Raw genomic sequence first — 144,179 nt, 5'->3', positions numbered from 1 at the left:
CATCAGGTCGTAGTAGAACTCTGCATGTCTGGCATTTTGAGGACAGTTTATGTGATGTGATGATGCTGCCATGTGTATTCTCTTCAGGGAGATCAAGTGAAATGCTGCAGACTGCATTGTTCTGATTTGTCTTATTGGCATGGGAGATAGATGGAGATGATTTCTTTACTCTCTTCTTTGTCAGTGTTTGCCGTGTTAAGATAAATTTGTCTGAATCGTGGAACTGTTTGCACTCACGGCTTGTTTTATTAGTTCAGCTACCATAACCATTCGAAAAGCACATTGAAACTCCTTCGCTGATGGATTGTCTCGGAATCCGCCCTTTCGCCGAATAGTAGAGAGCAAATTGTCAACAATATCCTGATGAAGCCGAGATATGAACAGCAAACTAGTGTCTGTGCTTTCCTTCATGTGCTGCCACAGCTGTGAAATGCAAGACATTGCAAGCCGCCATCCATTGACAAACAACACACTTTTTGATCCAATCACAGTCAAGCTTTGGAGTACACGCAAGCATGAATCAAAATATGACATGCACAGAATTTTCTGAAATAGGCCTCCTCAACCTTTTGGGGGTATTTGAATAACCTGTTGTTAAATGATTGAAACAGTCCATCAATCATTTCAATAAACTCCGCCGTATAAGCAACTTCCCCAGGAAACTTTCCAAGGGTTGAATAAGTGTAGCCGCCTGCTGCTTCCGAATGGCTGAGCACCTGCGCTGCCTTATTAACTCTCATTTTAGAGAAGCAGTTTAGAACAAAGTGGCCTCTGGTCAGTTTATGTGCTTTTCGGGTTCATAAAAATTGGAAATATGGTAATCATGTTCATAAAGTTGTAAATATGTGCCCATCGGATATGTTTCTTTCTGCTATCCTCTCCCTTGACTTCAAATACATACTTTTCCAAATTTGATCTAGTGTTTTTTAACAAGTGTGGTGGATCATGCATTCAATAGATATTGGCTCCCACGTCGACAAAGAATGGATGATCTTCTGTGACACCTAAGTTGGGGTAGAGTTGAACATTGCTTGGGTCTTGGTCACAAAACACAGCCTTAGGCTGTAGTCCAATTGCCCTAACCTTTTGTGTACATTCATTGAGTAATGATTGCAGTTTGTCAGCCGTTGTGGTGTCTCGTGACAGAAAGTAACCTAGAGGTTCTTTCCATTTTCCCCTCAAGCCTCTAACCATGAAAACGAGAGCATGGTTGGCAGCCGTGACATCTTCCCTGGGATCAAATGTCCTCAAAACCCTCTACTGAATCTTCACTAATATTGTAAGAGAGGCTTGAAACGTAGACTCATTTCATCAAAGGATACTACACAGAACGTATCCCTCTCTGTCATTCCTGCTACCCTGTCTTTCAAAAGTTCAAAGACCCAGGCCTCACTTTGATATTACTCAACTGCCTACACAGTGATTGGAATGGGGAATCTTGCTGTTTCTGAATGCATCCAACTCTTGGGTATAGACTTCTTCCTGTACTACTTGAATGATTACATTTTTAGCTTGGATGGATTCTTCAACAGTGCATTCAGGTTCACAGTAGTGCCAGTTTTTAAAAGCTGTTCTTCCCAGAGGTAGAGCTGAAGAAACGGATGATGTGCAGAAGACGTGTGATGGGGCGAGTTAGTGCCTTCCAGTTCCAGAAATTGGTAAAACGATGCAAACCAAGTTATTTGGTGAAAGCTACAATGTTCAAGGTGGACACTTAAGGGCAAACTTCTGTATCTGCATTAGGATCAACAGGGTCATAGTTAGACTCAGGGAGACAGTGTTGTGAACTGAACAGGAACTTGGGACCAGTGAACCAGTTGGTGTCCATCAAATGAGGTGCAGGAACAGATCGTGTAGCATGATCTGCTGGATTCTGTTCCATAGACACATCGCGCCACCAGTCTGGTCGAGAAGATTTTTGGATCCATTGTATTCTGTTGCTGACATAGACGTAAAAACGCCTGGTCTCTTTGTAGATGTAGCCCAGGACCACTTTGCTGTCTGTGTAGAAGGTTATAGCGTCGAGCTGAAGATCTGGCTCTGCTGAAATTAGGTCAGCTAACTCCTCTGCTAGCAGAGCTGCACACAGTTCCAGCCTTGGTATGGGTTGCTCAGCACCATCACTACTTGATCCACTACTACTACTAGCGGTGTATGCCGGTGGTGCTGGAGCTGGCGAGTCTCCTTATTTGGGCCAGCTCAGTCCTTAGGCCGTCTTCTTGTCCTAGGTCAGTTATTGCTTGTGCAAACATGTCTCTAGCTTCATCTCCGTGCTGCCTTCCATGCACTAGGTCAAGTAAGTGTTCACTCGGCTTGTCGTAGCCCATGACACGCTTTATTGCCGATGACACAGCAGTGGTAGGCCTAATCTCAAACAATGATGAGGCAGCCTACCACTCTGAAATCATCCACCTGGTGTAGGGAGAATAACCTGGAGCTGAACACCTCCAAGACCAAGGAGCTCATAGTGGACTTCTCCAGGAAGCAGCAGAGGAGCTTCCTCCCCCTCAGCATAAACGGGGCCCGGGTGGAGAGCTTCAGGTACCTCAGCATCCACAACTCCCAAGACCTGACATGGTCACACCACCTCAGCAGCCTGGTAAAGAAGGCCAACCAGCGTCTTTACCAACTCAGACGGCTGAGGGACTTCAAGCTCCCCCTCAGGGTGCTCTAGAACTTCTACACCCATACTGTGGAGAGCATCCTGAGTGGGAGCAACATCTCCTGGAGGGGGAGCACCACCAAGAGGGACCAACTGGCTCTGAGGAGGGTGGTTCGCTCAGCTGAGCGGACCATCAAAACCACCCTTCCCAACCTGCAGGACATCTACACCAAGCGCTGCAGGTCAAGAGCCAGGAGGATTATCCTGGACCACACTCACCCCAACAACAAACTGTTTTCCCTGCTGCCCTCAGGGAAACGGTACCGGCTGCTCAGGGCCAACCCAGAGAGAATGAGGAGGAGTTTCTTTCCCCAGGCCATGAGACTGCTGAACGAGGACTGAGTGTCGCCCCCTCCCCCCAGCCCCCCAACGCCCAAACCCTCCCCACCCTCCTCACCAGCACCTGCACCCCTGCCCAAACCCCCCGACCCGCCCCGCCTCGCCCCACCAAACACACACACACACACACACACACACACACACACACACACACACACACACACACACACACACACACACACACACACATGGGACTGAACTGGATGGAACATGCTGTCATCACAGGTGTTCCACGGCACTTGTCACTTTGCTTGTAACAGCATTACTTGTTATGTGGTATATTTATGGGGTATGTGTTATATGTGGGTATTTAATGTGGGTTATGTGGTATCTATGGGGTACATATTTATTATGTGTTATATGTGGGTATTGTTTATGTGGGTTATGTGTAAGTGGGGAACCATGCACAACTGGATGGGCACTTAAGCATTTCACTACTGGTTATACCTGTATAATTGATTATGTTGTAGTGCGTGGGTCTCAAAATGAGGCAAGTAGACTGAAGTTTGAGAAGCACTATACTTTAATTCCTCCCGGTTCAGGGGAAGACGTAACCAGCAAAAGATGGCACCCAAACCCTGCCTTTTATACCCTCCGGCTAAGGACCGCTTCCGGACTGCGCCACTCCTGTGCCGAGGGGTTCGGCAGTATAATGGCACGACCCTTAGGAGCCGCCACAGGACCCCCCCCAGAACCAGAGGCACAAAACGCATCGGCGGGCGCACGACCCGGCCGGCCCGCGTGCGGAAGTCAGCAGATCCCGGGGCTTGCGGGGGCGTAGGTGGAGGGACAGGTCGAGGGACCGGCGGGAGGACAGGTGGATGGACAGGTGGAGGGAGTCGTGAGAGGGGGCGCCCTCGGGGCCGAGGTTGAGCAACCAGCACTGGCTGGTCAATGTCCAGGTGCGCCGGCTTTAAACGGTCAATCGACACGGCCTCCGGCCGGCTCCCCATGTCCAGGACAAAAGTCGACTGCCCGTGTTCCAGCACCCGGAACGGGCCCGCGTACGGCCTCTGGAGTGGCGTCCGGTGGGCATCACGGCGCAGGAAGACGTATGGGCAGTCCATGAGGGCCATTGGCACGTGTGGGCGAAATGTCCCATGGCGGGACGTTGGGACGGGTGCGAGCCTGCCAACTCGCTCGCGAAGGCGTTGAAGGGTGGAGGAGGGCGTTCTCCAATGTAGTGCGTGGGTCTCAAAATGAGGCAAGTAGACTGAAGTTTGAGAAGCACTATACTTTAATTCCTCCCGGTTCAGGGGAAGACGTAACCAGCAAAAGATGGCACCCAAACCCTGCCTTTTATACCCTCCGGCTAAGGACCGCCTCCGGACTGCGCCACTCCTGTGCCGAGGGGTTCGGCAGTATAATGGCACGACCCTTAGGAGCCGCCACAATGTGACCAATAAACTTAAACTTGAACTTGGGTCGTACATCCAAAATGCGTCCAGATTTTAACTTTTGGGACCTATCTCTAGTATCTACATAAAATTTGGCACAGATTTAGAGAAACAATAATTGAGAAGGAATTCATAACTCGTCAGTGCAAAAAGTTGCACACTAATTAATTAAGCTAATTAACAGATCTTCTATCTATACTAATGTAAAAGCTCAGTGGTATCAATGAAAATAATATTCATGACAAAGTTAATATGTCAAAGAACCATCTACTCTTCATCTGAATCTTCTTCATCAGATTCCAACTCTTTTGTAGTAAGAAAGTTTCTGCAGTCAACACACTTACATAATTCAGTACATGGCACACCATGCTGTTGACATAAACAACTTCCTTTTCCTGTATTTGACCTCATAGCTATTTTTCTTGCAAGAACAGTAGGTTAGTTCTAGCGTGGGGCTGGAGGCAGATCAACCCAGTCAATGTTTTAGAAGGAGTATCCTTCCTTTTGCATTCAGGTACATGATGGCAGACGGTGATGCAGCTCGTCAGGCACATCAACTTTCCCAGATCCTTTGGGCTGACTGCTCACGGTCCATGCCAAAAAGTTGTACAGGTCAGCTGGGACAATCTCTTCAACCTTATCTAATGTTGCGCCTTCAGAAGTTGGGGGGGAATTGGATGTGGTTTGGTGAGTTGACGGTGCTGTTCCGCACAATCTGGGCTGCACGAAACATGTCCATGAGGTGATGGGACGATGCTCATCCTTGTTGATTTTCACTGACAATTTGGCCACTCTCACTGTTCTCACTTGAATTATCTTGTACAACACCTTCAACTTTCTTACACTTCCTTTTAACGGTCATGTCCTGCAGTTTTCTATTAAATTTGAGTCGATAATGTATGTGAACACTCACATAGCCATGACTCTATTGCTGCACAAGTTCATGTCCTTGTATTCTTGTGTATTGTGGATTGCTTGGTTTAGCAGATGGGTAATGTTGTTCCTGGTCCTTTTGACATTGTCAAATTCTGTGCGAAACACTTCCTCACACACTTCAAAGAATGCTAGAAAGTATTCAGAAGGCTCCATCAAGGAACCAAAGTCAGACGTAGATGTATCGTGTGCTTTATGATGGATGAATATGAGGGCAGGATCAACTAAAGGTGCATCAGGTCGTAGTAGAACTTCTCTGCATGTCTGGCATTTTGAGGACAGTTTATGTGATATGATGATGTTGCCATGTGTATTCTCTTCAAGGAGATCAAGTGAAATGCTGCAGACTGCATTGTTCTGATTTGTCTTATTGGCATGGGAGATAATAATAATAATACATTTTCTTTGCTGGCACCTTTCTGGACACCCAAGGACACCTTACAAAAGTTAACAGAAGAGAAAAAAAACATATAGTCGGAGAAAAATAAATAATAAGGACATCATCAATACACAAATTAAAGATAGGAATCGCTCCAAAGACACAAAATCAAAAAATCAAAAAACCCATGTGAAGAGAGAGCAGCGGCAGCTAAAGCGCGCCAGCGTCCACTCTCCCTTCCGACAGCCATCCTGGACACAGACTAACATGTTAACTTACACACAGAAAAGTCATCCCCCACAGTGGATAGCACATTGGGGGAAGGCACAAAGTCCAGTCCCCATCCGCAGTTCACCCAAAGTCAGGCCTATTGAGGCCACCGCTAATTGCCACTACGGAGGCCCGATGTTCCTGGCCGGGTGGTGTTGCCCCGATGTCGGAAGAGTCCTCACAGCGGCTGGGCCACCTGGAACGGCTGCTTCCTAGCAGGGGGTTGTCGGCTTCCGAGGCCGACAGGGACGCACCGGTTTGGAGCTCCCAGGCTCCCGATGTTAAGGCCGGCGCCGCCTACTCCGCTCCGCTCAGCAGACCCGCAGCCCGAAGGTGTTGATCTCGGCGGTCACATCTTACCGGAGCTCTAGCACGTCGATCCAGCGCGGCGACCCAGGCAAGGCATCGCCCGCTCCGCTCCACGATGGCGCTCCTGCGCTGTGCCGCCAACTAAGCCGAGGTGCTGGGTGCTACCCGCCAGGAAACGGTGCTCCAAGCCCGCTGGTAGGCCGCAAGGACGGGTCGACGGGCAGCCCGGAGAAAAAGCTGCCTCACCGATCAGGTAGGGACCTACAAGTGTTGTTACCTCCTTCCTCCCACATTAAGAAGTCCATTTCTCCTACAAACGAAGAACAAGACTAACTAAAAACTTTTAAAAAAAATGAATTAAACGGACGGCTGCTGGTTAGCAACCGTTCCCCAAGATGGCTCCTCCTTCACGATAGAGATGATTTCTTTACTCTCTTCTTTGTTAGTGTTTGCCATGTCAAGATAAATTTGTCAGAATCGGGGAACTGTTTGCACTCACGGCTTGTTTTATTAGTTCAGCTACCATAGCCATTCGAAAAGCACATTGAAACTCCTTCGCTGATGGATTGTCTCGGAATCCGCCCTTTCGCCGAATAGTAGAGAGCAAATTGTCAACAATATCCGGATTAAGCCGAGATATGAACAGCAAACTAGCGTCTGTGCTTTCCTTCATGTGCTGCCACAGCTGTGAAATGCAAGACATTGCAAGCCGCCATCCCTTGACAAACAACACACTTTTTGATCCAATCACAGTCAAGCTTTGGAGTACACGCAAGCATGAATCAAAATATGACATGCACAGAATTTTCTGAAATAGGCCTCCTCAACCTTTTGGGGGTATTTGAATAACCTGTTGTTAAATGATTGAAACAGTCCATCAATCATTTCAATGAACTCCGCCGTATAAGCAACTTCCCCATGCAACTTTCCAAGGGTTGAATAGGTGTAGCCACCGGCTGCTTCCGAATGGCTGAGCACCTGCACTGCCTTGTTAACTCTCATTTTAGAGAAGCAGTTTAGAACAAAGTGGCCTCTGGTCAGTTTATGTGCTTTTCGGGTTCATAAAAGTTGTAAATATGGTAATCATGTTCATAAAAGTTGTAAATATGTGCCCATCGGATATGTTTCTTTCTGCTATCCTCTCCCTTGACTTCAAATACATACTTTTCCAAATTTGATCTAGTGTTTTTTAACAAGTGTGGTGGATCATGCATTCAATAGATATTGGTTCCCACGTGGTAAAGAATGGATGATCTTCTGTGACACCTAAGTTGGGGTAGAGTTGAACATTGCTTGGGTCTTGGTCACAAAACACAGCCTTAGGCTGTAGTCCAATTGCCCTAACCTTTTGTATACATTCATTTAGTAATGATTGCAGTTTGTCAGCCGTTGTGGTGTCTCGCGACAGAAAGTAACCTAGAGGTTCTTTCCATTTTCCCCTCAAGCCTCTAACCATGAAAACGAGAGCATGGTTGGCAGCCGTGACATCTTCCCTGGGATCAAATGTCCTCAAAACCCTCTACTGAATCTTCACTAATATTGTAAGAGAGGCTTGAAACGTAGACTCATTTCATCAAAGGATACTACACAGAACCTATCCCTCTCTCATTCCTGCTACCCTGTCTTTCAAAAGTTCAAAGACCTAGGCCTCACTTTGATATTACTCAACTGCCTACACAGTGATTGGAATGGGGAATCTTGCTGTTTCTGAATGCATCCAACTCTTGGGTATAGACTTCTTGCTGTACTACTTGAATGATTACATTTTTAGCTTGGATGGATTCTTCAACAGTGCATTCAGGTTCACAGTAGTGCCAGTTTTTAAAAACTGTTCTTCCCAGATGTAGAGCTGAAGAAACGGATGATGTGCAGAAGACGTGTGATGGCGCGAGTTAGTGCCTTCCAGTTCCAGAAATTGGTAAAACGATGCGAACCAAGTTATTTGGTGAAAGCTACAATGTTCAAGGTGGACACTTAAGGGCAAACTTCTGTATCTGCATTAGGATCAACAGGGTCATAGTTAGACTCAGGGAGACAGTGTTGTGAACTGAACAGGAACTTGGGACCAGTGAACCAGTTGGTGTCCATCAAATGAGGTGCAGGAACAGATTGTGTAGCATGATCTGCTGGATTCTGTTCCATAGACACATCGCACCACTAGTCTGGTCGAGAAGATTTTTGGATCCATTGTATTCTGTTGCTGACATAGACCTAAAAACGCCTGGTCTCTTTGTAGATGTAGCCCAGGACCACTTTGCTGTCTGTGTAGAAGGTTATAGCGTCGAGCTGAAGATCTGGCTCCGCTGAAATTAGGTCAGCTAACTACTCTGCTAGCAGAGCTGCACACAATTCCAACCTTGGTATGGTGTGCTCAGCCCCATCACTACTTGATCCACTACTACTACTACCGGTGTATGCCGGTGGTGCTGGAGCTGGCGAGTCTCCTTATTTGGGCCAGCTCAGTCCTAGGTCAGTCCTTAGGCCGTCTTCTTGTCCTAGGTCAGTTATTGCTTGTGCAAACATGTCTCTAGCTTCATCTTCGTGCTGCCTTCCATGCACTAGGTCAAGTAAGTGTTCACTCGGCTTGTCGTAGCCCATGACACGCTTTATTGCCGATGACACAGCAGTGGTAGGCCTAATCTCAAACAATGATGAGGCAGCCTACCACTCTGAAATCATCCACCTGGTGTAGGGAGAATAACCTGGAGCTGAACACCTCCAAGACCAAGGAGCTCATAGTGGACTTCTCCAGGAAGCAGCAGAGGAGCTTCCTCCCCCTCAGCATAAACGGGGCCCGGGTGGAGAGCTTCAGGTACCTCGGCATCCACAACTCCCAAGACCTGACATGGTCACGCCACCTCAGCAGCCTGGTAAAGAAGGCCAACCAGCGTCTTTACCATCTCAGACGGCTGAGGGACTTCAAGCTCCCCCTCAGGGTGCTCTAGAACTTCTACACCCATACTGTGGAGAGCATCCTGAGTGGGAGCATCATCTCCTGGAGGGGGAACACCACCAAGAGGGACCAACTGGCTCTGAGGAGGGTGGTTCGCTCAGCTGAGCGGACCATCAAAACCACCCTTCCCAACCTGCAGGACATCTACACCAAGCGCTGCAGGTCAAGAGCCAGGAGGATTATCCAGGACCACACTCACCCCAACAACAGACTGTTTTCCCTGCTGCCCTCAGGGAAACGGTACCGGCTGCTCAGGGCCAACACGGAGAGGATGAGGAGGAGTTTCTTTCCCCAGGCCATGAGACTGCTGAACGAGGACTGAGTGTCGCCGCCCCCCCCAACCTCCCAACGCGCAAACCCTCCCCACCCTCCTCACCAGCACCTGTACCCCTGCCCAAACCCCCCCGCCCCGCCTCGCCACCATCAAACACACACACACACACACACACACACACACACACACACACACACACACACACACACACACACACACACACACACACACACACACACACACACACACACGGGACTGAACTGGATGGAACATGCTGTCATCACAGGTGTTCCACGGCACTTGTCACTTTGCTTGTAACAGCACTACTTGTTATGTGGTATATTTATGGGGTATGTGGGTATTTAATGTGGGTTATATGGTATCTATGGGGTACATATTTATTATGTGTTATATGTGGGTATTGTTTATGTGGGTTATGTGTAAGTGGGGAACCATGCACAACTGGACGGGCACTTAAGCATTTCACTACTGGTTATACCTGTATAATTGATTATGTGACCAATAAACTTAAACTTGAACTTGGGTCGTAGATCCAAAATGCGTCCAGATTTTAACTTTTGTGACCTATCTCTGGTATCTACATAAAATTTGGCACAGATTTAGAGAAACAATAATTGAGAAGGAATTCATAACTCGTCAGTGCAAAAAGTTGCACACTAATTAATTAAGCTAATTAATAGATCTTCTATCTATACTAATGTAAAAGCTCAGTGGTATCAATGAAAATAATATTCATGACAAAGTTAATATGTCAAGGAACCATCTACTCTTCATCTGAATCTTCTTCATCAGATTCCAACTCTTTTGTAGTAAGAAAGTTTCTGCAGTCAACACACTTACATAGTTCAGTACATGGCACACCATGCTGTTGACATAAACAACTTCCTTTTCCTGTATTTGACCTCATAGCTATTTTTCTTGCAAGAACAGTAGGTTAGTTCTAGCATGGGGCTGGAGGCAGATCAACCCAGTCAATGTTTTGGAAGGAGTATCCTTCCTTTGGCATTCAGGTACATGACATCCTGGACAACTGATGGCAGACGGTGATGCAGCTCGTCAGGCACATCAACTTTCCCAGATCCTTTGGGCTGACTGCTCGCTCCGGTGGTCCATGCCAAAAAGATGTACAGGTCAGCTGGGACAATCTCTTCAACCTTATCTAATGTTGCGTCTTCAGAAGTTGGGGGGGAATTGGATGTGGTTTGGTGAGTTGACGGTGCTGTTCCGCACAATCTGGGCTGCACGAAACATGTCTATGAGGTGATGGGACGATGCTCATCCTTGTTGATTTTCACCGACAATTTGGCCACTCTCACTGTTCTCACTTGAATTATCTTGTACAACACCTTCAACTTTCTTACACTTCCTTTTAACGGTCATGTCCTGCAGTTTTCTATTAATTTGAGTCGATAATGTATGTGAACACTCACATAGCCATGACTCTATTGCTGCACAAGTTCATGTCCTTGTATTCTTGTGTATTGTGGATTGCTTGGTTTAGCAGATGGGAAATGTTGTTCCTGGTCCTTTTGACATTGTCAAATTCTGTGCGAAACACTTCCTCACACACTTCAAAGAATGCTAGTAAGCATTCAGAAGGCTCCATCAAGGAACCAAAGTCAGACGTAGATGTATCATGTGCTTTATGATGGATGAATATGAGGGCAGGATCAACTAAAGGTGCATCAGGTCGTAGTAGAACTTCTCTGCATGTCTGGCATTTTGAGGACAGTTTATGTGATGTGATGATGCTGCCATGTGTATTCTCTTCAAGGAGATCAAGTGAAATGCTGCAGACTGCATTGTTCTGATTTGTCTTATTGGCATGGGAGATAGATGGAGATGATTTCTTTACTCTCTTCTTTGTCAGTGTTTGCCGTGTTAAGATAAATTTGTCTGAATCGTGGAACTGTTTGCACTCACGGCTTGTTTTATTAGTTCAGCTACCATAACCATTCGAAAAGCACATTGAAACTCCTTCGCTGATGGATTGTCTCGGAATCCGCCCTTTCGCCGAATAGTAGAGAGCAAATTGTCAACAATATCCTGATTAAGCCGAGATATGAACAGCAAACTAGTGTCTGTGCTTTCCTTCATGTGCTGCCACAGCTGTGAAATGCAAGACATTGCAAGCCGCCATCCCTTGACAAACAACACACTTTTTGATCCAATCACAGTCAAGCTTTGGAGTACACGCAAGCATGAATCAAAATATGACATGCACAGAATTTTCTGAAATAGGCCTCCTCAACATTTTGGGGGTATTTGAATAACCTGTTGTTAAATGATTGAAACAGTCCATCAATCATTTCAATGAACTCCACCGTATAAGCAACTTCCCCAGGCAACTTTCCAAGGGTTGAATAGGTGTAGACGCCTGCTGCTTCCGAATGGCTGAGCACCTGCGCTGCCTTGTTAACTCTCATTTTAGAGAAGCAGTTTAGAACAAAGTGGCCTCTGGTCAGTTTATGTGCTTTTCGGGTTCATAAAAGTTATAAATATGGTAATCATGTTCATAAAAGTTGTAAATATGTGCCCATCAGATATGTTTCTTTCTGCTATCCTCTCCCTTGACTTCAAATACATACTTTTCCAAATTTGACCTAGTGTTTGTTAACAAGTGTAGTGGATCATGCATTCAATAGATCTTGGCTCCCATGTGGACAAAGAATGGATGATCTTCTGTGACACCTAAGTTGGGGTAGAGTTGAACATTGCTTGGATCTTGGTCACAAAACACAGCCTTAGGCTGTAGTCCAATTGCCTTAACCTTTTGTGTACATTCATTGAGTAATGATTGCAGTTTGTCAGCCGTTGTGGTGTCTCGCGACAGAAAGTAACCTAGAGGTTCTTTCCATTTTCCCATCAAGCCTCTAACCATGAAAACGAGAGCATGGTTGGCAGCCGTGCCATCTTCCCTGGGATCAAATGTCCTCAAAACCCTCTACTGAATCTTCACTAATATTGTATCAGAGGCCTTAAACGTAGACTCATTTCATCAAAGGAGTTAGTGCCTTCCAGTTCCAGAAATTAGTAAAATGATGCGAACCAAGTTATTTGGTGAAAGCTACAATGTTCAAGGTGGACACTTAAGGGCAAACATCTGTATCTGCATTAGGATCAACAGGGTCATAGTTAGACTCAGGAAGACAGTGTTGTGAACTGAACAGGAACTTGGGACCAGTGAACCAGTTGGTGTCCATCAAATGACGTGCAGGAACAGATCGTGTAGCATGATCTGCTCGATTCTGTTCCATAGACACATCGCGCCACCAGTCTGGTCGAGAAGATTTTTGGATCCATTGTATTCTGTTGCTGACATAGACGTAAAAACGCCTGGTATAGTGCGTGGGTCTCAAAATGAGGCAAGTAGTCTGAAGTTTGAGAAGCACTTTACTTTAATTCCTCCCGGTTCAGGGGAAGACGAAACCAGGAAAAGATGGCACCCAAAACCTGTCTTTTATACCCTCCGGCTAAGGACCGCCTCCGGACTGCGCCACTCCTGTGCCGAGGGGTTCGGCAGTATAATGGCACGACCCTTAGGAGCCGCCACACTGGTCTCTTTGTAGATGTAGTCCAGGACCACTTTGCTGTCTGCGTAGAAGGTTATAGCGTCGAGCTGAAGATCTGGCTCCGCTGAAATTAGGTCAGCTAACTCCTCTGCTAGCAGAACAGCACACAGTTCCAGCCTTGGTATGGTGCGCTCAGCACCATCACTACTTGATCCACTACTTTTTCCAGTTTTGCCTCTTCGAGGTACGAAAATACTGCTTTCAAAACTATTAACTAGGTTTAATTATGGTTACACCATAAGTCGCACTACTTACTCGACACCTATTTCCATTTGTACTTGTGTGTAGTATGCGTGTGTCTTCTTGAGCTTCATCTACCCATTATCGCTTTGATACAAGTATTTCAAAGTATTTGCTGTTGGCTCTTGGCCATGTGCACTTATAGGACATTTGTTTTCCAAGGGGCCACAGCCACAACAGGTGCATGTTACAATACTATCCGGTTTTGAGCCCATGAAGGGTTTGTCTCTGCAGCCAAACAGCCCACATTCTTTGACTTACGTATTCATGTTCTTGTTCAGTTGCTACTTGCACAAACATGTCTCTAGCTTCATCTTCGTGCAGCCTTCCATGCACTAGTGCAGGTAAGTGTCCACTCGGCAGTCGGAGCCCATGGCACGCTTTATAGACCACTGGCCGTACATCCAAAATGGGTCTAGATTTTAACTTTAGTGACCCATCTCTGGTATCTACATGAAATTTGGCACAGATTTAGATAAAAAATAATTGCGAAGGAATTCATAACTCGTTAGTGCAAAAGGTTGCACATTAATTAATTAAACTAATTAATAGATCTTCTATCTATACTGATGTAAAAGCTCAGTGGTATCAATGAAAATAATATTCATGACAAAGTTAATATGTCAAGGAACCATCTACTCTTCATTTGAATCTTCTTCATCAGATTCCAACTCTTTTGTAGTGAGAGAGTTTCTGCAGTCAACACACTTACATAATTCAGTACATGGCACACCATGCTGGTGACATGAGCATCTTCCTTTCCCTGTATTTGACTTCTCACCGCTAGTTCTCTTGCATGAACAGTAGGTTAGTTCCACTGTTTTGGAAGGATTATCCTTCCTTTGGCATTCAGGTACATGACATCCTGGGCAACTGACAGCAGACTGTGATGCAGCTCGTCAGGCACATCATCTTTCCCAGATCCTTTGGGCTGACTGCTCGCTCCGTGCCAAAGGTCCATGCCAAAACGTTGTACAGGTCAGCTGGGTCAATCTCTTCAGCCTTATCTAATGTTGCGTCTTCAGAAGTTGGGGGGGAATTGGATGGGGTTTGGTGAGTTGACAAAAAACATGTCTCTGAGGTCATGGGACGATGATCCACCTTGTTGATTTTCACCGACAGTTTCGCTGCTCTCACTGTCCTCACTTGAATTATCTTGTAGAACACCTTCAACTTTCGAACACTCACGTCGACTTGACTCTATTCCGTCTCATCCTTCTAAATTCCAGAGTATGCTAGACTCAGTGGGACCCGTTGGGTCCCAGCATCACACGGGAGGACTGGTCACCCAACACAATATTCCACCTCTCCACCAATTACAATACCACCAGTCGGGGTGGCTTTCTGTTGCGCTAGTATGGGTGTTGTGGGCCGAAGGGACTGGTTTCCAAGGGCTAGCATGGACATTGTAGGCCGATTGGATTCTTGGGCAGGCTGACAGCTGAGAAACTGACAGAAATTCTGCCCAAAACAAGTGCCAGACTCTGTGATAGGGAAGGGGGAGAGGGTGAACTAAATGGATTATTGGGCTGGCAGTGCATCACTCACGGCTGGTGGGCTGGCAGTTCACTTACTCATGGCTGGTGGGCTGGCAGTGCATCACTCACGGCTGGTGGGCTGGCAGTGCAGTCATGCACGGCTAGTGGGCTGGCAGTTCAGTAACTTACCGCTGGTGGGCTGGCAGTTCCTTACAGCTGGTGGGCTGGCAGTTTACTTACTCACGGCTCATGGGCTGGCAGTGCAGTCACTGACAGCTGGTGGGCTAGCAGTTCATTTACTCACGGCTTGTGGGCTGGTAGTGCAGTCACTCGCGCCTGCTACGCTGGCAGTTCACTCAGTTACCCGTCCTCCCTCTCCCCCCCCCCCCCCCACACTGCTCCTTGCCATTCCCTTCCCCCCCCATGCATTCAGTTCATCTCCCCACAACCCCCCCCCCCCCCCCCCCCATGCATTCTTAGTGGCTCTCCCACAGGGCAATCATTCCTGCCCATCAGGCTCCCATTGTGATGAAGAACACGCAGGCATGAAAAGTGGAAAAAGGGTTTATTAAAATTTAAAATGTGAATGACTCTTAAAATATAAGAACAATTTAAATGTTAAAGATGAGAATTATTAAGTTCTTTCTTGTTGTGTCTCTTGAGGCTGCTCACTGCGTCTTTATGTCTCTGCTGTTGATAAAAAAAAGAGACAATTTCAATATAGAGAGATTCAGCGGTCATATTTTAACAAAGAAAATCTGAGAATTTATCTCAGAAGTCATCATTCAACGAAGCACGCTTTTAATGACAACATTCTTGGTTGATATTCCATCCTTCAGGAAAACTTTGACATTTCCCTTCATCTTTCCTCGGCTAAGAGACACATATAGTTTTCTATGCTGAAATACCGGTTTGTCGAGGTAGATCAACACCTTCTGCATTGTTTGTCCTTGTGCTTCATGGGATCGTCATAGCAAAACTTGATTGAATGGGGAATTGGGTCTGCTGAAGGGGAATGTTTTCACCTTCTGTTAAATTGAGTGCATACACTGCTCTCTCCTCAGTATTCAGCAGAGACCCGTTCTCCTCAACAAATTGCTGTTCACTTCTATCGTATTGCAATTCCATCAGCAATTCTGGATTGACATCATCAAGATGCATCCTTTCATTTCTTGGTTGTGGCAAATCCAAGAATTCCATTGTTGTGTTGTAATTCTTAACCCTCTGCACTCACTGAAGAATTTGTACAAAACATTTTTTTGAGGCGGGGGTGGGGTGGGGAGGTGGCAAACGTCCTGCAGCCGCGGGAGGGGGACGGCTTCAGGTGGGGGCTCTCGTGGGCTGATGAGGGATGGGGATGTCCTGCAGCGGGGGATGGGGGCGGATTCAGGAGGGGGGCGCATCCTATAGCCAGGGCAGCGTCTTGATGTGGAGGATGTCGGTGGGGGGGGGGGGGGGGGGGGGGTGGGGGCGGTGAGCGACCCACTCATTACTGCCTTGGGACTAACTCATGGTCTGTGGACTGACTGACTTACTCATGGCCTCTGGACTGACAGACTGAATCACGACTTGTGGACTGACTGACCTATGCCCGACTTCTGGAGTCACGTCCGACTTTTGTAAACTGAAAACTGTAACATCCACATTGAGGAACAGCTTCTTCCTGACAGCCATCAGGCTATTAAACATAACGAATAAGCTCTGAACTACGAAATACTATATTATTTGTACTATTTGTTATTTGTTGATCACACACACACCCTCCACCTCACACAGACTCACACACACACACACAGACTCTCGCACACACACACAAACTCTCACACACACGCACCAGGGGCGGAAAACCTGGGGGGGGCCAGAGGGGACACGTCTCCCCCCCATGTTTTGAGAGCTGGGGGACGTGTCCCCCCCCCCCCCATGTTTTCAGAGGTGAGGGGCATCCCCCCCCAAGTTTTTGTCATCCGGATTTTAAAATCTCCGCTTTCCGCGAGACACTGGAGATGGGACTGCTGATCGAGGGCGCCGATTGGACGAGAGAGACGTTGGTCAGCAAGCAATGGGGTCGGGACATGATGAATCAGCGCGATGATTGGAGAAGGGAGGAGTGGGGGGGGGGGGGGGGTGTTGGGACTGAGCGCGGTGATTGGAGGAGGGAGACGTGGCACAGACCTGCGCCTCATCCGCAGCCAGGATCAATCCCAGCCGGCTCTCCGGCGATGTCCCGTCCCCTTCCGAGTACCCCCCACACGGGTGGCCAGAGAGGTCAGCAGTCAGATGGGCGCGGTACCCCCAGGCCCACAACCAGCGCAGAGAAGCAGCGCTAAACCCAGCTCAACTCTGCCTGTTCCGTCAGGTTAACCTGTCTGGGCTTGCGGGAAATATGGCCAGTGCGGAGAAGCAGCGCCGGTGTCCCATCAGTCCAGGCAGGGCTTGTAGGTTAACCAGGCGGACATGCAGTTGAGCTGCATTTAGCGCTGGATTGAGCCTCCGAAGTCTCTCGCATGTGTGTGTGCGTGTGCGCATGCGCGCGTGGCCATGAAATAATTGTGTCCACCCGGTCCCCTCCATATTTTGACAGCTAGTTCCATGCCTGACACACACACACACACACGGACACGCACACACACACACACACACACACACACACACACACACACACACACACACACACACACACACTCAGACACTCAGACACACACACACACACTCAGACACACACACACACACACAGGCTCTTTGACCCGGTGACCTTACGCGCAACCCCCCTATACACACACACAGACTCTCAGACACACACTCTCACACACACACACAGAGACTCACTTACACACTGACTCACACACACTCACACAGACACACACACAGACTCACACATACACAGACACACACACAGACTCACACATACACAGACACACACACAGACTCGGACACACACACACACAGACTCAGACACACACACACAGACTCAGACACACACACACAGACTCAGACATACACACACAGACTCACACACAGACTCACACACACAGACGCTGACTCATACTCACTCACACACAGACTCACATAGACACACACACAGACACTCACACACTCATTCACACACACAACCAACACTACAGTTTTTGTCAATCGCTTTGACACTAGTTTCAGAACCTTGATGTCATTTTTCACAACTCTAGATACAAAACTCAAAACGGTCACCACTTGTATCACAGGCTGTCCAACGTTCAAAACATTGCATTGTGTATTCATATCTTTAAAGAAAGCTTGCACTCACAGAATCATTGGTTCAAACAACTAATTTATCATGAAATACCAAAATACCATAGGGACATTTCTTTAGATCACCCACACACAACATACACATAGTTTCACTGTTTAGTTGTTCGTACAACCATTAAATATTGTAGTACAAAATATGTGATACATGTTTCATCCTGTGCTACACATAATGTCACTGAAAAAGGATTAGTAGAGAGAATACCACAGACACAGTGGAATCAATGAACAAAGCTGAAATTTATTGATGAATACAAACTAAATGACACCATAGGTTGAATGAAAGCAACAATTACTGTAACAAAACAAAAAAAAAGTCCTGCAAAACAAACTGCCGTGTTCCTCACCTGGCTACTGCACAGTAAGAAAAAAAAAAGCTAAACAAAGGATCAACAATCACTCGTCATCCACATCAACCCTGTCTTGTGGATTGGGCCACAGGTTCTCATCCACATCCGCATAGATGTTTTCGTTTGCCAAACATCTTGGAAAGTACCTTCGCGCATGGCGAATCCAGGCCTGACACTGGTCTGCTGTAATGTCATCGCAGGCATTGTCCATTGTCCATGGCCTGAAGAAGGGTCACTTGTTGATGCAGATGCCGATCATACACTTTCCACCTCCATGTGGAGAAACATTCCTCAGTGGGGTTAAGGAAAGGAGAGTATGGGGGCAAGTACTCAGTGAGGAACTGTGGATGGGCCTGAAACCATGCCTGCACCAGATGAGCGCGGTGGAACCTGACGTTGTCCCACACAATGACATAAATTACACCAACAGCTCTACAGACTAGAGTTAGCTCATCAAGAAATGCAACAAGGAGCTCTGCATTGTATGCGCCAATCGGAGATCTACGCCCTACCACACCATCTTCTGATATCGCCGCACACATACTGATGTTGGCCCCACGTCGTGCAGGTACTTGTATGGTTGCCCGCTGGCCAATTAAATTTCGCCCTCTCCTCCTTGTCTTGGCCAGGTTGAAGCCTGCCTCGTCCACAAAAACAAATTTGTGATGATTTTCATCCGCATCCAGGGCCATCACCCTCTATGTACAAAAAGACATGTTGGAAAGAGAATTACTGTACAGTATTGATTACAGTACAATGATGGGGAATTTTTCACAAACAGGCATCATGAAACTGAACATACCTGAACATACTCAATCCTCAGTTGCTTCACTCTGTCTGCATTTCTTTCAAAAGGCACACGGTACAACTGTTTGAGGGACACCTGGTGCCTTTTCAGAACACGTGCAATGGTCGGCAAACTTATGGCTTCCACATTCCTGAAGAGATCTTCATCGTCCAGGATGTTCTGTCTGATTTCTCTAAGCCGAATGTCATTTCTGGCCCGGACCATGTTGACCACAGCCCGTTCCTGTTCCTCAGTGAGGAGTCTGCCTCTGCCTCCACTATTGGGTCTAGTCTCAATTCTGTAGGGAATATGACAGGAAGAACATGTCATCATACTGTAGAACACATTTTCATAGTCACATTACCTACTCTGTGCTGCACATTGGCATGCAGTGTACAATCATTTGACAATTACAGTAAGAGTAGCCTACAGTACTGTAATGTTTACTGTAGTGCATGCTGAAGACTTATGCGGAAAGTTCTAATGATTGAGGCCACGGTTGATCTTTTAAGGTTTGGTTGTATCATTCTCGCTGCCTCAATCATTGTCATGCCATGATTGATGACATGATCTACAACCATTGCTCTAATCTCATTGGAGACTCTTTGCCGTTGCTGTCTTGGTCCTTGTCCTCGACCCCGTTCCCCCACACCTCTCAAACGGGGCCCATGGCCACCTCTCAAACGGGGCCCATGGCCACCTCTCAAAAGGGGTGCTTGTCCCCTGCCATTCCTTTGACCACGTCTTCCTCCTCTTCCTTCTCCGACTTGACCTCTATGGTGCCCACCTGCCTGCTCCATGTTGTATCACTACAGATGTTGTTGTGGATGCCACTTACACCCATACCACAAGGTCAGATCAATCATCAGTAACAAATTGGTGTCACAGGTGGTGTCAATCATTGTCGTCATCCTGAAACTTTCATGATCTGAACATGCTCATCCTCAGTTTCCATAAGACTATGCTGTAAGAGTAATGCAACAGTTACTTGTCATTTTGAGCAGGTGTATCAATTGATAGTTAGATTATTGTAATGAAATGAATAGACAGTCATCTCAAATGTAATGTGTGAATTGCATTTTGAAATGGTTGTACTTTGATGTTAAGTTGTGTCATTTTGAACAGGTGATTATAGTTCAATGGACAAATGATCTTTGGTTTATGTGAATTGTATCCAAGAAATTGGAAAAAGTGTTAGTTTTGATTTTGATCATTGGTTGTGAGTTTTGTATCTAGAGTTGTGAAAAATGACATCAAGGTTCTGAAACTAGTGTCAAGGCGATTGACAAAAACTGTAAAATGCCAAGTAACTTCAGAATGTGGTAAACATAGTGTGTAAATCGAATGATTCAAACGTTTAAAGCCTCCTGTAGAGGCTGCTGCTGCTGCTGAAGCAAAAACTTGCTTTAAATAACGTCCAACAAACACACTCACCATAGACAGAGCCGTGAGCTCTGTTGAATTTTTCAACAACGTCTTCTCTATGCCTTTTGCAGTCAGCGCCATCTTGCCATGAATCAGAAATGACGCACTCAGCGCCATCTTGCCGCTAACCGGAAATTACGTCATCAGCGCCACTAAGCGCAAGTCACGAAATGAGCGCCAATTTTGCAATTAAACTCAGTCCTGATCTAATAAAATGTTTATTCATGCTTTATCCATCTGAAAAAACTGTTGCAACGGTTTTAAAAAACGAGACAGACAATTTGGAAACCACTTTACAACCAATCCATTTTCTGAACATTTTTTAAAAGCCAAGGCAATTTGGCAACACTTTACAACCAATCAATTTTGTGAAAACGTTTTAAAAGCCAAGACAAACAATTTGGCAAACACTTTACAACCACATTGCTTCCTCCATCTCGCAGAGACTGTGTGAGGCACAACACTTCTGGGTTTTATAGTCCCTCCCCCCTGCCGCCAGTGGGGGCAGCAGAGAGAATGGCGACATTTTTTAAAACATTAATAACTCTGATTTTTCATCAATGGGAAAAATCCTCCAGTCCAGTCCTGTCCGGCGGAGAGGGACTCTGAGGGAGGTAGCCAAAAATGACCGCCGTAAGTGGCGGCGTTCTTTTGGAAATCACGAAACAGAAAGTCAGAAAGTGGTCAAGATCTTAGTTTTAGTAATATAGACAAGCCCAGCCGCTCCATTCTATCAACATATGATAGTCCTGCCATCCTGGCAATTAACCTCGTGAACCTAAGCTGCTCTCCCTCAATAGCAAGAATGTCCTTCCTCAAATTTGGAGACCAAAACTACACACAATACTCCAGATATGGTCTCACTAGGACCCTGTACTAGTGAGACCATATGCAGAAGGACCTCTTTGCTCCTATACTCAACTCCTCTTGTTATGAAGGCCAACATGTAATTCGCTTTCTTCACTGACTGCTGTACCTGCATGCTTACTTTCAGTGATTCATGAACAAGGACCCCCAGATCTCACTGTACTTTCTCTTATCCCAACGTGACACCATTCAGATAATAATCTGCCCATGTTTTTGTCACCAAAGTGGATAACCTCACATTTATCCACATTGAACTGCATCTGCCCACTCACCCAACCTGTCCAAGTCATCCTGCATCCTCATAGCATCCTCCTTACAGTTCGCCCTGCCACCCAGCTTTGTGTCATCTGCAAATTTGCTAATGTTTGTCTCATCAATCACTCCTGAGATCATCGATGATCTTCATGATGTTGTACGACCTCTAGAATTTTCTAATCATCCACTTACTTTAACCATTGTTATTCAACTAACTGTTTGATGGTACACTTATTTGTTTTGGTTCATTGATTAGATGAGGGACACTTTGTTTCGATGAAGGAATTGGAAGGCTGTCAAGGATCTTTGGGTGGTTTGGGTAATTATCACGTGCCAGCTGTGCTTCAAGCTCAAGGTTATTTTCTTCATAGTAATGCTTCACTGCTGGGAAACCTGCTGAATACGCCACTGCTAGATGATGCCAATTATTACTCAAGCTCTTCTTGTTTGCCTTCCAGTTTACAAGCAGATGCTCTTTAGAAAACCTCTTCATTGCTCTTGGAATTTCAGATGCACACAAACATTGGGTTCAACTCATTATCCTCTGAAACATTACCACACCTCCCCTTCTCAAGGTAGAGAAGCAGAACTTTAGAATTAAGAGCAGGAAAAGGCTCGCCAAGTTTTTTTCACCATTCACACCAATCATCTCCTACCTCAGCTCCATTTTCCTGCACTATCCTTATATCCCTTGATTTGCTGAATATCCAGCAGACGGCTTGCGATCGCCAAACCTGTCCACGTGTAAGAGGCGGGTGGCGCGGTCTCTGCAGCTGAGTCCGAAAGAGCCCTCCGTATTTAGCGAGCGCCGGCGGATCTTGTTGGAACGGCAGTAGCCACGAAGCCGCCTTCTGTGCGACTGCTCCGACGACATGGAAGGATCTGGTGCCGTCTACCACAATGTGGCAGAGATGGAATTGCCAAATGTGTGGCCCAGAACACGGGTAGTTGAGTGGAATGCCATCTATTGTCATTTAAACATACAAGGTTAAAACTAAATTTCGTTCCTGCAGTCATAACAGCAAAATAAACAAAACATACAATTAACACAATTCCACACAAACATCCATCACAGTGAATCTCCAAACACCTCCTCACTGTGATGATAGGTAAAAGTCTTATCTCTTCCCTGTTCTCTGTTCTTTATTCTTCTCCCACAGTCAAGCAGTCAAACTGCTGCATCGAGCTGATCGAGGATCTTGATGTTGGACCCCCGGTGGGAGATGGTAAGTCCCGCGACCGTTTAAGCCGGGCCGGGCGATGTAAGGCCCCACTCCGGGCCAATTTAAACCCCTCGATTTGGGCGGGCGAAGTTGCAGTTGTGAAAAGTGGTCTCCGATCGGGGACCTGCCAGCTCCCGATGTTACCGTCCACAGGACCTGCAGCCGAAGTCTCCGAAGCTCCGAAGTCGGGTCGCAGACGCGCGCCACCACGGCGCTCCGCACTTCAAAGTCAGCCAGCTCCGTGATGGTGAGTCCGCAGGCTCTGCGACTGGAGCCCCAAGTCGATTCCGTTTGGAGGGCGCCGATGATGTTAGGCCCCAAGGACAACGGGGGCCCCAAGGAGACTCGATAGGGTAAAGGTCACGTCCCCTCAGGGAAGAGATTAAAAAGTTCCCCCCCCCTATATACACAGTTAAAAATAAAGTAAAACTAAAAACAAAAACATACACCTAACAGGACTAAAAGAAAGAAAAGGCACGTACTGCAGTCGAGCCGCTGCCACAAGGTGTCGCCACTTTTTAGGACCGAGATGAGAAAATCAGAGAGTGGTGAATCTATTTGTTTTTTTTAAATATTCATTTTTTGAGTAATTGGCATTGTTCACCCATCTCAAATCGGCCTTGTGAAGGTGTTCGTTCATGTTTGGTGAATGTGCCTCAGGTGGCATCAGACTTGGAGGATATCCAAGTAGATGGTGGTGTTGCAATGTACCTTCTGGTTTTATCCTTTTTGATGATAGGTCACAGGTTTATGATGTTTTGTCAGTGTGGTCGACAAAAGGCAATGCAGTTCAGTTATAATACATATTCATAATACGCACTGTCCCCTGAGTGCTTTGGTGGGAACAGAAAAGAGTATTCCAGGAGTTGGTGTGAGAACCAGTCCAGTAAACTGCGTTCCTTGAACAAAACTCAAAGTTCTGGAGTAACCCAGCGGGTTACGGGTAACATTTCGGGCACAGTATGCTGAAGGGTCCTAGCCATGCCTTCCAGAGTACCTGCCTGAACCGCTGAGTTACTCCAGCACTTTGTGTTTTACTCACGAGTCCAGCTCTTGTGCAGCTCCTTGTGTGCACGGTTGCTTTGTCCTTAATGGTTTTACGTTTCTTTAATGAGTTCAGTGGTTGGTTCAGAGGGTTATTTTTGGTCACGTACAGTGATACAGTGAAATACCTATTCCGCATGCTATCCCTCAAATCATTCCATATGTGATAGATGTACAATAGATCCTCATCTGGAACAGCACACAGAGAGTCGCTATGTTCCAGCGCAATTTTGCACCTTCCAAGTCTCTCAAAATTCTGATGCAGGCTAAAGGAGACCTGCAATTCTGATATTTCTTCCTTGAACGCCAGTGTCCTGGCAGCACTGGATTGATGAAGTAGGAGTCGGCCTGGCACAACACCATGCCATCGACTCCTTCCACGCGCATGAAATAATTAGCACACCCAGCTGAGGCAGTTTGCCAGCGCTCCGGAATAATAAACGGCGTCCAGACACTGATGCTCATAGTAAAGACACAACTTTATTACATTAGTGGGAGTGGGAGAGCCACTATAAGTATGGTCACAAACTTGCCAGCTCCTCTCGGTCCCACTCAATTATATTGTGCACAGGCAGTATAACTTCTTCCAATCTCAAATTCAGCTGAGGGCGTAGTCACCCGGCCACCGTTCATTCTTCAGGGGGTGTCAGTCGTCGCCCTTTGTGTTTCACGACCCTGGGAATGCAAGACTGATAGTGAGTTTGTTAATTGCTGCACATAAATTATTAGTTCATCACGGTGAAGTAATTGCCCTAGGAGACCTGATCGGAGACACCAGTAGTAGTAGGCCCCTCTCGGTCATGACTGACCATGGGTGATGCATCCTGGTCGGATGCACGCCTGGGCGATGTCATATGGAGGACAGGCTGTTGCCCATGCAGCACGTCCCCTCTCTCCACGTCACTGATCGATCCAAAGGAACAGCAGGGCCGTTACAGTTTGGCACCAGAGCCAACGCAGGAGCTGCCAGAGTGAGGTTGTAGACAACGATGAACTGCCTTAGGGGCTGCGATTCCAGATTTTCTCGAGGTTCACTCCTGGAGTCTTTGCCATGACAGGATATGGCCACAAGGCAGTGGAGATTTTAAATCAGTTTTCCCTCTCCTAGATGTACTGCCTTCCCAGGCAGACGAGCCCCATCGGCCCGAGACTCACGTAGGGGCGCAGCATTTAATTATTGCCTGGTGGGGAGTGCGAGGACCTGCAGCAAATTGTAGGTGAAACAACATTCTTAATGGGGGGTACCGGAGGAGGTGAGGAAACTGCGATGCTACCACAGAGTCCCGTAATTGTAGTCAACGCCAAAAGTGTATCGTGAATCGGGGTAGATATTCAAATGGAGGATGCATGCTCGGGTTAGGGCGAAGAGCTCTGCCTGTTGTGCAGAGAGGGGTGACTGGAAAGCTGCACCCACAATGAACGAGAACGTATCTTGAATGGTGGCATATCCGGATTGTCGTCCGGTGTCCGAGAAAAGAGATGAGCCCTCCACGAACCATGTGGCATGTGCAAGATACAAGATACATTTAATTGTCATTTGGACCCCTTGAGGTCCAAACGAAATGCCGTTTCTGCAGCCATACATTATACATTACAAACACATAGACCCAAGATACAACATAATTTACATAAACATCCATCACATCGCTGTGATGGAAGGCCAAATAAACTTATCTCTCCACTGCACTCTCCCCCCCCGATGTCAGAGTCAAAGTCAAAGTCAAAGCCCCCGGCTGGCGATGGCGATTGTCCCGCGGCCATTAAAGCCACGCCGGGTGATGCAAGGTCGCACACCGGGTCTTGGTGTTAGAGCCCCCGGCGTGCGCTCGCAGAGTCCCGCGGCCATTCCAAGCCGCGCGGGGCAGTGATGTTAGGCCCCGCTCCAGGAGCTCTTCAACCCCGCAACTCGGGCGGGGGAAGTCGCCGTTGCGAGAGCCCTGAAAAGCGGTCTCTCTCCAGGGACCCGCGGGCTCCCGGTGCCGCCGTCCACAGACCTGCCTTTGGAGCCTCCGACTCTCCGGTAGCAGCAGCAGCAGCAGCAGCAGCAGCGCTCCTCCACCGCTCCACCCGCTCCGGACTCGGCCAGCCCCGCGACGGTGACGGTGAGTCGTAGCACCAGAGTCCCCGGCTTCTTCCTGTTGGAGGCCGCTCCTCGTTGCGGCCCCAACGACAACGGAAACCCGACGAGAAAAGGTCGGGTCTCCCGTGCAGGGAGAGATTTTAAAAGTTTCCCCCACCCCACCCCCGCCCCCCCACACACACACCCCAACAAAAAATAACAAAAACTACATTAAAACACAGACAGAAAATAATAAAACGCGGACATGTGGGGGGGCTTCCAGCAAGTGTGGGGGGGCTTCCAGCAAGTCCTCGCGTGTGGTGGTCAATAGTTGATTACGTCGAAGGTAATCATGACGTGGCCCCACCTGATGATCCGGTGGAGAAGTGAACGGGTTGATTGGAGTGCAATTGTGGAGGGCAAGCTAGGGATTAGCCAAGAGGTGTCCTCATAGCGTCCCAGTCGGGCCTGCGCGAGGCATCTTGTTTGTCCGGTGGTGAGGAGTGCCACAATGAAATGTTGGGTGTAAACCTGGACATGCTGATGGAGAACGATGTTGACTGCTGCACTGATGGCAGCGTGAAGTCCGGGGAGAATCTGGGAAAGGAAAAAAATCCTCGAGCCACAGGGTCCAATTTCACCGAGTAGTAAGCGACAGGACGCCGAACGTCGCCGTGGTCGTGCGTGAGGACTGCGGACGCACAGTCATCCAAGATAGTAACATAGAGCTGGAAAGGTCGGTCGTACAGAGGTCGTCCCACTGCCGGTGTGGTGGCAAGGGCCTGTTTAAGTGCATAGACTGCGGCAACCTGTTCTGCAGAAAGGGTAAAAGGGGCAGAGTTGTTTGGTGTAAAATGCGACGTTGGGATAAAAGTTCACAAGGCTCAGAAATGCTCGCATTTGTTTAGGAGTGCAGGGGGTCGCATGGGTAATGATGGGGTCAATCCACGTGGATGTCAAGGCTCTTTCGTTTGGACCGAGCAGTATGCCCAGGAACTTAACTTGCGACTGCCCCTGGACTTAAACCCCCACCCTCCTTTACAGTAGGGTCTCTCCTGTTGCTGTATCTACCGCGAGACCACCACGAATGCGCCATCCATCGCCTCTAACATCTTCTAATCCGCAACTCTGCGCTCGGATTATTATGTCCTGCTTTCCAAGCTGATCGAGGTTTTTGCAAAACACGTGGGGGGGCAAAATTATTTTGCAGGCCATTTCACAGACTTGGACTTCCCCCTTCTTGTTTCACCAGGGCTAAGTTGCAGTGTAGGCGCTGATCTCGTGCAGGCATGTGGAGAATGTTCCACCACACTCCTAACTTGTACCTTTCACGTGGGGAATCTTTTCCAGGCTTCAGACCCGCAATGTTGTCAATTCACCCGCTCCACAGGTGCTGTCTGACCCACTGAGTTACTCCAGCACTTTGTGTTTTGCTGAAGATTCCAGCATCTGCATTTCCTCATGTCTCCAGTTATGCTGCTTGTCCAGTTGAATTTCTGGATACTGGTGCATGGAGTTTGGCAATGATAATACCGTTCAATGTCAAGGGGAAGTGATTAGACACCCTTTCGCTGGAGATGGTCATTGCCTGGTACTTGGTGATGCAAATAATACTTGCCATTTATTGTGCTTGAATGGTAACTGGGACTTGCTGTCTGCAGGCATGGGTTGCTTCAATTTCTCAGGATTTGCAAGTGGCATTGAACATAGAACAGTACAGCACTGGAAGTGGCCCTTCAGCCAGCAATGTTTGTGCCAAACATGATGCCAAGTTAAACTGATCTTAACTGCCTGTGAATGATCCATATCCCTCTAATCCCTGTACCTCCATGTGCCTCTCTAAAAGTGTCTAAAAACAGCACTTAGTTGTCAATTGTTCCAAAAGCAGAACAGTAAAATTCTTACTGGCAAGAACCAAACCGGACTGTAAACACGGTACTCATAGATAACATAATAAACAAAATAAAAATCAAGAAATTAAAAAAAAAAAACATTAATGCATAAAACGACCAAAGTCCGTAATTGCAACCAAGAGAGCTGATAGTTCATTGTTTGTAGATTCATGAAGTCATAGTCATACAGTGTGGAAACAGGTCCTTCAGCCCAATTTACCCACGAATACCAACATGTCGCATCTGCACTAGTCCCAGCTGCCTGCATTTGGCCCATGTCGCTCTCAACACAACCTATTTATGGACCTGTCTAAATGTTTCTTAAACGTTGCAATAGTACCCGCCTCAACTACCTCCTCAGGCAGCTTGTTCCATAGACACAGCACCCTTTGTATTAGAAAGTTACTCCTCATGTTCCTATTAAATCTTTCCCCCTTCACCTAAACCTATGCCCTCTGGTTCTCGATTCCACAACTCTGGGCAAAAGACTGTGCATTCACCTGATCTATTCCTTTCAAGCTTTTCTACACCTCTATAAGATCACTCCATATCTTCTTGTGATCCAAGGAATAGAGTCCGAACCTGCTCAACCTCTCCCTGTAGTCCAGGCCCTCGAATCCTGGCAACATCCTCGTAAATTTTCTCTGCACCCTTTCCAGCTTGACAACATCCTTCCTATAGGGGGGTTGCACGTAAGGTCATCGGGTCAAAGGGCATGACACACGGAGCAGCACAATCCATGTGGAGTATAAGGCAGCTTCCAGCATATACTGTTAATACACAAAACGCGTACTTTCTTACCCGTGAAAAACTGCCAAAATGGTAATTTTGTGCGCTGTAAATAATTGTGGAAATCGGGGTAAGCGTGAGAGACATTTTTCCTACTTCAGACAAGGACTTTAAGCCTTCCATCACTGAGGATGTGTCTGGTAGACTCACTGTGGTGAATGTTAAACTGTGTTCATAGAAACAACATAGAAAATAGGTGCAGGAGTAGGCCATTCGGCCCTTCGAGCCTGCACCGCCATTCAATATGATTATGGCTGATCATCCAACTCAGTATCCTGTACCTGCCTTCTCTCCATACCCCCGATCCCTTTAGCCACAAGGGCCACATCTAACTCCCTCTTAAATATAGCCAATGAACTGGCCTCAACTACATTCTGTGGCAGAGAATTCCAGAGATTCACCACTCTCTGTGAAAAATGTTTTCCTCATCTCAGTCCTAAAAGATTTCCCCTTTATCCTTAAACTGTGATCCCTTGTTCTGGACTTCCCAACATCGGGATTCATTGTGTGTTCTGTTATTATATTCTCTGTCATGACTGCAAGGTACGTAATTTCGTTAAAACTAAAAGTTTGAATGACAATAAAGGATACTTTATACTACGACACTCCCCAGAGGTCAAGGTCAAAGGTCAAAAACTTTATTTGCCATTTGTGCTTACACACATAGGAACTCTTGTGCGGTTGTTCAGAGAGCCAAGTCAAGTTAAAAAAACACACAGAAGACACATAATCTATAAAAACATATACTTCTCTAGAACTAAAAAAGAAAGAAAATGCCTAAAACCCTATATAAAGGGGAAAGTGAGAGCATTGTAAATTACCCAAACCCTATAAAAAGTGTCGATTGCATTGTAAATTGCACAGGCCCAGGAGACAATATAATATGATGTACTATGAGGTAGGTCAGGACATCAGTTCATTTTGTTTTGGCCAAGAGTCTCACTGTGGCAGGGAAGAAGCTCTTAAAAAAGCGTGTGTTGTTTGTGACGTGCTGTCACTGTCTGGCAGGTTGTAAGAAGCTGCATGTAGTGTGTCTCTGATGATTCTCTCTGCTCTTTTTTGACAGCGCTGTGTATAGATTGTATCCATGGAGGGAAGTTCCGTTCTGATAATCCTCTCTGCAGTCTTTATGACTCTTTGCAGAGCCTTCATCTCTGTCTGTGTGGTGTTTCCATACCACACCGTGATGCCTGTGGTGAGGATGCTCTCTATCAGTCCTTTGTAGACCTGGGTGAGAGGGCGACAGTGCAGACCAGCTTTTCTGAGCAGCCTGATGAAGTACAGTCTCTGCTGTGGCTTTTTTCACTGTGGCAGCAGTGTTCAAAGTCCAGTTCAGATCTGATGTTACTTGTAATCCCAGGTATCTGTAACTGTCAGCCCTCTCCACCACAGTCCCCTTGATGATGAGGGGCTGCAGGGGAGGTGAATTTTTCCTGAAGTCCATTATTATTTCTCTTGTCTTGTCTGTGTTGAGGCTTAGGTCGTTCACCTCACCATAGGCAAGAATGTCGTTCACCAGACTCCTGTAGCCCGACTCGTCCCCTCCCTTGATGAGGCCCAGGATGGTGGTATCATCCGCATATTTAATAATGATGGTATTTTCCTGGGTGGAGACACAGTCGTGTGTGTACAGGGGGAAAAGTTTGGGACTGAGACAGCAGCCTTGTGGTGATCCTGTGCTGACGGTGAGCTCTGCAGACACCCTCCTTCCCATCCTCACCACCTGTGGTCTTTCAGTCAGGAAATCCAAGATCCAGTTACAGGCAGGAGTCGGGACGCCGAGGTCTGTCAGCTACTCAGTCAGCCTGCCCGGGCGAATGGTGTTAAACGCCGAACTGTAATCCAGGAACAGCATTCTGATGTATGTTCCTCTGCTGTCCAGGTGTTGTATTGTATTGTATTGTATTCAAATTTATTGTCATTGTCTCAATTTGAGACAACGAAATGAATTTCCCTTACAGGCAGTATCATAAAAAAATCACAAAAAAATAATAATAAATAAATAATAAATAAATAATACAACATATTAAAAATAAAATTGAAATTGAATTAAAAATTTAAAAATTTAAAAAAAGCACAAACACAGAAAGTCCACGACACAACATAACATAAATGGCACCCAGGTGAGGAAGGCACCATAGTCCAGCCTCCCCTCCATGTTCATCCGTGGTCGGGGCCTTCCGAGCACCTGCAGTCGCCGCCCCGGGTGGCCCGATGTTCAGGCCCTCACGCCGGGCTGGTGGGACGCCGACGCCGAACCCCGACGGTGAGCAGACTCCTCCTCAGCGACCCGACCTCCTGATCAGCCGCCTCCCGCTGCCGGAGTCCGCAGGTCGAGCCGGGCAGAGTCGCAGGACCCCGCGCTGTCCATCAGCGCCGCCCGCGTTGGGAGCTCCGCAAACCGCAGCTCCATGATGTTGGTGCAGCAGGTCCAGCACTCCGGGCTCCAGACGGCGACCCCCGGTAAGGCATCGCCAGCCCTGCGATGTTCCAGCGCTGTCCCGCCGCTGCTGGAGCTCCGGTCGATCCCGGCAGGAAAGGCCGCGCCAATCCAGGTAGGTAGGCCGCTGTGGGGGGAGGGGGGGGAGCGAGGACGCGACTCGAATAATAGTCGCGTCCTCACCAGGAAGCGGCTGAAGGACGGTATCCCCCGCACCGTGCCCTCTTCCCCCACATAAAAACACCAAAAAACACAAAAAAAACACACTTTAACATAACTAAATAAACAAAAAAACAAAAAGATACCGGGCTGTAGGTGGAGGCTGCTGGTACCAGCGCCACCGGAAGTACAATACGCAGGATGTGGTGTAGAGCAATGGCCACTGCGTCGTCCACTGAGCGGTTGGGGCGGTAGGCGAACTGGAGGGGGTCGATCCATGTGATTGATATGTGTGAGAACCAGTTTTTCTAGACACTTCATGGCAACTGGCGTGAGTGCCACTGGCCTGAAGTCATTCAGGGTGGATGGGTTTGGTTTTTATGGAACTGGTACAATGGTGGAAATTTTAAAAATACGGGGGACCACTGCTTGGTTTAAAGACAGATTGAAGATGTCTACATACACTCCAGTGAGTTGTTCTGCACAGGCCTTCAGAACTTTTATTTAATTTTTTTTTTTTTATTTTTATTTAAAGAAAATATTTATTCAATTATTAAAACATAATATTTACACTACAATAAAACAAGCCAGAACCCACCACCATAAATACAATACAAACATATATCCATAATAAACTATTATACAATTATGATACAATCCTTATTGAGGATACATTCAACACCCTGCGGAGCCCAGCGGTCCCGGAACTCCCTCAGGGTGCCCACAGTATTCACTTTCTAATCCCACCCAGGCACGAACGTAACCCCGGAAAAGGGGCAGGCAGCTGGCTCGGGTAGAGCCCTCCGCCGTCTGGCGCCGTGACTCGCGGATGGCCAGCTTGGCCAGGCCCAGGAGCAACCCAACCAGGACATCTTCAGCCCTGCCCTCTCCCCTACGCACAGGGTGTCCAAAGATGAGGATGGTGGGTGAAAAATGCAGCCAGAAGGCAAGGAGCAGCCCCTTTAGATATTCAAACAGTGGCTGCAGCCTCACGCACTCCATGTACACGTGGTACACAGACTCTTCCAGCCCGCAACAGTGGCAGGCGGCTGGCGAGTCTGTGAACCGCGAGAGAAACAGGTTGCAGGGAACTCCTCGGTGCAATACCCTCCACCCCAGGTCCCCAATGTAGAGGGGGAGAATCCCTGTGTAGAGGGACCCCCACCGGGGGCCCCCCTCGCGACCGGAAGGCAACACTGACCGCCACTTGGTGTCCGGACGGTGGACCTTCAGAACTTTAGGAGGGACGCCATCTGGTCCCACATTCTTGTGGGGGTTCACCTGCCTCAGAGCTTTCAGGGCCTGTGTGGGTGTCACCTGAAAGACAGTGTCCGTGGGGTTGCAGGGGGCTTTTGAGGGGGCGTCTGTGTTCAGTCTGTCAAACCTGGTGCAGAAGGTATTAAGGCTGTCTGGGAGGGTGGCATCCTGGGGGTCTGTGGTTGGTACTGTTTTCTTGTAGTTTGTGACTGCTTGGATTCCCTGCCACATACTGCGTGTGTTGTTACTTAGTTAAAAGCTTTCAAGTTTTTGGGAATAAGCCCTCTTTGCAGCTCTGATGGACTTCTGTAGCTTTCTTGTACTTTGATCTCCTGACTTAAAAGCTTCCTGCCTTTTCCTGATCTTCTGTTTTATGTTTCCATTGAACCAAGGTTTCTGGTTTGGAAACACACGCACAGTTCTGGGAGGGGCACATATAGATGTGTGCACCAGCTGATGTAGTCACTCACAGCCTCTGTGTATTCATGAATGTCATCTGTGGTCACCTTAAAGATGTTCCAATCTGTAGCCTCTAAACATCCCTGCAGGCTAGCCTGTGCACTGTCCGTCCAGGTATTAACAGTTCTGACTGTGACTGGCTGTGCCTTAAGCCTCTTGATGTAGGTGGGCTTGAGCCAAATTGCCAGGTGGTCAGACTTGCCGAAGTGGGGTATTGGTTCAGCTATAAAAGCATTTCTGATATTACTGTAGCAGTGGTCCAGTATCTTATTTCCTCTAGTTGGGAAAGTCACAAACTGATACAGTTTTGGTATGTTTTCTTGAGGTTGCAATGATTAAAGTCTCCCAGAATAATAAAAGCAGCATCAGGATATTTGTTTTCATGCTCATTAATAATAATAATAATAATAATAACTGTATTTGTTAAGCACCTTAAAAAACAACCAAAGCTGACCAAAGTGCTGTACAGAAAAAAAAGAAAACAAGCAAGACATCATAAAACAGGCAGAACAACAGAACATACAACTAACACGAGGCGCATAAATTACATACGAAAATCCAAACAATAAATTAAAATACATAAAACACGAGTACGAACCACGCAGCAAAACCAAGCAAATAAAGTAAATCAACAATTCAACACCTCACTGGTCTACAAAGGCCACGGAGAATAGATATGTCTTCAGGAGTGACTTAAAAACAGCTAGAGAAGGGGCCTGTTTAACGTGCAGAGGCAATTCATTCCACAATCTCGGAGCCAACACAGCAAAGGCACGGTCCCCTCTGAGCTTCCGCTTAGTCTTTGGCTCAATCAGGAGCAGCTGATCATCTGACCTGAGAGAGCGGGAGGGCGAATAAGGGTGAAGAAGCTCAGATAGGTAGGACGGGGCAAGACCACTTAGGGATTTAAAAGTAAATAAAAGAATTTTAAAACGAATCCTATACTAATCATTGATCATGTCATGTAGCTCCCTGAGTGCAGCCTCTTCTTTGGCGGAAGGGGAATATACACGACACTCACAATAATACATTGCAGTTCTCTGGGTAGATTAAACGGCCGTAGCTTCACAGTTAGATACTCCACATTCTCAGAGCAAGATTTAGAAATAAGCTTACAGTCGGTACACCAGGTTTGTTTGACGAGGACGGCCGTTCCTCCGCCGCGGGTCTTGCCGCAGTCCGCTGCGCTCCGGAACTCCCTGAAGGCCGTGTACCCGTCTGGTGTTATCGCCTCGTCCGGTGTCCTTTTCCCCAGCCATGTTTCACAGGCCTCCTGTAAGTCCCTCTACGTGGAGATCCGAGCATGGAGATCATCCATCTTATTTAACAGAGACTGGACGTTAGCAAACAGTATGACCGGGAGGGCCAACCTTCCACAGCCAACCAAGCGCCGGAGTCGCCGCTCAGCCCCTCCCCGTCTGCCGCGTCTCCGCCTGGGCCTGTCGTTGTCCGGGTGTCGGCCTAGCGTCTAGTCGCCGCAGCGTATTAGCTCAGGGTAAGGGTTTGACATGCTCGGGCCTAAATGTCCAAAAGGACTCCACTCTCTCAGCCGTAGTAGGGTCACCCGGTCATAGACGCCGTTTGCTGACCATGCTGTTACTGTAGTATGGCACAAAATATAACCATATAACCATATAACAATTACAGCACGGAAACAGGCCATCTCGGCCCTACAAGTCCATGCCGAACAATTTTGTTTCTGAGAGCTCCGCGACGTTGCCCTCTCAGGAGCGCCCTACCGTTCACCGTGTAGGTCCTGCCCATGTTAGACGTCCCAAAATGCAACACCTTCCATATCTCTATTAAATTCCATCAACTATTCCTCAGCCCACCTGGCCAACCGATCAAGATCCTGCTGCAATTTTTCACAACCATCTACAATACTACCCTCTTTTATGTCATCTGCTAACTTGCTAATCATGCCGTGTCCATTCTCATCCAAATCATTGATATAGATGACAAACTGTAATGGGTTCAGTGCCAAATCCTGAGGCACACTAGTAGTCACAGGCCTTCAGTCTGAAACGCAACCTTCCACCACTTCCTGCTTCCACTTCCTGCTTCCTTCCATGAAGCCAATTTTCTATCCATTCAGCTATCTTTCCTTGGATCCTATGTACTTTAACCTTCCAGAGCAGCCTACCATCCAGAACCTTGTTGAATGCCTTGCTGAGATCCATATACAGCTCTGCCCTCGTCAGCGTTTTTGGTAACATTTTCAAAAAAATCAGATTTGTGAGACATGGCCTCCCATGCTGACTTTCCTTAATCGGCCTTTGTTCATCTAAATGCATATATATTTTATCTCGCAGAATAATCTCTGGTAACTTTCACTGGTCTGTAGTTCCCACATTTTTCCCTGTAGCCCCTCTTGAATAGAGGCACAACATTTGCCACCCTCCAGTCTTCCGGCACCTTACCTTATTTAATGACAACTTGTAAATCTCAGCCAGGGCACCTGCAATTTCCTCTCTAGCTTTCCACCGTGTCCTTGGATATATTTGATCAGGCCCAGGACATTTGTCTATCTAGAAACACATCAGGACCTTCAGCAGCTCTGCAACCATACGGCTCCCAAGACACTTTCAGTGACAACTCAAAGTTTCTCTGTCCTTCTGTCTTTCTCTACCATAAAAACAGAGGAGAAATACTCCTTGAAGACCTTTCCCATCTCCTGAGGCTCCACACAGAGTTGACTGCTTTGATTCCTGAGGGGTTCCATTCTCTCTGTTTACCCTTTTTCTCATTATGTACTTATAAAATCTCTTGGGATTATCCTTAATGCTATCTACTAGAACTACTTTGTGTCTCTCCTGATTTCCTTGTTTAGCTCGCTTCTTAGTTCCCAAAACTTCTCCAATGATAGCCTTGATCCCAGCCGCTTATTAGTGGCTCATGCCTCCTTACTTTTGACCAGAGCCTCAATTTACCTAGTCATCCAAAATTCCTTCCGCTCACATGCCTTGCCGTTAATTCCAACAGGAACGTGCAACCGAAGGTGGGCACAATGTTCCTGCTGTGAATGACTCGTCACAAAGATGTCGTCCAGATAATGAAGACAAAATCAAGACTTGATCAAGATCAAAACCCCGCCCCACAGTGTCCATCAGGCATTGAAATGCCTGTGCGTCGTTCTTAAGGCCGAAGGGTACACGCACAAATTCGAAAAGTCCGAAGGGAGTGATGGTTGCTGTTTTGGGCACATTCTCCCTTAAATACTCCCCAAGGGCACCCGTGACCCCTACCACTCGTGATCCCCCCCCCCCAAGAGCCGAAGTGCATGGCCCACCACCAGGTGCCGCCACATTACTAAGCTAAAAATGTGCAAAATAAATAGGAGTTAAATATAAAAGAAAAAGACGAGGAGCGACTGTTGGCTGGCTGCTGTGCGCACAGCGCCGGAACCAGGAAGGTTCCTTGAGCCAAAGATTTGCACTGGACCTTCACACAACCTTTCCCCATCACGGCCGCTCTGCTACACCTTGGCCATTTTTATTTGCCACTCAACTAACCAATTGGGGTGCTGCAACCCATCAGCCGACTTGATGCTCCTAACTGCCATTCCTGCTCCAACCTTCTTAGGCGAGGTGTGTCTCCAACCACTGGTGTCTTTCCTTTATGTCAGTTTCCTTCAGTTTTACCAGGGTGCCTTGATGCCACACTCGGCCAAATGCAATTTTGATAGCAGAGGTAGTCACTCTTACCTCAAGTCAGGGTTCAGCTCTTTGGTCCAATGTTTGGACCAAGACTGTATGATGGGGTGTGTGGAGATGAATTGAGATGGAAAAATCCCAAATTGGCATGTGAGTAGTTGCTGATGTTTGGTTTGGTTTATTGTCATGTGTACCGAGATACAGTGAAAAGCTTTTGTTTGCATGTATATCCAACAATACAATCGAGCCATACACAACAACAAAAGGTAAAGCAAAGAAAAAATAATAGCAGAGTGCAGAATAATGTTTCCAGCATTTTAGCATAACAGTTCCACAGAAAATGTCCTGTGACCGCAATGAGGTAGGTTTGAATATTGGGACTACACTCCAGCTTATGGGAGAATTGTCAGAAGTCTGATAACTGAGGGAAAGAAGCTGTTCCTGAGTCTGGTGTTGCGTGCTTTCAAGCTTTTGTATCATCTGGGTTATAACCATATAACCATATAACAATTACAGCACGGAAACAGGCCATCTCGACCCTTCTAGTCCGTGCCGAACACATAATCTCCACAAGTCCCATATACCTGCGCTCAGACCATAACCCTCCATTCCCTTCCCATCCATATAACTATCCAATTTATTTTTAAATGATAAAAACGAACCTGCCTCCACCTCCTTCACTGGAAGCTCATTCCACACAGCTACCACTCTCTGAGTAAAGAAGTTCCCCCTCATGTTACCCCTAAACTTCAGTCCCTTAATTCTCATGTCATGTCCCCTTGTTTGAATCTTCCCTACTCAGTGGGAAAAGCTTTTCCACGTCAACTCTGTCTATCCCTCTCATCATTTAAAAAACCTCTATCAAGTCCCCCCTTAACCTTCTGCGCTCCAAAGAATAAAGCCCTAACTTGTTATGTATTGCCCAGAACAATAACCACAATGCAGTAAGTAATGTAACAGTAGTTTACCAATTAACTTCAAACTTGAAACATCATCGTAACTTAGAAAAGATGTCTATAGCCTTTCAGACCGTGTGTTGCACAAATCCCGCATTACCTCCACCATTAGATGGTGTTTCCAATCTATCGTGCAAATGCACACCCGTGACTTTCCTGGCCGGCAGTGATGCTGGTGTGTATGCGGGTAAGATGCCAGCACGCATGTGCGGAATAAACCGTTCAAAACGGTACACCTTGCCTGACGGAAGTAGGGAGAAGATGTAATGACCAGGGTGAGAAAGATCATTGATTATGGTGGCTTCTTTGTTATGTAAAGTGTAGATGTAGTCAATGTCTGGTCTGCGTGATCAACAGGACTACGTTCACAACCCTCTGCAGTTTCTTGTAGTTTTGGGCAGCGGTTCTCGCAAATCAAGCTGCGATCAGATCAGATCAGAATTAATGTATTAGCAAGTACGTACACATACAAGGAATAGTAAGATTAAACAAGAACTTACCAGTTTGAAGTTTAATCTTTATTTTATGAGGAGTTACGATGAGGGATTACGTGAAGAGCCCGTCAGCCCGCATGGGCATCAACCTTCAAAGCAGCGGTGTGGAGTCACAGACAGGAACCGATTGACCTGAGAATAGTAAGATTCAAGAAACTAGAAGTACCTGCTAGTTTTATGAAGAGGGGTTGTTCATATTTTACTTCGGAGTCACGTGAGTGACTACGTGAACATTTTAAAGCTCTGTGATTTCATGCCGTGGAAACGAGTCCATGCTTCACGTCTGCCTTGGCTGTGGGAGAAATTGTGTTAACATCATTTGGACATGAATTCGACATTGAAATCATGAAGTTTATTAACACAAATTATAACCCTTTTTTTGGGGGGGGGTTTGAATTAATTTACAGAATTTAAATTTTTTTCTGCAAACGTTCCAGGTTTCATTACTGGCTTATTATAAAATAATTGGAATGTTCTTTCCCCGGACCATCCTGCTGCTTCGAGGACTTGGTCTATAGGTACATCCAATTGTATTGCTGCCGATGTAGCTGCAGCCCTGGTGACCACAGAGTAAACGCTTACCTGCTATTAGCGGCTTTTAAACTGCCGCTGCGGGGGAACGTCTTTCCACCGCGTCTGACGTTTCGCAATGTGTGTAGCGTAATGTCACGCATGCGTCCTGGCGGGTTTCTTCACGTAGTCACTCACGTGACTCCGAAGTAAAATACCCTCTCTGCGTCATCGTTGCTATGTGGCATACAGAGGACAAGTTGTGCAACCTTAGACACTCAAAGAAACTTGTGTTGACCAGTCACAGGGTTCTTGAGTGTTGACAGATGGGCCCACAGCTTGTCAGTCCTACTGAACTCGTGGTCCTCTCTGTCTCTGGACACCCACTCTTTCCACTTGCTGGCTGAGATCTCTGTGTCATCCATTAACTGATAGACAGAGAACTCCTCTCCAACCTGGCCCTGTTCTCTGGGGTCCAAGAAAGGTAGGAGATGCTTGTATCTAAAAACAAGAACACAATTGTGGCCCTTAATTAGTAACTCTGCTATCATAAGATCAATGTACATATTTTTGTAGTTGAAGATGTTTTTAGCAAAAGTCATCTGCAGGGTTTGATGTATATGTTATACCAGCAATCACTTCATATGCTGCAACACATTGGCTACCATAATGAAGTACATGACTAAATTTTAAATGGTTTTAAAATGTGGAAGTCTTATCAAACATTTATAAGTTTTTTCATCGTTTAGTTACCTGCTTTTATAGTTTAGTTAAACATATACCTGTCTATGAGGTAGAGTATGTCACATACTAACACTACCATCTTCTGGTGCCAGTCAACAAAGGAAGCATGCCTCAGCACAGGCTCATCCAGGGTAGTCACTCCAGAGCATAGCCAACTGCCTCGCAGAAAAAGCCCCTCACTGCCATGAAGAACTTCTTGACCTGTTGAGGACTGATGTCACCGCCCTCCAACAAACGATTCAGTGTTGTCCTAGTTGTAAAGCCAATACTAAGCTTGTCATCTTCAATGAGAAATAAAGTACAAGACATTTGTATTGATCACTAACTATTTGTTTAATTCTACACAGAGTTTGAGAAATATACATTTCATATTAGATTAAATATACTGATAACCTTGTCCTTCTCTGCATGACCTTTGCTGGCAATGTGTCGCTTGATGTCGCTCTGTCCTTGATGAGCACACGAGACTTGAAGCCTGCATACTTCATTTCCAGAAATGGAAAGATGTGCTATCCTTCCTGATGAATGGCCATAATTCAGACTTGAATGTGCATTTATAAAATGCTGCACCAGCTCTGGCTTTTGGATTGAGTTGCCTGACCTTCTTTAGCTTATATAACCATATAACAATTACAGCACGGAAACAGGCCATCTCGACCCTTCTGGCCCGTGCCGAACACATAATCTCCCCTAGTCCCATATACCTGCGCTCAGACCATAACCCTCCATTCCCTTCCCATCCATATAACTATCCAATTTATTTTTAAATGATAAAAACGAACCTGCCTCCACCACCTTCACTGGAAGCTCATTCCACACAGCTACCACTCTCTGAGTAAAGAAGTTCCCCCCCATGTTACCCCTAAACTTCAGTCCCTTAATTCTCATGTCATGTCCCCTTGTTTGAATCTTCCCTACTCTCAGTGGGAAAAGCTTTTCCACGTCAACTCTGTCTATCCCTCTCATCATTTTAAAAACCTCTATCAAGTCCCCCCTTAACCTTCTGCGCTCCAAAGAATAAAGCCCTAACTTGTTCAACCTTTCTCTGTAACTTAGTTGCTGAAACCCAGGCAACATTCTAGTAAATCTCCTCTGTACTCTCTCTATTTTGTTGACATCCTTCCTATAATTAGGCGACCAAAATTGTACACCATACTCCAGAATTGGCCTCACCAATGCCTTGTACAATTTTAACATTACATCCCAACTTCTATACTCAAAGTCGCTTCTGGACACAAAGCTTCTCTCTCTCTCAAAGCTTCTTGACACAAGCTTCACTACTATCACTGCTGTCTGTGTTCGAAGACTCTGTTCCTCATCTGTTGTTCACCTTCATTACCTGGCATCTACAAAATGACAGGAATTAAGAGCATCATCACTTTGGGTTGTTTTTCAGTTATCCTGGCTCATGAAATATTAAATTTAATGGCCTGTTCCACTTGCATGCGTTTGGCGCGACCAAACGGAAGAGGAGTTTGCACTAAGTACGCGCGTGACGTCATTTGCGTCATACTTACCAATCAGCTGGGCAGGAGGCGGGCCGACTGATTTGGGCATCGCACAGCGTCGGGCGGTAATGTCATCATGCAACGCCACGCCAGGCGGTGATGTCATCACGGAAAAACAACACGTGCTAGGCGTACAACATCAAGATGCTGTGTCCGCCCGCAATGCGCCTGCGTGCATACGCGGGCTGACAGGCCGTCGGTGCGCAAAACTTTCAGACATTGCAGGAATTTCGGAGCCACGTGCGATGTCGGGACCAGCCCCGCACAACTCCTTACGCCTCCGCGCTCCTAAGTGGGACCGGCCCCGCGAGGTCCGTAATAAAAATAATAATAATAAATTTTATTTATGGGCGCCTTTCAAGAGTCTCAAGGACACCGTACAAAAATTTAGCAGGTAGAGGAAAAACATGTAAGGGGAATGAAATAAATAGTAGAGACATGACTAGTACACAAAGTAAAGACAGAATTCAATACAAAACACAACATGAGGCAATTAATGCACAGATGAAAAGGGAGGGGGACGTGAGGCTAAGGATAGGCAGAGGTGAAGAGATGGGTCTTGAGGCGGGACTGGAAGATGCCGTACGCCTCAAGCGACCACGAGGGCGCTTAATTTGCGAGCCAAGGTTACGTAAGTGGGACAGTCCCTTTAGTCTTGACATGCTACAAAAAAAATGTAGGCTCTACAATAAATAAACTATCTTGGAAGGCCGTAGTCTGATTAAAGTATACTAGACCAAGTGCAGACCCGTTGAGTCTGTTTCCCCAACGGCGTTTGCGGGGGGGGGTGAGAAGAGGGGAGGGAGGAGGAGGAAACGGGATAGATTTGGGAGGGAAAGGAGAGCGGGGTAGGGGGTGAGGGATGGGGAGAGAGCTTTGGGGAGAGGGGGGATGGGGAGGGAGGGATGGGAGGAGGGAGGGATGGGGAGAGGGGTGGGGGGAAGAAAAGAGTGGGGAGGGAGGAGGAGAGGGGTAGCGGGAGTGATGAAAGAGGGACAGAGGGATAGGGGAAAGGGTGTGGGGGGGGAGAGAGGAAGGGGGTGGGGTAGAGAGGGAAGGGGGGTGGGGGGAGAGAGGGATGGGAGAGAAGTGGAAGAGTGGGGAGGGAGGGGTAGAGGGGTAGCGGGAGTGGTAGAAGAGGGACAGAGGGGTAGAATAGTAGAATGGTTTCTTTATTGTCATTGTATCATGAACCATGTACAACGAAATTTAAAAATGTCAGCCAGTCAGTGCACCATTCAAACATTTCTAAAAGCTAACGATACATACAAGGTAAAATATTAAAAGATAAACTAAAATAAATATCACGAAAATAGCACGCATAAACACCCAACCCTCCATCCTTCTGTCGATTTCACAGTGTACCACAGTCCCTTAGTATGTCTCGCCCCTGCGTTCCTTGGCAGCTACATTTAGTGCTTTTATAGCAGTGGGGTAAAAACTGTTTTTTAGTCTGCTCGTCCTTGTCCTTGTAGATCTGTACCGTCTGCCTGACGGCAACAGTTCAAACAGGGAGTGTCCGGGGTGGGAAATGTCCTTTATGATACTCTGGGATTTTTTGGTGCAGCGGGAACTGTGTAAGTCCTCCAAGGTAAGGAGAGGGCAGCCGACAATCCTCTGGGCGTTGTCAATGGCCCTCTGGAGCACTTTCCTCTGAGCCGCTGTGCAGCTGGTGTACCACACGCATACACAGTATGTTAGTATGCTCTCAATGGAGCACCGATAAAAGGACAGCAGCAGTCTCTGAGTGATGTTGTTCTTCCTGAGCACCCTCAGGAAGTGCAGTCTCTGCTGGGCCTTTTTCAGCAGCGCAGTGGTGTTCACGCCCCACGTCAGGTCCTCCTCAATATGGATTCCCAGGAAGCGGAAATCCGCCACCCTCTCCACACAGTCCCCTCTGATAGTCAATGGTACCATGTCCGTTTTATTCTTCCTAAAGTCTATTATTAATTCCTTTGTCTTTAAGGTGTTGAGGAGCAGGTTATTTTCTTCACACCACACTGTCAGCTGCTCCACCTCATCCCGGTAGGCGTACTCGTCCCCCCCGGAGATGAGTCCCACCACCGTAGTGTCATCCGCAAATTTGACAATGGTGTTGCTGTGGTGGGCGGGGGTGCAGTCATGTGTGTAGATGGTGTAGAGCAGCCCTCAGTACGCAGAGCCGGTACTGAGGCTGAGGGCCGTGGATGTATGATGGCCCACTCTGACTCTCTGGCTGCGACCCGACAGGAAGCTATTTATCCACGTACAGGTGGAGTGTGGAAGTCCCAAGTCCCCCAGTTTGTCCACCAGTTTGTGGGGAAGGATGGTATTAAAAGCAGAGTTGTAGTCCACAAAGAGCATCCGCACGTAGCTCCCCCGCTGCTCCAGGTGAGACAGTGCAGCATGGAGAGCTGTGGCTACAGCGTCCTCTGTAGATCTATTTGCTCTGTACGCAAACTGGTGGGGGTCAAAGCTTCAGGGCAGGAGTGATGTGATATGACCCCGGACCAGTTTTTCAAAACACTTCATCACCACTGTGGGTAGGGGAAGGGGTGGGGGAGAGAGGGGAAGGGAGGGGAAGAGAGATGGGTGGGGGTGGGTGGGGGGTGGGAGAGGCGTGGGGTAAGGGGGTAGAAGTGGAAGAGTGGGGAGGGATGGGTAGGGGTAGTGGTGAAAGAGGGACAGAGGTAGGGGGAAGGGGGTGGTGGTAGTGGTAGAGAGGGAAGGGGGTGGTGGTAGAGAAGGAAGGGGGGTGGGCGAGAGAGAGAGATGGGTGGCAGAGGGAGAGGGGTGAGGAGAGGGACACATAGAAACATAGAAATTAAGTGCAGGAGTAGGCCATTCGGCCCTTCGAGCCTGCACCACCATTCAATATGATCATGGCTGATCATCCAACTCAGTATCCTGTACCTGCCTTCTCTCCATACCCCCTGATCCCTTTAGCCACAAGGGCCACATCTAACTCCCTCTTAAATATAGCCAATGCACTGGCCTCAACTACCTTCTGTGGCAGAGAGTTCCAGAGACTCACCACTGTCTGTGTGAAAAATGTTTTCCTCATCTCAGTACTAAAGGATTTCCCCTTTATCCTTAAACTGTGTCCCGCTTGTCCTGGACTTCCCCAACAACGGGAACAATCTTCCTGTTTCAGACAAATGCAATTCAGGACTTTTCTCTTCACAAGCAAAGACAGAATGACGGTTAGTGAAGAATTCGAATAATCGCTGAGCGTTCTCTGTGGCAACAATGTATTTGAGCATTGGGCATTGTGACATCACACGATGGAACGTTCACCAAGGGCTGGGGCTCCTGCAAAGGCATATTTAAATGAATCCATTCCGATTGGACATATGTGAACATTGGGCATTGTGACATCACACGATGGAACGTTCACCAAGGGGCTGGGGCTGCTTCTATGGGTGAGAAGCTATTTTTGAAATATTGGGGTGGGGGGGGGAGGTGAAGGATTTGATTAAAAACGTGTACTTAAACACAACGAAATGTAATGAGTGAAATCTCTACCGAAATATATGAGAGAGAGAGAGAGAGAGAGAGAGAGAGGGGGGGGGAGGAGAGAGAGGGGGAGAGAGAGGAAAAGCAAACGAACGGAAGGAGCTGATTAAGAGTGTGAATACCCTTTTTCCCCTTATTGAATGTAGAAATACCAAATGCAGGAGATCAGGAGAGGGTTTGTTACCTTTTACCCCCTCCCCCATCCTGCAAACCTGGCTATGGCTTATAGAAATAGAAAAGTACACTTGCTCTCTTGACGTAGAACTGCATACTGAACTGTCTTGAGTAGAGAGGCAATACATTATTTATGTGGGCCTAGGGGCCACCCTCCCCCTCCCTTAGCTATGTATTCAATTAGCATTGGAGTTATGTGTCCATGCACCTCTGAGAATTATGACAAAATTATTGCATTCATTGTAAATTAGGCCAGATTTAGGGCAAATTTAGTAACTTTTTATTTCTTAAAAGATAACTTCAGCCAAATATTCATCACAATAAGATTGTCATTAAGAGTATTTCAGGGCCAGGGACAATTTTTCAGTTATTACTATGCATGTTAAATACTAGTCTACTTGATCGTCAGAGTAGATTCATATCTAACTTAAACTAATATAACTTCTACCACTTGTTACTAAACATTGCACACCATATGGGAGCTCTATGACAGCTGTATTACTTCGGATCGATGGTTGTCGGTAGGTGCTTGGTTTCTTACTGCAGAAACGTTTCAGTTTTGCCGAAAACCAAGGAGGACGCATACGGCCCTTAATGAGATTTTGAGGAACATGATTTGTGACAATATTATGTAAGGAGTTTCTCAGCCACACCCAGTTGTCTTTTACGGATCTTTTATCTGGTTGCAGGTTGAAGAAATCTTTTCCCAGTTTTTTTGCTAAGACTTTAAATTCCTTATGCATTATTCTTATGCTTATGCATATTAATAGTGTGCAATGGGCTTAAGCCAATCAAATTGCTTGTTCTTTACGGGAAACCCGCCCACAGAAAACTATTCTCATTGGTGAGTGTGGATGAGATCAGGAAGCCTTGGGTGAATTGAATCGTTCGTGACTTTCTTTATCATCATCTCCATTTATTTATTAATTTGAGCGCGAGAAATTCTGCGATCAGCGTGACAGCATGAGAATTGCGTGGAATGCGTGAGTCTCACGCTTAACGCGTGAGAGTTGGCAGCCCTGTGTTCATACCACTGGGGTGTAAACTACCAAAATGAAATATGAGGTGCTGTTCCTCCAATTTGCGCTGGGCCTCACTCTGACAATGGAGGAGGCCCAGAACAGAAAGGTCAGATTGGGAGTGGGAAGGGGGAGTTGAAGTGCTGAGCCACCGGGAGATTAGGTAGGTTAAGACGGAATGAGCGGAGGTGTTCAGTTTATGGGAGTGACAGGAATGGCGGGTGTCCCTAACTCGCCTTTCTGTTATACCGGCAACTGATCTGCGGATTCCTGGTAGAGCAACACTGGCCAAGACATGCAAGCTATCCACATCCTTGGTTTTAGTCAGCCACTAATGCATCTGCAGCTGTCATTAAGGGCGATATCAACTTTTTTACCATGAGACGATCTCTCCCAAACAGAACAAGCATACTCTGTTGCAGAGTCGCACCACCATCATCTATTGTATCTACCTAGAAACGGTAGAGAGATGTCGGAGATGGTCCAAGTGAATTTAAGTGCAGGATGGAAATTAGTGTTGAAGTTGATGAAGTCAGTGAGTTCTACATGGGTGCAGTCGTCAATGTAACAGAGGTAAAGTTTGGGAATAGGGCCAGTGCACACCTGGAACAGGGATTGTTCGACGTACCCTACAAAGAGGCAGGCATAGCTAGGGCCCATGTGAGTGCCCATGGGAGCAGTCGAAGGAGAAGTTGTTGAGCGTAAGGACCAGGTCTGCTAGGCGTAGAAGGAAATTGAATGGTTCAGCGGTTGAGGAAGAAAGGGAGGGCTTTAAGACCCTCCTGGTGGGGGTGGAGGTGTAGAATGACTGGACATCCATAGTAAAGGTGAGGGAGTGGGGGTCTGCAAAATGGAAGTCATTGAGGAGACGAAGAGCATGTGAGGTGTCTTGGACATAGGTAGGGAGGGATTGGACTGGGTTATGCAGTCGAGTTATGTGGAAATTAATTTGGTGGGACATGAACAAGCAGAAACAATGGGTCTGCCAGGACAGTTCTGTTTGTGGATTTTGGGGAGAAGATAAAATTGGGCCGTGCGGGGCTGGAGAACGATAAGGTTGGAGGCTTTAGACGGCAGAGAGCCGGAAGTGATGAAATCAGTAATGGTGCTTCAGATTAAGGCCTGTAGCTCGGCTGTGCGGTGATGGTCCAAGGACAAGTAGCAGGAGGTGGGTGAAAGTTGTCGCCTGGTCTCAATTTGGTCGAGGTCAGCGTGCCAGACTACCACGGCATCTCCCTTGTTGGCGGGTTGGATTAACCTGTTGGGGTTGCCGCAGAGTGAGCGGAGGGCTGTATGTTCGGGGGGAGGAGATTAGAGTGAATAAGGGTAGTGGAAAACTCGAGGCGGTTGATGTCCCGCCGACATGTGGAAACGAAAAGTTCTAAAGAAGGTAGAGGGCCATCTGGGAGAATCTAACAGGAGGTGGTCCGTTGGAGACGGGAGAAGGGGTCATCATTGGCTGATGAGGACTCCTTCCCATAGAAAAAGGCCCGGAGGCGATGGAAGAAGAGCTCTACATCGTGGCTGACCCGGAACTCATTGAGGTGGGGGTGGAGTGGAACAAAGGTGAGGCCTCTGCTGAGGACAGACCGTTCCATATCAGAAAGGGGGAGGTCAGGGGGGATGGTCAATAGACAATAGGTGCAGGAGGGCCATTCGGCCCTTCGAGCCAGCACCGCCATTCAATGTGATCATGGGTGATCATCCCCAATCAGTATCCCGTTCCTGCCTTCTCCCCATATCCCCCGACTCCGCTATCTTTAAGAGCCTTATCTAGCTCTCTCTTGAAAGTATCCAGAGAACCGGCCTCCACTGCCATCTGGGGCAGAGAATTCCATAGGCTCAACTCTCTGTGAAAAAATGTTTCCTCATCACCGTTCTAAATGGCTTACCTCTTAATCTTAAATTGTGGCCCCTGGTTCTGGAATGTCCCAACATCGGGAACATGTTTCCTGCCTCTAGCGGGTCTAAACCCTTTAAAATCTTAAATGTTTCAATAAGATCCCCTCTCATCCTAAATTCCAGAGTATACAAGCCCAGCCGCTCCACTCTCTCAGCATATGACAACCCGCCATCCCGGGAATTAACCTTGTAAACCTATGCTGCACTCCCTCAATAGCAAGAATGTCCTTCCTCAAATTAGGTAACCAAAACTGCACACAATACCCCAGGTGTGGTCTCATTATGGCCCTGTACAACTGCAGAAGGACCTCTTTGCTCCTTTACTCAACTCCTCTTGTTATGAAGGCCAACATGCCATTCGCTTTCTTCACTGCCTGCTGTACCTGCATGCTTACTTTCATTGACTGATGAACAAGGACCCCCCAGATCCCGTTGTACTTCCCCCCCCCTTTTCCCAACTTGACGGCATTTAAATAATAATCTGCCTTCCTGTTTTTGCTACCAAACCTCACATTTATCCACATTAAACTTCATCTGCCATGCATCTGCCCACTCCCCCAACCTGTCCAAGTCACCCTGCATTCTCATAGCATCCTCCTCACAGTTCACACTGCTTTGAATGAATGAAAACTTTATTGTCATTCAGATATACACCTAGACACAGTGCACCTTGAACGAAATTTCGTTGCATTTTACTCTCCAAAATCAGTTAATAGTTAAAAGTTCCAGGTGCGTCCATAAAAATGCCTCATGCGCATGGTTCTGTAAAATAAATATATATTAAAAAGTTTTTAAAAGTGACGATATTTAAAAAGTTCTAGCCTCGGTTTTGTTGATTGTTCAGTAATCTTATGGCCTGGGGGATGAAGCTGTTGCAGAACCTAGTTGTCCCGCTCTTCATGCTGCGGTACCTCCTCCCAGAGCTAAGCAGTATGAACAGTCCAAATTGTAGGTGTCTGGGGGCTCTGATAATGCTCTAATCAGACAGCGCTTGTACCCCATGTCCATGATGGAAGGAAGAGAAGTCCCAATGATTTTTTCCGCTGTCCTCACCACTCTCTGAAGACACTTCCAGTCCGCAGCTGTACAGCTGCCGCACCACGTGGAGATGCAGCTGGTCATGACCGACTCAATTGTGCTTCTGTAGAAAGTGGCGAGGATGGGAGGGTGGAGGTGTAAACTTCTCAACCTGCGGAGGAAGTACAACCGCTGCTGTGCCCGTTTTGCCAGAGATGTAATGTTTGAGGACCAGGTTAAGGTGTCCATTATATGCACCCCCAGGAACTTGATGCTTTTCACCTGCTCCACTGCAGAGTTGTTGATGCAAAGTGGAGTGTGACTGGGCTGAATTTTCCTTCTGAAATCGACGACAATCTCCTTGGTTTTGTGACAACTGCAAATTTGCTAATGTTACTTTGAATCCCTTCATCCAAATCATTGATGTATATTGTAAATAGCTGCGATCCCAGCACCGATCCTTGCGGTACCCCACTAGTCACTGCCTGCTTTTCTGAAAGGGACCCATTAATCCGTACTCTTTGTTTCCTGTCTGCCAACCACTTCTCTATCCATGTCAGCACTCTACCCCCAATACCATGTGCCCTAATTTTGCCCACTAATCTCCTATGTGGGACCTTATCAAATGCTTTCTGAAAATCCAGTTACATCACATCCACTGGCTCGCTCTTGTCCATTTTCCTAGTTACATCCTCAAAAAATTCCAAAGATTAGTCAAGCATGATTTCTCCTTCGTAAATCCATGCTGACTCGGACCGACCCTGTTACTGCTATCCAAATGTGCCGCTATTTCATCTTTTATAATCGACTCCAGCATCGTCCCCACCTCCGATGTCAGGCTAACTGGTCTATAATTCCATTTTTCTCTCTCCAGCCTTTCTTATGTAGCGCCTCTTTGCCCTCTACATGAGCTGCGCCCCAGGTTCGTAAACTTTAATTCCCTTATAGGTGTTAGTTAACCCTTAATTAAGTATTTATGCACTCTTTTAATTTGGACAATAGGGCACCTTTAATTTCAATATTAAATGGTATACCTTACTGTAGAAACAGTTAAAATAAATCAACTGACAACTATGTTCCAATGTACCTTCACATTTATTCTATTAATTAAAATAAAATATATGTTGGCCAAGGAAATACAAAATAAAATATCAATAACCAAAATATGGTGTTTTACTGGTGTTTCTCACACAGATATTCAATCAACACCAGTCAATAAATCAATCTTTTATAGTACCTTTAAGTATTAATTGCTATGTGGGCCCACACACTCACTCACTTAATTGCTATGTGGGCCCACACACTCACTCACACAAGCCGGCAACATGAAAAACAAAACAAGAATAACCCCACGTTGCAGGCCTGGTCGAAGCTGCAGAGCGTCGCGGCCAAATACAGTTGAAGCCGACAAGTGCACAGTGCAGAAGCTCACAAGATGGCGGGCGAAAGGCACGTTGCTGGTGATGACGGCTGGCGGGCGAATGGCGAGCTGCTGGCGAGTTGGCTGACCAGAGAGGACCCCATGTGGCAGAAATCTTCCTTCTCCCTCGTTATCTCCAGGGCTCAGCTAACCGCTGCTCTCACTCTCCCCGTAATCACAAAGTCCAAACAGCGACAGTCTTTAATCCACACCTCCGAACTGAAGGGGTAGCAGCTAGGCTACGGCTAACTACGCTAATGAATGAAGGCAGCGGCAGAGGAAAAGCCTTCAGCTCACAGTCCAATTACCACGTTCTCTGTAAAAGTCTTTATCTTACCTCACCGCGAGGAAAGATATTTAAACTTTACTGACCGAGTAGGATAGTCAAAACTTATTTTTCTCAGTCTCTGTTCTTCGTATTTCTCTCTGCTCCGCCCGCGGACTTCTTCTGTCACTCTTCCGTTCATCGATTACCCGCAATCCCCAGCTCCCGCCCCCAAACCAATCACCACACAGGAAAAATGATCTAACTCATTAACAACAAATCAAATGCATTTAAATAATAATAATAATAATAAATTTTATTTCATGGGCGCCTTTCAGACATCTCAAGGACACCTTACATAGTAATCGGAATAAAAACATATAATCGGAATAAAATAAGTAATAAAGACATCACAGAGACACAAATTAAAAACAGAATTCAATCCGAAAACAGAAAATCAAAAACACAGTGTGAAGAGAGAGCAGCGGCAGCCAAAGCGCGCCAGCGTCCACTCTCTCTTCACGGCAGCCATCATGGACACAGACTTACAGGATTACAATTAGACAAAAAAATCATCCCCCCACGGTGGATAGCACTGGGGGAAGGCCCAATGTCCAGTCCCCAACCCCATGTTCACCCCAAAGTCAGGCCTATTGAGGCCACCGCAATTGCCTCTACGGAGGCCCGATGTCCCTGGCCGTTCTCACCCGGTGGTCTTGCCCGGCGTTGGGAGAGGCCTTTCGGCGGCTGAGCCACCTGGAACGGCGGCTTCCTGGTTGGAGCCCGCGGCTGCCGAAGCCGACGCCGATGAAAAAGTCGCCTCTCCACACTGCCGCCTCTCCGCACGCCCCCTCTCCGCTCCGCACCCCGGAGATGTTGCTCTCGGCGGTCCAGCTCACCGGAGCTCCAGCGCGGCGACCCAGGCAAGGCATCGCCCGCTCCGCTCCAGCGCCCCAGCGCTGTGCCGAGGCCGAGGTGCTGGGCGGTCCCCGCCAGGAAACGGCGCTCCACGCCCGCTGGTAGGCCACGAGGACGGGTCGACGGGCAGCCCGGAGAAAAGGCTGCCACACCGACCAGGTAGGGACCTAGAAATAAAGTTACACCTACCCCCCACATTAAAAAGACCATATCCCCTACAAACAAAAAACAGGACTCACTAAAAACTACTAAAAAAAAACGAATTTAAAACGGACGGCTGCTGGCTAGCAGCCGTTCACCAAGATGGCTCCTCCATCCACATAGGTTGTATGCTGTTTACCACACATGTTCACCAAGTACACTGCAGAAAACTATTTAAAGGGGCAGTAGTGCATATCAATGTGAACCCGCTAATGACATCAAAACACATATTCACAGCAAAACTTATATAAATCTCTTAATAAGAAAAACTAATGAAATAGTCATGGATATGAAGTTACACAGGGCTACACTTAAAAAGTGAACACACAGCAGGGGTAAGGTTTGGGGTCGGATGAGGGCAGGTGTGTAGATGAAGGCCGAGGCGATGTCTGGTGGGTGGATGGTGGGTGTTAAGAGAGATGGGGGGCTTGAGGACTATTGTATGGGTGGGGAGTAGCTGCGGTCACCCGGCTAAAAGAGGCGGGGAAGACCCAGTGGAACCCGCACTGAGGTTCCCTGTGGGAAGGGGGAGCAGTAAGACCCAGTACAGTCAGGCACCGTGGTGTGAGAGTCTACATCGTGGAGACTGTGGGCCCGGTGCTGAGCCTGGGACTCAGGTAGGGCGACGGCTGCAGCCCACTGGTGGGCAGTGGAGTTGCGATGGTCAGCAGAGTTGCTGATGGAGGCCCGCGAGGTGTGTCGTCCAGGTCAGCGGATGAAGCATCGGTAGTCCCGGTCAGGTGAAGGTTGACGGCAGCAGCATCTTCAGCGGTCTGGGCCTAGGGTGGGCCGGTCTGGAGGGCGAGCAAGTTTGTGATCCTTTGTGGAGTCCAAGTAGGAAAGGAAGCGTTTGTTGAAGGCGTGGATCTGGCGTTGGATAATGTGCAGTTGGGGGTCTCTTGCAGGTGTGGATGAATGAGCTTTGGGAGAGTCAGATTGAGGGCCTGTTTGTGTTGGCACATCGCAGGCGGTGTGGAACGCAGGGCACGGAATGAGAACTGTTGTGAAAAATGGTAGATCGACTGTCGGAACCTATAGTCCGGGTTGGGTCCAAGCTGGGATTTCTGGAACCGGAGCTGGAATCCACGAGGTAATAGAGGCGCAAGTATGTCCCGAGAAAACAAATGTGGCCGTGGTAATGGGTGTGGGTTAAGATGTGGTCATAGAGTCGGAGGGAAGGAGGAATAATAATAATAATAATAATCTTTATTTATATAGCACTTTTCAACAAAACCAGTATTTGAACCAAAGTGCTTTACAGAGATTGATTAAATTAATTGAACAGATCAAATGTCAATCACAGAGGGGGAGCAGTGGTTGTTGAACTCTCGACGGACAGAGGAGGAAATCTTCGTCAAAGTGGACATACCTTGAGGAGATTTCACAGTGGAGTGGACAAAATGTGTATGAAAGTCTGATAATGTTCTGAACGCTCAGAATGGCCCTGGGAATGATGATGTCAACAAAATTCAATTATTAAAAGTAATAATATTTACAAAACAAATGCCCACTACCAGATGCAAAAATAACCATATAACCATATAACAATTACAGCACGGAAACAGGCCATCTCGACCCTTCTAGTCCGTGCCGAACACATAATCTCTCCTAGTCCCATATACCTGCGCTCAGACCATAACCCTCCATTCCCTTCCCATCCATATAACTATCCAATTTATTTTTAAATGATAAAAACGAACCTGCCTCCACCACCTTCGCTGGAAGCTCATTCCACACAGCTACCACTCTCTGAGTAAAGAAGTTCCCCCTCATGTTACCCCTAAACTTCAGTCCCTTAATTCTCATGTCATGTCCCCTTGTTTGAATCTTCCCTACTCTCAGTGGGAAAAGCTTTTCCACGTCAACACTGTTTTCCACGTCAACTCTGTATGCCAAATATTCTTTACACTAAATATTAAATAAGTATTTTACAATCCTGGTCCAGGATGTATTCATTCCCCCGCAGTCCCCAGCGGTCCCGGAATCCCCCCACGGTGCCCGTGGACACCGCGTGTTCCTATTCGAGGGACAACCTCAGGCACAGGCGTAAAGAGGCCGGCAGTCGGCTTGGATGGAGCCCTCTTCTTCCTGGTGCCGTGACCCATGAATGGTCAGCTTGACCAGGCCCAGAGGCAAAGCAACTAGGACATCCTCTGCTCTATCCACTCCCCTATGCACTGGGTGGCCAAAGTGAGGATGGTGGGACTGAAGTATAGCCAGAGGCAAGGAGCAGCCCCTTCAAATACTCAAACTGGGCCTGCAACCTCACACACTCCGTGCACATGGAACACAGACCGCAGAAGTGGCAGGCGGCTGGCGAGTCTATGAACCGGCTCAGGAATTGGTTGCATGGGACTCCTCAGTGTAGTACAGCGTATATATCAGGTCCCCGATATATAGAGGAAGAATCCCTCTATAGAGAGGCCTCCACTGGGGGTTCTTCTCGCAACTGGATGGTAAAATGGACTGCCACTTTGGATTGAGGCAGTGGGCAAGGGTGTGGAATGAATGGTGTGGAGGAGTCGGTACAGAGGGTGCCTCCCTCGTCTCGGAAGGGTATGAAAGGTGCCGGTGAAAGACAGCTCAGGTTGTGTGGGACTGGCTCCCGAGGTGTGGGTCCAACCAGTACATCGGGCTGAGCGGGGGTTTAGCTCAGCCTGAAATACACCATCTGATGGCCGCCAGTGGAGTTAGCTGATAATGAGTTCGCGCCTGACTGATGGCCTGAGATACACAATTAACAAACACACGGGACGTTGATCACCCTTTTCATCCTGGCACGGTGCTCCATGCAGCTACTTTGGATTAAGAACTGGACTCCCTGCACCCCCAATATCATCTGTGCCCTGGGCACCCCCAGCGCCAGGCTCTTTCTCAGACACACCAATAATGTATTAATGTCTGTCCCTGGACTTCTCCACAACATCAGGCTCTGTCCCTGGTGCCCAGGATATTTCTGCAATAACACCTTTCTTTATTACTGTGACATTTATTCCTCTTTCTACTTTACTACAGCATAAACCTTGGCTGGTCAGGAGCCAAGGAACTGTGCAGATTACCTAAAAGGTATCTGTTAGTTGCTCCACAATTGGAAATGTACCGTGTGGATTTTAGGTGAAGTCTCTGGGTCAGCTGGATGTTTGCAGAGAGGCAACCCAGTGAATCCAGATAATCTCTCATGGTCTATTGCCAGTGAGTGAAATATGCAAATCAATGTATTACTTAATACATCATCCAGTAACGATCATCATTGTTCTAACGGTTAATTTGTTTAACAATAAATAAAAACAAAATCCATTGATAACAAGTTTATAGAATAAGTTTAATTTAATTGACAAGTATACTTGATTTTCTGCACTGTTCCAACGTGCTATAGTGAAAACAAGGAACTTACGAATATGCATTTGGCAGGATCTTTGACAAAATCACAATCAAAACAGCCATTGAAAATTTAAAACCCTAATTCAGAGTTTGTGCACAATGTGGGCTAAAAGTTTTGCCTGAAGCCATTCAAAGCAATTTATTTTCTTCTCAGACTGAGAATATGGGTGGGGACATCTAGATGTGCCCATTGGAAGCATTACCATCTCTAATGTATAACCATATAACCATATAACAATTACAGCACGGAAACAGGCCATCTCGGCCCTACAAGTCCATGCCGAACAAATTTCTTTTCCCTTTAGTCCCACCTGCCTGCACTCATACCATAACCCTCCATTCCCTTCTCATCCATATGCCTATCCAATTTATTTTTAAATGATACCAATGAACCTGCCTCCACCACTTCCACTGGGAGCTCATTCCACACCGCCACCACTCTCTGCGTAAAGAAGTTCCCCCCTCATATTACCCCTAAACTTCTGTCTCTTAATTCTGAAGTCATGTCCTCTTGTTTGAATCTTCCCTATTCTCAAAGGGAAAAGCTTGTCCACATCAACTCTGTCTATCCCTCTCATCATTTTAAAGACCTCTATCAGGTCCCCCCTTAACCTTCTGCACTCCAGAGAATAAAGACCTAACTTATTCAACCTATCTCTGTAACTTAGTTGTTGAAACCCAGGCAACATTCTAGTAAATCTCCCCTGTACTCTCTCCATTTTGTTGACATCCTTCCTATAATTGGGCGACCAAAATTGTACACCATACTCCAGATTTGGTCTCACCAATGCCTTGTACAATTTTACATTACATCCCAGCTTCTATACTCAATGCTCTGATTTATAAAGGCTAGCATACCAAAAGCTTTCTTTACACCCTATCTATATGAGATTCCACCTTCAAGGAACTATGCACGGTTATACCCAGATCCCTCTGTTCAACTGTATTCTTCAATTCCCTACCATTTACCATGTAAAAGAATCAAGGGCAAGACTCACTGATTTCTGAAATTGCAATGCATGAGAAACTTCAACATAAATTACTATTTAAAGCATTTGAAAAGGGAAAATTGGTCAGGTCTATAAGGGGATAATTATATTTTCCTTAAAAGGAAATAGTTGAAAGCAATATTGATGTTCTTGCTTATTATAAGGAAGGAAGTTTTGAGGAAGTGAAATTTGACAGTGACAATTCCTCTCAACCCATTAATATTGCTTGCTGGATTCTTGTTCAGTTTCAAAGAATGAAACAGGCATAATATTTTGGCAAAGTCAGCGTGCTGCAATGAAGAGACACCGTGCCAATAAATAGAATCACATGAGAGCACCTAATTTTGTATTGGACAATAAAGTTTCTCCAGGGCTCAGGATAAAGAGAAAATGCCAATTAAAAGAAAATGTACATTGAACAGTATGAAGAGACTGAGGACATAAGGTAACAACAAATACACTATCAAATGGAATTTAAATATTTCTTTTTAGCAGAGTCAGTAAAGTGTAGGTCAGAATAGTAATTTGACTGCCCTCTCTTGGAGATAGATAGGTAGGTAGAGAGAGAGTGAAAGAGGTAGAAAGGAAGGGAGAGAAAGAAAGAAAGAATGAAAGAAAATATTTTGGTGCCATTTCTGTCTCCCCAGCACAGGTCCCTATTGTTCTCCGGGGGGAGGGGGGCACTGGTTCCCCTTTCTCCTTCGTGTCCTTGGTGCCCAGGTACTCCGACCTCGAGGTTCCATGTCCCTCCTCATTCTTGGTCAATGCCGGTGGCTTGGGCCCGGGTTCGGAGTCCATGGTGCAGGGGCCTACCAGTCCTACCTGTAGGTCTTCCGTCTATGGCCTTCGGCAGGCGATTCTCCGTCCGCGGCGGCCGGCCATCTGTCGTCACACCACGGCGAGCAATCTGCGAGGGGCAATCCGCCGTGACCGTTTCACCTCGGCTGCCCTGAAGATTGCAGCACACTGTGGGAAGTGTGGTCGTGGTCTTAGAAACATAGAAACATAGAAATTAGGTGCAGGAGTAGGCCATTCGGCCCTTCGAGCCTGCACCGCCATTCAATATGATCATGGCTGATCATCCAACTCAGTATCCCGTACCTGCCTTCTCTCCATACCCCCTGATCCCCTTAGCCACAAGGGCCACATCTAACTCCCTCTTAAATATAGCCAATGAACTGCCCTCAACTACCCTCTGTGGCAGAGAGTTCCAGAGATTCACCACTCTGTGTGAAAAAAGTTCTTCTCATCTCGGTTTTAAAGGATTTCCCCCTTATCCTTAAGCTGTGACCCCTTGTCCTGGACTTCCCTAACATCAGGAACAATCTTCCTGCATCTAGCCTGTCCAACCCCTTAAGAATTTTGTAAGTTTCTATAAGATCCCCTCTCAATCTCCTAAATTCTAGAGAGTATAAACCAAGTCTATCCAGTCTTTCTTCATAAGACAGTCCTGGCATCCCAGGAATCAGTCTGGTAAACCGTCTCTGCACTCCCTCTATGGCAATAATGTCCTACAGATTTGGAGACCAAAACTGTGCGCAATACTCCAGGTGTGGTCTCACCAAGACCCTGTACAACTGCAGTAGAACCTCTCTGCTCCTATACTCAAATCCTTTTGCAATGAAAGCTAACATACCATTCGCTTTCTTTACTGCCTGCTGCACCTGCATGCCTACCTTCAATGACTGGTGTACCATGACACCCAGGTCTCGCTGCATCTCCCCCTTTCCCAATCGGCCACCATTGAGTCTTGTTATTAAGAGACTAGCATTAGGCAGACCAACCCCTTTCCAGGATGAAGATGGGGAAGATTAAATAGTAAAAGTCTTTAAGTACTCACGATTTGTTGACAAAATTAGGGTCTGCATTGGATGTTGCATGTGGTATTATATCTGGTTACCAGTGTGTACATGTGTGGAAAAGTAATGCTACCAGAATGCAGAAATCCAAGTCAAATTTGCACTGAAGAGCAGATTCTCTGACACATTCCATGAGATGGCAAGTCACCAGATGGACACAAAATGATGGAGTAACTCAGCGGGACAGGCAGCCACAAGCAACTGACATATTCTCCACAGTGGAGCAATCAAAGTAATGAATCATGCAGAAAGTGTTGCAACAAGCTATTAATTTACAGGGCTTGAAGTTGAGCTCTGGTGGTCTGGGGCTTTTGAGAGCTGGAGTAACTTTGTCCACAATTACTTAATAATATAGTACACTGTAACTTTTTTGTACAATATGATCTCCTCTGTATGATATATATGTAACCAAATGCAACCCAGATTACTTGTGTGTTTTTGGGTAAATATATTAATTGACTGTGAACTTCAAAAATGATCTAAAATAAAATCAGAAAGATGCATGTCAGTTTCACTCAAAATAAAATGTTTTAATATCTAAGAAATGCAAAGCAAACCTAGTCGTTTCTTTATCATCATGTAGGGGCAGATGAACTCGGGATAAAGGGAAATCTTAAACTTATTCCCAATTGTGGACAACAGCTCAGATTAAAAATAAAAGAGCAAAGAATTGATATATCCAGGTCAAGGTTCATATCCATACTATAAGAGATGGATTCTCAAACTTTCACATGGCACAATTGGAGTTAAATGTTAATCCTGCACATTAACTAAACAAACAAATATTTGCTGAATCTTGTGATCATAAGTGATAGGAGTACAATTAGGCCATTCGGCCCATTAAGTCTACTCCGCCATTCAATCATGGCTGATCTATCCTTCCCTCCTAAACCCATTCTCCTGCCTTCTCCCCATAACCTCTGGCACCCATACTAATCAAGAATCTATCTGTCTCTGCCTTAAAAAATATCCACTGATTTGGCCTTCTGTGGCAAAGAATTCCACAGATTCACCTCCCTCTGACAAAATAAATTTCTCCTCATCTTCCTAAAACGAACGTCCTTTAATTCTGAGGCTATGGCCTCTAGTCTTAGACTCTCCCACCGTGGAAACAAAATCTCTACATCCACTCTATCCAAGCTTTTATTCAGTATGTTTCAATGAGGCCTCTTTCCACATTCTTCCAAATTCCAGTAAGTACAGGCCCAGTGTCGATAAACGCTCATCATAGGTTAACCTACTCATTCCTGATAATCTAAAATCATGCCGTCAGCTATGCATACAAGATTGCAAACTACTTAATGCACTCGCTGCCCACATAAGTAATAAGCATAGAACCTATTCCCCTTTTAAGGATAGACACAAAAAGTTGGAGTAAATCAGCGGGTCAAGCAGCATCTTTGGTGTCGACCCGAACAGTTACCTATTCCTTTTCTCTAGAGATGCTGCTTGACCCGCTGAATTACTCCAGCTTTTTGTGCCTATCTTCGGTTTAAATCAACACCTACAGTTCCTTTCTACACTGCCCCTTTTAAGGAATTGTGTTCTTGACATGCACAGACAAGCTGGCCTCTCCACACCTTGCAAATAGAGGCTGTGCGATTCTATGAGAACACTCCCCAGGTCAGTTGAAAGCCCCTAGGCAAAGGCAGCCTGGAACATGAAAGTGCTTACTCCAGCTCTACATATCATGATGTTGTCACATCATAAACCACTGTTTGACACATTATATAAATGTAATATTGGTATTATTCAACAATATTCCCAAAGAATTAAAATTGAATCTGAATCTTGAATCTGAATCTGAATCTGAAACACCAGTGCCTGCAGAGGATAGACACAAAATGCTGGAGTAACTTCGCGGGTCAGGCAGCATCTCTGGTGAGATGGATGATGGGTGACGTTTTGGGCCGAGACCCTTCTTCATCTCTGTTTGCTTTGTTGTTACCTTGTCCAAACTAACAATGATCTATTCTACATTATCCTTGATCTCCATTCCGTTTATCCCATTTTCACACCTGACACTTCATTATCTACACACTCCTTACCTATGTACATCCCTCTCCCTGATATAAAAACTTTAAAAAAAAATAATAAAAATAAACCCTGGATTACGGGCAGAGGAATTGTTGCCAAAATGGCAACCTGTGTTTTCAATTTTATTGAGGAGTCCAGTAAACTAGTTCAATAGCTTTACAGGAGAATAAGTGTACACCACTGTATTAATTTTTAGTTTAGAGGTACAGCTCCGAAACAGGCCCTTTGGCCCACTGAGTCTATGCCATTTGCCGATCCCCCATTCATACTAAATCTATGTGTTACCCAACTTTCTCATCCACCCCCTCCCTACACACGAGGAGCAACTTACTACGGCCAATTGGCCAATTAACCTACAAACCGGCAGATCCTTGAGATGTTGGATGAAACCAGAACACGCACGTGGTCACAGGGAAAACATGCAAACTCCACACAGGCAGCAGAGAATAGGATTAACCTGTTTTTACAAAATGTTAAATGGTCAGCTCGACATAGATTACAAGACCTACACCAAACCCAAACCAATTAGGAGCAGACGAGGGCATTCGATCCAATTTGTGATCCCAGCTACAAAGTGTACAGCAATTCATTCTTCCCCCGCACAATTAAAGCATGGAATAATCTCCACCCTTCTATTGTTACTCAACCAGATGCAACTAAATTTAAAGTAGCTCTTTCTTCCCAATAACCCTTTCTGGCTTAAGCCCTCCCTTCACCACCTCCAGTTTAAATTCCATTTGGAATATTTTGGAGGACCAAGATACCAAGAACCAAGAATGGTACAGCACAGGAACAAGCCTTTTGACCTACAATGTCTGTGCCCAACATGCTGTTACGATAAACTAATCTGCTCTGCCTGCACATGATACCTATCCCTGCATAACCACGTGCCTATCTAGAAACATAGAAAATAGGTGCAGGAGTAGGCCATTCGGCCCTTCGAGCCTGCACCGCCATTTAATATGATCATGGCTGATCATCCAACTCAGTATCCCGTACCTGCCTTCTCTCCATACCCTCTGATCCCCTTGGCCACAAGGGCCACATCTAACTCCCTCTTAAATATAGCCAATGAACTGGCCTCAACTACCCTCTGTGGCAGAGAGTTCCAGAGATTCACCACTCTCTGTGTGAAAAAAGTTCTCCTCATCTCGGTTTTAAAGGATTTCCCCCTTATCCTTAAGCTGTGACCCCTTGTCCTGGACTTCCCCAACATCGGGAACAATCTTCCTGCATCTAGCCTGTCCAACCCCTTAAGAATTTTGTAAGTTTCTATAAGATCCCCTCTCAATCTCCTAAATTCTAGAGAGTATCTAAAAGCCTCTTCAACACCACTATCATATCTGCCTCCACCACCACCCTTGGCAGTGAATTGCAGGCACCCACCGCTCTGTAAAAAGCTTGTCCCACTCATCTATAAAATGTGCCCATTTCACCTTAAAGCTGTGCCCACTAGTCTTTGACATTTCCACCTGAAGAAATGGGTTCTGGCGATCAATCCTCTATCTATTCCGTTTACTAATATACTCTGCAAGCTCTCTAGTGCTACCTTACTGCTTTAGTTGAATTTAGTTTAGAGATACAGTGTGGAAACAGGCCCTTTGGCCCATCAGGTCCGCACCAACCAATGATCCCCGTGCACTAGATCAATCTTACACACTAGGGACCATTTACAAAAGCCAATAATCTGCAAACCTGTACGTCTTTTGAATGTGAAAGGAGACGGAGCACCCGGAGAAAACCAACATAACCATATAACAATTACAGCACGGAAACAGGCCATCTCGACCCTTCTAGTCCGTGCCGAACACATAATCTCCCCTAGTCCCATATACCTGCGCTCAGACCATAACCCTCCATTCCCTTCCCATCCATATAACTATCCAATTTATTTTTAAATGATAAAAACGAACCTGCCTCCACCACCTTCACTGGAAGCTCATTCCACACAGCTACCACTCTCTGAGTAAAGAAGTTCCCCCTCATGTTACCCCTAAACTTCAGTCCCTTAATTCTCATGTCATGTCCCCTTGTTTGAATCTTCCCTACTCTCAGTGGGAAAAGTTTTTCCACGTCAACTCTGTCTATCCCTCTCATCATTTTAAAAACCTCTATCAAGTCCCCCCTTAACCTTCTGCGCTCCAAAGAATAAAGCCCTAACTTGTTCAACCTTTCTCTGTAACTTAGTTGCTGAAACCCAGGCAACATTCTAGTAAATCTCCTCTGTACTCTCTCTATTTTGTTGACATCCTTCCTATAATTAGGCGACCAAAATTGTACACCATACTCCAGAATTGGCCTCACCAATGCCTTGTACAATTTTAACATTACATCCCAACATAGTCACAATGAGAACATACAAACCTCCATATAAACAAGCACTCGTCGGCAGGATTGAACCCGGGTTTCTAATGCTGTAAGGCAGCACCTCTACCGCCACGCCACTGTATTGCCCACTTTGCATGGTTCTTGACAATGACCTGCTACAAACATCAATTAATTTGCAATTCCAAACTGCAAAATCTCCTGTGTGCAGGTGTGGCATTTGTCACATTCTGTGCCAACTTTGTTCTCATTAAAGATGGAGTAAATGACTTAACACTTTCATTCCCATTCCCACACAGTCCTTTCTGCCCTAGGTCTCCTCCATTTTCAGAGTGAGGCTAAACGCAAATTGGAGGAACATCATCTCGTATTTCGCTTGGGCTGCTTACAGCCAGTGGTATGAGTTTTGATTTCTCTAACATCAATTAACCCCGGCATTCCCTCTCTCACTATCCCTCCCCCACTAGCTTCTTGGTTTCACCCAACAAACAGCCAACAATGGCCTGTTTCCTTTATCATCGTTACTTTTGTGCATATGTTTAATTCATTGTTCTTGATCTCTCTACATTATCGTTTATATCATTCGTTTCCCTTATCCATAACCAATCTGAAGAAGGTCTCGACCCGAAACGTCACCCATTCCTTCTCTCCAGAGGTATAACCATATAACAATTACAACACGGAAACAGGCCATCTCGGCCCTACAAGTCCGTGCCGAACAAATTTTTTTTTCCCCCTTAGTCCCACCTGCCTGCACTCATACCATAACCCTCCATTCCCTTCTCATCCATATGCCTATCCAATTTATTTTTAAATGATACCAATGAACCTGCCTCCACCACTTCCACTGGAAGCTCATTCCACACCGCTACCACTCTCTGAGTAAAGAAGTTCCCCCTCATATTACCCCTAAACTTCTGTCCCTTAATTCTGAAGTCATGTCCTCTTGTTTGAATCTTCCCTATTCTCAAAGGGAAAAGCTTGTCCACATCAACTATCAAGGTATCTATGGAGCAAAGGAAGTAGGCAACGTTTCGGCCCAAAACGTTGCCAATTTCCTTCGCTCCATAGATGCTGCTGCACCCGCTGAGTCTCTCCAGCATTTTTGTGTACCTTTGATTTTCCAGCATCTGCAGTTCCTTCTTAAACACCTTCTCTCCAGTGATGCTGCCTGCCCCACTGAGTTACTCCAGCTTTTTGTGTGTACATGTAAATTACTTGTTGCTTTGGAAACTGCTCAACCACGGAATGCAGCCACTAGAGGACTCGGCAATCTTCCATATTAACGCTTGGCCAAACGTTCGAAAATCTGCCAGGGAATGGGCCTGGAAATGATTTATTCCCAAAGCTGGGGAAAACATGCACACTTCTGATTCAGACTACTAATTCCAGGGCATGTTCTTCAGCGATATGTACAACAGACCATTTACACGAATGGGAGAAATGAACTGTCTGCAGAAAGGTAAGAACAACTTTCCTTTTAATTTAATTGAATATATGTTTGAAATTATTTTTGTGTGCGCATCCAGCCTTTCTAACTACAGTGAAACTCCAATAATTCGGAAACCGTAGAACTTTCTTGGTACCTAGTGGATTTTTCAGAGAATTTCCTATTATCGCAGGAATGAGAGGGTTAACATATGATGAACGTTAGATGGCACTGGACCTGGACTTGTTGGAGTTTAGAAGGATGAAGGGTGACCTTATTGAAATTTACCGAATAGAGTGGATGTGGAGAGGATGTTTACACTAGTGGGAGAGTTGAGGACAGAGGCCATAGCCTCAGAATAAAAGGACTTACCTTTCGGAAGGAGATGAGGAGGAATTTCTTTAGTCGGAGGGTGGTAAATCTGTGGAATTAATCGCCACAGAAGGCTGTGCAGGCTGTCAATTGATATTTTTAAGGAAGACATTGATAGATTCTTGATTAGTACGGGTGTCAGAGGTTATGGAGAGACACCCTTCCATTATTTATTATGTAAAAGAATATGTGTGTTATGATTGTGTTTATAGTTTGTTTGGTTGTTTGTCTTTTGCACAAAAGTCCGCGAGCATTGCCACTTTCATTTCACTGCACACCTCGTATGTGTATGTGACAAATAAACTTGACTTGACTTGACTTGACTTGACTTGGCACTTGAAGGGCAGGAGAATGGTGTAGCGAGGGGAAGATAGATGGGCCATGATTGAATGGTGGAGTAGGCTTAATGGGCCGAATGGCCTAATCCTGCTCCTCTAACATGAACTTAAGATCATCAAATGCAATTTTTAAAAATATGTTTGAGATATGTTTATGTCTGAGATCCTGGCTCCTGTCCTAAACCAAAATCAGTGATGACGCAAGAAACTGCAGCTGCTGGAATCTAGAACAAAACACAAACTGCTGGAGGAAGCCTACAGGTTAGGCAGCATCTGGGGAGCAAATTGACAGATGACGTTTCAGGTCAAGGCCCTTCTTCAGACGGATAGGAGAGAAAGGTTGAACAAGTTAAGGCTTTATTCTTTGGAGCGCAGAAGGTTAAGGGGGGACTTGATAGAGGTTTTTAAAATGATGAGAGGGATAGACAGAGTTGACGTGGAAAAGCTTTTCCCACTGAGAGTAGGGAAGATTCAAACAAGGGGACATGACATGAGAATTAAGGGACTGAAGTTTAGGGGTAACATGAGGGGGAACTTCTTTACTCAGAGAGTGGTAGCTGTGTGGAATGAGCTTCCAGTGAAGGTGGTGGAGGCAGGTTCGTTTTTATCATTTAAAAATAAATTGGATAGTTATATGGACGGGAAGGGAATGGAGGGTTATGGTCTGAGCGCAGGTATATGGGACTAGGGGAGATTATGTGTTCGGCACGGACTAGAAGGGCCTGTTTCCATGCTGTAATTGTTATATGGTTATAAAGTTAGAAAAGAGATGTGGGGAAGGGACAAAGTTTGGCAAGTGATTGGTGGGTGTAATAGGTCATGTAATTGGAGGAGAATTAGGCCATTCGGCCCATCAAGTCTATTCCACTATTCAATAATGCCTGATCTATCTCTCCCTCCTATCCCCATTCTCCTACTTTCTCCCTATAACCCCTGACACCTCTACAGGTCTTCTTATTGAGTCCACATCACATGATTAGATATTGTTCAGCCAGAGCTGAACACACTTCACGGCATCTTCATTGTAGGCAGTGAGATCGGCAGCTGTGCGTTGGTTTTCCAGTTGAGGACATTTCAGCAGGTGTTCCATTGTTTGTGATTCAATACCACATTCGCAGGTGACATCATTGGAGTTGTACCTGTACAGGTGAGCTGGGTAGAGGGGGTGGAGTAACTAACAAAGGCCGGAGGTGAAAAGGGGTCAAAAGAATAAGGAGAAAAGAAGAGGAGTGCAACGCAAAGCCGAAGGGAAGGATGTGGATGGATGGGGGCAGGGGAAAGGGAAAACAGTGAGGATAAAGGGGAAATAGGGGACATGGATAGAAACATAGAAATTAGGTGCAGGAGTAGGCCATTCGGCCCTTCGAGCCTGCACCACCATTCAATATGATCATGGCTGATCATCCAACTCAGTATCCCATACCTGCCTACTCTCCATACACTCTGATCCCCTTAGCCACATCTAACTCCCTCTTAAATATAGCCAATGAACTGCCCTTGTGGCAGAGAGTTCCAGAGATTCACCACTCTCTGTGTTATAAAAAGTTCTTCTCATCTCAGTTTTAAAGGATTTCCCCCTTATCCTTAAGCTGTGACCCCTTGTCCTGGACTTCCCCAACATCGGGAACAATCTTCCTGCATCTAGCCTGTCCAACCCCTTAAGAATTTTGTACGTTTCTATAAGATCCCCTCTCAATCTCCTAAATTCTAGAGAGTATAAACCAAATCTATCCAGTCTTTCTTCATAAGACAGTCCTGACATCCCAGGAATCAGTCTGGTGAACCTTCTCTGCACTCCCTCTATGGCAATAATGTCCTTCCTCATATTTGGAGACGAAAACTGTATGCAATACTCCAGGTGTGGTCTCACCAAGACCCTGTACAACTGCAGTAGAACCTCCCTGCTCCTATACTCAAATCCTTTTGCTATGAAAGCTAACATACCATTCGCTTTCTTCACTGCCTGCTGCACCTGCATGCCTACCTTCAATGACTGGTGTACCATGGCACCCAGGTCACGCTGCATCTCCGCTTTTCCTAATCGGCCACCATTTAGACAATAGTCTGCTTTCCTGTTTTTGCCACCAAAATGGATAACCTCACATTTATCCACATTATACTGCATCTGCCAAACATTTGCCCACTCACCCAGCCTATCCAAGTCACCTTGCAGTCTCCTAGCATCCTCCTCACAGCTAACACTGCCCCCCAGCTTAGTGTCATCCGCAAACTTGGAGATATTGCCTTCAATTCCCTCATCCAGATCATTAATATATATTGTAAATAGCTGGGGTCCCAGCACTGAGCCTTGCGGTACCCCACTAGTCACTGCCTGCCATTGTGAAAAGGACCCGTTTACTCCTACTCTTTTGCTTCCTGTTTGCCAGTCAGTTCTCTATCCACATCAATACTGAACCCCCAATGCCGTGTGCTTTAAGTTTGTATACTAATCTCTTATGTGGGACGTTGTTGAAAGCCTTCTGGAAGTCCAGATACACCACATCCACTGGTTCTCCCCTATCCACGATACTAGTTACATCCTCGAAAAATTCTATAAGATTCGTCAGACATGATTTACCTTTCGTAAATCCATGCTGACTTTGTCCAATGATTTCACCACTTTCCAAATGTGCTGCTATCCCATCTTTAATAACTGACTCTAGCAGTTTCCCCACTACCGATGTTAGACTAACTGGTCTGTAATTCCCCGTTTTCTCTCTCCCTCCCTTCTTTAAAAGTGGGGTTACGTTTGCTACCCGCCAATCCTCAGGAACTACTCCAGAATCTAAAGAGTTTTGAAAGATTATTACTAATGCATCCACTATTTCTGGAGCTACTTCCTTAAGTACTCTGGGATGCAGCCTATCTGGCCCTGAGGATTTATCGGCCTTTAATCCATTCAATTTACCCAACACCACTTCCCGACTAACCTGGATTTCACTCAATTCCTCCAACTCCTTTGACCTGCGGTCCCCTGCTATTTCCGGCAGATTATTTATGTCTTCCTTAGTGAAGACGGAACCAAAGTAGTTATTCAATTGGTCCGCCATATCCTTGTTCCCCATGATCAACTCACCTGTTTCTGACTGCAAGGGACCTACATTTGTTTTAACTAATCTCTTTCTTTTCACATATCTATAAAAACTTTTGCAGTCGGTTTTTATGTTCCCTGCCAGTTTTCTTTCATAATCTATTTTTCCTTTCCTAATTAAGCCCTTTGTCCTCCTCTGCTGGTCACTGAATTTCTCCCAGTCCTCCGGTATGCTACTTTTTCTGGCTAATTTGTACGCATCATCCTTCGCTTTGATACTATCCCTGATGTCCCTTGTTATCCACGGATGCACTACCTTCCCTGATTTATTATTTTGCCAAACTGGGATGAACAATTTTTTGTAGTTCATCCATGCAGTCTTTAAATGTCTTCCATTGCATATCCACCGTCAACCCTTTTAGAATTAATTGCCAGTCAATCTTGGCCAATTCACGTCTCATACCCTCAAAGTCACCTTTCTTTAAGTTCAGGTCTCTTGTTTCTGAATTAGCAATGCCACTCTCCATCCTAATGAAGAACTCAACCATATTATGGTCACTCTTGCCCAAGGGGGCACGTACAACAAGACTGCTAACTAACCCTTCCTCATTGCTCAATACCCAGTCTAAAATAGCCTGCTCTCTCGTTGGTTCGCCTGCTCTCGCGTTCGTTCTGCACAGCGGACGGGGAGATGGGAGATAAACGCTTAAAGGAGTGGAAAGGAACGGGATTATGTGGGTGGGAGGTGGTGGGAGAAATGGCTGTGCAAATGGTGGGATGGGGGGGAGCACAGGAAGGAGAAGGGTTTGGGGAAGCATTACTTGAAATTGGAGAGTTCAGTGTTCATATCCTTTGTTTGTTAACTACCCAAGCGGAATACGAGGTGCTGTTCCTCCGATTTGCGTGTGGCCTCACTCTGGCAATGGAGGAGTCCCAAGACACAAAGTTCGGTCTGGAAATGGGAAGGGGAGTTAAAATGGCTGGGAACCGGGTGATCCAGCAGGCCTTAGCAGACACAAGTGTTCGGCAAAACGGGTACTTAGCCTTCTTTGGTATAACTGATGTAAAGGAGGATATGTGGCCCTCACCCATGCTCCCATTGCACTCCTGCCATCGGGAAGAAGGTATTAAGAGTCTGAAAACCGTGACGTCAAGGGTCAAGAATAGCTTCATCCCAACAACCATCAACCACTTGAACTCTACAAACACCGAATAAACTATGAACTACAAACTGTATCAGATGCACTAAAGACTTCAGGATCTTCGCAATAATATTGGGGGGTTTTCAATTTTTAGAATTATTTTTGTTTATTATGTTATCCTTGATTACTGTTTACTGGCCGGTTTACGCTGCTACAAGTAAGGATTTAATTGTTTCATTTTATGTACATATCTATATTACTAAAAATCTGATCTTGACCACTTCCTGGTGTTCTGATTATTGATTTTAGAAAAAACGCTGCCACTTACGGCTGTGATTTTTGGTCATCTTACTCAGAGTCCCCCTCCGCTGTGCAGGACAAGAGGATTTTTCTCAACGATGAAAAGTAAGAGTTACTAGTGTTTAAAAAAATGTTGTGATTCTCTCTTCTGAAGGCCACGCCCCTACCGGAGAGACTATAAAACCCGGAAGTGTTGAGTGCCTCAGTCAGTCTCTGCAGGATGGGGGAGCGAGAGGGTCACGCCTCTCAGTCGGAGCTGTGAATAACACTGAACACATTTCTAATAAACTGTGAGCGTGGTTTTACTGACCTTGAGTGCCCTTAATGTGGTTGGTTCAAAATATAGCACAGCAAATGGTTGTTGGTGGCGGTTGGTTCGAAATAAAGCACCATAAAGGCTACACCCCTTCTGGTGGGAGGGGGGAGGGATTATAAAATCTGGAAGTGTGGATGTGGCTCAGTCTCTGCAAGATGGGGGAGGGAGAGGTCATGACTCTGTCTGAGCTGTGAATCAACTAAACACACCGAATAATAATAAAGCTTTATTTCAGACACAGGTCCATATAACACATCATACAGTATAAGGAGATACAAAAAATACATTAAAAATTGCATATTAGCCTATAAGATATACAAGCTATTGCACCAATGCCATCTTAGCCTAGAAGTGAATCTATAGCAGCTTTTCAGAGGGCTGACTAGGGCTTCAATTATGTGGTTCTCTGACTTGTCCAGGCGACACATAAAACTAAACATCAGCTGTCTTAAGAGTGCCTCACAGGTTGGCACTCTAGTTGACACAAACAATTGACTGGCACTATGCCACCTGGGGACATGAAGCAGCAACCTCATTGCATCATTGTATGCTACCTTGAGCCTCTGCATACTCTTTCTTATAGTTAGACCACAATTGAGCAGTATTTAACGGTGTGATATAGGTTCTGAACAAGGAACACTTCACAGAGTCAGAGCACGTAGAAAACCTCCTTATAAGTATGTTAGCTTGAAAATAAAATTTACAGCGCTGTCGGTAGAGGTCTTTGTCATCCGTCCAGTCATCGGATATGACATGACCTAGGTATTTAATTTCCTCACACACAGTTAGAGGACTGTCTGACAAATAAAAGGTCGTAAAAGTTGATTCGCTGTCCTCAGCGCTTCTAACTATCATTATGCGGCTTTTCTTAGCGTTATACTTTATGTCATAATCAAGGCCATACTGAGAGCACACCTTCAACATCTGCTGCAGCCCAGCACTATATGGACAGAGCAGGACCAGGTCGTCTGCATACATAAGATGATTAACAATAATGTTGCCCACAAGACAGCCAGTTTTTAACCTATTTAACTGATTTGATAATTCGTCCATATAAACATTAAATAAAATGGGAGACAAAATTCCTCCTTGCCGCACTCCGTCACTAACACAGAATGGAGCAGATACAACATTGTCCCATTTAACCTGAAACGTTTGATGGGCATACCAAAACACTAAAATTCTCACTAAAAATTTAGGGGCACCTCTATCCAGCAATTTTACAAACAATTGTTCATGATTAATTCTATCAAATGCCTTGGACGCATCAATAAAACATAGGAATACAGATGAATTCAGGCTTGTGTACCTGAACGCAATCTCTTTAAGAGCATAGATACACTGGTCAGTTCCATGTTTTCTTTTGAAGCCAAACTGATTGTCAGTAGTAAGGACATACATTTCTAGCTTTGTTAGCAGTATTCTCTCCAGTACTTTAAACAAGATACTGGCTAATGCAATAGGTCGATAATTGTCAATACTGTTGAGCTTACCAGCCTTGTCTTTAAGCACAGGCACTAACATTACAGACATGATAGCATTTGGCAGGACACCATGAACCAGACAACCATTAAAGCACATGGAAAGCAAAGGGCAGAGCAATGTCTACTGAACTGTGAGTGTGATGTTTTGTGTGGTTTTATGGTGGCCTTGCACCCTGCTTGAAATGGAATTTCAAGGAATCGCCACAAGTCATCTGCCGGTCCACCAGCCGTGAGTGAGCTGCCAGCACATCTGGCTTGAGTGACTTGAGCTGCCACCCCACAAATCCATTTGGCCCACAATGCCCATGCTATCCCTCTGGAATCCAGTCCCTTCAGCCCACAACACCCATATTAGCGCACCAGAAAGCCCCCCCTTCCCCCACTGGCCACCAATATTGGAATTGGTGGAGAGGTGGAATATTGAGTTGGGCGACCAGTGATATAGACTTAGTGACTATTAAACACTTGTGACTCTTGATTCTCGAGAGTCAGGACCCCATCCACCTACATTCTCTACCCCCAGCTCACATCTAGCCAAATACCAGATCTGATTCTGAATAATTGGGTGCCACATCATTGGGGTTTTATCATATTTAACTTTTTAATCAGTGTCAAATGATTTCCAATGTACACGAGTTTGAAAAAAGACATATGTAGGGAGGAACTGCAGGCGCTGGTTTACACCGAAGATAGACACAAAATGCTGGAGTAACTCATCGGGTCAGGCAGCATTCTGGAGGAACGGAATAAATAGATGACATTTCGGGTTTAGACCATTCTTTGGACTGAGAGTCAGGGTAGATGCAAACTAGTCCTCTATTCTCCCTCTCCCCTGGCTCAGTCTGAAGAAGGGTATGGACTCAAAACGTCACCTATTCCTTTTCTCCAGAGATGCCACCGTTGAGTTTAGTTTAGAGATACAGCGTGGAAACAGGCCCTTACAAAACATACAAACTCTGTACAGACAGCACCTGTAGTCAGGATCAAACCCGGGTCTCCGGTGCTGCAATAGCTGTAAAGCAGCAACTCTACCGCTGTGCCAACCAAAAGTTACGCCGACATTTTGTGTCTATTTTCCATGTAAAACTATGTAAAACAATGAAAAACTCAAGCGGTCCAGCAGGGCGGAGTCTGTCTCCCTGCTGCCAGTTGGGAGCCAGCCTCCTTAGCAATGTGGTGCTGCAGGAATCACCAGGATCCCGTGCAAATGGACAGCACTCTCAACGCACAGTAGATCTCGACGATAGCTGTTACATAGCACACTTTGGTACAAGTGAAAGCCCCTTCAGATACACCAGGGAGCAACAATCAAAAGCTTTGTCAAACTTGGCGGGTGTAATAAATGGTGGGGTATTGGTGAAGGGTTTATCGAAGATTGAGATCAGATTAAGAGGTTGGGGGGCAGCAGTTGTAGCAGTGATAAGCCTATGGGATCTAGGGGCTGAGAGTACAGCCCCATCAACACTGAAGAAATCTTGATTACATCCAAGGAATGACACCACAATTTTGTAAGTTTCTTATAGAAACTTACAAAATTCATAAGGGGTTGGACAGGCTAGATGCAGGAAGATTGTTCCCGATGTTAGGGAAGTCCAGGACAAGGGGTCACAGCTTAAGGATAAGGGGGAAATCCTTTAAAACCGAGATGAGAAGAAAATGGCGACACTCTAAACTTTTTTCACACAGAGAGTGGTGAATCTCTGGAACTCTCTGCCACAGAGGGTAGTTGAGGCCAGTTCATTGGCTATATTTAAGAGGGAGTTAGATGTGGCCCTTGTGGCTAAGGGGATCAGGGGGTATGGAGAGAAGGCAGGTACGGGATACTGAGTTGGATGATCAGCCATGATCATATTGAATGGCGGGTGCAGGCTCGAAGGGCCGAATGGCCTACTCCTGCACTTAATTTCTATGTTTCTAACATGTTGGCAGCATGGTGGTGCAGCAGTAGAGTTTCCGCCTTACAATACCCAAATGTTATTCCAGTGGGTGTTTCTAAAGCTGAGATTGATAGTTTCTTGATTAGTAAGGGCGTCAAAGGTTACGTTGTGAGGGAAAAATAGATTGGCCATGATCGAATGGAGGAGCAGATTCAATGGGCTGAATGGCTAATTCTGCACCTATTTCGTATGGTCTAAGGAAATAACCGCTCTCTCTCTGTGGACCAGTGATGTTGACAGGGCAACAGCAACTTCTCTGTCTTCTCTGTCACTGCAAATATAACTGTGCTATATGTGGAACACCCAACAACATCAAATGGTACATCTGACTCTGGGATGTGACAGCACTTCAGGTTATTGTTTTAGATTTTACAATAGTGAAGACAACTCTGATTCTATGACTGCAGTTCATCGTCACATCTCCTCCTCTCCATCTCTACGATGCAATTCAGTTCAGCCTACAGAAGGCCTCGAAACGTCACCCATTCCTTTTCTCCGGAGATGATGCATGTCCCGCTGAGTTACTCCCAACATTTTGGCAGGACAAATCAAAATAGGACGTACATGGTAAATGGTAGGGAATTGAAGAATGTAGGTGAACAGAGGGATCTGGGAATAACTGTGCACAGTTCCCTGAAAGTGGAATCTCATGTAGATAGGGTGGTAAAGAAAGCTTTTGGTGTGTGCTGGCCTTTATAAATCAGAGCATTGAGTATAGAAGTTGGGATGTAATGTTAAAATTGTACAAGGCATTGGTGAGGCCAATTCTGGAGTATGGTGTACAATTTTGGTCGCCTAATTATAGGAAGGATGTCAACAAAATAGAGAGAGTACAGAGGAGATTTACTAGAATGTTGCCTGGGTTTCAGCAACTAAGTTACAGAGAAAGGTTGAACAAGTTAGGGCTTTATTCTTTGGAGCGCAGAAGGTTAAGGGGGGACTTGATAGAGGTTTTTAAAATGATGAGAGGGATAGACAGAGTTGACGTGGAAAAGCTTTTCCCACTGAGAGTAGGGAAGATTCAAACAAGGGGACATGACTTGAGAATTAATGGACTGAAGTTTAGGGGTAACATGAGGGGTAACTTCTTTACTCAGAGAGTGGTAGCTGTGTGGGATGAGTTTCCAGTGAAGGTGGTGGAGGCAGGTTCGTTTTTATCATTTAAAAAATAAATTGGATAGTTATATGGATGGGAAGGGAATGGAGGGTTATGGTCTGAGCGCAGGTATATGGGACTAGGGGAGATTATGTGTTCGGCACGGACTAGAAGGGTCGAGATGGCCTGTTTCCGTGCTGTAATTGTTATATGGTTATTTTGTGTCTATCTTTGAGCAAATATCTACTGGGTTCTGCTCACATTTTAAACAACACTGGCAGTCTCCAATTGGGGATAGAGGTCTACTTGAGTAGAAAGTGTTGTCATTCTGTATTCCCACTTCCAACGATGCATTTCCAAATGCCCCGTAAAGCTTTCTCTGCTCTGTCACATCACATTGCCTTCTGGACACAAATCTGGCAGCAATGGTCTGACATGCACCACACCAGCAATGGAGTACTCCCAATGCTGTTGCCAAATTGGGGAGGAGCAGCTCATCTCAAGCAGTCCTTGAAAGTGAATTAAGAACCAGTGGACTTAGGTTTAAGGTGAGAGGGGCAAGACTTAATAGAAACCTGTGGGAACCTTCCTCCCTCAGAGGGTGGTGGGTATATGGACCAAGCTGCCGGAGTAGGGGCCCTGGGCAGCACAGTGGCACAATGATAGAATTGCTGCCTTGCAGCGCCAGATAAATACCCGGGTTCAATCCTGACTATGGGTGCTGTCTAAAGGGAGTTTGTACATTCTCCCTGTGACCATGTGGATTTTCTCCGAGTGCTCCGGTTTCCTCCCGCACTCCAAAGACATACAGGTATGTAAATTAATTGGCTTTTGTAAATTGACCCCAGTGCGGAGGTAGTGTTAGTGTATGGGGTGATCAATGGTCGGCTTGGACTCGGTGGGACCTGTTTTCATGCTCCGACTAAAATTAAGTAAAAGAGGTAGTAGCGTTGCTCACCACCCAGCAGAGCGAGATGTCCGTCAGGGAATGTTGCCGACTGGCCCACTGCAGACTGCATGAGTACGTGCTAAGGGACTCGCTGAAGCTTGGTGCAGCCAACGCCAAGGCTCGGTGGGGGAGGGCCACAGTCTAGGGTCCTTCCGCTGCTGGACATGGGGGGCACGGTATGGTGGAGACGCCCCTCAAATTAAATTAAGGGAAGGTATCCCACGCCAGGGGGCCACAGAGTGGCACGGGTGGGGGACTGTTTGGTGAAATTTGAAAAATGTAAAAAAATTGTACTGAAAAAACTTGTATAGTCTCCGAAAATGTCGGATGAATTTTGTTTGTTTGAATGGTTCAGGAATTGTATATATTTATCAATGAATAAAGTCTATTTTGAAATTAAAAAAAGGTAGTTGAGGCAAGTACCATTTCAGCATTTGAATTACGCTTGGGCAGGTAGATCAGTGGGAAAGGTTCTGAGGGATAAGGGCCAAACGCAAGCAAATGGGACTAGTTCAGATGGAACATCTTGGCCAGAATGGACGAGATGGGCCGCAGGGCTGTATGACTCTATAAGATGAAAACCTCAAACATCAAAATTAAATTCTGAGTGAAATGTAACAAAAAGTTGAAGCATTGCTTAAAGAGTTTGTTGCAAAGTATCAGAAGACTCAGTAACCAGTCACTACACTGGAGGCAACACTAAGCTTGATGAAGAGGAAGGAACTGCAAATGCTGGTTTAAACTGAAGATAGACACAAACAGCTGGAGTAACTCAGCAAGTCATGAGTATAGAAGTTGGGATGTAATGTTAAAATTGTACAAGGCATTGGTGAGGCCAATTCTGGAGTATGGTGTACAATTTTGGTCGCCTAATTATAGGAAGGATGTCAACAAAATAGAGAGAGTACAGAGGAGATTTACTAGAATGTTGCCTGGGTTTCAGCAACTAAGGTACAGAGAAAGGTTGAACAAGTTAGGGCTTTATTCTTTGGAGCGCAGAAGGTTAAGGGGGGACTTGATAGAGGTTTTTAAAATGATGAGAGGGATAGACAGAGTTGACGTGGAAAAGCTTTTCCCACTGAGAGTAGGGAAGATTCAAACAAGGGGACATGACATGAGAATTAAGGGACTGAAGTTTAGGGGTAACATGAGGGGGAACTTCTTTACTCAGAGAGTGGTAGCTGTGTGGAATGAGCTTCCAGTGAAGGTGGTGGAGGCAGGTTCGTTTTTATCATTTAAAAATAAATTGGATAGTTATATGGATGGGAAGGGAATGGAGGGTTATGGTCTGAGCGCAGGTATATGGGACTAGGGGAGATTATGTGTTCGGCACGGACTAGAAGGGTCGAGATGGCCTGTTTCCGTGCTGTAATTGTTATATGGTTATATGGTTATAAGTCAGACAACATCTCCGGAGAAAATGAATAGGCGACATTTCGGGTGGAGACCCCTCTTGATGAGGTATACAGCCACTCATCATTGTAACAGGTAGAAGCTTCATCCAGTATTCGGATTAGGACCGGATGTTCATCTGGGAAAGAGAAATGAGAATAGATTGGATCATAAATGAGAAGAGAGTTTGTCACATCATCGAGTCTTAGTGAAGGAGTCTATGCGCTCACTCACCTGTTATCACACCTGACCTCTCTCCTCATTGCTCCTCGTCTCTACCATGTTCCAATGATCATCACAAGCGTAGCCACGAGCACCAGCATGTAACTAGCTCCAAATGCATCACGTGGCCCACCAACACCTGCCCAGCAAGCAAATACAGTAGATATTAGGCGAAGAACATAGATCATAAGATCATAAGCGATAAGAGCAGAATTAGGCCATTCGGCCCATCAAGTCTACTCCGCCATAGTTGCTCTATCTCTCCCTCCTAACCCAATTCTCCTGCCTTCTCCCCATAACCTCTGAAACCTGTACTAATCAAGAATCTATTTATCTGCCTTAAATATATCCACTGACGGCCTACACAGCCTTGTGTGGCAAAACATTCCTCAGATTTGCCACCCTCTTTATATGTCTTGGGATCATACAGCTAACTTTCCCAACTCTTTGGTATAGTTAGTGTGGTTTATTGTCACGTGTACTGAGGTACAGTGAAAATTCATTCTTGCCAACCATGATGCCCCATCTTATAACCATATAACAATTACAGCACGGAAACAGGCCATCTCGGCCCTACAAGTCCGTGCCGAACAACTTTCTTCCCTTAGTCCCACCTGCCTGCACTCATACCATAACCCTCCATTCCCTTCTCATCCATATGCCTATCCAATTTATTTTTAAATGATACCAACGAACCTGCCTCCACCACTTCCACTGGAAGCTCATTCCTCACCGCTACCACTCTCTGAGTAAAGAAGTTCCCCCTCATGTTACCCCTAAACTTCTGTCCCTTAATTCTGAAGTCATGTCTAATCCTATTTGTCCATGTATCAGTCCAAGTATCTTAAATGCTGTTATAGTACCTGCCTCAACTACCTCCTCTGGCATTTCGTTCCATATACCCACCACCCTCAAAGTCCCTCAGCTTCCTATTACATCTTGTCCCTCTCATCTTAAACATATACCCTCTGGTTCTTGATTCCCCTACCCTGGATAAAAGACTGGGCATTCACCCTATCTATTCCCCTCATGATTTAGTCACCTTGAAAAGATCACCCCTCAGCCTCCTGTGCTCTAAGAAGTTCTGGCCTATCTAACCTCTCCCGATGCTCAAAATATACAGGTAAAAAGCTGGACTAACATCGCGGGTCAGGCAGCATCTCTGGAGAAAAGGAATAAGTGATGCTTCGGGTCAAGACCCTAATTAAGACATCCCTATGCTCAGTCTGTTGAGTCCTAGCAACACCCTTGTTTATCTTCTCTGCACTCTTTCCATCTTAATGACATGTTGCCTGGGTTTCAGCAACTAAGTTACAGAGAAAGGTTGAACAAGTTAGGGCTTTATTCTTTGGAGCGCAGAAGGTTAAGGGGGGACTTGATAGATGTTTTTAAAATGATGAGAGGGATAGACAGAGTTGACATGGAAAAGCTTTTCCCACTGAGAGTAGGGAAGATTCAAACAAGGGGACATGACATGAGAATTAAGGGACTGAAGTTTAGGGGTAACATGAGGGGGAACTTCTTTTCTCAGAGAGTGGTAGCTGCGTGGAATGAGCTTCCAGTGAAGGTGGTGGAGGCAGGTTCGTTTTTATCATTTAAAAATAAATTGGATAGTTATATGGATGGGAAGGGAATGGAGGGTTATGGTCTGAGCGCAAGTATATGGGACTAGGGGAGATTATGTGTTCGGCACGGACTAGAAGGGTCGAGATGGCCTGTTTCTGTGCTGTAATTGTTATATGGTTTATATGGTTATATCCTTGTTATGGCAGGATGACTAAAACTGAACACAATACTCCAACTGTGGCCTCACCAACGTCTTGTACAAATGTAACGTGTCAACTTCTATCCTCAATACCATGTCTGATGAAGACCAATGTACCAATAGCCTTCTATACCACCCTAAATACCTTTGATGCCACTGTCATGGAACCCTGTACAAGATTCCTCTGCTCTATAATACACTCCAGGACCCTGCCAATGATGCAGGTGAGATTTACAGAGACTGAGTAAATTAGCAATAGAGTCATCCAGCGCAGAAAAAGGCCCTTTGGCCCAATTTGGTCTTGCTGACCAAGATGACCCAGTTGCCCATGTCAGGAATATTTGAATAGGCTGTGGTTCTTTAGGTTATTTTTAGTTTAGAGATACAGCCATCTCCGCACATTAACGCTATCCTACACATGCACGAGAGCCAATTTACAATTTTACACTTACACCAGCCAATTAACGTACAAACTTTTACGTCTTAGGAGTGTGGGAGGAAACCGAAGATCTTGGAGAAAACCCATGCAGTCACGGGGAGAACGTACAAACTCCATACAGCCAACTCCCACAGTGGGAATCGAACCTGGGTCTCGGGCACTGTAAGGCAGCAACTCTACCACTGCACCACCGTTCCTCTCTCTTAGGAAAGTAGGAAGCTGAGGGTTGGTTTAGAAACATAGAAACATAGAAATTAGGTGCAGGAGTAGAGGCCATTCTGCCCTTCGAGCCTGCACCGCCATTCAATATGATCATGGCTGATCATCCAACTCAGTATCCCGTACCTGCCTTCTCTCCATACCCCCTGATCCCCTTAGCCACAAGGGCCATATCTAACTCCCTCTTAAATATAGCCAATGAACTGGCCTCAACTACCCTCTGCGGCAGAGAGTTCCAGAGATTCACCACTCTCTGTGTGAAAAAAGTTCTTCTCATCTCGGTTTTAAAGGATTTCCCCCTTATCCTTAAGCTGTGACCCCTTTGTCCTGGACTTCCCTAACATCGGGAACAATCTTCCTGCATCTAGCCTGTCCAACCCCTTAAGAATTTTGTAAGTTTCTATAAGATCCCCTCTCAATCTTCTAAATTCTAGAGAGTATAAACCAAGTCTATCCAGTCTTTCTTCATAAGACAGTCCTGACATCCCAGGAATCAGTCTGGTGAACCGTCTCTGCACTCCCTCTATGGCAATAATGTCTTTCCTCAGATTTGGAGACCAAAACTGTACGCAATACTTCAGGTGTGGTCTCACCAAGACCCTGTACAACTGCAGTAGAACCTCCCTGCTCCTATACTCAAATCCTTTTGCAATGAAAGCTAACATACCATTCGCTTTCTTTACTGCCTGCTGCACCTGCATGCCTACCTTCAATGACTGGTGTACCATGACACCCAGGTCTCGCTGCATCTCCCCCTTTCCCAATCGGCCACCATTTAGATAATAGTCTGCTTTCCCGTTTTTGCCACCAAAATGGATAACCTCACATTTATCCACATTTATTTAATAAGGGACCTGAACAGAGTAAATAGGGAAGACCTACTGTCCTTAACAGAGCAGTCAAAAACAAAATGAAAGATTGGATGTGATCGGTAGGATTTGGAGGAGAGTTTGAAACATTTTCCACACAGAGGTTGGAGGTGTCTGGAAATCATTGCTGGTAGAGTGTGATGGAGCTAGAAACACACACCACATTTATGCTGGCTAAATGTGTACTTGAAATGCTGAGCTATGTACGCAGTGCTCGACGATGGGGTGAACGATAAGATACGATAGAACTTTATTCATCCGAGGAAGGAAATTGATCTGCCCACAGCCATAAAAACACAAAATATATGAACCATGAAATGAATGTGACGAGTGGAAAGGATTGGGGATGTGTAAAGATTGGGGAGGGGAGAGGGTGGGGGGTGGGAAGTGGAGAGTCAGTCTCAGTCTACCCCACGACAGAGGAGGTCATAGCCTCAGAATTAAAGGACGTTCTTTTAGGAAGGAGATGAGAAGGAATTTCTTTAGTCAGAGGGTGGCAAATCTGTGGAATTCTTTGCCACATAAGGCTGTGGAGGCCAAGTCAGTGGATATTTGTAAGACAGAGAAAAATTCTTGATTAGTAAGGCTAAATGGTGGCCGATTGGAAAAGGGGGAGATGCAGCGAGACCTGGGTGTCATGGTACACCAGTCATTGAAGGTAGGCATGCAGGTGCAGCAGGCAGTAAAGAAAGCGAATGGTATGTTAGCTTTCATTGCAAAAGGATTTGAGTATAGGAGCAGAGAGGTTCTACTGCAGTTGTACAGGGTCTTGGTGAGACCACACCTGGAGTATTGCGTACAGTTTTGGTCTCCTAATCTGAGGAAGGACATTATTGCCATAGAGGGAGAGCAGAGACGGTTCACCAGACTGATTCCTGGGATGTCAGGACTGTCTTATGAAGAAAGACTGGATAGACTTGGTTTATACTCTCTAGAATTTAGAAGATTGAGAGGGGATCTTATAGAAACTTACAAAATTCTTAAGGGGTTGGACAGGCTAGATGCAGGAAGATTGTTCCCGATGTTAGGGAAGTCCAGGACAAGAGGTCACAGCTTAAGGATAAAGGGGAAATCCTTTAAAACCGAGATGAGACGAACTTTTTTCACGCAGAGAGTGGTGAATCTCTGGAACTCTCTGCCACAGAGGGTAGTTGAGGCCAGTTCATTGGCTATATTTAAGAGGGAGTTAGATGTGGCCCTTGTGGCTAAGGGGATCAGGGGGTATGGAGAGAAGGCAGGTACGGGATACTGAGTTGGATGATCAGCCATGATCATATTGAATGGCGGTGCAGGCTCGAAGGACCGAATGGCCTACTCCTGCACCTAATTTCTATGTTTCTATGTTTCTATCAGGGGTTATGGGGCGAAGGCAGTAGAATGGGGTTAGGAGGGAGATATAGATCAGCCATGATTGAAAGGTGGAGTAGGTGGAGATGGGCTGAATGGCCTAATTCTGCTCCTGTTACTTATGAAATGAGTAGAGGAGGAACCCAGTGGGTCAGGCAGCATCTGTGGAGGGAAATGGACAGGCAACGCTTCGAGTCGAATCTCATGCTCAGGATTACAGCATCTGAAGTTCTTTGAGTCCATTCCCTCCACAGGTGCTGCCTGGTCCATTGCGTTACTCCAGCACATTGTGTTTTGTTCAGGATTCCGCTGCACTTCCTTGTGTCCGACCCCATACGCCACCTGTTCCATTTCCTTCCACAGTGGCAACCTGACCGCCTGAGTTTGTACAGCCCTTTCTGTTTTCCTCAACACCCCAGCTTTTGGAGTTTCTTGTGTTAGACTGCAAACAAAGGAGATTGTGTTGGGCTTCAGGAAGTGAAGATGGCCCAGTCTTTTACCCACAGTAGGGGAAGCAAAATACAAGATACAAGATACAATTTATTTGTCATTTGGACCCCTTGAGGTCCAAACGACATGCCGTTTCTGCAGCCATACATTACAAACAACTAGACCCAAGACAACATAATTTACATAAACATCCATCACATCGCTGTGATGGAAGGCCAAAAAAACGTATCTCTTTATCTCTCCACTGCACTCCCCCCCCCCCCCCCCCGATGACAGAGTCAAAGTCAAAGCCCCCGGCTGGCGATGGCAATTGTCCCGCGGCCATTAAAGCCACGCCGGGTGGTGCGAGGTCGCACACCGGGTTCTTGATGTTAGAGCCCCCGGCGTGTGCTCGCAGAGTCCCGCGGCCATTCCAAGCCGCGTGGGGCGGTGCTGTGAGGCCCCGCTCCAGGAGCTCTTCGACCCCGCAACTCGGGCGGGAGAAGTCGCCGTTGCGGGAGCCCTGAAAAGCGGTCTCCCTCCAGGGACCCGCGGGCTCCCGGTGCCGCCGTCCGCCAGACCCGCAGTTGCAGCCTCCGAATCTCCGGAGGTCGGGCCGCAGCAGCAGCAGCGCTCCACCACCGCTCCACCCGCTCTGGACTCGGCCAGCTCCGCGACGGTGAGGTGAGTCGTCGGCACCAGAGCCCCCGGTCTTCTCCTGTTGGAGGCCGCTCCTCGTTGCAGCCCCAACGACAACGGAGACCCGACAAAGAAAAGGTCGGGTCTCCCGTGCAGGGAGAGATTAAAAGTTACCCCCTCCCTCCCACCCCACCCCCCCCCCCCCCCCACACACACACCCCCCACAAAAAATAACAAAAACTACGTAAAAAAATAGACAAAAAATAATAAAAACGCAGACGGGCTGCAGAGGCCGCTGCTGACGAGAGTCGTGCCGCGAGGAGATAGGTTTAAGGTGAGAGGGGAAAGATTTAATAGCAATTTGAGGGGCAACTTTTCCCGACAGCAGGTGGTGGTTATGAAATGAGCCGCCGGATGAGGTAGTTAGGCAGAAATTATCACAGCTTTTAAAAAACATTTGGATAGGTACGTGGACAGGAAATGTTTAGAGGTATATGGACCAAACATGGCAGGTGAGGATGAAGTTTCTGGTGCACCTTGGCTGGCATGGGCAAGCTGGGCCGAAGGGCCTGTTTCCACACATTATGGTTCTATGACTGTAACTGTGGACATAAACACGGTCTGCTATACATGTTGTACTGTTCTCAAAGCAAGGTTGCTGAAGAAAGGTCTCGACCCGAAACATCACCCATTCTCTCCAGAGATGCTGCCTGTCCCACTGTCTTATGAAGAAAGACTGGATAGACTTGGTTTATACTCTCTAGAATTTAGGAGATTGAGAGGGGATCTGATAGAAACTTACAAAATTCTTAAGGGGTTGGACAGGCTAGATGCAGGAAGATTGTTCCCGATGTTGGAGAAGTCCAGGACAAGGGGGTCACAGCTTAGGGATAAAGGGGAAATCCTTTAAAACCGAGATGAGAACTTTTTTCACACAGAGAGTGGTGAATCTCTGGAACTCTCTGCCACAGAGGGTAGTTGAGGCCAGTTCATTGGCTATATTTAAGAGGGAGTTAGATGTGGCCCTTGTGGCCAAGGGGATCAGAGGGTATGGAGAGAAGGCAGGTATGGGATACTGAGTTGGATGATCAGCCATGATCATATTAAATGGCGGTGCAGGCTCGAAGGGCCGAATGGCCTACTCCTGCACCTAATTTCTATGTTTCTATGTTACTCCAGCACTTTGTGTCTGTCTTCGATTTAAACCAGCATCTATCTGAAATTCCTTTCTACGCAAGGTTGCTCAAGTGTTACCACAGACCATCCGAGACTAATGATGTTGTAACTATGCCCACATTGTATCTCTAAGTCTTACTGCATACCAACCAACGCATCTTCCATTCTTACTTCATGAACACTTCCATTCTTTGAACAAAAATAGCTTTCAAGTTGCATCAGTTCCAGTAAAATAGTCAAACTGGTTTTGCAACTAGCATCAGAACATAGATAAAGGATATTTGATCTCGTTACTCTGTTTCACTTACCACAAATGAAACTTAACCTTGTGAACGTTTGCAGCATATACCATATAACCATATAACAATTACAGCACGGAAACAGGCCATCTCGACCCTTCTAGTCCGTGCCGAACACATAATCTCCCCTAGTCCCATATACCTGCGCTCAGACCATAACCCTCCATTCCCTTCCCATCCATATAAACTATCCAATTTATTTTAAATGATAAAAACGAACCTGCCTCCACCACCTTCACTGGAAGCTCATTCCACACAGCTACCACTCTCTGAGTAAAGAAGTTCCCCCTCATGTTACCCCTAAACTTCAGTCCCTTAATTCTCATGTCATGTCCCCTTGTTTGAATCTTCCCTACTCTCAGTGGGAAAAGCTTTTCCACGTCAACTCTGTCTATCTCTCTCATCATTTTAAAAACCTCTATCAAGTCCCCCCTTAACCTTCTGTGCTCCAGAGAATAAAGTCCTAACTTATTCAACCTATCTCTGTAACTTAGTTGTTGAAACCCAGGCAACATTCTAGTAAATCTCCTCTGTACTCTCTCTATTTTGTTGACATCCTTCCTATAATTGGGCGACCAAAATTGTACACCATATTCCAGATTTGGTCTCACCAAGCCTTGTACAATTTTAACATTACATCCCAACTTCTATACTCAATGCTCTGATTTATAAAGGCCAGCACACCAAAAGCTTTCTTCACCACCCTTGAAATCTGTTGAACAGGTACCACCACATGTGTAAGGAAGAACATTGTTGATCTATGTAGGCAACACCAGGAAAATACAATGGGATCTTTAAACACAATTTTGTGGCTCCAGAATGAACTAATATAATGGGAAAATTCATTTAGCATACCAGTTTTGAGAAAGTTATCGATTTCTAATTTGGCTCTGTTGCAGCTGGTAGAGTCATAGTCCTAGAGCATGGAAACAGGCCCTTCAGCCCAACTTGCCCTTGCCAACCAAGATGTCCCATCTACACCCGTCCCACCTGCCCAGGTTTGGCGCATAACCCTTTCCTACCCATGTGGTTATCCAAAGATCTGTGGGCGGCGCTACCGGTGTCGCAGCGGCCTCTGCAGTCTGTCTGTGTTTTTTTGTCCTGTTGAGGGTTTAGTTTGTAGCTGTTTATCGTTTTTTTTTTTTAAATGTGTATGTGGGGGGGGTGGGGGGTGGGTGGGGGAAACCTTTAATCTCTTCCCTGTATGGAGACCTGACCTTTTCCCTGTCGGAGCTCCGTTGCCGTTGGGGCCTAGCGCCGTGGAGCGGCCTCCACCGGAACGACCTGGAGGCTCAAGTCACGGAGCCTGTGGAGCTGTGGAGCTGCTGTGGAGCCGTGGAGCCTGCTGTAGAGCCGTGGAGCCCGCTGTGGAGCTGCTGAGGAGCTGCTGCAGACTTACCTACGTGGAGCTGGCCGGCTTCGGGGCGTGGAGAGTGGCGGTGGCGCGTTGCTGCGGCCCGGCTCCGGTGGATGGTGACACCGGGAGCTCGCGGATCCCTGGTGGGAGGCTGCTTTGCGGGGCACCGGCAGCGGCGACTTCTCCCGCCCGAATTGCGGGGTTGAGAGTGACCTAGAGGGGGGCCCTACAACGCCCGGCGCGGCCTTAATTTGCCGCGGACTAGCGCCCGCCGGGGGCTTTGACCTCGACTTCGGGAGGGAAATGGAGTGCAGGGGAGAGACAAGAACTTTGCCTTCCATCACAGTGAGGAGGAGAGCCACTGTGATGGATGTTTATGTGAATAGTGTTGGTGTGTGTTTTGGTTCTTTTATTGTATGGCTGCAGAAACTACATTTCGTTTGAACCTCATGTGAGGTTCAAATGACAAATAAAGGTATTGTATTGTATTGTATTGTATCTGTTATGGTATCTGCCCTCACTACCTCTTCCGGTAGTTCTTTCCATATACCTACCGTCCCCTGTGTGAAGTTACTCCTCAAATTCTATTAAATCTTTCTCACCTTGGTTCTTGATTCCCTTACTCTGGTTAACAGATTATGCATTTGCCTTATCTATTCCCCTCATAATCTTATAAACTGCTGTAAGATCACCCCTCTAGAGTCCTGCGCTCTAAGGAATAAAGTCCTAACCTGCCCCATCTCTCCCTATAATTGGCCCCAAAGTCCTAGCAACATCCTCATAAATCTTCTCAGTACACATTCCAGCTTAATGACACCCTTCCTATAGCAGGGTAATGGGGTGGAGCCAGTGGCGGACTGGCCAGGGTGTCAGCTTGCCCGATGGCAAGTGGGCCCGTGATGAAGTGGGCCCCCTATATCAAGTGGGCCCCTGATGAAGTGGGCCCCCTTTGTCTCCTGGCAACCAATATATTTAGACGCAGTCCGCTACTGGGTGGTGGAGCTGCTGTCTCACTGCACCCGAGACCCGGTTTCTATCCTGATACCTGGTGCCATCTGCGTGGAGTTTGCACATTCGCCCTGTGACTGAGTGTGGTTCCTCCGGGTGCTCCGGTTTCGTCGAAGATCCCAAAGACATGCGGGATTGCCCCCACCCAGTGTGTAGGGAGTGGATGAGAAAATGGGATAACATGGAACAAACGTGAGTGAGTTTAGTTGAGCTTAGCTTAGTGATGTTTAGTATATTGTCTGGGAAACAGTGAATGAAAAACTTTTTGATGCATGATAAAGTCCGATTAAAGATAGTCCGAGGATTGGAGGAATGAGTGGTCAGCATGGACTCGGTAGGCAAAGGGCCTGTTTGCATGCTGTATCTGTCAATCAATTAAAAATGTTAAGTGGAAGAATTAACTGCAGATGCTGGTTTACACTGAAGATAGACACAAAACGCTAGAGTAACTCAGCGGGTCAGGCAGCACCTCCGGGGGAAAAGGAATGGCGATGTTTCAGGTCGAGACACTTCCTCAGATTGGTGTCAAAAATATTTCTTATTTTTGGGCTGTATATTTGACTGACAGCTCAAAGGAAAGTTAATGCTGGGACTATAAGGAAAGTCAATGTCATGAAACAAAGGGCTCACTGAGCTACCATGTAACCATATAACCATATAACAATTACAGCACGGAAACAGGCCATCTCGACCCTTCTAGTCCGTGCCGAACACATAATCTCCCCTAGTCCCATATACCTGCTCTCAGACCATAACCCTCCATTCCCTTCCCATCCATATAACTATCCAATTTATTTTTAAATGATAAAAACGAACCTGCCTCCACCACCTTCACTGGAAGCTCATTCCACACAGCTACCACTCTCTGAGTAAAGAAGTTCCCCCTCATGTTACCCCTAAACTTCAGTCCCTTAATTCTCATGTCATGTCCCCTTGTTTGAATCTTCCATACTCTCAGTGGGAAAAGCTTTTCCACGTCAACTCTGTCTCCCGGTGGCTCATCCCTCTCATCATTTTCCGACCTCTATCAAGTCCCCCCTTAACCTTCTGCGCTCCAAAGAATAAAGCCCTAAATTGTTCAACCTTTCTCTGTAACTTAGTTGCTGAAACCCAGCAACATTCTAGTAAATCTCCTCTGTACTCTCTCTATTTTTAGTTGACATCCTTCCTATAATTAGGCGACCAAAATTGTACCTCCCATACTCCAGAATTGGCCTCACCAATGCCTTGTACAATTTTAACATTACCACCCCCGCTTCTATCACTCAACGCTCTGATTTATAAAGGCCAGCACACCAAAATCTTTCTTTACCACCCTATCTACATGAGATTCCACTTTCAGGGAACTGTGCACAGTTATTCCCAGATCCCTCTGTTCACCTACATTCTTCAATTCCCTACCTTGTAAATTGCATTCTGCCCCTTCCCAGTAATTGTAGTCCCAGGCTGAGGAGCAGCACGTAAATTTTATTTCACAATGCATTATCCTGTTTGAAGATGGGGGTTTCCCCTTTGTCATCTAGTTTCCTGCTGTTTGGCCCAAGCATCAGATTCCGTCTGAAGAAGGGTCTCGACCCAAAACATCACGCATTCCTTCACCTCAGAGATGCTGTCTGAGTTCCTGCAGCTTTTTGTGTCTATCTTTGTTTTAAACCAGCATCTGCAGTTCCTTCCTACAGGAGACTCCGTCTGCTGAGTACCAGCCCTTTCAACAAAGTTGCAGTGGTGCAGCGGTAGAGTTGTTGCCTTACAACGAATGCAGCACCAGAGTCTTGGGTTCGATCCCGATTAAGGTGGCTGTCTATACAGAGTTTGTACGTTCTCCCCGTGACCTGCGTATGTTTTCTCCAAGATCTTCGGTTTCCTCCCACATTCCAAACACGTACATGTAGGTTAATTGGCTTGGTAAATGTAAACATTGTCCCTAGTGGGTGTAGGATAGTGTTAATGTGCGGGGATCGCTGGTCTGCGTGGGACAAAGGGAAACAAAATAAAAAAAATAAAAAAAATAGAGAGAGTACAGAGGAGATTTACTAGAATGTTGCCTGGGTTTCAACAACTAAGTTACAGAGATAGGTTGAATAAGTTAGGTCTTTATTCTCTGGAGCGCAGAAGGTTAAGGGGGGACCTGATAGAGGTCTTTAAAATGATGAGAGGGATAGACAGAGTTGATGTGGACAAGCTTTTTTCTTTGAGAATAGGGAAGATTCAAACAAGAGGACATGACTTCAGAATTAAGGGACGGAAGTTTAGGGGTAATATGAGGGGGAACTTCTTTACTCAGAGAGTGGAAGCGGTGTGGAATGAGCACCCAGTGGAAGTGGTGGCGGCAGGTTCATTGGTATCATTTAAAAATAAATTGGATAGGCATATGGATGAGAAGGGAATGGAGGGTTATGGTACGAGTGCAGGCAGGTGGGACTAAGGGGAAAAAAATTGTTCGGCATGGACTTGTAGGGCCGAGATGGCCTGTTTCCGTGCTGTAATTGTTATATGTTATATATGTTAAGGGCCTGTTTCCGTGCTGTATCTCTAAACTAGATTACCCTCATGTTTCATATGCCATAATGCTCCTGGATTCGAGGGTATTAACTGTAATGAGAGGTTGGACAAGCTTGGATTGTTTTCTCTGGTCTGGAACGTCAGAGGCTGTGTGTAGGCATGATAGCAGTTTCTAAAATTATGACAGATCTAGATTTGATGGAGAGTGAGAATTTTTTTTTTCCCCAGCATGGAAATGACAAAGACTAGAGGGCATAGCTTTAAGGTGAGAGGGACAGGCTTTAAAGGAGATGTGCGGGGCATGGATTTTTTTAAACATAGGGAAGTGGTGGGTGCCTGGAATGCACTGCCAGGGGCTGTGGTGGTGAGGCAGATGTGATAGAGGCATTTAGGAGGCTTTTGTATCAGCACATGGATATGCAGAAAATGGAGCTATGTGGTTCACATGCAGGCAGAGGAGTTTAATTTGTCAACAAAATAGAGAGAGTACAGAGGAGATTTACTAGAATGTTGCCTGGGTTTCAGCAACTAAGTTACAGAGAAAGGTTGAACAAGTTAGGGCTTTATTCTTTGGAGCGCAGAAGGTTAAGGGGGGACTTGATAGAGGTTTTTAAAATGATGAGAGGGATAGACAGAGTTGACGTGGAAAAGCTTTTCCCACTGAGAGTAGGGAAGATTCAAACAAGGGGACATGACATGAGAATTAAGGGACTGAAGTTTAGGGGTAACATGAGGGGGAACTTCTTTACTCAGAGAGTGGTAGCTGTGTGGAATGAGCTTCCAGTGAAGGTGGTGGAGGCAGGTTTGTTTTTATCATTTAAAAATAAATTGGATAGTTATATGGATGGGAAGGGAATGGAGGGTTATGGTCTGAGCGCAGGTATATGGGACTAGGGGAGATTATGTGTTCGGCACGGACTAGAAGGGTGGAGATGGCCTGTTTCCGTGCTGTAATTGTTATATGGTATATGTTATATGGTTATATGGTTAATGCCATACAATACGATAGAAGTTTAATTTATCCCAGGAAGGAAATTGGACTGACAACAGTCATAAAGCACAACAAGACACATGAAACATGGTGACGAGTGGAAAGGATTGGAGATGTTCAAACATTTGGGGATGGATGGAGAGGGGAGGGGGATGGGGGAGGGGAGTCAGTCTACTATACGACAGAAAGGGCAGGAGTTATGGTTTGGAAGCCACAGGAAAAAAAGGATCTGTGGCGATCTGTACTGCATCTTGGTGGAACTAGTCTGTTGCTGAAGGTACTTCTCAGGTTGACCAGTGTGTCATGGAGTGGGTGAGCTGTACATGGTAAATGGTAGGGAATTGAAGAATACAGTTGAACAGAGGGATCTGGGTATAACCGTGCATAGTTCCTTGAAGGTGGAATCTCATATAGATAGGGTGGTAAAGAAAGCTTTTGGTATGCTAGCCTTTATAAATCAGAGCATTGAGTATAGAAGCTGGGATGTAATGTTAAAATTGTACAAGGCATTGGTGAGACCAAATCTGGAGTATGGTGTACAATTTTGGTCGCCCAATTATAGGAAGGATGTCAACAAAATAGAGAGAGTACAGAGGAGATTTACTAGAATGTTGCCTGGGTTTCAACAACTAAGTTACAGAGATAGGTTGAATAAGTTAGGTCTTTATTCTCTGGAGCGCAGAAGGTTAAGGGGGGACTTGATAGAGGTCTTTAAAATGATGAGAGGGATAGACAGAGTTGATGTGGACAAGCTTTTCCCTTTGAGAATAGGGAGGATTCAAACAAGAGGACATGACTTCAGAATTAAGGGACAGAAGTTTAGGGGTAATATGAGGGGGAACTTCTTTACGCAGAGAGTGGTAGCGGTGTGGAATGAGCTCCCAGTGGAAGTGGTGGAGGCAGGTTCATTGGTATCATTTAAAAATAAATTGGATAGGCATATGGATGAGAAGGGAATGGAGGGTTATGGTATGAGTGCAGGCAGGTGGGACTAAGGGGGGAAAAAGTTGTTCGGCACGGACTTGTAGGGCCGAGATGGCCTGTTTCCGTGCTGTAATTGTTATATGGTTATATGGTTACTGTACAAGATGCTTCGCAGTTTGAGGAACATCCCACCAAGACCTCCTCCCACGAATCCAACTCTGCCCCCAGGATGGAGCCAGCCTTCCCAGCACACAGCAGCGAAGAAGATTACCACAAAAGATGCTCCGAGTCCATGCCGACTATCGGTCCCGTTCACACTAAGCTCATAAGTCCGAGGAGCAAAATTAGGCCAATGGCCTACCAAGTCAACTCTGTCATTCAATCATGGCTAATCTATCTTTCCCTCTCAACCCCATTCTCCTGCCTTCTCCCCATAACCCCTGATACTCTTACTGATCAAGAATCTGTCAATCTCCGCCGTAAAAATATCCATTGACGACCTCCACAGCCGTTTGTGGCAATGAATTCCACAGATTCACCACCCTCTGACTAAAGTAATTCCTCCTCATCTCCTTCCTAATGGCACGTCCTTTTATTCTGAGGGTATGGCCTCTGGTCCTCAACTCTCCCAATAGTGGAAACATCCTCTCCACATTCACTCTATCCAGACCTTTCATAATTCAGTAAGTTTCAACGAGGTCCCCCCTCATCCATCTAAACTCCAGCGAGTATAGGCCCAGTGCCTTAAAACAATCAGCAAAAGGATTTGAGTATAGGAGCAGGGAGGTTCTACTGCAGTTGTACAGGGTCTTGGTGACACCACACCTGGAGTATTGTGTACAGTTTTGGTCTCCTAATCTGGGGAAAGACATTCTTGCCATAGAGGGAGTGCAGAGAAGATTCACCAGACTGATTCCTGGGATGTCAGGACTTTCCATATGAAGAAAGACTGGATAGACTCGGCTTGTACTCGCTAGAATTTAGAAGATTGAGGGGGAATCTTATAGAAACTTACAAAATTCTTAAGGGGTTGGACAGGCTAGATGCAGGAAGATTGTTCCCGATGTTGGGGAAGTCCAGGACAAGGGGTCACAGTTTAAGGATAAAGGGGAAATCCTCAAGGACCGAGATGAGAAAAACATTTTTCACAGAGAGTGGCGCCTATTTTCTATGTTTCTATCATATGTGAACCCAATCATTCCTAGACTCATTCTCGTAATCCTCCTCTGGCCCCTCACCAACGCCAGCACATCCTTCTTCAGAGGAAACGATAATTCCTTAAAAATCTCCATTAACGGCCTCCACAGCCTTCTGTGTCAATGAACCTCCAACGAAAGAAACTCCTCATCTCCTTTCTACAAGCAGGAGTGAAACAGATTGTAGACAACATACAGTGACTTACCTCCCCTCAGTGTCATTGTCAGCGTCTCTGGCAGGCTGCTGTGCTGGACCTGACAGCTGTACATCTTTGGATCTTGGCCGTGTAGCTCGATGAGCAGTTCCATCCTGTACGTGTCATCGTGGTTTGGTAGAAGGATCTTGTTTATGCCATTGGAGACGGCCTGTCCATTCCTCAGCCAAGTGGCGTTGATGGAGCGGGGGTAAAAGGGAGTGATGACACATCGGAGCCCCTCACCTTTGTCCCTTTTCAACACTGTCACCCCTGGAACAACTGGGGAAGAATGGAGAGTAACGTCACTAATTTAACACAGAGGACATTACCTTACCATATAACCATATAACAATTACAGCATGGAAACAGGCCATCTCGGCCTTACAAGTCCATGCCGAACAAATTTTTTTTTTTTTCCCCCTTAGTCCCACCTGCCTACACTCATACCATAACCCTCCATTCCCTTCTCATCCATATGCCTATCCAATTTATTTTTAAATGATACCAATGAACCTGCCTCCACCACTTCCACTGGGAGCTCATTCCACACCGCCACCACTCTCTGCGTAAAGAAGTTCCCCCTCATATTACCCCTAAACTTCTGTCCCTTAATTCTGAAGTCATGTCCTCTTGTTTGAATCTTCCCTATTCTCAAAGGGAAAAGCTTGTCCACATCAACTCTGTCTATCCCTCTCATCATTTTAAAGACCTCTATCAGGTCCCCCCTTAACCTTCTGCGCTCCAGAGAATAAAGATAACTTATTCAACCTATCTCTGTAACTTAGTTGTTGAAACCCAGGCAACATTCTAGTAAATCTCCTCTGTACTCTCTCTATTTTGTTGACATCCTTCCTATAATTGGGCGACCAAAATTGTACACCATACTCCAGATTTGGTCTCACCAATGCCTTGTACAATTTTAACATTACATCCCAGCTTCTATACTCAATGCTCTGATTTATAAAGGCTAGCATACCAAAAGCTTTCTTTACCACCCTATCTATATGAGATTCCACCTTCAAGGAACTATGCACGGTTATACCCAGATCCCTCTGTTCAACTGTATTCTTCAATTCCCTACCATTTACCATGTACGTCCTATTTTGATTTGACCTGCCAAGGTGTAGCACCTCACATTTATCAGCATTAAACTCCATCTGCCATCTTTCAGCCCATTTTTCCAAATGGCCTAAATCACTCTGTAGACTTTGGAAATCCTCTTCATTATCCACAACACCCCCTATCTTGGTATCATCTGCATACTTACTAATCCAATTTACCACACCTTCATCAAGATCATTGATGTACATGACAAACAACAAAGGACCCAACACAGATCCCTGAGGCACCCCACTAGTCACCTGCCTCCAACCCGATAAACAGCCATCCACCATTACCCTCTGGCTTCTCCCATTCAGCCACTGTTGAATCCATCTTGCTATTCCTGCATTTATACCCAACAGTTGAACCTTCTTAACCAACCTTCCATGAGGAACCTTGTCAAAGGCCTTACTAAAGTCCATATAGACAACAACCACTGCTTGACCCTCGTCAATTTCCCTAGTAACTTACAGATGGAGATTATGCACACCAGCCTTGCTGTCTCACTGTTTCACTCACAAACTAGTTAGCTCGTTCAGGAAACATAGTGGAGTACATGCCCCACTCAGTATCAATGGTGCTGAAGTAGAAATGGTTCAGATCTTCAAGTTCCTTGGCGTTAATATTACCACATTGATACAGCAGCCAAGGAGGCACACCAAGGCCTCTACTACCTTAGGAGACGCAGGAAATTTGGCATGACTCCAATGATTCTTACAGTCCTCTGCAGAAGCTCCATACTGTCACTGCTTGGTTTGGGAACAGCTCTACCCAAGACCACAAAAAAATTGCGAAGAGTTGTAGATGTAGCCCAGACCATCACGCATCCAGACTCCCCATCACTGACTCCACCTACATTCCACGCTGCCACAGAAAAGCAGCCAACACAATTAATGACTTGTCCCATCCCCGGTCATTCCTTCTTCTCCCTGCTCCAGTCGGGCAAAGGGTATAGAAGCTTGAAAGCTTGCACCACCACCACCTCTGCTACCAAGTTTCTGAGCTAAGGTACTGTCCAATTCACCTCTACCACATTGGATTCTGCCTATTGGACTGATGAACTGTATCTTCCCCTTAGCACTATCTATTGTACTTGAGTTTAACGTTGTTATATTTATGTACAGTATAATCTGATCTATCTCTCCTTCCTCACCCCATTCTCCTGCCTTTTTTATTTATTTATTTATTTATTTTATTTATTCCGAACAAGTAAAGACATTAAAGACATTAATAGTAACAAAATCGAAATTATCAAACAATTGGACATTACAATCAATATTTACAAGCAATGAAAAGAACAAAAAGCAAATTTCCAATGTCCAACTCTGTGTCTGTACAAGCTCGAAAAGGAGTGAGAAGAAGAATAACTTATTAAATCTCACCCCTTTTCCCCAACATTTCTACCATATTTAAAAATCAATTAATTAATAATAATAATACTACCCCAGGCACTTTCCCATAATACCTACAGACATACAGCTATTATACACATACAAACTTCATATATGAAGCAACCAAACATAAGTAAACAATTGTAAAGCAATAGATAAACATTAACCCCCACTTGTCAGCCATCCCCATGAAAATTATTTTTTTATATATCATTTTAAAATGATTCATGTTTGTACATTGCTTTAATTCCTCGTTCAATTTGTTCCACACTCCTACTCCACAAACCGAAATACAAAAGGTTTTTCTAGTCGTACGGACTCTTTGTTTCTTAAAATTAAATATTCCTCTTAAATTGTAACCCCCCACACGCTCGTTAAATAATTTTTGAATGTTTCCAGGTAAATTTTTATTTTTGGCCCTAGACATTATCTGAGCTGTTTCGAATGTAACCAAATCTTCTCATTTTAATAATTTTGACTCAGAAGCTCCCTCACCATCCGTGATTGGGAAATCGTCCCAGATCAGTGCTCCCTCACCATCATGGATAGAAACATAGAAAATAGGTGCAGGAGTAGGCCATTCGGCCCTTCGAGCCTGCACCGCCATTCAATATGATCATGGCTGATCATCCAACTCAGTATCCTGTACCTGCCTTCTCTCCATACCCTCTGATCCCTTTAGCCACAAGGGCCACGTCTAACTCCCTCTTAAATATAGCCAATGGGAATTAAATATAGCCGATGTGAGCTCCCTTGTTGTCTGGGTCAAGAGACACCTCACAGTCCCAGAATGGAAGCTCCCTCACCTCCCTGGGCTCCCTCACTGTCTCAAATGGGCGCTCTATTGCTGCCCCAGACTGTCCCGGAAAGGGAGCACCCACACCTTCCTGGATCATAGCTCCCACTCTGTCACACACAGGGGCTTAAGTACTGAGAAGTCCGTCCTACCTACCTCTCCTCTCGAGTGCCGCCTCACCAAGCTGAAGAGCTTCCCGCAAGTCTGGAATGCAGCTGTTGTTCACTGTTTGAACTGCAACATTATTAACGAAAGGCTGTAAGGTGCTTGGATCGTTCAAGATTATAAAGATACCAGTGGCGGAACAGTTCACTGTGACCAGATCACACTCAATCGCACCGAGGTCTTGGATGCTAAACTTTACAAACAGATGGTTCATATTTTCAGACTGTGTGCAGCCCCAAATCGTCTGGAAGTAGGTGATACCTGTAAAGAACCATTTGTCATGAATGAGAAGCTATTCCCTACTGTAGATTGGTTAATGCATGTGAACCAAGCATAGTAGAGTAGCAACACTAACCCCACCTTACTGTATGCTTTATATTAACACCCACTTCCTACATTAAGTAGTCTTGGAAGTGGTAGTGATGAACTAACAACTAACAACCTGCTGTACCCCTATACTGTGTGTTACAATTAGAGATGGCTTTAAACTCCAGATCTGTGCAACATAATCATTTTACACATACCAAACACGGAAGGGGTTCTTAAGGGGTTGGACAGGCTAGACGCAGGAAGATTGTTCCCGATGTTGCGGAAGTCCAGAACAAGGGGTCACACAGTTTAAGGATAAGGGGGAAATCTTTTAGGACCGAGATGAGAAAAACATTTTTCACACAGAGAGTGGTGAATCTGTGGAATTCTCTGCCACAGAAGGTAGTTGAGGCCACAGTTCATTGGCTATATTTAGGAGGGAGTTAGATGTGGCCCTTGTGGCTAAAGGGATCAGGGGGTATGGAGAGAAGGCAGGTGCGGGATACTGAGTTGGATGATCAGCCATGATCATATTGAATGGAGGTGCAGGCTCGAAGGGCCGAATGGCCTACTCCTGCACCTATTTTCTATGTTTCTAAATGGGACCTGCACTGTGTCACCACGAGATGCAGGGAGCAGCAGACTGTAGTGAGGGGATGATGTTAGAGCAGGGGCTGAGGGTGGAGTGAATGCAGCATCGTAGGTGGTGGTACAGCACAAAGTGTCTCAAACAATCTGTGATCACGGTGAGCAAATGTGTACAGCCAGGGTGAGTGGGTACACAGGGGAATGATCATGGAGAGGGGCTGTGTGTGCACTCACATCATTGTGTTCAGAGCAGGGGATCAAATAGGAGAGGGTACACCGTGCATGATTGTAGGCAGAGTAGGGGATTACTGTGAGGGTGTACTGTGTGTCAGGGTGTGTATAAGCAGGGGATTACAGTGAGATGGTGGATGGTGTACTGTGTCAGGGTGTGTATAGAGTAGGGGATTACAGTGAGATGGTGTACTGTGTGTCAGGGTGTGTATAGAGTAGGGGATTACAGTGAGATGGTGTACTGTGGCTCAGGGTGTGTAACATAGAAACATAGAAACATAGAAATTAGGTGCAGGAGTAGGCCATTCGGCCCTTCGAGCCTGCACCGCCATTCAATATGATCATGGCTGATCATCCAACTCAGTATCCCGTACCTGCCTTCTCTCCATACCCCCTGATCCCCTTAGCCACAAGGGCCACATCTAACTCCCTCTTAAATATAGCCAATGAACTGGCCTCAACTACCCTCTGTGGCAGAGAGTTCCAGAGATTCACCACTCTCTGCGTGAAAAAAAGTTCTTCTCATCTCGGTTTTAAAGGATTTCCCCTTTATCCTTAAGCTGTGACCCCTTGTCCTGGACTTCCCCAACATCGGGAACAATCTTCCTGCATCTAGCCTGTCCCCTGTGTATAAGCAGGGGATTACAGTGAGATGGTGTACTGTGTGTCAGGGTGTGTATAGAGCAGGGGATTACTGTGTACTGTGTGTCAGGGTGTGTATAGAGCAGGGGATTACAGTGAGATGGTGTACTGTGTGTCAGGGTGTGTATAATAGCAGGGTGGGATTACTGTGAGCCTGCACCGCCATGTACTGTGTGTCCTGCCTTCTCTCCAGGCCACAAGGGCCACATCTAACTCCCTCTTAAATATAGCCAATAGAGCAGAGGAGAGATTACACTGGGCAGGGGATTACAGTGAGATGGTGTACTGTGTGTCAGGGTGTGTATAGAGCAGGGGATTACTGTGAGGGTGTACTGTGTGTCAGGGTGTGTATAGAGCAGGGGATTACTGTGAGGGTGTACTGTGTGTCAGGGTGTGTATAGCACAGGGGATTACTGTGAGGGTGTACTGTGTGTCAGAGTGTGTATAAGCAGGGGATTACAGTGAGATGGTAATCAGAGCATTGAGTATAGAAGTTGGGATGTAATGTTAAAATTGTACAAGGCATTGGTGAGGCCAATTCTGGAGTATGGTGTACAATTTTGGTCGCCTAATTATAGGAAGGATGTCAACAAAATAGAGAGAGTACAGAGGAGATTTACTAGAATGTTGCCTGGGTTTCAGCAACTAAGTTACAGAGAAAGGTTGAACAAGTTAGGGCTTTATTCTTTGGAGCGCAGAAGGTTAAGGGGGGACTTGATAGAGGTTTTTTTAAATGATGAGAGGCATAGACAGAGTTGACATGGAAAAGCTTTTCCCACTGAGAGTAGGGAAGATTCAAACAAGGGGACATGACATGAGAATTAAGGGACTGAAGTTTAGGGGTAACATGAGGGGGAACTTCTTTACTCAGAGAGTGGTAGCTGTGTGGAATGAGCTTCCAGTGAAGGTGGTGGAGGCAGGTTCGTTTTTATCATTTAAAAATAAATTGGATAGTTATATGGATAGGGAATGGAGGGTTATGGTCTGAGCGCAGGTATATGGAGGGTTATGTGTTCTGAGGACTAGAAGGGTCGATATGGGTTTCCGGGTAGATTGTTATGTGTTATATGGCACGGACAGGGTGTGTAGAAGGGTTACAGTGATGGTGTACTGTGTGTCCGTGCTGTAATTGTTATATGGGGTTATATTATATGGTTATATGGTGTACTGTGTGTCAGGGTGTGTATAGAGCAGGGGATTACAGTGAGATGGTGTGCATTGCATCATTGTAATTCTAGTTGTAATTAATTTATTCGCCAAGTATGTAAAAACATGCAAAGAATTTGATTTTCCATACAGTCTTACAAAAAAAAATCATAAAACAACATAAAAATTCACATATACATCCACCCCTGTGATGGGATGGAAGGCAATAGCGTATTATCTTCTTCCCTGCTTTTTCCTCGCGGTTGCGGGGCAGTTGAACCATCCACAGTCGGGGTGATGGAAGCTCCCGCAGCCGGAGATGAAGCTCCCGCATCGGGGCGGTCGAATCTCCTGTGGTTTGAGCTCCCGAAGTCGATCCCAAACCAAGAGACCGTCAGCTGCACGATGTTAGGCTGCAGTGTGGACGGATTTACGATGCAGAAAAAGTTGCATCTCCGTCGAGGAAAGAGATTTTTTAAAGGCCCCCCCCAACATAATACAAAATTGAAAATACACTAAAACATGCATTTAATTATGGACCAAAAACAACAAAAGAAGAAAAGGACATGACAGACTGTTGGCGAGGCTGCCATCGTACACTGCCACCCGGTGTTAATCCATTGTGTGTACAATGCAGTGTAGGGGATAGTGAGAGATGGTGTACTGTGCATCAGTTTATATAGTGTAGGGGATAGTGAGAGATGGTGTACTGTGCATCAGTATGGGCAAAGCAGGGGATCACAGTGAGATGGTTTACTGTGCATCAGTGTGCATAGAGCAGGGGTTACAGTGAGCGATGATGTACTGTGCATCAGTATGTGTATAGTGCAGGCGATAGTGAGAGAGAGTGTACTGTGCATCATCATGGGCGGAGAAGGGAATCGCAGTGAGAGATGGCGTACTGTGGATCAGTTTGTATAGTGCAGGGGAATCACAGTGAGATGGTGTAGTGTGCATCAGTTTGTATATAGAGCAGGAGAATCACAGTGTGAGATGGTGTAGTGTGCATCAGTGTGTATATAGAGCAGGGCGATCACAGTGTGAGATGGTGTAGTGTGCATCAGTGTGTATATAGAGCAGGGGAATCACAGTGTGAGATGGTGTAGTGTGCATCAGTGTGTATGTAGAGCAGGGCGATCGCATTGAGACCGAAGTTGTTGGCATGATGGGGCAGCGGTAGAATTGCTGCCTTGAGACCCGGGTTCGATCCTGACAATGAGGGCAATGGGCACACTGCACGGAATTTGTACATGCTCACTATGACCACGCAGCATGAGTTTTCTCCGGGTGCCTCCGTCCAGTTTCCTCCCATATTCCAAAGCAGGGGACGGAATTTCTGCTGCTTCATCGGATCCATCTGATAGCGGATATTTTGGCAAGGTGAAATTTACTGTGAGCCTGAGAGGGGTACAAAGACACATACCGAGCAATTGGGCATGTGTTCCCAATTGTTTAGACACAATCGTGTGAATGATGTCTGCGATCATCTTCTGCCGTGCCCAGTACTCAGCCGTGAAGCCATTCGCAATCCACTGCTGCCTGGGTACCACTTCTTCGAGGGAGTTGTCGTAGTAATCTATCTGCAGATCATCCAACATCCCAACCCTGGCGAAGTCTGGCAGGTCAGGGACACTGAGGGAGGAGGTGGCGAAATATATCAAGCTGTGGGAATCTGATCAAAGGAGACAATGGGAGAGTGTTAGAAGCAGACCAAACGAAAAGGCCGAATGCCCAGAGAATACCCATCAGCTCAAGGGCTTCACGGTGGCATAGCGGTAGAGCTACTGCCTTAAAGCCCTGTCTCACGGTGCGAGTTCATTCCAAGAGCTTTGGTCTCCTAATCTGAGGAAAGTACAGTCCCAAGTACAGTTTTGCTCTCCTAATCTGAGGAAAGACATTCTTGCCATAGAGTGAGTACAGAGAAGGTTCACCAGACTGATTCCTGGGATGTCAGAACTTTCATATGAAGAAAGACTGGATAGACTCGGCTTGTACTCGCTAGAATTTAGAAGATTGAGGGGGAATCTTATAACAATTACAGCACGGAAACAGGCCATCTCGACCCTTCTAGTCCGTGCCGAACACATAATCTCCCCTAGTCCCATATACCTGCGCTCAGACCATAACCCTCCATTCCCTTCCCATCCATATTTATTTTTAAATGATAAAAACGAACCTGCCTCCACCACCTTCACTGGAAGCTCATTCCACACAGCCACCACTCTCTGAGTAAAGAAGTTCCCCCTCATGTTACCCCTAAACTTCAGTCCCTTAATTCTCATGTCATGTCCCCTTGTTTGAATCTTCCCTACTCTCAGTGGGAAAAGCTTTTCCACGTCAACTCTGTCTATCCCTCTCATCATTTTAAAAACCTCTATCAAATCCCCCCTTAACCTTCTGCACTCCAAAGAATAAAGCCCTAACTTGTTCAACCTTTCTCTGTAACTTAGTTGCTGAAACCCAGGCAACATTCTAGTAAATCTCCTCTGTACTCTCTCTATAAAAACTTACAAAATTATTAAGGGGTTGGACAGGCTAGATGCAGGAAGATTATTCCCGATCATGGGTCCAGAACAAGGAGTCACACAGTTTAAGATTAAGAGGGAAATCTTTTAGGACCGAGATGAGAAAATCATTTTTTACACAGAGAGTGGTGAATCTGTGGAATTCTCTGCCACAGAAGGTAGTTGAGGCCACAGTTCATTGGCTATATTTAAGAAAGAGTTAGATGTGGCCCTTGTGGCTAAAGGGATCAGGGGGTATGGAGAGAAGGCAGGTATGGGATATTGATTTGGATGATCAGCCATGATCATATTGAATGGCGGTGCAGGCCCGAATGGCCTACTCCTGCACCTATTTTCTATGTTTCTATGTTTCTAAGAGCTCTCCCGAGTTTGCCCTGATTCGATCTCGGAGATTTACAGTAATGGCCACTCGTCGGTACTCGGGGCTCTCGTGGACATTTTTCAACGTGTTTTAAAATCTCCACGAGTCTTCCCGTGCTTATCTGCCGTTAGCGAGTCATCCCGAGTACCTGCCGTTAGCGTTACGAGCCGCTAAGAGACGTCCCCGAGCTCCGACGTACCCGCTACGTTCATTCTCCGTGCTTACCGCGAGTTTGAATTTTTTTAAACTCGGGAGAGCTCTTGGAATGAACTCGTACTGTGGGACAGGGCTTTTACAGCCCCAGAGACCCAGGTTCGATCCTGGCTGTACGGAATTTGTACGTTCACCCCGTGACCTGCGTGGGGTTTCTCCGATATTCTCGGTTTCCTCCCACCATCCAAAGATGGACAGGTTTGTAGGTTAATTGACTTGGTATAAATATAAAATGATCCCTAATGTGTGTAGGGTAGTCTTAATATCACTGAAAGTGTATTTTGGACAGTGATCTGTGGTGCTCAAACAATGTTGGTCTGTAAAAAGACTTTGGGAGCTAGTTTGTGGCCACCATTTTCTAATGCCAAGTTGAAACCAGTGGTGTCCATCCAGAAAGTCAATATTTTGTTTGTTTGTGGTGGTTTTAACCTTGGTGGTGTGTGTGAAAGATGTGAATGAATTCCTCTGACTCTGTTTCTGAATGTGACATTGATCGCCTGGGCCACTTCTAGACCAAAGCCTCGTCTAGTCTTTCGGGGTCAGCATTTTTCTCTGAGATATGTTTAACTGTTATATGATCCTGTCTGTTCTGTTTGTGGACGGGCCTTCGATGTCCATGTAAGTGTACAAAATCAGGTGGCACAATCAGGGATATATGCAGATGATACTAAGATAGGTGGTGTTGTGGATAATGAAGTAGATTTTCAAAGTCTACAGAGAGATTTAGGCCATTTGGAAGTGGGCTGAAAGATGGCAGATGGAGTTTAATGCTGATAAGTGTGAGGTGCTACATCTTGGCAGGACAAATCAAAATAGGACGTACATGGTAAATGGTAGTGAATTGAGGAATGCAGTTGAACAGAGGGATCTAGGAATAACTGTGCACAGTTTCCTGAAGGTGGAATCTCATGTAGATAGGGTGGTAAAGAAAGCTTTTGGTGTGCTGGCCTTTATAAATCAGAGCATTGAGTTGGGATGTCATTTTACAAGGCATTGGTGAGGCCAATTCTGGAGTATGGTGTACAATTTTGGTCGCTTAATTATAGGAAGGATGTCAACAAAATAGAGAGAGTACAGAGGAGATTTACTAGAATGTTGCCTGGGTTTCAGCAACTAAGTTACAGAGAAAGGTTGAACAAGTTAGGTCTTTATTCTTTGGAGCGCAGAAGGTTAAGGGGGGACTTGATAGAGGTCTTTAAAATGATGAGAGGGATAGACAGAGTTGATGTGTATAATCTTTTCCCACTGAGAGGAGGGAAGATTCAAACAAGAGGACATGACTTGAGAATTAAGGGACAGAAGTTTAGCGGTAACATAAGGGGGAACTTCTTTACTCAGAGAGTGGTGGCTGTGTGGAATGAGCTTCCAGTGAAGGTGGTGGAGGCAGGTTCGTTTTTATCATTTAAAAATAAATTGGATAGTTATATGGACGGGAAAGGAATGGAGGGTTATGGTCTGAGCACAGGTATATGGGACTAGGGGAGAATATGTGTTCGGCACGGACTTGTAGGGCCGAGATGGCCTGTTTCCGTGCTGTAATTGTTATATGGTTATATGGTTAATGTGCGGGGAATCGCTGGTCGGTGCGGACTCGGTGCCCCGAAGGGCCTGTTTCTACGCTGTATCTCTAAACTAAACTAAACCCCCAGAGCCTGATGGAATAGGTTAGGGTATAGATTTATCAGCGTCCCGTGTACCAAGGTACAGCAACAAGTTTTGTTTTGTATGCAATGCAAACAGAACAGACATACTATACATAAATAAAATTAATTCAAGTTGAGCACAATAGATAGAGCATTGGGGAAAATGCAGAAAATATGCTTTACATTTTAGAGATATAGCCCTTTTAGGAAACAGGCCCTTCGGCCCAGTGTGTCTGCGCCGGCCAGCAATCACCCCATACACTCGCAGTATCCTACATGCTAGGGACAATTTTCAATTTTACCAGAAGTCAATTAACTGACAAAGCACCCGAAAAAAGCCCACGTGGTTTCAGGGAGAACATACAAACTCCGTACAGACAACACCCGTAGTCAGTCTCTGGCGCTGCAAGGCATTGATGTAATAAAAAGGAACTGCAAATGCTGGTTTATACCAAAGATAGACAGAAAATTGCTGGAGTAACTCAGCAGATCAGGGAGCATCTCTGGAGAAAATGGATTGTGATGTTTCAGATCGGAACCCTTCTTTAGACTGATTGTAAGGTAGTGGGGGGGGGGGGACTGGAAGCAAGAAAACACCAGGACAAATCAGGGGTGGCAATATATAACCTCAGGTTGACAAAAATGCTGGAGAAACTCAGCGGGTGCAGCAGCATCTATGGAGCGAAGGAAATAGGCAACGTTTCGGGCCGAAACCCTTTTTCAGACGTTGAACTTCAGCGGGAGTCTGAAGAAGGGTTTTAGCCCGAAACGTTGCCTATTTCCTTCGCTCCATAGATGCTGCTGCACCCGCTAAGTTCCTCCAGCACTTTTGTCTATCTTCTATTTTCCAGCATCTGCAGTTCCTTCTTAAACATATGGACCCTCAGGCAGGGTGGTTCCCTGATAGGCCAAATGTTGGCAAGAATGGTCTATCTTTAGTTCTTGGCGTTGACAAGCAAGAACTTCATTGTCCTATCTGGGACACGTGACAATAAAACTCTCTTGACTCTCTTGTAAGTGTAACAGTTCCATGAACAAAGTTGAACGTATGCAACGTGGTAATGGTGAATCGGACAGTACCCTAGCTTATGGAAGGACCGCTCAGAAACCTGATAACAGAGGGGACGAAGCTGTTCCTGAGTCTGGTGGTGCGCGCTTTCAAACTTCTGTACCTTCTGCCAGATGTGAGCTGGGAGAAGGAGGATATGAAAGGTTTGATCGGGCGGGATGTCTGTGATAATGATGGCTGCCCAGCCTGCTCATGCTGACCAAGGTTCCCCTTTTACAATAGTCCCACCTGCCCGCGTTTGGCCCATATAACCATATAACAATTACAGCACGGAAACAGGCCATCTCGGCCCTACAAGTCCATGCCGAACAAATTTTTTTCCCCTTAGTCCCACCTGCCTGCACTCGTACCATAACCCTCCATTCCCTTCTCATCCATATGCCTATCCAATTTATTTTAAAATGATACCAATGAACCTGCCTCCACCACTTCCACTGGAAGCTCATTCCACACCGCTACCACTCTCTGCGTAAAGACGTTCCCCCTCATATTACCCCTAAACTTCTGTCCCTTAATTCTGAAGTCATGTCCTCTTGTTTGAATCTTCCCTATTCTCAAAGGGAAAAGCTTGTCCACATCAACTCTGTCTATCCCTCTCATCATTTTAAAGACCTCTATCAGGTCCCCCCTTAACCTTCTGCGCTCCAGAGAATAAAGACCTAACTTATTCAACCTATCTCTGTAACTTAGTTGTTGAAACCCAGGCAACATTCTAGTAAATCTCCTCTGTACTCTCTCTATTTTGTTGACATCCTTCCTATAATTGGGCGACCATATCCTAACAAACCTTTCATTGTCATTGAGTGATACAGTGTGGAAACAGGCCCTTCGGCCCAACTCACCCACGCCGGCCAGCATGTCCCAGCTACACTAGTCCCACCTACCTGCGCTTGGCCCATATCCTTCCAAATTTGTCCTATCCATGTACCTGTCTAACTGTTTCTTAAATATTGGGATAGTCCCAGCCTCAACTACCTCTGGCAGCTTGTTCCATCCACCCACCACCCTTTGTGTGAAAAGGTTATTCCTCAGTTTCTGTAGATGAGATATGCATGTGATTTAATATAACCATATAACAATTACAGCACGGAAACAGGCCATCTCGACCCTTCTAGTCCGTGCCGAACACATAATCTCCCCTAGTCCCATATACCTGCGCTCAGACCATAACCCTCCATTCCCTTCCCATCCATATAACTATCCAATTTATTTTTAAATGATAAAAACGAACCTGCCTCCACCACCTTCACTGGAAGCTCGTTCCACACAGCTACCACTCTCTGAGTAAAGAAGTTCCCCCTCATGTTACCCCTAAACTTCAGTCCCTTAATTCTCATGTCATGTCCCCTTGTTTGAATCTTCCCTACTCTCAGTGGGAAAAGCTTTTCCACGTCAACTCTGTCTATCCCTCTCATCATTTTAAAAACCTCTATCAAGTCCCCCCTTAACCTTCTGCGCTCCAAAGAATAAAGCCCTAACTTGTTCAACCTTTCTCTGTAACTTAGTTGCTGAAACCCAGGCAACATTCTAGTAAAAATATAGTTACCTCATCACTACTAACCACTCCCCATATCACAAGTACAATTACAACCTCCCCACCCACATATCGCTCTCTAGTTTCCGTGACAGACCACGTACAGCTAGTGCACTTTGTATAAGATACAGTATGAATAAAATGAAGTAAAGTTACAGTGTGTCGCTATCACTTCTTTACAGTTTCCTATTAAATCTTTTCCCCTTCACCTCGAACCTAAGTCCTCTGGTCCTCGATTCCCCTACTCTGGGCAAGAGACTGTGCATCTACCTGATCTACTCCCCTCATGATTTTGTACACCTCTATAAGATCACCCCTCATCCTCCTGCCCTCCAAGGAATAGAGACCCAGCCTACTCAACCACTCCCTATAGCTCAGGCCCTCTAGTCCTGGCAACATCCTCGTAAATCTGCTCTGAACCCTTTCAAGCTTGACAATATCTTTTCATATAACCATATAACAATTACAGCACGGAAACAGGCCATCTCGACCCTTCTAGTCCGTGCCGAACACGTATTCTCCCCTAGTCCCATACACCTGCGCTCAGACCATAACCTTCCATTCCCTTCCCGTCCATATAACTATCCAATTTATTTTTAAATGATAAAAATGAACCTGCCTCCACCACCTTCACTGGAAGCTCATTCCACACAGCCACCACTCTCTGAGTAAAGAAGTTCCCCCTCATGTTACCCCTAAACTTCAGTCCCTTAATTCTCAAGTCATGTCCCCTTGTTTGAATCTTCCCTACTCTCAGTGGGAAAAGCTTTTCCACGTCAACTCTGTCTATCCCTCTCATTATTTTAAAAACCTCTATCAAGTCCCCCCTTAACCTTCTGCGCTCCAAAGAATAAAGATCTAACTTATTCAACCTTTCTCTGTAACTTAGTTGCTGAAACCCAAGCAACATTCTAGTAAATCTCCTCTGTACTCTCTCTATTTTGGTAGACATCCTTCCTATAATTAGGCGACCAAAATTGTACACCATACTCCAGAATTGGCCTCACCAATGCCTTGTACAATTTTAGCATTACATCCCAACTTCTATACTCAACTTCTATACTTTCCTATAACATGGTGCCCGGAACTGAACACAATACTCTAAATGTGGTCTCACCAACGTTCCTATCCAAATGCCTTTTATATGTTGTTGTTGTTCCTGCATCAACTACCTCCTCTGGCAGAATGATCGCACCTCCAACCTGCAGACACCATCCCAGAATAAACACCCACCTCCCCTCGGAAAACGACTCCCTCCCCGGGCACTTTCCCTTGCAACCGCAAGAGATGCAACACTTGTCCCTTTACATCCCCCCTCGACTACATTCAAGGACCCAAGCAGTCGTTCCAGGTGCGACAGAGGTTCACCTGCATCTCCTCCAACCTCATCTACTGCATCCGCTGCTCTAGATGTCAGCTGATCTACATCGGTGAGACCAAGCGGAGGCTGGGCGATCGTTTCGCCGAACATCTCCGCTTGGCCCTGAAGAACCTGCCTGACCTTCCGGTGGCTCAGCACTTCAACTCCCCCTCCCATTCCCCATCCGACCTCTCTGTCCTGGGTCTCCTCCATGGCCAGGGCGAGCAACACCAGCAATTGGAGGAACAGCACCTCATATTCCGCTTGGGGAGTCTGCATCCCGGGGGCATGAACATTGAATTCTCCCAATTTTGTTAGCCCTTGCTGTCTCCTCCCCTTCCTCAGCCCTCGGGCTCCTCCTCCTCCTTTTTCCTTTCTTCTACCCCCATCAGTCTGAAGAAGGGTTTCGGCCCGAAACGTTGCCTATTTCCTTCGCTCCATAGATGCTGCTGCACCCGCCGAGTTTCTCCAGCATTTTTGTGTACCTTTGATTTTCCAGCATCTGCAGTTCCTTCTTAAAAACCCACCTCCACTTGTTTGCTTTCTGTGCCCCACTATCACTAACACCCCTTGTTAAAGAAGCTGTACAAACTGGGCCGGCAGCAGGTTTAGAGCGCCAGGGAACTCAGTGTGGTCTGAAGGATCCATTTCCATACTCTATCTCTAAATAAACTAACATTTTATTGGTGACTTGGATAGGCTGGGTGAGTGGGCAAATGTTTGGCAGATGCAGTATAATGTGGATAAATGTGAGGTTATCCATTTTGGTGGCAAAAACAGGAAAGCAGACTATTATCTAAATGGTGGCCTCGATTGGGAAAGGGGGAGATGCAGCGAGACCTGGGTGTCATGGTACACCAGTCATTGAAGGTAGGCATGCAGGTGCAGCAGGCAGTAAAGAAAGCGAATGGTATGTTAGCTTTCATTGCAAAAGGATTTGAGTATAGGAGCAGGGAGGTTCTACTGCAGTTGTACAGGGTCTTGGTGAGACCACACCTGGAGTATTGCGTACAGTTTTGGTCTCCAAATCTGAGGAAGGACATTATTGCCATGGAGGGAGTGCAGAGACGGTTCACCAGACTGATTCCTGGGATGTCAGGACTGTCTTATGAAGAAAGACTGGATAGGCTTGGTTTATACTCTCTAGAATTTAGGAGATTGAGAGGGGATCTTATAGAAACTTACAAAATTCTTATGGGGTTGGACAGGCTAGATGCAGGAAGATTGTTCCCGATGATGGGGAAGTCCAGGACAAGGGGTCACAGCTTAAGGATAAAGGGGAAATCCTTTAAAACCGAGATGAGAAGAACTTTTTTCACACAGAGAGTGGTGAATCTCTGGAATTCTCTGCCACAGAGGGTAGTTGAGGCCAGTTCATTGGCTATATTTAAGAGGGAGTTAGATGTGGCCCTTGTGGCTAAGGGGATGAGGGGGTATGGAGAGAAGGCAGGTACGGGATACTGAGTTGGGTGATCAGCCATGATCATATTGAATGGCGGTGCAGGCTCGAAGGGCCGAATGGCCTACTCCTGCACCTAATTTCTATGTTTCTATGTTTCTATTTTGCACACAAAAGGATGAGCAAAACTGAACATAATACGGCACTTGTGCCTTGTACAGCTGTAACGTAACATCACAACCTCTGTGCTCAAAACCCTGACTGATGAAGGCCATCAGTGAGGAAGTATGTGACTGCACTCATTGACCCCTCTGCTCTACAACTCTCCCCAGAGCCCAACCCTTCACTTTGTAGGTCCCTGCCCAAGGTTGTGACCTTTCTTCAGTGTATCCAGCATTCACCGTGCTTTTTTTTTAAATTTCACACAGGTTGCTGGAGTAGCTAGTAGATGGGCCAAATGGCCTCCTCTGCACAATGAGGGCATATATGGAAATTGCACAATACACATTTTTCTTTTTTTGAAACCTTGATTTCATTTCCTTACAGAGGATGAGAAATCAGCTGCCTGGCAAGGGTCAGCATTTCACAATAATGTTCACACTGCCCATCTGTATCAACGGGTTTCACTTCCACCCCAATTCGAGTACACTGTCCTTATCTATGCACTGTGGATTGTTTGAATGTATCCATGTGTAGTTTAGTTTAGTTTAGTTCGGAGATGCAGGACGGAAACATGCCCTTTGGCCCAATAAGTCCGTGCCGATAAGCACTAACACCACCCTACACATACAAGGGAAATGTACAATTTTACCAAGCCAATTGGCCCACAAACCTATACGTCTTTGGAGGGCGGGAGGAAACCAGAGCACCCGGAGTAAGCCCACACAGGTCACGGAGAGAACGTACAAACTCTGGAACACCATATTATCTAAATGGTGGCCGATTGGGAAAGGGGGAGATGCAGTGAGACCTGGGTGTCATGGCACACCAGTCATTGAAGGTAGGCATGCAGGTGCAGCAGGCAGTAAAGAAAGCGAATGGTATGTTAGCTTTCATTGCAAAAGGATTTGAGTATAGGAGCAGAGAGGTTCTACTGCAGTTGTACAGGGTCTTGGTGAGACCACACCTGGAGTATTGCGTACAGTTTTGGTCTCCAAATCTGAGGAAGGACATTATTGCCATAGAGGGAGTGCAGAGACGGTTCACCAGACTGATTCCTGGGATGTCAGGACTGTATTATGAAGAAAGACTGGATAGACTTGGTTTATACTCTCTAGAATTTAGGAGACTGAGAGGGGATCTTATAGAAACTTACAAAATTCTTAAGGGGTTGGACAGGCTAGATGCAGGAAGATTGTTCCCGATGTTAGGGAAGTCCAGGACAAGGGGTCACACCTTAAGGATAAAGGGGAAAATCCTTTAAAACCGAGATGAGAAGAACTTTTTTCACGCAGAGAGTGGTGAATCTCTGGAACTCTCTGCCACAGAGGGTAGTTGAGGCCAGTTCATATTTAAGAGGGAGTTAGATGGGGATCAGGGGGTATGGAGAGAAGGCAGGTACGGGATACTGAGTTGGATGATCAGCCATGATCATATTGAATGGCGGTGCAGCCTCGAAGGGCCGAATGGCCTACTCCTGCACCTAATTTCTATGTTTCTATGGACTGGCAGCACCCGTGCTCAGGGTCCAACCCGGGTCTCTGGCGCTGTAAGACAAGCAAGTCTACTGCTGTGAAGCCATGCCGTCCAAAGTAATATTCTTTACTTTGATTGGATAGCATGCAAACATAACTTTTCACTGTACCTCGGTACTAGAATGTTGCCTGGGTTTCAGCAACTAAGTTACAGAGAAAGGTTGAACAAGTTAGGGCTTTATTCTTTGGAGCGCAGAAGGTTAAGGGGGGACTTGATAGAGGTTTTTAAAATGATGAGAGGGATAGACAGAGTTGACGTGGAAAAGCTTTTCCCACTGAGAGTAGGGAAGATTCAAACAAGGGGACATGACTTGAGAATTAAGGGACTGAAGTTTAGGGGTAACATGAGGGGGAACTTCTTTACTCAGAGAGTGGTAGCTGTGTGGAATGAGCTTCCAGTGAAGGTGGTGGAGGCAGGTTCGTTTTTATCATTTAAAAATAAATTGGATAGTTATATGGATGGGAAGGGAATGGAGGGTTATGGTCTGAGCGCAGGTATATGGGACTAGGGGAGATTATGTGTTCGGCACGGACTAGAAGGGTCGAGATGGCCTGTTTCCGTGCTGTAATTGTTATATGGTTATGTGACAATAATAAACTAAACTAAGCTAAAATTTCATAACAGGCCAGGAAATATTCCATTCACCATAAGCACCAGCACAGGTGCAGTGCACAAAGCAACCTCCCTGAACACACAGATGGACAATAGACAATAGGTGCAGGAGGAGGCCATTCGCCCCGTCGAGCCAGCACGGCCATTCACTGTGATCATGATAGGAAAGGTTTAGAGGGATATAGGCGAAATGTGGGCAGGTGGGACTAACTTAGATGGGACATCTGGGTTAGCATGGACCAGTTGGGCTGAAGGGCCTGTTTCTGTGCTGTTTGACTCTAAAATAAGCATTTTAAGAAATGGGTTAGGGTTAGGGCTAAGAATGGTCTTGACCCGAAACGTCACCCATTCCTTCTCTCCAGAGATGCTAACTGTCCCGCTGAGTTACTCCAGCTTTTCGTGTCTCTTTTCAAGTCAAGTCAAGTTTATTCGTCACATACACATACGAGATGTGCAGTGAAATGAAAAGTGGCAAATGCTCCTGCAAAAAGACAAACAAACAAACAAACAAACTACAAATAGCCTCATCCCACATATTCTGAATTGAATTAAAAGATATAGCATGGAAACAGGCTATTCGGCCCATCGAGTCGATACTGTCCATTGATCATCCGTTTACACTAGTTCTATGTTATCCCACCAATTGACCTACAAACCCACATGTCTGGTGTCTAAATAACAAAGAGAGAATGGACAGGCAACGTTTCTGATTGGGAACCTTCCTAGAATCATACTGTACAGAAATAGACCATTCGACCCAATTCGTCCACGCCATGCCGACCAAGATGAGCCATCTCAGCTATTCCCATTTGCCCGCATTTGATCCATATCCCTCTCCATATAACCATATAACAATTACAGCACGGAAACAGGCCATCTCGGCCCTACAAGTCCATGCCGAACAAATTTTTTTTCCCCTTAGTCCCACCTGCCTGCACTCATACCATAACCCTCCATTCCCTTCTCATCCATATGCCTATCCAATTTATTTTTAAATGATACCAATGAACCTGCCTCTACCACTTCCACTGGGAGCTCATTCCACACCGCCACCACTCTCTGCGTAAAGAAGTTCCCCCTCATATTACCCCTAAACTTCTGTCCCTTAATTCTGAAGTCATGTCCTCTTGTTTGAATCTTCCCTATTCTCAAAGGGAAAAGCTTGTCCCCATCAACTCTGTCTATCCCTCTCATCATTTTAAAGACCTCTATCAGGTCCCCCCTTAACCTTCTGCGCTCCAGAGAATAAAGACCTAACTTATTCAACCTATCTCTGTAACTTAGTTGTTGACTCTCCACCTATCTACCCTACCCACGCACCTGTCCATGTGTCTTTTAAATGTTGTTACTGATTCTGCCTCATCTTCCTCCGCAGTCTGAAGAAGGGTCTCGACCCAAAACGTCAGCCGTTCCCTCTCTCCAGCGATGCTGCCTGTCCCGCTGAGTTACTCCAGCATTTTGTGTCTACAGGTTAAACCGGCATCTGCAGTTTCTTCCTACATACTTCCCCTGGCAACTCATCCCGTGTTCCCACCACACACCATCTGAGTGAAAATGTTCCTATTAAATCTTCCCCCTCTCACCCTATGCCTTCTGGCTGCCGATTTCCAACCCCTGGGACAAAGATTGTCCACTTCCCTCCACGGATGCTGCCCGACCCGCTGAGTTTCTCCTGTTACTTTCCCGAAGAATATAACCATATAACAATTACAGCACGGAAACAGGCCATCTCGACCCTTCTAGTCCGTGCCGAACACATAATCTCCCCTAGTCCCATATACCTGCGCTCAGACCATAACCCTCCATTCCCTTCCCATCCATATAACTATCCAATTTATTTTTAAATGATAAAAACGAACCTGCCTCCACCACCTTCACTGGAAGCTCATTCCACACAGCTACCACTCTCTGAGTAAAGAAGTTCCCCCTCATGTTACCCCTAAACTTCAGTCCCTTAATTCTCATGTCATGTCCCCTTGCTTGAATCTTCCCTACTCTCAGTGGGAAAAGCTTTTCCACGTCAACTCTGTCTATCCCTCTCATCATTTTAAAAACCTCTATCAAGTCCCCCCTTAACCTTCTGCGCTCCAAAGAATAAAGCCCTAACTTGTTCAACCTTTCTCTGTAACTTAGTTGTTGAAACCCAGGCAACATTGAACTGGAGAATCTTCCCTACTCTCAGTGGGAAAAGCTTTATCCAATATAATTTGGTTTTCCAAATGACACTGTCTTACCTGCGTGGTCTCCCGACACAGAGCAGAGAGACAAGACGGCGAACAGGAGTGATACAGGTACGTTACAACTTTCCATCTTGGCCGCTCCTCACACCGACTGAACCGTCGCTGCTGTTCGGTGAAGTGCTGAGGGCGGAATTAAAATTGACTGGGTGGATAATGAGCAGAGCTCTCAACAGAAAGCAGGAAGCAGCCAGCAGGAGAAAGTCGGACTGAGAGCCAATTTCCCTGCAGTGCTCGCCACCCCCCGCTCGGGGAGTGTAGTAGTGGGAGGGGAGGGGAGGGGAGGAGAGGGGGGTGTGTAGAGGAAACGCATACAAGTCTGCCTTGCGGGTGGATCAGGTCAGATTGCATCAATGTGTAGCGAGCGGGAGGCAGCGCCCAGTGACTAACGCTGTCACCGTGATCCACAGCCCCGCGGACTATCACACTCCCCTCCCATTCTATCCCACTCACCTTTACACAACTGCCCACACCCCACTCCCCCTGTCCCACATTCTTACAGCATTGAACCCCTCCATCTCACTCCCTGCCTTCCCACTCCCCGCCATCCCTACCCTGCCACTCCCCTCCATCCCAAACCCCTCCATCCCAAACCCCTCCATCCCAATCCCCTCCATCCCAATCCCCTCCCCAAACCCCTCCCAATCCCCTCCATCCCATCCCCTCCATCCCAAACCCCTCCATCCCAAACCCCTCCATCCCAATCCCCTCCACCCCAATCCCCTCCATCCCAAACCCCTCCATCCCAATCCCCTCCATCCCAATCCCCTCCATCCCAAACCCCTCCATCCCAATCCCCTCCATCCCAAACCCCTCCATCCCAATCCCCTCCATCCCAATCCCCACTATCCTAATCCCCTCCATCCCAATCCCCTGCATACCAATCCTCACTATCCCACTCTCCACTATCCCACTCCCTCTGTACTCCAGTACTCTACACATCACTAGGCCCATGCACTCCCTCTCACTGCCCTGAACAACCTCTCACTCCCCGTGTTCTCTCTCTCAAACTCCATCCACACCCCCTACACTCTCTCCCACACTCCCCCTACACTCTCCCTGCACTCTCTCCCACACTCCCCCTACACTCTCTCCCACACTCCCGCTCCACTCTCTCCCCACACTCTCTCTTCCTATACATGCAAAATGTCTTTCCCCACAGTGGCGCAGCGGTAGAGCTACTGCCTTACGGCGCCAGAGACCCGGGTTTGATCCTGACCACAGGTGCTGTCTGTATGGTGTTTGCACGTTCTCCCTGTGATGACGTGGGTTTTCCCCTGGTGCTCCGGTTTCAGCTCACGTCCCACAGAAGAGCAGATTTGCCGGTCAATTGGCTTCTGTAAATTGTCCCTAGTGTGTAGGATAGACGTAGTGTGAATGGGCGATCAATTGTCAGCGCGGACTCGATGGGCCGAAGGGCCTGTTTCCAAGCTGTATCTCTAAAATAAAGACTAAACTAAATCAAAGAGAGATAACACAAGAGGATGTAGATTTATAATAATAATGATAATAAATTTTATTTGTGGGCGCCTTTCAAAAGTCTCAAGGACACCTTACAGAATTTAACAAGAGTAAAAAACATATAATCGGAGTAAAATAAATAATAAAGACATCATCAATACACAAATTAATGACAGAATTCGATCCAAAGACAAAAAAAATCAAAAACACAATGTGAAGAGAGAGCAGCGGCAGCTAAACCGTGCCAGCGTACACTCTCCCTTCCGACAGCCATCTTGGACACAAACTAAAATAATCACTTACACACAAAAATCATCCCCCCACAACGGTTACCACTGTGGGGGAAGGCACAATGTCCAGTCCCCATCCCTAGTTCTCCCAAAGTCAGGCCTAGTGAGGCCTCTATTGCCTCTACGGAGGCCCGATGTTCCTGGCCGTTCTCGCCGGGTGCTGTTGCCCCGGCGTCGCGAGAGTCCTCACAGCGGCTTGGCCACCTGGAACGGCCGCTTCCTTACCGGAGACCGCGGCTTCCGAAGCCGACAAGGCCGCGCTGGTTTGGAGCTCCCAGGCTCCCGATGTTGAAGTCGGCGCCTCCCGCTCCGCTCCGCAGCCCGGAGGTGTTGAACTCGGCGATCACAGCTCACCGGAGCTCCAGCGCGGCGACCCAGGCAAGGCATCGCTTGCTCCGTCCCGCGATAGCGCTCCAGCGCTGTGCCGCCACCGAAGGCGAGGTGCTGGGCGGGCCCCGCCAGGAAACGGCGCTCCACGCCCGCTGGTAGGCCTCAAGGGCGGGTCGATGGGGCAGCCCGGAGAAAAAGCTGCCTCACCGACCAGGTAGGGACCTAGAAAATAGTTTCCCCTTTCCCCCGACATTAAAAAGTCTATTTCTCCCACAAACAAAACACAGGAATCACTAGAACTACAAAAACAAAGTGAATTAAACAGACGGCTGTCGGTTAGCAGCCGTTCCCCAAGATGCCTCCTCCTCCAAGATTTATGGTAAAGGGAAAGAGATTTACAGATGATCGGAGGGACCTTTCTCAGCCAGAGTGTGGTGAGTACCTGGGACACACCACGGCAAGGGGGAGGTGGAAGCAGAGTCACTTACAGCATTTACAAAGTGTGTGGACATGCTCTTGAATCACATTGAGAGCTTGGGACCGATAGCTGGGGGAATGGGATTAATTCTAATTGGTGGCCACCGATCAACATGAACGTGGTGGGCCGAATGGCCTGTTTCCATGCTGTACCACTCTGTCACTCGCCCACCATGTGCTCTCCCACACCCATGGTGGGCTCCCTCTAACTCTTCCTCTTCCCCTTTCCTCTCCCCTGCCCATGTCCTTCCCACTCAGCGGACATGTCTCCCATCTCTCTTGCCCTGGGTTAAACCACGGCCCATTTCTTTGGTACCGCTTCAGAATTCCTCATGGCGGCCCGGCCCGAGGGAGGAGTGGCGCCCATGTCGGGGCGGCCTGGCGCGAGGCTGCGCGGTACTTACGTGAGGGCGATCCGGCTCGGGGCTGGAACGGTGCTCCGGTGGCTGGGACGGTGTTTTGGCGGCGGTGACCTGAGTCCGGGGTTCGGCCGCGGGCCATATAACCATATAACCATATAACCATATAACCATATAACCATATAACCATATAACAATTACAGCACGGAAACAGGTCATCTCGACCCTTCTAGTCCGTGCCGAACACATAATCTCCCCTAGTCCCATATACCTGCGCTCAGACCATAACCCTCCATTCCCTTCCCATCCATATAACTATCCAATTTATTTTTAAATGATAAAAACGAACCTGCCTCCACCACCTTCTCTGGAAGCTCATTCCACACAGCTACCACTCTCTGAATAAAGAAGTTCCCCCTCATGTTACCCCTAAACTTCAGTCCCTTAATTCTCATGTCATGTCCCCTTGTTTGAATCTTCCCTACTCTCAGTGGGAAAAGCTTTTCCACGTCAACTCTGTCTATCCCTCTCATCATTTTAAAAACCTCTATCAAGTCCCCCCTTAACCTTCTGCGCTCCAAAGAATAAAGCCCTAACTTGTTCAACCTTTCTCTGTAACTTAGTTGCTGAAACCCAGGCAACATTCTAGTAAATCTCCTCTGTACTCTCTCTATTTTGTTGACATGCTTCCTATAATTAGGCGACCAAAACTGTACACCGTACTCCAGAATTGGCCTCACCAATGCCTTGAAGCAGGACTGGTGGACGGCAGCTTCGACCACCCCGGGCCGCGGTGTTTGAGCCGCGGGACTGTTTTCACATCACCCGGTGGGGTATCGCCGTAGCGCAGAGGGAGAAGAGGAGGGAAGAGACTGTAGACCTAAGACTTTTTGCCTCCCATCACAGTGAGGAGATGCTAGGTAGACTCACTGTGGTGGATGTTAATATGTGTTTATTGTTGTTTTTTTATTGTATTGTATGTATGTATGACATACATACATAATATTCAACATTTAGGAGGGATACAGAGAAAGGAAAAGGAGGTGGGGTAGCGTTACTGATTAGAGAGGGGATTAATGCAATGGAAAGGAAGGACATTAGTTTGGAGGATGTGGAATCGGTATGGGTAGAGCTGCGAAACACTAAGGGGCAGAAAACGCTGGTGGGTGTTGTGTACAGGCCACCTAACAGTAGTAGTGAAGTTGGAGATGGTATCAAACAGGAAATTAGAAATGCGTGCGACAAAGGCAAAACAGTTATAATGGGTGACTTCAATCTACATATAGATTGGGTGAATCAAATTGGCAGGGGTGCTGAGGAAGAGGATTTCTTGGAATGTATGCGGGATAGTTATCTAAATCAACATGTAGAGGAACCAACGAGAGAGCAGGCTATTTAGACTGGGTATTGAGTAATGAGGAAGGGTTAGTTAGCAATCTTGTTGTGCGTGGCCCCTTGGGCAAGAGTGACCATAATATGGTTGAGTTCTTCATTAGCATGGAGAGTGACATTGTTAATTCAGAAACAATGGTTCTGAACTTAAAGAAAGGTAACTTTGAGGGTATGAGACGTGAATTGGCCAAGATTGACTGGCAATTAATTCTAAAAGGGTTGACGGTGGATATGCAATGGAAGACATTTAAAGACTGCATGGATGAACTACAAAAATTGTTCAAATTATTTATGTCTTCCTTAGTGAAGACGGAACCAAAGTAGTTATTCAATTGGTCCGCCATATCCTTCAACATAGAAATTAGGTGCAGGAGTAGGCCATTCGGTCCTTCGAGCCTGCACCGCCATTCAATATGATCATGGCTGATCATCCAACTCAGTATCCCGTACCTGCCTTCTCTCCATACCCCCTGATCCCCTTAGCCACAAGGGCCACAGCTAACTCCCTCTTAAATATAGCCAATGAACTGGCCTCAACTACCCTCTGCGGCAGAGAGTTCCAGAGATTCACCACTCTCTGTGTGAAAAAAGTTTTTCTCATCTCGGTTTTAAAGGATTTCCCCCTTATCCTTAAGCTGTGACCCCTTGTCCTGGACTTCCCCAACATCAGGAACAATCTTCCCGCATCCAACTCCTTAAGAATTTTGTAAGTTTCTATAAGAACCCTTCCTCACATTTGGAGACCAAAACTGTACGCAATACTCCAGGTGTGGTCTCACCAAGACCCTGTATAACTGCAGTAGAACCTCCCTGCTCCTATACTCAAATCCTTTTGCTATGAAAGCTAACATACCATTCGCTTTCTTCACTGCCTGTTGCACCTGCATGCCTACTTTCAATGACTGGTGTACCATGACACCCAGGTCTCGCTGCATCTCCCCTTTTCCCAATCGGCCACCATTTAGATAATAGTCTGCTTTCCTGTTTTTGCCACCAAATGGATAACCTCACATTTATCCACATTATACTGCATCTGCCAAACATTTGCCCACTCACCCAGCCTATCCAAGTCACCTTGCAGTCTCCTAGCATCCTCCTCATAGCTAACACTGCCCCCCAGCTTCGTGTCATCCGCAAACTTGGAGATATTGCCTTCAATTCCCTCATCCAGATCATTAATATATATTGTAAATAGCTGGGGTCCCAGCACTGAGCCTTGCGGTACCCCACTAGTCACTGCCCGCCATTGTGAAAAGCAGTTTACTCCTACTCTTTGCTTCCTGTTTGCCAGAATGGATAAGTGAGAACCAGTGGATGTGGTGTATCTGGACTTTCAAAAACCCTTTGGCAAGGTCCCACACAAGAGATTAGTGTGCAAAATTAGACCACATGTTATTGGCGGTAGGGTATTGACATGAATAGAGAACTGGTTGGCAGACAGGAAGTAAAGAGTAGGAATTAACGGATCCTATACGGGATCGCAGGCAGTGACTAGTGGGGTGCCGCAAGGCGCAATGCTGGGACCCCAGTTATTTACAATATATATTAACGATTTAGGCGAAGGAATTAAATGTAACATCTCCAAGTTTGTGGATGAAACAAAGCTGGGGGGTAGTGTGAGCTGTGAGGAGGATGCTATGAGGCTGCAGTGTGACTTGGATAGGTAGGGTGAGGGGGAAGATGCATGGCAGATGCAGTTTAATGTGGATAAATGTGAGGTGGTAAGAACAAGGCAGATTGTTATCTGAATGATGTCAGATATAAGAAAAGGGGAAGTGCACGAGACCTGCGTGTCCTTTTACACCAGTCACTGAAAGTAAGTCGCAGCAGGCAGTGAAGAAAGCTCATTCAATGTTGGCCTTCATTGCAAGAGGTTTTTGAGTTTAGGAGCAAGGAAGTCCTACTGTAGTTGTACAGGGCCCTGGTGAGACTGCACCTGGAGTATTGTGTGCAATTTTGGTCTCGTAATTTGAGGAAGAACATTATTGCTATTGAGGAAGTACAGCGTATGTTCACCAGGTTAATTCCCGCGATGATGGCACTGACATGTGATGAAAGAATGAGTCGGCTGGGCTTGTATTCAGTGGAATTTAGAAGGATGAGAGGGTATCTTATAGAAACATATAACATTCTTAAAGGATTGATTGGACAGGCTAGATGCGTGAAACATGTTCCTGATGTTGGGGGAGTCCAGAACCAGGGGTCACAGTTTAAGAATTGGGGGTAGGCCATTTAGTATTGAGGTGAGGAAGGGCCTGCTTCCACACTGTATCTCTAACCTAAATTAAAATTAAATGCTTTGACAGTGGTTTCCAAATGTGAGAAGTGTATAAATAGAAGCCGTCACTGAATCGCGTGCAGCAGCAAATGCGGTTGCAAATTTAGCAGAAATCCATCAACCCACAAGAATCAAAGTCACAGGGTGATACAGTGTGGAAACAGGCCCTTCGGCCCAACTAGCCCACACCGGCCAACATGTCCCAGCTACACTAGTCCCACCTGCATGTGCTTGGTCCATCCTTGGTTTATACTCTCTAGAATTTTTAGAAGATTGAGAGGGGATCTTATAGAAACTTACAAAATTCTTAAGGGGTTGGACAGGCTAGATGCAGGAAGATTGTTCCCGATGTTAGGGAAGTCCAGGACAAGGGGTCACAGCTTAAGGATAAGGGGGAAATCCTTTAAAAAACCGAGATGAGAAGAACTTTTTTCACACAGAGAGTGGTGAATCTCTGGAACTCTCTGCCACAGAGGGTAGTTGAGGCCACAGTTCATTGGCTATATTTAAGAGGGAGTTAGATGTGGCCCTTGGGGCTAAGGGGATCAGGGGGTATGGAGAGAAGGCAGGTACGGGATACTGAGTTGGATGATCAGCCATGATCATATTGAATGGCGGTGCAGGCTCGAAGGGCCGAATGGCCTCTACTCCTGCACCTATTGTCTATGTTTCTATGTTTCTATATCCCTCCAAACCTGTCCTATCCATGTACCTGTATAACTATTTCTTAAACGTTGGGATATTCCCAGCCTCAACTACCTCCTCTGGCAGCTTGTTCCATACACCCACCACCCGCAGTGTGAAAAAGTTACCCCTCAGATTCCTATTGAATCCTTTCCCCTTCATCTTGAACCTATGTCCTCTGGTCCTTGATTCCCCCACTCTGGGCAAGAGACTCTGTGCATTTACCCCGATCTATTCCTCTCATGATTTTATGCAACTCAATAAGATCACCCCTCATCCTCCTGTGCTCCAAAGAATAGAGACCCAGCCTACTCAACCTCTCCCTATAGCTCACACCCTCTATTCCTGGCAACATCCTCGTAAATCATCTCTGAACCCTTTCAAGCTTGACAATATCTTTCCTATAACGTGGTGCCCAGAACACAATATTCTAATATCAATATCAGTCTGAAGAAGGGTTTCGGCCCGAAACGTCACTATTTCCTTCGTTCCATAGATGCTGCTGCACCCGCTGAGTTTCTCCAGCATTTTTGTGTACCTTCGATTTTCCAGCATCTGTAGTTCCTTCTTGAACACAATATTCTAAATGCGGTCTCACCAACATCTTATACAACTGCAACATGACCTCCCAACTTCTCTATTCAATACTCTGACTGATGAAGGCCAAAGTGCCAAACGCCTTTTTGACACCCTTCTCTACCTGCGACTCTACCTTGAAGGAACCATGCACCTGTGCTCCTAGATCCCTCTGCTCCACAACACTTCCCAGAGGCCTAACGTTCACTGCCCTTGTTCGACATCCCAAAATGCAACATCTCACATTTCTCTGTATTAAATTCCATCAACCATTCTTCAGCCGACCTGGCCAATCTATCAAGATCCTGCTGCAATCTTTCACATCCATCTTCACTATCTGCAAGCGCAGTGGGTGTTTGGAACTGCCCCCCAACAGGAGCTGGTAGAAGTGGATTTTTGTAGATAAGTTCATGAGGTATAGAAGTTGGGATGTAATGTTAAAATTGTACAAGGCATTGGTGAGGCCAATTCTGGAGTATGGTGTACAATTTTGGTCGCCTAATTATAGGAAGGATGTCAACAAAATAGAGAGAGTACAGAGGAGATTTACTAGAATGTTGCCTGGGTTTCAGCAACTAAGTTACAGAGAAAGGTTGAACAAGTTAGGGCTTTATTCTTTGGAGCGCAGAAGGTTAAGGGGGGACTTGATAGAGGTCTTTAAAATGATGAGAGGATAGACAGAGTTGACGTGGAAAAGCTTTTCCCACTGAGAGTAGGGAAGATTCAAACAAGGGGACATGACATGAGAATTAAGGGACTGAAGTTTAGGGGTAACATGAGGGGGAACTTCTTTACTCAGAGAGTGGTAGCTGTGTGGAATGAGCTTCCAGTGAAGGTGGTGGAGGCAGGTTCGTTTTTTATCATTTAAAAATAAATTGGATAGTTATATGGATGGGAAGGGAATGGAGGGTTATGGTCTGAGCGCAGGTATATGGGACTAGGGGAGATTATGTGTTCGGCACGGACTAGAAGGGTCGAGATGGCCTGTTTCCGTGCTGTAATTGTTATATGGGGTTATATGGTTATATGATATAGAAGTAGAATTAGGCAATTCGGCCCATCGATTCTGCTCAGCCATTCATTCATAACTGATCTACCTTGCCCACTTAATCCCATTCTCCCCGTAACCTTTGATGGCCTTACTAATCGAGAACCTATCACTCTCTGCTTGTAAAATGCCCAATAATGGGCTCCACATCCGTCCATGGCAATTAATTCCATGGATTCACCACCCTCTGGCTAAAGAAATTCCTCCTCATCTCCATTCTGAAGGTATCCTTTGATTCTGAGGCCGTGCCGTTTGTTTCTGAACTCCCCCACCAGTGGAAACATCATCTGCACGCCCACTCTATCCAGGCCTTTCATTATTTAGAAACATAGAAATTAGGTGCAGGAGTAGAGGCCATTCGGCCCTTCGAGCCTGCACCGCCATTCAATATGATCATGGCTGATCATCCAACTCAGTATCCCGTACCTGCCTTCTCTCCATACCCCCTGATCCCCTTAACCACAAGGGCCACATCTAACTCCCTCTTAAATATGGCCAATGAACTGTGGCCTCAACTACCCTCTGTGGCAGAGAGTTCCAGAGATTCACCACTCTGTGTGAAAAAAGTTCTCCTCATCTCGGTTTTAAAGGATTTCCCCCTTATCCTTAAGCTGTGACCCCTTGTCCTGGACTTCCCTAACATCGGGAACAATCTTCCTGCATCTAGCCTGTCCAACCCCTTAAGAATTTTGTACGTTTCTATAAGATCCCCTCTCAATGCATTTCGTTGTCTCTGTACTGTACACTGACAATGACAATTAAATTGAATCTGAATCTGAATCAATTCTAGAGAGTATAAACCTAAATTCTAGAGAGTATAAACCAAGTCTATCCAGTCTTTCTTCATAAGACAGTCCTGACATCCCAGGAATCAGTCTGGTGAACCTTCTCTGCACTCCCTCTATGGCAATAATGTCCTTCCTCAGATTTGGAGATCAAAACTGTGCCCAATACTCCAGGTGTGGTCTCACCAAGACCCTGTACAACTGCAGTAGAACCTCCCTGCTCCTATACTCAAATCCTTTTGCAATGAAAGCCAACATACCATTCGCTTTCTTTACTGCCTGCTGCACCTGCATGCCTACCTTCAATGACTGGTGTACCATGACACCCAGGTCTCGCTGCATCTCCCCCTTTCCCAATCGGCCACCATTTAGATAATAGTCTGCTTTCCCGTTTTTGCCACCATTTGGTAAGTTTCAATCAGTTTCCTCCTTATCCTTCTGAACTCCAGCGAGTAGAGGCCCAGAGCTGTCAAATGCTCTTCAGAACAAACATCCCATAACCTAATCATCCCACCCAGGTCATTCTCGTAAACCTCCTTTGGACTCTCTCCAACGCCAGCTGGATAGTTTAAGGGAAGACTGACAAGACAAGACAAGACAAGACAAGACACGAGACATTTATTGTCACATACACCAATTGGTACAGTGAAATTTGTGGTTACCATACAGCCACACGAATAAAAAGAGAACACAACACACGATTGTCTTTAACATAAACATCCCCACACAGCGGAATCAAAGTTTCCCACTGTGAGGGAAGGCACCAAAGTTCAGTCATCTTCCTCCGACGTTCTTTGTTGTTCACTCGTGGTTGGGGCCTCCCGAGCCCTCCGCAGTCGCCGCTACCGGCGGCCCGATGTTCAGGCCCTCTCGCCGGGATGATGGAACTCTGACGTCAGAACGGACGAACATCCTCAGCGGTATGGACTTCCGAATCGACCACTTCCTACCGGAGACCGCGGCTCCCCAGAAGTCCACAGGCTGCGCTGGGTGGAGATTCACACTGGCGGCCCTCGGCAAAGGGATCACCAGGACTCCACAATGTTGAAGTCAGCGCCGCCCGTGGCTGGAAGCTCCACAAACCACAGCTCCACGATGTTGAAGCAGCAGGCCCAACACTCCGGAGCTTCAAACGGCGATCCCAGGTTAGGCATTGCCCGCTGCGCAATAAATCCAGCGCTGCACCGCCGCTGAAGAACTGGTCCGTCTCCAGCAGGAAAGGCCGTGCCAATCCAGTTGAGGGGGGGGAGGGGGGGGATAGGGCGAGTACGCGACTCGGACAATAGTCACATCTTCACCAGGAAGTAGCTGGGAAACAGAGTTGATGTGGACAAGCTTTTCCCTTTGAGAATAGGGAAGATTCAAACGAGAGGACATGACTTCAGAATTAAGGGACAGAAGTTTAGGGGTAATATGAGGGGGAACTTCTTTACACAGAGAGTGGTGGCGGTGTGGAATGAGCTTCCAGTGGAAGTGGTGGAGGCAGGTTCATTGGTATCATTTAAAAATAAATTGGATAGGGATATGGATGAGAAGGGAATGGAGGGTTATGGTATGAGTGCAGGCAGGTGGGACTAAGGGAAAAAAAGTTGTTCGGCACGGACTTGTAGGGCCGAGATGGCCTGTTTCCGTGCTGTAATTGTTATATGGTTATTCCCCCTTCCCCTGCCCACCTCCCCCACATAGAAAAACTAAGTACAGTGAGAATAGACAATAGGTGCAGGAGTAGGCCATTTGGCTCTTCGAGTCAGCACCGCCATTCAATGTGATCATGGCTGATCGTCCCCAATCAGTAGCCCGTTCCTGGTTGTTCTGCAAAAAGAGTTGGAAGTGACAGAGGAGTCTCAAATGTAGTCTAAGCTTTGGTGTGGAGTGCTGTTCCTGGAGTACCCACTCAGCCACCCTTCACTCCAAGGGTTTGCTTGCCTTGTAGTCCTGACCCGTCACTCACTCTGTTAACTCGGGCGGCACGGTGGCGCGTCGGCAGAGTTGCTGCCTTACAGCGCCAGAGACCCGGGTTCGATTCTAACTGCGGGTGCTGTCTGTGCGGAGTTTGTACGTTCTCCCCGTGACCGGCGTGGGTTTTCTCCGAGATCACTTTCCTCCCAAGGCGTACAGGTTTGTAGGCTGAAATAATTGTAAATTATCCCTAGTGTGTGTAGGACAGTATGAATGAATACATGGTAAATGGTAGGGAATTGAAGAATACAGTTGAACAGAGGGATCTGGGTATAACCGTGCATAGTTCCTTGAAGGTGGAATCTCATATAGCTAGGGTGGTAAAGAAAGCTTTTGGTATGCTAGCCTTTATAAATCAGAGCATTGAGTATAGAAGCTGGGATGTAATGTTAAAATTGTACAAGGCATTGGTGAGACCAAATCTGGAGTATGGTGTACAATTTTGGTCGCCAAATTATAGGAAGGATGTCAACAAAATAGAGAGAGTACAGAGGAGATTTACTAGAATGTTGCCTGGGTTTCAACAACTAAGTTACAGAGATAGGTTGAATAAGTTAGGTCTTTATTCTCTGGAGCGCAGAAGGTTAAGGGGGGACCTGATAGAGGTCTTTAAAATGATGAGAGGGATAGACAGAGTTGATGTGGACAAGCTTTTCCCTTTGAGAATAGGGAGGATTCAAACAAGAGGACATGACTTCAGAATTAAGGGACAGAAGTTTAGGGGTAATATGAGGGGGAACTTCTTTACGCAGAGAGTGGTGGCGGTGTGGAATGAGCTCCCAGTGGAAGTGGTGGAGGCAGGTTCATTGGTATCATTTAAAAATAAATTGGATAGGCATATGGATGAGAAGGGAATGGAGGGTTATGGTATGAGTGCAGGCAGGTGGGACTAAGGGGAAAAAAATTTGTTCGGCATGGACTTGTAGGGTCGAGATGGCCTGTTTCCGTGCTGTAATTGTTATATGGTTATATGAATGTGCGGGGGTCGCTGGTCGGCGCGGACTTGCCTGTTTCTGCGCTGTATCTCTAAACTAAACTAAACTAAAATCATCCCCCATTCCACATATCAATGTGCATCACCCTCACTGTGACCTTGTTGGTGTACCCTTGACGTTCAGGTGTATTATTGTCACTCCTCACCCTCACTTCTACACCATTCACCTGACTGCCTCACTGCTTCATGCAGACCCACATCTCCCGCAGCTCACTGCTGCATTGCCCACATTAGTCAAGTCAAGTCAAGTTTATTCGTCACATACACATACGAGATGTGCAGTGAAATGAAAAGTGGCAAATGCTCGCTGACTTTGTGCAAAAAGACAAACAAACAAACAACCAAATAAACTACAAACAGAATGTAACAGAATCACATAGTTTTTTCCAAATTAAATATTGTGGGCGGAAGGAAAAAGGGAAATAAAAAGCAGTAGAGTGGTTCAGTAAAGTTAGTCCCTGGTGAGATAGGAGTTTACAGTCCTAATTGCCTCTGGGAAGAAACTCCTTCTCAACCTCTCCGTTCTCACAGCATGGCAACGGAGGCGTTTGCCTGACCATAGCAGCTGGAACAGTCCATTGCAGGGGTGGAAGGGGTCCCCCATGATTTTATTGGCTCTGGAGTTGCACCTCCTGATGTATAGTTCCTGCAGGGGGGGCGAGTGAAGTTCCCATAGTGCGTTCGGCCGAACGCACTACTCTCTGCAGAGCCTTCTTGTCCTGGGCAGAGCAATTCCCAAACCAGATTGTAATATTTCCAGACAAGATGCTTTCCACCGCCGCTGCGTAGAAGCACTGTAGGATCCTCGGAGACACTCTGAATTTCCTCAATTGCCTGAGGTGGTAAAGGTGCTGCCTTGCCTTACTCACGTTATAGTTTGTCATAGAGTCATGCAGCACGTGAAGAGGCCCTTCAGCCCATCAGGGCCATATTATCCATGAGCACCTAGTTACATAGCCCCTACATTTCTATTGTCTTTCCCATGTACTCCCATCCCATCCAGCCTGATCCCACCCCTCACTTGGGGCAATTTACAGAGGTCAATTCACCCACCGACCCACACACCTCTTTGGGATGTGGGAGGCAACCGGAGCACCTGGAGGAAACCCACGTGGTCACAGGGAGAACGTGCAAACACCGCATTCTGAGCAGCAGTGGTTTAATTTAGTATAGTTTATTTTATTATTGTCACATGTACACTGGGTACACTGGAAATCTTTTTGTTGCGTGCTATCCAGTCAAAGAAAACACTATACATGATTGCGATCAAGCCGACCACAGTGTACAATACAATACAATACGGTTTTATTCGTCACATTGCACATAAAGTTGGGATGTAATGTTAAAATTGTACAAGGCATTGGTGAGGCCAATTCTGGAGTATGGTGTACAATTTTGGTCGCCTAATTATAGGAAGGATGTCAACAAAATAGAGAGAGTACAGAGGAGATTTACTAGAATGTTGCCTGGGTTTCAGCAACTAAGTTACAGAGATAGGTTGAACAAGTTAGGGCTTTATTCTTTGGAGCGCAGAAGGTTAAGGGGGGACTTGATAGAGGTTTTTAAAATGATGAGAGGGATAGACAGAGTTGATGTGGACAAGCTTTTCCCTTTGAGAATAGGGAAGATTCAAACAAGAGGACATGACTTCAGAATTAAGGGACAGAAGTTTAGGGGTAATATGAGGGGGAACTTCTTTACGCAGAGAGTGGTAGCGGTGTGCAATGAGCTCCCAGTGGAAGTGGTGGAGGCAGGTTCATTGGTATCATTTAAAAATAAATTGGATAGGCATATGGATGAGAAGGGAATGGAGGGTTATGGTATGAGTGCAGGCAGGTGGGACTAAGGGGAAAATAAAAAAAGTTGTTCGGCACGGACTTGTAGGGCCGAGATGGCCTGTTTCCGTGCTGTAATTGTTATATGGTTATATGGTTAATTTAGTATAGTTTATTTTATTATTGTCACGTGTACACGGGGTACACTGGAAATCTTTTTGTTGCGTGCTATCCAGTCAAAGAAAAGACTATACATGATTGCAATCAAGCCGACCACAGTGTACACTACAATACAATACAATACGGTTTTATTCGTCACATTGCACATAAAGTGCAAGTGAAATTATTTTACCAGCAGAGGTACAAAGATAAAGAACACACAATCTATATTACTAAATCGCTGATCTTGACCGCTTTTGGCCGACTGTGCTGCGATTTCCGAGAGAACACCGTCATTTTTGGCCACCTCGCTCAGAGCCCCCCTCCGCCATATGAGTGCAGAGGATTTTTTCCGTCGATGAAAAATTAGAGAGATGTTAATGTTTTTAGCCCAATTGTTTGCCTCGCCTTTTTTTAACAAGTTTGTGTTCACAAAATGAATTTTAGTTGTCGTGTGGCTGCAGCCTAACTGTTCGCCTTGACTTGGCTTTTAAAATCGTTGAAACGGCCCACAATGTCTATACTAGCCCTCTGGAAACCAGTACCTTCAGCCCGCAACACCCATACTAGCGCAACAGACAGCCCCCCCCCCCCTCCCCCCCCACCCCACTGGCGAGCAGTATTGGAATTGGTGGAGAGGTGGAATATTGCGTTGGTGACCAGCCCTCCTGTGTGATTAAGAACATTATTGCCATAAAGGGAGTGCAGAGAATGTTCACCAGACTGATTCCTGGGATGTCAGGACTGTCTTATGAAGAAAGACTGGATAGACTTGGTTTATACTCTCTAGAATTTAGAAGATTGAGAGGGGATCTTATAGAAACTTACAAAATTCTTAAGGGGTTGGACAGGCTAGATGCAGGAAGATTGTTCCCGATGTTAGGGAAGTCCAGGACAAGGGGTCACAGCTTAAGGATAAAGGGGGAAATCCTTTAAAACCGAGATGAGAAGAACTTTTTTCACACAGAGAGTGGTGAATCTCTGGAACTCTCTGCCACAGAGGGTAGTTGAGGCCAGTTCATTGGCTATATTTAAGAGGGAGTTAGATGTGGCCCTTGTGGCTAAGGGGATCAGGGGGTATGGAGAGAAGGCAGGTACGGGATACTGAGTTGGATGATCAGCCATGATCATATTGAATGGCGGTGCAGGCTCGAAGGGCCGAATGGCCTACTCCTGCACCTAATTTCTATGTTTCTATGTTTCTATGTTTCTATGTGATGCTGGGACCCAACGGGTCCCACTTAGTCTAGTACACAATAAAAACGTAACACAAACATCCACCACAGCATTCATCACTATGGAGGAAGGCACAAAAACTGGCCAGTCCTCCTCCATTTTCCCCCGTGGCCGGGACCTCAACCCTCCACAGCTGCCGCTGCGGGTGTCCAGATGTGTAGACAAGGTAAGTCCAGGTAAGTCCTGAATCAATGCCTCCCCACCTGAGGCCAGCGGTCGAAGATTTCAAGTCCCCGCCACGTCGCAGACAGAAGCACCGCAAACCGCAGGGCCGGCGGTTGAAGCTCCCCTCCAGGGATGATGGTAAGTCCATTCCGGGTACGCGGTAGAAATTGGCCGCGGGCCGGCGGTGGAAGCTTCTTCTACTCCCCAGGTCCCCAACGTGAGATCCCGGGCTGCAGACGCCACGCCAGCTGGAGCTCTGCAGACCGCGACTTCAGGCTGCCGGCTGCCGCGGGCCAGCGAAATGGAGCGCTCCCCTCCGGCGAGCACCAGCGAGGGTTTGCCCGCTTCACACCGAGAGTACACGCTGCGCCCGCAGCAGGATAACAGGAATAACGGGAATAACGTTGAGCGCAAGGTAAAGACTGACAAAGTCCCATTAAACATAGTCCAATGGTCTCCAATGTGGTAGATGGGAGGTCAGGACCTCTCGAATCGGTGAGAGGACGGCCCAATTGCCTGCTAACAGCTGGGAAGAAACCGTCTCTGAAGCTGGAGGTGTGTATTTTCAGAATTCTGTACGTTTTGCGTGATGGGAGAGATGAGAAGAGGGAGTGTCCGGGGTGAGACTGTTTTTTTAATTGTGTTTGCGGCCTTGCCGAGGCAGCATGAAGTGTAGATGGAGTCAACGGAGGGATACAAGATACAAGATACATTTAATTGTCATTTGGACCCCTTGAGGTCCAAACGAAATGCCGTTTCTGCAGCCATACATTACAAACAAATAGACCCAAGACACAGCATAATTTACATAAACATCCATCACATCGCTGTGATGGAAGGCCAAAAAAACTTATCTCTCTCACTGCACTCCCCCCCCCCCCCCCCCCCCCCCCCCCCCCGATGTCAGAGTCAAAGTCAAAGCCCCCGGCTGGCGATGGCGATTGTCCCGCGGGCCATTAAAGCCACGCCGGGTGGTGCGAGGTCGCACACCGGGTCTTGGTGTTAGAGCCCCCGGCGTGCGCTCGCAGAGTCCCCCGCGGCCATTCCAAGCCGCGCGGGGCGGTGATGTCAGACCCCGCTCCAGGAGCTCTTCAACCCCGCAACTCGGGCGGGAGAAGTCGCCGTTGCGAGAGCCCTGAAAAGCGGTCTCCCTCCAGGGACCCGTGGGCTCCCGGTGCCGCCGTCCGCAGACCCGCAGTTGCAGCCTCCGACTCTCCGGTCGGGCCGCAGCAGCAGCAGCAGCAGCAGCAGCGCTCCTCCACCGCTCCACCCGCTCCGGACTCGGCCAGCCCCGCGACAGCAACGGTGAGTTGTAGCACCGGAGGTTAGTTAGTGCGATGCTCTGGGCTACGTCCACAACTCTCTATCATTTCTTGCCATCTTGGATAGAGTTGCTGACAACCAGCGATGCAGCCTGAGAAAATGCTTTCCATGAGGCATCTGTAGAAGTTGGTGAGGATTGTTGGGGACAAGCCCAATTTCCTAAGCCTTCTAAAGAAGTAAAGGCGTTGGTGTACTTTCTTAATCGTTGCTCGATGTGGCTGATCCATGTCAAATTTCTCGTGATAATTATTTCTAAGAACTTGAAGCTTTCGACCCTCTCTAGTTCGTTGCACTAATGTACACTGGGGTGTGTGTACTGCTCAATCATTATCTCCTTTGTCTTGCCGATATAGGTAAAGAAAGCTTTTGGTGTGCTGGCCTTTATAAATCAGAGCATTGAGTATAGAAGTTGGGATGTAATGTTAAAATTGTACAAGGCATTGGTGAGGCCAATTCTGGAGTATGGTGTACAATTTTGGTCGCCTAATTATAGGAAGGATGTCAACAAAATAGAGAGAGTACAGAGGAGATTTACTAGAATGTTGCCTGGGTTTCAACAACTAAGTTACAGAGAAAGGTTGAACAAGTTAGGGCTTTATTCTCTGGAGCGCAGAAGGTTAAGGGTGGACTTGATAGAGGTCTTTAAAATGATGAGAGGGATAGACAGAGTTGACGTGGAAAAGCTTTTCCCACTGAGAGTAGGGAAGATTCAAACAAGGGGACATGACATGAGAATTAAGGGACTGAAGTTTAGGGGTAACATGAGGGGGAACTTCTTTACTCAGAGAGTGGTAGCTGTGTGGAATGAGCTTCCAGTGAAGGTGGTGGAGGCAGGTTCGTTTTTATCATTTAAAAATAAATTGGATAGTTATATGGATGGGAAGGGAATGGAGGGTTATGGTCTGAGCGCAGGTATATGGGACTAGGGGAGATTATGTGTTCGGCACGGACTAGAAGGGTCGAGATGGCCTGTTTCCGTGCTGTAATTGTTATATGGTTATATGGTTATATGGATATTGGCGTAGTGGTTGTAATCTTGGCACCATGTCATAAGTGATAGGAGCAGAATTAGGCCATTCTGCCCATCAAGTCTACTCCACCATTCAATCATGGCTGATCTATCTCTCCCTCCTAACCCCATTCTCCTGCCTTCTCCCCATAACCTCTGACACCCGCACTAATCAAAAATCTATCTATCTCTGCCTTAAAAATATCCACTGATTTGGCCTCCACAGCCATCTGTGGCAAAGAATTCCACAGATTCACCAATCTCTGACTATAGAAATTTCTCCTCATCTCCTTCTTAAAAGAACGTCCTTTAATTCTGAGGGTGTGACCTCTAGTCCTAGACCAGTGGTCCTTAACCTATTTGGCACCAGTATGCGCATACTGTATGTGGTATGTACTTTTGTTAGATTCCTAAACATGGGCTCAACAAATTGATATGTTATTTGTGCTCCCTTCATGACCCCCGGCAAAGCCCCAAATGACCCCCAAACGGGGGTCACGACCCCCAGGTTAAGAACCACTGTCCTAGACTCTTGCACTAGTGGAAACATCCTCTCCACATCCATTCTATCCAAGCCTTTTGCTATTCTGTACGTTTCAATGAAATCCCCCCTCATTCTTCTAAACTCCAGCGAGTACAGGCCCAGTGCCGACAAACGCTCATCATAGGTTAACCTACTCATTTTGTGATCATTTTTGTATGGGGGTTCTCAATCTCATTCATGTACTCTGTTTTGTCATTATTTGATACCCGGCCCACTACGGTGGTGCCGTCTGCGAGCTTGTATATTGAGTTGCATTGGTATTAGACTGCAGAGTCATGACAGGGCCGTGGTAACGCAAGGGCCCGCTGGAAGCTCTGCAGACCGCGGTCTTCAGGATGTCGTATTCCGCGGGCCAGCAGTCGGAGCACTTCTTCCAGTGACCCCCCGGCAAGGGATCGCCCGGCTCCACGATGGAAAGTCCGCGCTGTGCCCGCTGCTGGAGCTCTGGACCCGACTCCGGGAAAGGCCACAACAATCCAAGCTGTTAGGCCGCAAGGGAGGGCGACTTATAGAAACTTACAACATTCTTAAGGGGTTGGACAGGCTAGATGCAGGAAGATTATTCCCGATGTTGGGGAAGTCCAGAACAAGGGGTCACAGTTTAAGGATAAGGGGGAAGTATTTTGCCATAGAGGGAGTGCAGAGACGGTTCACCAGACTGATTCCTGGGATGTCAGGACTGTCTTATGAAGAAAGACTGGATAGTCTTGGTTTATACTCTCTAGAATTTAGGAGATTGAGAGGGGATCTTATAGAAACTTACAAAATTCTTAAGGGGTTGGACAGGCTAGATGCAGGAAGATTGTTCCCGATGTTAGGGAAGTCCAGGACAAGGGGTCACAGCTTAAGGATAAGGGGGGAATCCTTTAAAAACGAGATGAGAAGAACTTTTTTCACACAGAGAGTGGTGAATCTCTGGAACTCTCTGCCACAGAGGGTAGTTGAGGCCAGTTCATTGGCTATATTTAAGAGGGAGTTAGATGTGGCCCTTGTGGTTAAAGGGATCAGAGGGTATGGAGAGAAGGCAGGTACAGGATACTGAGTTGGATGATCAGCCATGATCATATTGAATGGCGGTGCAGGCTCGAAGGGCCGAATGGCCTACCCCTGCACCAATTCTCTATGTTTCTATGTTTTCCATGTTTGTGTTGATTAATCTTTACTGTACAGCATGTTTTTTAATGATTAAACACTGATTTTGTTGGAAGTACGTAGCAAGAAATGTTGAATTTTATCCACCATTTACATTTCGATTCCTGTGAGTGGATGTGTGGGTTGGGGCCCCAGTACTCTGCTTTGCCCGGGAGCCTATAATGCTGTAAAGACAGCTCTGAGTCATGAGTGTATAAGGAGAGAAGAAGGGGGCTGAGAATGCATCATTGAGGGGCAGCAGTGTTGAAGTTTATCATATGTATAACCATATAACCATATAACAATTACAGCACGGAAACAGGCCATCTCGGCCCTACAAGTCCATGCCGAACAAAATTTTTTTTTCCCCTTAGTCCCACCTGCCTGCACTCATACCATAACCCTCCATTCCCTTCTCATCCATATGCCTATCCAATTTATTTTTAAATGATACCAATGAACCTGCCTCCACCACTTCCACTGGGAGCTCATTCCACACCGCCACCACTCTCTGCGTAAAGAAGTTCCCCCTCACATTACCCCTAAACTTCTGTCTCTTAATTCTGAAGTCATGTCCTCTTGTTTGAATCTTCCCTATTCTCAAAGGGAAAAGCTTGTCCACATCAACTCTGTCTATCCCTCTCATCATTTTTAAGACCTCTATCAGGTCCCCCCTTAACCTTCTGCGCTCCAGAGAATAAAGACCTAACTTATTCAACCTATCTCTGTAACTTAGTTGTTGAAACCCAGGCAACATTCTTGTAAATCTCCTCTGTGCTCTCTCTATTTTGTTGACATCCTTCCTATAATTGGGCGACCAAAATTGTACACCATACTCCAGATTTGGTCTCACCAATTCCTTGTACAATTTTAACATTACATCCCAGCTTCTATACTCAATGCTCTGATTTATAAAGGCTAGTATACCAAAAGCTTTCTTTACCACCCTATCTATATGCACTATATGCATCCCGCACAAGGATGTAGAGGATGATTTGTCAGCTTTCCTCTGCGGTCTGTTGGTCAGGATGGGAAGGAAGCAGAGGCAGCGGGGAAGTGCTGACTCCAAGTTTCGAGATGCATTTGGTTGGGGATTATGGCTTTGAAAGCAGAACCACTGCAGGTGATCTGACACTTCCTGCATCCTTACCCATGGCTTGGTTGCATTTCCTGTTTTATTTTAGTTTATGTTAGAAATACAACACTGGAACAGGCCCTTCAGCCCATTGAGTTCACACCAGCCAGGGCCAAATGTTTACTTTTTACATTTATACCAAGCCAATTAACTTAGAACAAGGAACTACAGATGCTGGAAAATAGCGTAGGCTTGGCGATCGTTTCGCCGAACACCTCCGCTCGGTTCGCATTAACCAACCTGACCTCCCGGTGACTCAGCACTTCAACTCCCACTCCCATTCCGAATCCAACCTTTCTGTCCTGGGCCTTCTCCATGGCCAGAGTGAGCACCACCGGAAATTGGAGGAGCAGCATCTTGGGCAGTCTGCACCCTAGTGGCATAAGCATTGACTTTGCCAATTTCCGGTAGCACCTTGCGGTCTCCTCCCCTTCTCAGCTCTCCCTCAGCCCTCTGGCTCCTCCTTTTCCTTTCTCCATTCTTCTCCCTCCCCCCCCCCACCCTACATCAGTCTGAAGAAGGGTTTTGGCCCAAAACGTCGCCTATTTCCTTCGCTCCATAGATGCTGCTGCGCCTGCTGAGTTTCTCCAGCATTTTTGTCTCACTTACAAACCTGTCTGTCTTTGGAGTGTGGGAGAAAACATGAAATCTCGGAGATTCTGACTTCAGAATTAAGGGACAGAAGTTTAGGGGTAACATGAGGGGGAACTTCTTTACTCAGAGAGTGGTAGCTGTGTGGAATGAGCTTCCAGTGAAGGTGGTGGAGGCAGGTTCGTTTTTATCATTTAAAAATCAATTGGATAGTTCTATGGATGGGAAGGGAATGGAGGGTTATGGTCTGAGCGCAGGTATATGGGACTAGGGGAGATTATGTGTTCGGCACGGACTAGAAGGGTCGAGATGGCCTGTTTCCGTGCTGTAATTGTTATATGGTTATATTATATGGTTATGCTGCTGCACCTGCTGAGTTTCTCCAGCATTTTTGTCTCACTTACAAACCTGTCTGTCTTTGGAGTGTGGGAGAAATCATGAAATCTCAGAGAAATCCCGCACAGGCAGTGACGGACTGGGTCTAAAGATATTGGTAGCCAGGAGACAAAGGGGGCCCACTTCATCAGGGGCCCACATGATATAGGGGGCCCACTTCATCTGGGGCCCACTTGCCATCGGGCAAGCTGACTCCCTGGGCAGTCCGCCACTGCGCACAGGTCACGGGGAGAACTCTGTACAGACAAGCACCCGTTGTCGGGATCAAACCTGGGTCTCTGATGCTGTAAGGCAGTAGCTCTACTGCTCGGCCACCGTGCTACCCTAATCAAATTCATTTCCTTCAGAATCCTAACCATGTGATTTTGAAGGTTAATTAATTGTTGTAAACTGTTGCACCTAGTGAGTTAGTGGACGGGGCGATTTGGCCAGAGTTGATGAAAATTTAGGGAACATAGAACAGTACAGCACAGGATGAGGCCTTTTGGCCCGCAACATCTGTGTTGTACATGAAGCCAGATTAATCTAATATGCCTTTCAAAAAGTCTCTTAAACAACCTAACAGGTTGAATAAGTTAGGTCTTTATTCTCTGGAGCGCAGAAGGTTAAGGGGGGACCTGATAGAGGTCTTTAAAATGATGAGAGGGATAGACAGAGTTGATGTGGACAAGCTTTTCCCTTTGAGAATAGGGAAGATTCAAACAAGAGGACATAACCATATATAACCATATAACCATATAACAATTACAGCAAGTAAACAGGCCATCTCGGCCCTACAAGTCCATGCCGAACAAATTTTTCTCCCCTTAGTCCCACCTGCCTGCCATAACCCTCCATTCCCTTCTCATCCATATGCCTATCCAATTTATTTTTAAATGATACCAATGAACCTGCCTCCACCACTTCCACTGGGAGCTCATTCCACACCGCCACCACTCTCTGCGTAAAGAAGTTCCCCCATATTACCCCTAAACTTCTGTCCCTTAATTCTGAAGTCATGTCCTCTTGTTTGAATCTTCCCTATTCTCAAAGGAAAAAGCTTGTCCACATCAACTCTGTCTATCCCTCTCATCATTTTAAAGACCTCTATCAGGTCCCCCCTTAACCTTCTGCGCTCCAGAGAATAAAGACCTAACTTATTCAACCTATCTCTGTAACTTAGTTGTTGAAACCCAGGCAACATTCTAGTAAAATGACTTGACTTCAGAATTGAGGGACAGAAGTTTAGGGGTAATATGAGGGGGAACTTCTTTACTCAGAGAGTGGTAGCGGTGTGGAATGAGCTTCCAGTGGAAGTGGTGGAGGCAGGTTCATTGGTATCATTTAAAAATAAATTGGATAGGCATATGGATGAGAAGGGAATGGAGGGTTATGGTATGAGTGCAGGCAGGTGGGACTAAGGGGAAAAAAAATTTGTTTCGGCACGGACTTGTAGGGCCGAGATGGCCTGTTTCCGTGCTGTAATTGTTATATGGTTATATGGTTATATATTCCTATTGTAACTGCCCTACTGCCGCTCCTGGTAGCATGTTTCAGACACCCACCACTCTCTGTGCAAAAAAAGCTTTAAAATTTAAACTTTCCCTAAAACTTTGCTCCTCTCCTTTAAACTTTGCTCCTCTCACTTAAAGCTATTCCCTCTATTCTTTGACATCTCCGCTCCAGGAGAAAGGTTCTGACTCTCCACCCTATCTATGCCTCTCATTACTGGATATACTGCTATCAGGTCTCCCCCTCATTCTCTGGCATTCCAGAGAAAACAATCCAAGGTTTCCTAACTTGGTGTTAGGATGTTTATCCTAGCTAGGTGTGAGGGAAGGAAATGCAAGTGGTGGCGTAAACCGAAGATAGACACAAAATGCTGGAGTAACTCAGCGGGACATGCAGCGCTGTCTCTGGGGAGAAGGAATGGGAGATGTTTCAGCCATGATCAACCATGATCACAGTGAATGGCGGTGCAGGCTCGAAGGGCCGAATGGCCACCTCCTGCACCTATTTTCTATGTTTCTATGTTTAGGTCGAGACCCTTCTTCAGACGTCAGAGAGTAAAAGGAACCGAGAGATATAGACGGTGATAACCATATAACCATATAACAATTACAGCACGGAAACAGACCATCTCGACCCTTCTAGTCCGTGCCGAACACATAATCTCCCCTAGTCCCATATACCTGCGCTCAGACCATAACCCTCCATTCTCTTCCCATCCATATAACTATCCAATTTATTAAAAACGAACCTGCCTCCACCACCTTCACTGGAAGCTCATTCCACACAGCTACCACTCTCTGAGTAAAGAAGATCCCCCTCATGTTACCCCTAAACTTCAGTCCCTTAATTCTCATGTCATGTCCCCTTGTTTGAATCTTCCCTACTCTCAGTGGGAAAAGCTTTTCCACGTCAACTCTGTCTATCCCTCTCATCATTTTAAAAACCTCTATCAAGTCCCCCCTTAACCTTCTGCGCTCCAAAGAATAAAGCCCTAACTTGTTCAACCTTTCTCTGTAACTTAGTTGCTGAAACCCAGGCAACATTCTAGTAAATCTAATAGATAGATAGAGAACGATTGAATAAAAGATATGCAAAAAAGTAACAGTGAAAGTAAACAGGCCATTGTCAGGTGTTTGCAGGTGTGAACGAGAAGCTGGTGTATCTTGGGTGAGGGAGGGTTGTGGCCTTCTGCACCCTCTCCAAAGACTCCACATCCTGCTCCTGATGCAGCGTCCAGAACTGTACGCAGAATAAAGTAGGATTATTATTGATTAGTGCATGTGGATGATTGATTGTCAGCACAAACACAGTGGGCTGAAGGGCCTGTTTCTGTGCGGTATCTGTGCGGTTTTGGTCTCCAAATCTGAGGAAGGACATTATTGCCATAGAGGGAGTGCAGAGACGGTTCACCAGACTGATTCCTGGGATGTCAGGACTGTCTTATGAAGAAAGACTGGATAGACTTGGTTTATACTCTCTAGAATTTAGAAGATTGAGAGGGGATCTTATAGAAACTTACAAAATTCTTAAGGGGTTGGACAGGCTAGATGCAGGAAGATTGTTCCCGATGTTAGGGAAGTCCAGGACAAGGGGTCACAGCTTAAGGATAAGGGGGAAATCCTTTAAAACTGAGATGAGAAGAACTTTTTTCACACAGAGAGTGGTGAATCTCTGAAACTCTCTGCCACAGAGGGTAGTTGAGGCCAGTTCATTGGCTATATTTAAGAGGGAGTTAGATGTGGCCCTTGTGGCTAAGGGGATCAGTGGGTATGGAGAGAAGGCAGGTACGGGATACTGAGTTGGATGATCAGCCATGATCATATTGAATGGCGGTGCAGGCTCGAAGGGCCGAATGGCCTACTCCTGCACCTAATTTCTATGTTTCTATGTTTCTATCTCTCTGTGGTACCAAGGTGAGATGGTCGAGATGGTTTCACGCAGAGAGTGGTGAATCTGTGGAACTCTCTGCCACAGAAGGTAGTTGAGGCCGCAGTTCATCGGCTATATTTAAGAGAGAGTTAGATGTGGCCCTTGTGGCTAAAGGGATCAGGGGATATGGAGAGAAGGCAGGGATGGGATACTGAGTTGGATGATCAGCCATGATCATATTGAATGGCGGTGCAGGCTCGAAGGGCAGAATAGCCTACTCCTGCACCTATTTTCTATGTTTCTATGTTTCTATGTAAGTGGGACGGAAGAACTGTGGAGAAAAGTCAATTGTAGATAATGAGAATAGTGGAAGCAGTGGTCTAATGGGATTGTCCCTCAGATTGTCACTCTTTACTCAGAGAGTGGTAGCTGTGTGGAATGAGCTTCCAGTGAAGGTGGTGGAGGCAGGTTCGTTTTTATCATTTAAAAATAAATTGGATAGTTATATGGATGGGAAGGGAATGGAGGGTTATGGTCTGAGCGCAGGTATATGGGACTAGGGGAGAATATGTGTTCGGCACGGACTAGAAGGGTCGAGATGGCCTGTTTCCGTGCTGTAATTGTTATATGGTTATATATGGTCCCTGCCTCAAGGTCCTGTGGGGAAATGTGCTGTATAGGGTTGGGACTAGTTTAGACTTTGCTTTAGACTTTAGAGATACAGTGCGTAAACAGGCCCTTCGGCCCATTGAGTCTGCACCAACCAGCGATCACCCCGTACACCAGCTCTGTCCTTCACACTAGGGACAACCTACAATTTGTTTTACCGAAGCCAATTAACTTACAAACCCGCACATCTTTACAGTGTGGGTGGAAGCTGTAGCACCTGGAGAAAGCCCACGCGGTCACAGGGGGTATGTGCAAACTCCCTACAGACAGCACCAATAGTCAGGATGGAACCTGGGTGCATGGCGCTGTAAGGTAGCAACTCTACTGCTACGCCATAGTGTGCTACCCAATTCTACAGAAGGTATTTGTCGCCTGGCATTGAAGTCACGCTTGTCCAAACAGGCGGCAAGGTGGCACAGCTGGTTGAGCTGCAACATCGCAGAACCAGAGACCAGGATTCAATGCTATCTGTGTTGAGTTTGCATGGTCACTCAGTCACCAAACTCCACAGAGACAGCACTGGCAGCATCTCTGAAGAACATGGATAGGTAGACAAAAATGCTGGAGAAACTCAACAGGTGATGATTAATTAATGATCTGGATGAGGGAATTGAAGGCAACATCTCCAAGTTTGCGGATGACACTAAGCTGGGGGGCAGTGTTAGCTGTGAGGAGGATGCTAGGAGACTGCAAGGTGACTTGGATAGGCTGGGTGAGTGGGCAAATGTTTGGCAGATGCAGTATAATGTGGATAAATGTGAGGTTATCCATTTTGGTGGCAAAAACGGGAAAGCAGACTATTATCTAAATGGTGACCGATTGGGAAAGGGGGAGATGCAGCGAGACCTGGGTGTCATGGTACACCAGTCATTGAAGGTAGGCATGCAGGTGCAGCAGGCAGTATGTTAGCTTTCATTGCAAAAGGATTTGAGTATAGGAGCAGGGAGGTTCTACTGCAGTTGTACAGGGTCTTGGTGAGACCACACCTGGGGTATTGCGTACAGTTTTGGTCTCCAAATCTGAGGAAGGACATTATTGCCATAGAGGGAGTGCAGAGACGGTTCACCAGACTGATTCCTGGGATGTCAGGACTGTCTTATGAAGAAAGACTGGATAGACTTGGTTTATACTCTCTAGAATTTAGAAGATTGAGAGGGGATCTTATAGAAACTTACAAAATTCTTAAGGGGTTGGACAGGCTAGATGCAGGAAGATTGTTCCCGATGTTAGGGAAGTCCAGGACAAGGGGTCACAGCTTAAGGATAAGAGGGAAATCCTTTAAAACCGAGATGAGAAGAACTTTTTTCACACAGAGAGTGGTGAATCTCTGGAACTCTCTGCCACAGAGGGTAGTTGAGGCCAGTTCATTGGCTATATTTAAGAGGGAGTTAGATGTGGCCCTTGTGGCTAAGGGGATCAGGGGGTATGGAGAGAAGGCAGGTACGGGATACTGAGTTGGATGATCAGCCATGATCATATTGAATGGCGGTGCAGGCTCGAAGGGCCGAATGGCCTACTCCTGCACCTAATTTCTATGTTTCTATGTTTCTATGTTTCTACGTGAGGCAGCATCTATGGAGCGAAGGAAATAGGCAACGTTTCGGGCCAAACCCCTTCCTCAGACTCACTTCAGATAGGTGACGTTTTTTGGTTGAGACCTTTCTTCAGACACGAAAGTGAGAGTCACAAAAGAGTCTGAACAAGGGGTCTCGACCCGAAATGTCACCCGTTCCTTCTCTCCAGAGATGCTGCCTGTCCCGCTGAGTTACTCCAGCTTCAGTTTAAACCAGCATGTGCAGTTCCTTCCTACACACGTTCTCCAGACATGTGTCCTGACCCCTGTGTTGCTCCCTCCACAACGTTGTATCTTTTTTGTGTCCTGCTGTACTTGTGCCAATGGCAATAAACCCAACTTCTGACTTGAGAATATCTGCTATCACAGTCACCTGGTGCCGTTTGATTCATCTGCACCTTCCCCGTCCCACAGCTGGGCAGCCTGAAGGACAATTTCCTTTGTCATTTCTACAAATCAAAGGCGTCACCATGCGAACTCCCATCTACGCCTCCCTCTTCACAGATACACAGAGTCGTGTTTGTTTCAGACTGAAACAAGTACCTGCCTCATTTATTTGCGTCTGCTTGCTCTGCGTCCTGCTCTCAAATTCACTCTCACCAACCACTGGAATCTGACTAAACCTGTTAAACTAGTGGGAGGCAAATATCTTAGAGCAGAGCAAGATAGGCTACTCCTGCGAAATGCAATGGGCTGACGTGTAGTACGCTACGGAGAGGATCCTGGGCATTTTTTCCACGCCCATTTTAGTAACCGGAGCCTACCTGACCCGACCCGACCCGACTCGCAGTGTAATCAATGTTGCGGGGCAACAGTTTGTGTGTGTGATTATCAGATTCAGATTCAGATTCAATTTTAATTGTCATTGTCAGTGTACAGTACAGGGACAACGAAATGCATTTAGCATCTCCCTGGAAGAGCGACATAGCAATCGATTTGAATAAATAATAATAAGTGTCCGGGGGGGGGGGGGTGATTGGCAGTCACCATAATTCTGTCAGTTCATACTTCTTGTCAAGAATAAAATTTGACTCTGGTAATTGTCTATTTTAATGTTTTTTTAAATCATTTCTTTTTAAATGGTTCACAAGCCGTGTTTGAGTTGATATTGTAGTAACCGGAACCGACCCGACTCGCAGGGTGATTGACATGGGGGGGGGGAACTTTTTGTGTGTGATATAGGGTTAGATTCATAATTCTGTTAGTTCATAATTCTGTTAATTCTTGTTAAAGAATAAAATGTTTATAAACACACATACATGAATGTGATATAAATGTATATAATCATATAGCACACACAATTATATTTCGTCTGATCCAATGATGAACTTTATTTCAGACTAGACAAGGGACATTAAATAAGAATCATTGTAAACCTCCCCGCAACTTCACATTAACTAGGACTCCCCCGCCCCCGGCACTCCCGCGCCTGCCCCCCGCACTACCATGTCTCCCTCCCTCCTATTCCCCTCTCCCCGCTGTCCCGCACTCCCTCTCCCCACTGCCCTGGGCCGCGCACTCCCTCTCCCCGCTGCGGAAACAAAGATACGATCTTTGGCCGGAAGCAAGATGGCGGAACAAGATTGCGAGGACTGGTTGCTAAAATGGGTCCTATAATCACCCATGAATCCGCCCATGAGCGGACTACACGTTTGCGTGAGAGTAACCCATCTTGCTCTGTTACAAGATCTTTGGTGGGAGGTAGTCGAGAATGTGACTTACTGTCAAGTGACCAAAGGGATAGGGGTCTAATGGTCAAACAAAACATGATGTCGTTAACTAAAGGGGGTGTCCCACTTGGGGGTCATTTGCACGTCATTTACATGATGCGCGCATGGTGCGTGGTGATGTACGCAGTGACGCGAGGTTGTGCGCAGCGCCCCAGGGTTTTGGGATGTACAAAATCTTTGCGTGCCCATCTGCGCAAATGACGCCCAAGTGGGACAGGCTCTTAAAGATGCAAGAACACACTCAACAATTTCAACAGGCGCAGCGGAGATTTACTAGAATGTTGCCTGGGTTTCAACAACTAAGTTACAGAGATAGGTTGAATAAGTTAGGTATTTATTCTCTGGAGCGCAGAAGGTTAAGGGGGGACTTGATAGAGGTCTTTAAAATGATGAGAGGGATAGACAGTTGATGTGGACAAGCTTTTCCCTTTGAGAATAGGGAAGATTCAAACAAGAGGACATGACTTCAGAATTAAGGGACAGAAGTTTAGGGGCAATATGAGGGGGAACTTCTTTACTCAGAGAGTGGTAGCGGTGTGGAATGAGCTCCCAGTGGAAGTGGTGGAGGCAGGTTCATTGGTATCATTTAAAAATAAATTGGATAGGCATATGGATGAGAAGGGAATGGAGGGTTATGGTATGAGTGCAGGCAGGTGGGACTAAGGGGAAGAAAATCTGTTCGGCATGGACTTGTAGGGCCGAGATGGCCTGTTTCCGTGCTGTAATTGTTATATGGTTATTGTTATATGGTAAGATGCAAGAACACACTCAACAATTTCAACAGGCGCAGCTGGTAGAGCCACTGTCACACTGCACCAGAGACCAGCAACAAGGAAATGCAGGTGCTGGTTATGCCAAAAACCCCCCACAAAATGCTGGATTGTTCTGGGCGGCACGGTGGCGTCGCGGCCACAGACCCGGGCTCCATCCTGATGCGGTCTGTACGGAGTTTGTACGTTCTCCCCGTGACCTGCGTGGGGTTTCTCTGAGATCTTCGGTTTCCTCCCACACTCCAAAGACGTGCAGGTTTGTTCTACTTGATCTAATTTGATTGTGCACACCGTTTTCATCGAAACAGGGCGGACCACGTGAAGGTTGCAATCTCCCACCCCCGGTATCATGCTGAGCACAGACATTGTGGGCCAAAGGGCCTGTTACTTAGCTGTATTATACTATGTTCTAGGTAACATAGAAACATAGAAATTAGGTGCAGGAGTAGGCCATTCGGCCCTTCGAGCCTGCACCGCCATTCAATATGATCATGGCTGATCATCCAACTCAGTATCCCGTACCTGCCTTCTCTCCATACCCCCTGATCCCCTTAGCCACAAGGGCCACATCTAACTCCCTCTTAAATATAGCCAATGAACTGGCCTCAACTACCCTCTGTGGCAGAGAGTTCCAGAGATTCACCACTCTCTGCATGAAAAAAGTTCTTCTCATCTCGGTTTTAAAGGATTTCCCCTTTATCCTTAAGCTGTGACCCCTTGTCCTGGACTTCCCTAACATCGGGAACAATCTTCCTGCATCTAGCCTGTCCAACCCCTTAAGAATTTTGTAAGTTTCTATAAGATCCCCTCTCAATCTTCTAAATTCTAGAGAGTATAAACCAAGTCTATCCAGTCTTTCTTCATAAGACAGTCCTGACATCCCAGGAATCAGTCTGGTGAACCGTCTCTGCACTCCCTCTATGGCAATAATGTCCTTCCTCAGATTTGGAGACCAAAACTGTACGCAATACTCCAGGTGTGGTCTCACCAAGACCCTGTACAACTGCAGTAGAACCTCTCTGCTCCTATACTCAAATCCTTTTGCAATGAAAGCTAACATACCATTCGCTTTCTTTACTGCCTGCTGCACCTGCATGCCTACCTTCAATGACTGGTGTACCATGACACCCAGGTCTCGCTGCATCTCCCCCTTTCCCAATCGGCCACCATTTAGATAATAGTCTGCTTTCCTGTTTTTGCCACCAAAATGGATAACCTCACATTTATCCACAGATGCTGGGTGGACTCACTGTGGTGGATGTTAATATGTGTTTATTGTTGTTTTATTGTATTGTATTATATGTATGACTGCTGCAATTTCGTTCAGACTTCGGTCTGAATGACAATAAAAGGCTATCTATCTATATGATGAGAAGAATTTACAGAATAGTGAAAGGCTTGGATAGAGTGGATGTGGAGAGGATGTTTCCACTAGTGGGAGAGTCTAGGACCAGAGGGTTATGGCCTCAGAATTAAAGTACGTTCTTTTAGGAAGGAGATGAAGAGCAATTTCTGTAGTCGGAGGTTGGCGAATCTGTGGAATTCATTGCCACAGAACTACTTCTACTCCTACAACTTTAGACCTTATGACATGGCTTTAAGGTGAGAGAGGCATC

At 46.3% G+C, this 144,179-nt stretch overlaps 2 protein-coding genes across 2 annotated transcripts; both read right to left on the bottom strand.

The window, feature by feature from the left end:
* Positions 1-17,857: 17,857 nt before the first annotated feature.
* Positions 17,858-20,204, bottom strand: LOC129715936 (uncharacterized). The gene is made up of 2 exons (XM_055665828.1): positions 19,262-20,204; positions 17,858-19,157 (listed from the first exon to the last, which is right to left on the bottom strand). Exons 1-2 carry the CDS (start codon positions 19,577-19,579, stop codon positions 18,651-18,653), a joined length of 825 nt encoding a protein of 274 aa, XP_055521803.1. The 5' UTR covers positions 19,580-20,204; the 3' UTR covers positions 17,858-18,650.
* A 53,292-nt stretch (positions 20,205-73,496) lies between these two features.
* On the bottom strand, positions 73,497-112,613 carry LOC129715939 (major histocompatibility complex class I-related gene protein-like). Its single transcript, XM_055665833.1, has 6 exons — positions 112,362-112,613; positions 99,140-99,388; positions 94,792-95,061; positions 91,357-91,626; positions 76,003-76,129; positions 73,497-75,907 (listed from the first exon to the last, which is right to left on the bottom strand). Exons 1-5 carry the CDS (start codon positions 112,435-112,437, stop codon positions 76,044-76,046), a joined length of 951 nt encoding a protein of 316 aa, XP_055521808.1. The 5' UTR covers positions 112,438-112,613; the 3' UTR covers positions 73,497-75,907; positions 76,003-76,043.
* Positions 112,614-144,179: the final 31,566 nt, after the last annotated feature.

This window comes from Leucoraja erinacea, unplaced genomic scaffold (genome assembly GCF_028641065.1).
Source record: "Leucoraja erinacea ecotype New England unplaced genomic scaffold, Leri_hhj_1 Leri_152S, whole genome shotgun sequence".
In the NCBI taxonomy this organism is placed as follows: domain Eukaryota; kingdom Metazoa; phylum Chordata; class Chondrichthyes; order Rajiformes; family Rajidae; genus Leucoraja; species Leucoraja erinaceus.
This window is presented reverse-complemented; position numbering and strand designations above follow the sequence as displayed.

Bases quoted from the DNA above. Each gene is read 5' to 3' on its own strand.
- LOC129715936 (XM_055665828.1), bottom strand. From the start codon at position 19,579: ATGATGACATGTTCTTCCTGTCATATTCCCTACAGAATTGAGACTAGA. The intron at 19,158-19,261 runs GTATGTTCAGTT...TTTTGTACATAG, and splicing joins TGAGGATTGAGTATGTTCAG to AGGGTGATGGCCCTGGATGC.
- LOC129715939 (XM_055665833.1), bottom strand. From the start codon at position 112,437: ATGGAAAGTTGTAACGTACCTGTATCACTCCTGTTCGCCGTCTTGTCT. The intron at 99,389-112,361 runs GTAAGACAGTGT...TCCTTTGATCAG, and splicing joins TGTGTCGGGAGACCACGCAG to ATTCCCACAGCTTGATATAT. The intron at 95,062-99,139 runs GTATGTGTCTTT...GGTTCTTTACAG, and splicing joins AACACATGCCCAATTGCTCG to GTATCACCTACTTCCAGACG.